A 144,179-nucleotide genomic window follows, 5' to 3' on the forward strand; every position below is an offset into this window, starting at 1 on the left:
CGAAGTCAACTCAGTTGAGTTTTAAAGCTCCAATTCATAATTTAATCCATTTTTCATACAAAAACCTTCCAGAAAATTATTCGGACTGCGCACGCAAGTTGAGAAATTATTGATAGCTCTTTTCAAGTTCTTAAAACACCGAGATGATTATTTAATTTAAAGATGACATTTTGGGTCATTACATTCTCCACCTCTAAAACAAACGTCCGTCCTATAACGTATTAAGAATTATTCTCAAGTTACCAAATTGATGATTTTACTTTTACACAACTATTCGCGGTTGATCCCACATTATCACATTCGACATAAGTCCGACAACACCATTTCAATTGAGATCATTTCCTTTATCCATATTCGTAAACTTCAAGACCAAATTTCTTACACTCCAATCATTTCTAGAAAGGTCCAATTTTTACGTCAACGCACGATATTAGTCCCGACTGGCTATAGAAACTCGTGCCTATGCACCCATCAAATACGGGGTATTACATTCTCCCCCACTTAGGGCCATTCGTCCTTAAATGAGAAGAAGAGTCCGTCTTCAAACACATAATGTAACTTATCTCTTTCTTTGCACATCTCAATATCCCAAATTTTTCTAACTCCCAAATTTTTCAGAAATTTCGGCAGAGTCTCCCCTGTAATTGGGCCTATCCACCTGTCAGAGTAACACCAAAACAACTCCTAACAACATGTCCACAACCCAACAACGCAACACAAAGTATATATCAATAACACTAATCTCCGCATTACAAGCACGACATTATCACAATGATACCTTGACATAAAACGCACCATATGTATGACCATAACCACATCTCTGGTCTTAATGGTTGCTCATAATAGATTACAACAACGCCAATTAACCTCATGTTAACAAAATTTTGTTTCAAACCTCCAGATCACTAACAACAAGGCATGGGGATCTTATAATTACTTACCCGAAGTAACGAATCACAATTTAACACCACCTGGGCTCTCACCTTGTAGGCTAAAACTCAATAGTTACAATACAATTTTGGCAAATTATGCACAGAAATATTCATACAAAAATTTTCAAATAAGTCTAATAGGCATGACTCCCTACAAGTGCTATAGCACAAATTTTAAATTCACAAAAGGAGAATTTAAACACATAAAATTTTCACCACCAGGACCTCGTCCTTATATAACATCCACCGCAGCTTGTAGCCCGATTTAAATATTTCATATCATATAAAAATGTGAGGATCTCATCCTCAACTCTGAATCACAAGTATTTTGCACATTGTGCCAACTAAATTTTTTCATTTCCTTTCTTCCTTCTTTCAAATAATTTCGGTTAAACAAAATCACAACATACAATGATCCCTCTTACCGGTAGGACATATAATTTACAATGGAAATCAATTATTTAGAAATTAAATCAAACTCATCGAATTAATTCACAAAAGTCACTTTTAGCCTCACAACTATTTTTAATGACCAACAGATAATGATAGACATGGCTATCTCCATATAATCTCCCAGCAGAAGTATTCACAAATGTAGGTTTAAGAATTATGAAGCTCACTCATAAGTGGAGCACAATAGGAGAACTTTCCTCGATACTCAAAACCGAATCAAGTTAAGGAAATTTTGAGTTTATAATAATTCGAGACCGTACTTATAATGATACCGTCTAGTGTAGCAACCTCAGCCATACCATAGAAAACATATCAACAGACTGAGTCTCCACCTCTAGGAGTCTCACCTCCACCTCTAATATCCTGACCCCTACCTATGGTTGGTCATGCAAGTGGAGTAGTAACTGCAATGGGGCACGTAGCATGAGTGCTTTGACGAAATATGTCTCTCCCAAGTCTAGGATAATTTTTTCAAGATGTTCCTAGTATCTCCATTTTCATAACAACCCATCCGCTGTTCGGCTGCTCATACTAGGTCTGTACCGGATAACTTAAATAACCATTGCAAGAAATTTCATGCCACTGGTACATTAAAGATGACTGCCCCACGCGAGTGTTGTGATTAACTTAAGCACTACGAGTATACTGAATATGTTTTCATGACCCCGCTGATACTGAAATGTAGAATTATTAAGGACGCGGGAATACCTCAAGTCTCATCATCATCCCATTCAAATCTCAGCTCTTGATCATATACAAGTTTTAGAAAACCTTTCAATACCACATAAATACATCTCAGGCCCAAAATCGGTATAACACACGACCCTGCAATTTGATCATAGATAGTAGACTCCCCTCACTTAGCACGAAGCCATATGTCACAACATCTGATAATCCATAATATTTGACCTTCACAACTCAAATAAATCAACCAAACGTCAAGGTATGTTGAACCCCAACATGATTCATTAGGTGATATTTTGAGACGTCTACATCTTCCGTCGGAACCACAACTGGTCTAGTAAATACATTATCTTTCCACTACCTCTACTTGTCATCTCCAACACAGCAAAATCAACCCCATCGCTTTCGACTATCTTCACGTTCTGCAATACTTCATAGCAGCGGTCAAGAAAATCTCGCGGGTCCTCAAAAGATGCACCGCTGAAAGTGGTAGCGAAGAGCTTGGTGAGACCTATCCAGCCTCCGCAAAGTCTCCGAAGACGTAATTGATCTATCACCGGTCTGTGACATTGTTTGGCTGAAAAAGCGGCACGTGACCTCGCCATTTGTGAAAGGACAAGAGTAGAGGTTTCAATTTAGCAATGAGAGAACAAAATTGCACAACAGAGAAGAATGGGAGTGAAACTTTTTCTAACTCTGTAGCCTCTAGGGGATAAATACAGACGTCTCCGTACCGATCCCTCAGACTCTACTATGTTTGTCTGTGAATTGTGAGACCGATGTAACCTAGAGCTCTGATACCAACTTGTCACGACCCGAATTTCCCACCCTCGGGAGTCGTGATGGCGCCTACTAGTGAAAGCTACGCAAGCCAACCAACTGAACTATCTACCTTATTTCCATTTTTAATTCGATAACGGTTAAGAGCCAACAATTAGATAACAATGTAATTGAATAAGCGGAAGACTGCATTGTAGAGATTTAATAATACTACTAATACCAAACCATAACAAATCTACCCAAGACTGGTGTCACAACTTCACAGACTGTCTAGGAGTGCTACAAATAAAGGTCTGAAAGAAATAAAGACAATACTGTCTCTGGAAATACATGAAAGAAACAAGAATAGTAGATAGAAGGAGACGCACCAAGGCCTGCGGACTACCTCGGATCGCCTGATGAACAAGAAAACAACAATCTCACTACGGTCCGAAGTCTACAACCCTGGGATCTGCACAAAAGAGTGCAGAGTATATTATCAGCACAACCGACCCCATGTGCTGGTAAGTGCCTAGCCTAACCTCGGCGAAGTAGTGACGAGGCTAGGACCAGACTACCAAATAAACCTGTGCAATATAGCATACAAAGTAATATGAAGCAGATAAAAATGATGGCAACAATGACCAACCAGTGATGTAAATAGCAGGCCACAAGAACACCATAAATATTTCTCAACAAATAATAGATACAAGTGCAATCAATTCATCAAGTCCTTCAAATATAAATCTTTCGCCTATAAATCCTTCAAGTAATAATCTCCAAGATAATATGCTTTTCAATGAATATATATCGAATATATTTCCTTTAAATAAAATATCTTTCAAATAAGCATCTTTCGAATATAATTCTTTCGAGTAAATGTCACCTTGTGACGCCTCATTCACTTAACATAAAGTAGAGTACAACTTCCAACCCAATTAGGAAATCAACAAGAAAATATGAAGTTATTTTTAGAAATCATTTGATAAAGAAGATACCCTTTTCAATTAGAGTACAATATCGAATGAATCCTTCACCTTTAATACAAGAAATCAATAAATCAAAACATAGTAGAAATTCCTTTTTTTGTAAAGTACAACCTCAAACGGTATAAGGAAAATTTAGTTGAGAAATCAATTGAGTTAAAAAAAATGTAACAATTGTTGAAATTTGGAGTATTGAACATATATAAAAAAAAGTAAAAATAGAATATCAAGAAAATTATAAAGGAATCAAAATCCAATCACTAACAAGAATAAGGGAAACAAAAGAATATTTCACTTTCTTTTCAAATCTTGTTGCAGGCGTGCAACCCGATCCCATTTCATGTATCTCGTGGCAGGCGTGCCACCCGCTCCCATTTCATGTATCTCGTAGTAGGCATACCACCCGCTCCCATTTCATTATGTCTTGTGGTAGGCGTACCACCCACTCCCATTTCATTATATATCTTGTGGTAGGAGTACCACCCTCTCCCATTTCATTATATATTTTGTGGTAGGCGTACAACCCGCTCCCAGTTACAAGCCAACAATAATCACATGGAATCCCGACAAGGGAACAAGAGCAATATAACAACTTTCCGGCAAGGGAACAATAATATTTCAACAACATCCCGGCAAGGGAACAATACTATCAAAAAAAACATCCTGGCAAGGCAACAATAATATCAAACAAACATCCTGGCAAGGGAACAATGGTGATAATAACATATGAAGTGCAATAAACCACAACAGAGTCATAACAATTATAATACAAGACTCACGGACATGCTTGACACCAACATATAGATACTCGTCACCATGCCTATACGTCGTACTCTACAATTAACATGTAGCAATTAAGACACAACTCCTAATCCCTCGAGCTAAGGTTAGACCAAACACTTACCTCGCTTTGCAACCAATTCAAAATTCCAACAAGCTTTTGCCTCGCGAATTTGTTCGATGCTTCAAATCTGGTCATAATAATTCAATATATTCAATATAAATCGTACGAATTAATTCCATATGGAAATACTAATTTTCCAACAAAATCCGAAATTTAACTCAAAATCGCTCGTGGGGCCCACATCTCGAATTCCGACGAAACTTACAAAATCCGATAACCCATTCAACTACGAGTTCACCCATACAAATTTTATCAAACTCTGATAACAACTCGACCTCTAAATCTAAAATTTTCATTTTTGGAAGATTTTGCAAAAATCTTGATTTCTTCCATTTAAATCCGAATTAAACGATGAAAATAACCATGGATTTATGTAATATAAACACTTTCGAGTATAGGACACTTACTTGAGTTGAAATCGTGAAGAACACCTCAAAATCGCCCAAAATCCGAGTTTGAAACTCAAAAAAATGAAAAACAAACGTGTTGTTCGTCCTTTAACTGCCCAGAATTTTCGGGGGCACTATTCATGCGTTTTTACTGTACACTGGGTACTGTTCATTGGTACTGTTCATTGGTACTGTGCATTTAGAAGAGATGAAATGTTGCCTGTCAGTAGAATAAGGGTCTAATTGTGATAGATAAGAGGATGATGCGGACGCCTTTTCTGGCAAAAACTACCAAGCTCAGCTTTGTTGTAGTTTATCATTTTTAATAAGACTTTTAAGTTTTAGGTCTGTACGTAAGTCTAAACAGGTAACATTGATAAAACTTATTAAGTCTCCATACGTAAGATTGTTATATGGAATTTGACCATTAAACCTATCTCTAGTTTTAGTTCTTACCTTTTCGGCAAATAATCTGGGTAATCCACTAATAAATCTTTCATTCCAGAAAGGTTTATTGCAGTCTTCTCTAACCATTACCTTTTCTATGAACATATCTTTATACCACCTAAAGTCTGTTAATTTTGGGCAGCTAAGATTATTTAGAAGTTCAAGACTTCTATCCTGAAATAATTTTGGTTCACCAATAAAATGTTTGGCTATACAGTAGATTAAAGTTGCAGTAGCGTCTTCTTTAGATTCTTGCTATGCTATTTGAGTATTATTTTCAGTTTTTACAACAATTATTACTGCTTTGGCATTCAGGATTTGATTCCTATTTTCTTCGGAAAGGTAATTATCACACCAATTCTTTAATGTACCAGTAAAACCTGATACTATTAAGGTTGCTGCGTGTTTATCTGACGCATTTTTCATTTTGTATGCTGTTACGGAAATTCCTATTTTATGAAGCTTTTTGTAGATTTGGCTTTCAGCTAAACCATCAATATTCCATTCGGAAATTCCAGTTCCATCGTGACTGTAGTGGGATAGATAGATATCTTGTTCGAACTGAACGTCTGGAAATGATGTTCTTTTGTAATAATTCTTTTTATTAGGGTGTCGAGGATCATTCATTAATCTACTTACTTCAGGAGTAGTGGTAGAGATAGGTTTTAGAGTGAGTGAAGGTTTTAATTTATTTATAGAATCTACAAGCTCTTTAGAAGCTCTTTCTATCATCTTTAGTTTAGTTTCCCTGTCAGGGATGGTTTCTTCCTTTAACAGAATTTCATATTTGTTATTTAATGAAGTTAACTGTGTTTGCAGTTTATGGAGTTCAACGGTTTTATTTTTTCTAGTACTAGCTTGTTCTGTATTAGACTTTGAGATACTTAGTTTTGTTTTATGTTGTTCTTCTATTTTTTCTAGAAGTTCATTTGTAAAATCAAATTTTCCGCTTAATTGAGGGAATATTTATTTAGAAAATTCAAGGATTTTGATAGTAGGATGTGTTTCAAATGTGGATGCTACCATCGTTCTAGTAGGGGTTGCTATCTTGTTGGTATCTTTTAGCTGATTAGATACAACATGTAAAAGGTTATTTGTGTAGTTATTTTGGACAATTAGTTTGTTTAGATCTTTGTTTGTTGGTTCTTTGTCAAGGTAGGTACTTTCTCTTTTAAAAGGGGAAGCTGTGACTACCTCATTTTGAACGGGTATTATGATTTCATCTAATGGTGGAATGGTGGCCTCTATTATACCTTTATTTTTGGCATACCATTTATTGATAATCATTTGTAAAGATTCCTTTTGATTTGGAATATGTCCTGTTAATTCGAACCATTTAAAAAATTCAATATCACATCTAAGTATTTTTAAGTCCTTAATCCATTTATTTCTAAAAGTTCTTCTTTGGTCAAAAGAATAGGTATATACGTACCATTCTCTTTTAATGTTATTATCAGGGTGTTCCCACTGAGCATTTAGACTTTTCCAGTCTGTTTTGAAATTATTTTCTTCTTTAAGGGTTCCGAGTCTATCAATTGTTTCAGCGGATGGACTTTTATGAATGAAGGGTCCCTTTTGATAGATTACTTTAGGAACAGTTTTGTTAAAATCTACTCTTTTTATTTTTCTATCAAGTTCTTCGATTAACTCTTCGTCGCTTTTATCGCTTTTACAACTTTTACTATTTCCCTCAAGGGGTTTGAAAGAAGAAGGTCTGCTGAAGGACATTCTTCTACTAGAAGAGGCTTCGCTTAAAGAGTTAGATCTTAAATTTTTTTAAGTCTACTGCACCTATAGGATGTTGAATAACTTGTTCGATATATGAACTTTCTGGTTCATATTTTGGTTGAGTTATGGCTTCAAAACGGAATTCATCTTTCGATAATATCTCATCCCATCGAATCATTCTAGGGACGAAGGTGTTGCTATGTTCTTGGTTTGCTTCCAGGTGTGCTCCTGATGCCAAATCATGAAATGTATTCCCTTGTTTTCCAGGTGTGCGCCTGATGCCGAAGCTTGAAATGTATTCCCTTGTTTTCCAAGTGGGCGTCTGATGCCAAAACTTGAAATGTATTCCCTTGTTTTCCAGGTGGGCGCCCTATGCAAAATCATGAAATGTATTCCCTTTTTTTCTATGTGAGCGCCTCATGCCTAAACTTGAAATGTATTCCCATGCTTTCCAAGTGGGCGCCTGATGCGAAAACTTGAAATGTATTCCCTTGTTTTTCAGGTCACGCCTGATGCCAAAACTTGAAATGTATTCCCTTGTTTTCCAAGTTGTCACCTTATGCTAAAGCTTGAAATGTATCCCTTGTTTTCCAAGTGGGCGCCTGATACCGAAACTTGAAATGTATTGCCTTGTTTTCTAGGTGGGCGCCTTATGCCGAAACTAGAAATGTATTCCCTTGTTTTCCAGGTGGGCGTCTGATGCAAAAACTTTAAATGTATTCCCTTGTTATCTAGGTGGGCGCCTGATGCCAAAACATGAAATGTATTCCCTTATTTTCCAGGTGGGCGCCTGATGCCAAAACTTGGAATGTATTCTTTTGTTTTATTGGTGGGAACCTGATGCCAAAACTTGCAATGTATTTCCTTATTTTCTAGGTCGGCGCCTGATGCCAAAACTTGAAATGTATTACCTTATTTTTTAGGTAAAACTTACAATGTATTCCATTGTTTTCTCGGTGGGCGCGAGATGCCAAAACTTGTAATGTATTCCCTTGTTATCCAAGTGGGCGTCTGATGCCAAAACTTGAAATGTATTCCCTTGTTTTTCAGGTGTGCGCCGTATGCAAAATCATGAGATGTATTCCCTTGTTTTCCTGGTGGGTGCCTGATGCCAAAAACTGCAATGTATTCCCTTATTTTCCAGGTCGTCGCCTTATGCAAAAACATTCAATGTATTCCCTTATTTTCCAAGTGGGTGCCTGATGCCAAAACTTGAAATGTATTTCCTTGTTTTCCAGGTGTGTGCCTGATGCCGAAGCTTGAAATGTATTCCCTTGTTATCAAAGTGGGCGTCTGATGCCAAAACTAGAAATGTATTCCCTTTTTTCCAGGTGGGCGCCTTATGCAAAATCATGAAATGTATTCTCTTTTTTTCTATGCGGGCGCCTGATCCATAAACTTGAAATGTATTCCCATGTTTTCCAGGTGGGCGCCTGATGACAAAACTTGAAATGTATTCCTTTATTTGCCAAGTGGTCGCCGTATGCCGAAACTTGAAATGTATTACCTTATTTTCTAGGTGGGCGCCTGTTGCCAAATGTTGAAATGTATTGCCTTGTTTTCTAGGTGGGTGCCTTATGCCAAAACTTTAAATGTATTCCCTTGTTTTCCAGGTGGTCGCCTGATGCCGAAACTTGCAATGTATTCCCTTGTTATCCAAGTAGGCGCCTGATGCCAAAACTTGAAAACTATTATCTTCTTTTCCAAGTGGTCGCCTTATGCCAAAACTTGCAATGTATTCCCTTGTTATCCAGGTGGGTGCCTGATGCCAAAACTTGCAATGTATTCCCTTATTTCCCAGGTGAGCGCGTGATGCCGAAACTTGCAATATATTCCCTTATTTTCCAGGTGGGCTCATGATGACAAAACTTGCAATGTATTCCCTTGTTATTTAGGTGGGCGCCTGATGCCAAAACCTGAAATATATTCCGTTGTTATCCAAGTAGGCGACTGATGCCAAAATTTGCAATGTATTCCCTTGTTTCCCAGGTGGGCGCCTGATCTCAAAACTTAAAATATATTCCGTTGTTATCCAGGTGGGCGCCTGATGCTAAAACATGCAATGTATTCCCTTGTTTTCTAGGTGGGCTCCTGATGCCAAAACTTGAAATGTATTCCCTTGTTTCCAGGTGGGCGCCTGATGCAAAAACTTGAAATTTATTCCCTTTTTATCTAGGTGGGCGCCTGATGCCAAAACATGAAATATATTTCATTGATCTCCAGGTGGGCGTCTGATGCCAAACTTGAAATATATTCCCTTATTTTCCAAGTGGGCGCCTGATGCCAAAACTTGAAATATATTCCCTTGTTTCCAAGTGATCGCCTGATGCCGAAACTTGAATGTATTCCCTTGTTATCCAAGTAGGCGCCTGATGCCAAAACTTGAAATCTATTATCTTCTTTTCCAAGTGGTCGCCTTGTGCCAAAACTTGCAATGTATTCCCTTGTTATCTAGGTGGGTGTCTGATGCCAAAACTTGCAATGTATTCCCTTATTTTCTAGGTGGGCTCCTGATGCCAAATCTTGAAATGTATTCCCTTGTTTCCAAGGAGGGCGCTTGATGCCAAAACTTTAAATGTATTCCCTTGTTATCCAGGTGGGCGCCTGATGCCAAAACATGAAATGTATTGCCTTGTTATCCAGGTGGGCGCCTGATGCCAAAACTTGAAATGTATTACCATGTTTTCCAGGTGGCCTCCTAGTGCCAAAACATGAAATATATTGCCTCGTTATCTAGGTGGGCGCCTGATGCCTCCCCCTAGTTCTGCATTCCCTTGTTATGCAGGTGGGTGTCTGATGCCAAAACATGAAATATAATCCCTTGTTTTCCAAGTGGGCGCCTGATGCCAAAACTTGAAATGTATCCCCTTGTTTTTCTGGTGGGCGCCGGATGCCAAAACTAGCAATGTATTCCCTTATTTTCCAGGTCAGCACCTGATGCCAAAACATGCAATGTATTCCCTTATTTTCCAGGTGGACGCCTGATGCCAAAACTTACAATGTATTCCCTTGTTTTCAGGTGGGCGCCACATGCCAAAACTTGCAATGTATTCCCTTGTTGTCCAAGTGGGCGTCTGATGCCAAAACATGAAATGTATTCCCTTGTTTTCCAGGTGGGCGCCTTATGCAAAATCATGAAATTTATTCCCTTTTTTTCTATATGGGCGCCTGATGCCTAAACTTGAAATGTATTCCCATATTTTCAAGGTGGGCGCCTGATGCGAAAACTTGAAATGTATTCCCTTATTTTTCAGGTCACGCCTGATGCCAAAACTTGAAATATATTCTCTTGTTTTCCATGTGTGCGCCTGATGCCAAAGCTTCAAATGTATTCCCTTGTTTTCCAAGTGGGCGCCTGATGCCGAAACTTGCAATGTATTCCCTTGTTTTCTAGGAGGGCGCCTAATGCTAAAACTTGCAATGTATTCCCTTATTATCTAGGTGGGCGCCTGATGCCAAAACTTGCAATGTATTCCCTTGTTTTCCAAGTGGGCGCCTGATGCCGAAACTTGAAATGTATTGCCTTATTTTCTAGGTGGGCGCCTTATGCCAGAACTTGAAATGTATTCCCTTGTTTTCCAGGTGGGCGCCTGATGCCAAAACTTGCAATGTATTCCCTTGTTATCCAAGTGGGCATCTGATGCCAAAACTTGAAATGTATTCCCTTGTTTTATAGGTGGGCGCTGTATGCAAAATCATGAAATGTATTCCCTTTTTTTCTATGTGGGCACCTGATGCCTAAACTTGAAATGTATTCCCATGTTTTCCAGGTGGGCGCCAGATGCCAAACCTTGAAATGTATTCCCTTGTTTTTAGGTGACGCCTGGTGCCAAAACTGATATCAAAACTCGGAATATATTCCCTTGTTATCTAGGTGGGCGCCTGATGCCAAAACATAAAATGTATTGCCTTGTTATCCAGGTGGGCGCCTGATGCAAAAACATGAATTGTATTCCTATGTTTTCCAAGTGTTCTCCTAGTGCCAAAACATGAAATATATTGCCCCGTTATCCAGGTGGGCGTCTGATGCTAAAACTTGAAATGTATTCCCTTGTTATCCAGGTGGGCGCCTGATGCCAAAACATGAAATGTATTCCCTTGTTTTCCAAGTGGGTGTCTGATGCCAAAACTTGAAACGTATTCATTTTTTTCTATGTGGGCGCCTGATGCCAAAACTTGCAATGTATTCCGTTATTTTCCAAGTCGGCACCTGATGCCAAAACATGCAATTAATTCTCTTATTTTCTAGGTGGATGCCTGATGTCAAAACTTACAATGTATTCCCTTGTTTTCCAGGTGGGCGCCCTATACAAAATCATGAAATGTATTCCCTTTTTTTCTATGTGGGCACCTGATGCCTAAACTTGAAATGTATTACCATGTTTTCCAGGTGGGCACCTGATGCGAAAACTTGAAATGTATTCCCTTGTTTTTCAGGTCACGCCTGATGCCGAAACTTGCAATGTATTCCCTTGTTTTCCAAGTGGGCGGCTAATGCTGAAACTTGCAATAAATTACCTTATTATCTAGGTGGGTGCCTGATGCAAAAACTTGAAAAGTATTGCCTTGTTTCTTAGGTGGGCGCATGATGCCAAAACATGAAATGTATTCCCTTGTTATCCAGGTGGGCTCCTGATGCCAAAACTTAAAATGTATTCCCGTATTATCTAGGTGGGCGCCTGATGCCAAAACATGAAATATTTTTCGTTGTTATCAAGGGGGGCGCCTGATTCCAAATCGTGAAATGTATTCCCTTGTTATCCAGGTGGGTGCCTGATGCCAAATCGTGAAATGTATTCCCTTGTTTTCCAATTGGGCGCCTGATGCCAAAACTTGAAATGTATTCCCTTGTTTTCCAGGTGAGCGCCTGATGCCAAACCTTGAAATGTATTCCCTTGTTTTTTAGGTGACGCCTGATGCCAAAACTTGAAATGTATTCCCTTGTTTTACAAGTGGTCGCCTTATGTCGAAACTTGAAATGTATTCCCTTGTTTTCCATGTGGGCGCCTGATGCCAAAACTTGAAATTTATTCCCCTGTTTTCTAGGTGAGCGCCTGATGCCGAAACTTGGAATGTATTCCCTTTTTTCTAGGTGAGCGCCTGATGCCGAAACTGGCAATGTAGTCCCTTATTTTCCAAGTGGGCTCCTAATGCCAAACAATATAATGTATTCCCTTATTATCCAGGTGGGTGCCTGATGCCAAAACATGAAAAATATTCCGTTGTTATCCAGGTGGGCGCTTTATTCCAAATCGCTAAATGTATTCCCTTGTTTTCCAGGTGTGCGCCTGATGCCAAAGCTTGAAATGTATTCCCTTGTTTTCCAAGTGGGCGCCTGATGCCGAAACTTGCAATGTATTCCCTTGTTTTCCAGGTGGGCGCCTAATGCTGAAACTTGCAATGTATTCCCTTATTATCTAGGTGGGCGCCTGATGCCAAAACATGCAATGTATTCCCTTATTTTCTAGGTGGGCTCCTGATGCCAAAACTTGAAAAATATTCCCTTGTTTCCTAGGTGGGCGCCTGATATCAAAACTCGGAATATATTCCCTTGTTATCTAGGTGGGCGCCAGATGCCAAAACATAAAATGTATTGCCTTGTTATCCAGGTGGGCGCCTGATGCAAAAACATGAAATGTATTCCTATGTTTTCCAAGTGTTCTCCTAGTGCCAAAACATGAAATATATTGCCTCGTTATCCAGGTGGGCGTTTGATGCTAAAACTTGAAATGTATTCCCTTGTTATCCAGGTGGGCGCCTGATGCCAAAACATGAAATGTATTCCCTTGTTTTCCAAGTGGGTGTCTGATGCCAAAACTTGAAACGTATTCATTTTTTTCTATGTGGGCGCCTGATGCCAAAACTTGCAATGTATTCCGTTATTTTCCAAGTCGGCACCTGATGCCAAAACATGCAATTAATTCTCTTATTTTCTAGGTGGATGCCTGATGTCAAAACTTACAATGTATTCCCTTGTTTTCCAGGTGGGCGCCCTATGCAAAATCATGAAATGTATTCCCTTTTTTTCTATGTGGGCACCTGATGCCTAAACTTGAAATGTATTTCCATGTTTTCCAGGTGGGCACCTGATGCGAAAACTTGAAATGTATTCCCTTGTTTTTCAGGTCACTCCTGATGCCGAAACTTGCAATGTATTCCCTTGTTTTCCAAGTGGGCGGCTAATGCTGAAACTTGCAATAAATTACCTTATTATCTAGGTGGGTGCCTGATGCCAAAACTTGCAATGTATTCCCTTATTTTCTAGGTGGGTTCCTGATGCAAAAACTTGAAAAGTATTGCCTTGTTTCCTAGGTGGGCTCATGATGCCAAAACATGAAATGTATTCCCTTGTTATCCAGGTGGGCTCCTGATGCCAAAACTTAAAATGTATTCCCTTATTATCTAGGTGGGCGCCTGATGCCAAAACATGAAATATTTTTCGTTGTTATCAAGGGGGCGCCTGATTCCAAATCGTGAAATGTATTCCCTTGTTATCCAGGTGGGTGCCTGATGCCAAATCGTGAAATGTATTCCCTTGTTTTCCAATTGGGCGCCTGATGCCAAAACTTGAAATGTATTCCCTTGTTTTCCAGGTGAGCGCCTGAAGCCAAATCTTGAAATATATTCCCTTGTTTTTTAGGTGACGCCTGATGTCAAAACTTGGAATGTATTCCCTTGTTTTACAAGTGGTCGCCTTATGTCGAAACTTGAAATGTATTCCCTTGTTTTCCATGTGGGCGCCTGATGCCAAAACTTGAAATGTATTCCCCTGTTTTCTAGGTGAGCGCCTGATGCCGAAACATGGAATGTATTCCCTTTTTTCTAGGTGAGCGCCTGATGCCGAAACTGGCAATGTAGTCCCTTATTTTCCAAGTGGGCTCCTGATGCCAAACAATACAATGTATTCCCTTATTATCCAGGTGGGCGCCTGATGCCAAAACATGAAAAATATTCCGTTGTTATCCAGGTGGGCGCTTTATTCCAAATCGCTAAATGTATTCCCTTATTTTCCAGGTGTGCGCCTGATGCCAAAGCTTGAAATGTATTCCCTTGTTTTCCAAGTGGGCGCCTGATGCCGAAACTTGCAATGTATTCCCTTGTTTTCCAGGTGGGCGCCTAATGCTGAAACTTGCAATGTATTCCCTTATTATCTAGGTGGGCGCCTGATGCCAAAACATGCAATGTATTCCCTTATTTTCTAGGTGGGCTCCTGATGCCAAAACTTGAAAAGTATTCCCTTGTTTCCTAGGTGGGCGCCTGATATCAAAACTCGGAATATATTCCCTTGTTATCTAGGTGGGCGCCTGATGCCAAAACATAAAATGTATTGCCTTGTTATCCAGGTGGGCGCCTGATGCAAAAACATGAAATGTATTCCTATGTTTTCCAAGTGTTCTCCTAGTGCCAAAACATGAAATATATTGCCTCGTTATCCAGGTGGGCGTTTGATGCTAAAACTTGAAATGTATTCCCTTGTTATCCAGGTGGGCGCCTGATGCCAAAACATGAAATGTATTCCCTTGTTTTCCAAGTGGGTGTCTGATGCCAAAACTTGAAACGTATTCATTTTTTTCTATGTGGGCGCCTGATGCCAAAACTTGCAATGTATTCCGTTATTTTCCAAGTCGGCACCTGATGCCAAAACATACAATTTATTCCCTTATTTTCTAGGTGGATGCCTGATGTCAAAACTTACAATGTATTCCCTTGTTTTCCAGGTGGGCGCCCTATACAAAATCATGAAATGTATTCCCTTTTTTTCTGTGTGGGCACCTGATGCCTAAACTTGAAATGTATTACCATGTTTTCCAGGTGGGCACCTGATGCGAAAACTTGAAATGTATTCCCTTGTTTTTCAGGTCACGCCTGATGCCGAAACTTGCAATGTATTCCCTTGTTTTCCAAGTGGGCGGCTAATGCTGAAACTTGCAATAAATTACCTTATTATCTAGGTGGGTGCCTGATGCCAAAACTTGCAATGTATTCCCTTATTTTCTAGGTGGGTTCCTGATGCAAAAACTTGAAAAGTATTACCTTGTTTCCTAGGTGAGCGCCTGATGCCAAAACATGAAATGTATTCCCTTGTTATCCAGGTGGGTTCCTGATGCCAAAACTTAAAATGTATTCCCTTATTATCTAGGAGGGCGCCTGATGCCAAAACATGAAATATTTTTCGTTATTATCAAGGGGGGCGCCTGATTCCAAATCGTGAAATGTATTCCCTTGTTATCCAAGTGGGTGCCTGATGCCAAATCGTGAAATGTATTCCCTTGTTTTCCAATTGGGCGCCTGATGCCAAAACTTGAAATGTATTCCCTTGTTTTCCAGGTGAGCGCCTGATGCCGAAACTTGGAATGTACTCCCTTGTTTTCTAGGTGAGCGCCTGATGCCGAAACTGGCAATGTAGTCCCTTATTTTCCAAGTGGGCTCCTGATGTCAAACCATACAATGTATTCTCTTATTATCCAGGTGTGTGCCTGATGCCAAAACATGAAAAATATTCCTTTGTTATCCAGGTGGGCGCTTTATTCCAAATCGTTAAATGTATTCCCTTTTTTTCCAAGTGGGCGCCTGATGCCGAAACTTGCAATGTATTCCCTTGTTTTCCAGGTGGGCGCCTAATGCTGAAACTTGCAATGTATTCCCTTATTATCTAGGTGGGCGCCTGATGCCAAAACTTGCAATGTATTCCCTTATTTTCTAGGTGGGCTCCTGATGCCAAAACTTGAAAAGTATTCCCTTATTTCCTAGGTGGGCTCATGATGCCAAAACTCAAAATTTATTCCCTTGTTATCTAGGTGAGCGCCTGATGCCAAAACATAAAATGTATTGCCTTGTTATCCAGGTGGGCGCTTGATGCAAAAACATGAAATGTATTCCCTTGTTTTCCAGGTGGTCTCCTGGTGCCAAAACATGAAATATATTGCCTCGTTATCCAGGTGGGTGTCTGATGCCAAAACTTGAAATGTATTCCCTTGTTATCTAGGTGGGCGCCTGAAGCCAAAACATGAAATGCATTCCCTTGTTTTCCAGGTGGGTGCCTGATACCAAAACTTGAAATGTATTCCCTTTTTTTCTATGTGGGAGCCGGATGCCAAAACTTGAAATGTATTCCAATGTTTTCCAGGTGGGCACCTGATGCGAAAACTTGAAATGTATTCCCTTGTTTTTCAGGTCACGCCTGATGCCGAAACTTGCAATGTATTCCCTTGTTTTCCAAGTGGGCGACTAATGCTGAAACTTGCAATGTATTACCTTATTTTCTAGGTGGGCGCCCTATGCAAAATGATGAAATATATTCCCTTTTTTTCTATGTGGGCGCCTGATGCCTAAACTTGAAATGTATTCCCATGTTTTCCAGGTGGGAACTTGATGCGAAAACTTGAAATGTATTCCCTTGTTTTTCAGGTCACGCCTGATGCCGAAACTTGCAATGTATTCCCATGTTTTCCAAGTGGGCGGCTAATGCTGAAACTTGCAATGTATTACCTTATTATCTAGGTGGGCGCCTGATGCCAAAACTTGCAATGTATTCCCTTGTTATCCAGGTGGGCTCCTAATGCCAAAACTTAAAATGTATTCCCTTATTATCTAGGTGGGCGCCTGATGCCAAAACATGAAATATATTTCGTTGTTATCAAGGGGGGCGCCTGATGCCAAATCGTGAAATGTATTCCCTTGTTTTCCATGTGTGCGCCTGATGCCAAAGCTTCAAATGTATTCCCTTGTTTTCCAAGTGGGCGCCTGATGCCGAAACTTGCAATGTATTCCCTTGTTTTCTAGGAGGGCGCCTAATGCTAAAACTTGCAATGTATTCCCTTATTATCTAGGTGGGCGCCTGATGCCAAAACTTGCAATGTATTCCCTTGTTTTCCAAGTGGGCGCCTGATGCCGAAACTTGAAATGTATTGCCTTATTTTCTAGGTGGGCGCCTTATGCCAGAACTTGAAATGTATTCCCTTGTTTTCCAGGTGGGCGCTTGATGGCAAAACTTGCAATGTATTCCCTTGTTATCCAAGTGGGCATCTGATGCCAAAACTTGAAATGTATTCCCTTGTTTTATAGGTGGGCGCTGTATGCAAATTCATGAAATGTATTCCCTTTTTTTCTATGTGGGCACCTGATGCCTAAACTTGAAATGTATTCCCATGTTTTCCAGGTGGGCGCCTGATGCCAAACCTTGAAATGTATTCCCTTGTTTTTCAGGTGACACCTGATGCCAAAACTTGAAATGTAATCCTTTGTTTTACAAGTGGTCGCCTTATGTCGAAACTTGAAATGTATTCCCTTGTTTTCCATGTGGGCGCCTGATGTCGAAACTTGAAATGTATTCCCTTGTTTTCCATGTGGGCGCCTGATGCCAAAACTTGAAATGTATTCCCTTGTTTTCCAGGTGAGCGCCTGATGCCGAAACTTGCAATGTATTCCCTTGTTTCCTAGGTGGGCGCCTGATGCCAAAACTTGAAATGTATTCCCTTGTTATCCAGGTTGGCTCCTGATGCCAAAATTTAAAATGTATTCCCTTATTATCTAGGTGGGGGCCTAATGCCAAAACATGAAATATATTTCATTGTTATCAAGGGGGGCGCCTGATGCCAAATCGTGAAATGTATTCCCTTGTTATCCAGGTGGGCGCCTAATGCCAAATCGTGAAATGTATTCCCTTGTTTTTCAATTGGGCGCCTGATGCCAAAACTTGAAATGTATTCCCTTGTTTTCCAGGTGAGCGCCTGATGCCGAAACTTGGAATGTACTCCACTGTTTTCTAGGTGAGCGCCTGATGCCGAAACTGGCAATGTAGTCCCTTATTTTCCAAGTGGGCTTTTGATGCCAAAACTTACAATGTATTCCCTTGTTTTCCATGTGGGCGCCTGATGCCAAAACTTGAAATGTATTCCCTTGTTTTCCAGGTGAGCGCCTGATGCCGAAACTTGCAATGTATTCCCTTGTTTCCAGGTGGGCGCCAGATGCCAAAACTTGAAATGTATTCCCTTGTTATCCAAGTGGGCGTCTGATGCCAAAACTTGAAATGTATTACCTTGTTTTCTAGGTGGGCGTTGTATGCAAAATCATGAAATGTATTCCCTTTTTTTCTATGTGGGCACCTGATGCCTAAACTTGAAATGTATTCCCATATTTTCCAGGTGGGCGCCTGATGCCAAACATTGAAATGTATTCCCTTGTTTTTCAGGTGACTCCTTATGCCAAAACTTGAAATGTATTCCCTTGTTTTACAAGTGGTCGCCTTATGTCAAAACTTGAAATGTATTCCCTTGTTTGCCATGTGGGCGTCTGATGCCAAAACTTGAAATGTATTCCCTTGTTTTCCAGGTGAGCGCCTGATGCCGAAACTTGGAATGTACTCCCTTGTTTTCTAGGTGAGCGCTTGATGCCGAAACTGGCAATGTAGTCCCTGATTTTCCAAGTGGGCTCCTGATGCCAAACCATACAATGTATTCCCTTATTATCCAGTTAGGCGCCTGATGCCAAAACATGAAAAATATTCCGTTGTTATCCAGGTGGGCGCTTGATTCCAAATCGTTAAATGTATTCCCTTGTTTTCCAAGTGGGCGCCTGATTCCGAAACTTGCAATGTATTCCCTTGTTTTCCAGGTGGGCGCCTAATGCTGAAACTTGAAATGTATTCCGTTATTATCTAGGTGGGCGCCCGATGACAAAACTTGCAATGTATTCCCTTATTTTCTAGGTGGCACCTGATGCCAAAACTTGAAAAGTATTCCCTTATTTCCTAGGTGGGCTCCTGATGCCAAAACTCAAAATGTATTCCCTTTATATCTAGGTGAGCGCCTGATGCCAAAACATAAAATGTATTGCCTTGTTATCCAGGTGGGCGCCTGATGCAAAAACATGAAATGTATTCCCATGTTTTCCATGTGGTCTCCTAGTGCCAAAACATGAAATATATTGCCTCGTTATCCAGGTGGGCGCCTGATGCCAAAACTTGAAATGTATTCCCTTGTTATCCAGGTGGGGGCCTGATGCCAAAACATGAAATGTATTCCCCTGTTTTCCAGGTGGGTGCCTGATGCCAAAACTTGAAATGTATTCCCTTTTTTTCTATGTGGGAGCCGGATGCCAAAACTTGCAATGTATTTCCTTATTTTCCAGGTCTGCGCCTGATGCCAAAACATGCAATTTATTCCCTTATTTTCTAGGTGGATGCCTGATGCCAAAACTTACAATGTATTCCCTTGTTTTCCAGGTGGGCGCCCTATGCAAAATGATGAAATGTATTCCCTTTTTTTCTATGTGGGCGCCTGATGCCTAAACTTGAAATGTATTCCCATGTTTTCTAGGTGGGCACCTGATACGAAAACTTGAAATGTATTCCCTTATTTTTCAGGTCACGCCTGATGCCGAAACTTGCAATGTATTCCCTTGTTTTCCAAGTGGGCGGCTAATGCTGAAACTTGCAATGTATTACCTTATTATCTAGGTGGGCTCCTGATGCCAAAACTTGCAATGTATTCCCTTATTTTCTAGGTGGGTTCCTGATGATAAAACTTGAAAAGTATTACCTTGTTTCCTCGGTGGGCGCCTGATGCCAAAACATGAAATGTATTCCCTTGTTATCCAGGTGGGTGCCTGATGCCAAATCGTGAAATGTATTCCCTTGTTTTCCAATTGGGCGCCTGATGCCAAAACTTGAAATGTAATCCATTGTTTTCCAGGTGAGCGCCTGATGCCAAACCTTGAAATGTATTCCCTTGTTTTTTAGGTGACGCCTGATGCCAAAACTTGAAATGTATTCCCTTGTTTTACAAGTGGTCGCCTTATGTCGAAACTTGAAATATATTCCCTTGTTTTCCATGTGGGCGCCTGATGCCAAAACTTGAAATGTATTCCCTTGTTTTCCAGGTGAGCGCCTGATGCCGAAACTTGGAATGTACTCCCTTGTTTTCTAGGTGAGCGCCTGATGCCGAAACTGGCAATGTAGTCCCTTATTTTCCAAGTGGGCTTCTGATGCCAAAACTTACAATGTATTCCCTTGTTTTCCAGGTGGCCGCTAGATGCCAAAACTTGAAATGTATTCCCTTGTTATCCAAGTGGGCGCCTGATGCCGAAACTTGAAATGTATTGCCTTTTTTTCTTGGTGGGCGCCTTATACCAGAACTTGAAATGTATTCCCTTGTTTTCCAGGTGGGCGCCTGATGCCAAAACTTGCAATGTATTCCCTTGTTATCCAAGTGGGCATCTGATGCCAAAACTTGAAATGTATTCCCTTGTTTTATAGGTGGGCGTTGTATGCAAAATCATGAAATGTATTCCCTTTTTTTCTATGTGGGCACCTGATGCCTAAACTTGAAATGTATTCCCATGTTTTCCAGGTGGGCGCCTGATGCCAAACCTTGAAATGCATTCCCTTGTTTTTCAGGTGACACCTGATGCCAAAACTTGAAATGTATTCCTTTATTTTACAAGTGGTCGCCTTATGTCGAAACTTGAACTGTATTCCCTTGTTTTCCATGTGGGCGACTGATGCCAAAACATGAAATGTATTCCCTTGTTTTCCAGGTGAGCGCCTGATGCCGAAACTTGCAATGTATTCCCTTGTTTCCTAGGTGGGCGCCTGATGCCAAAACTTGAAATATATTCCCTTGTTATCCAAGTTGGCTCCTGATGCCAAAATTTAAAATGTATTCCCTTATTATCTAGGTTGGGGCCTGATGCCAAAACATGAAATATATTTCATTGTTATCAAGGGGGGCGCCTGATGCCAAATCGTGAAATGTATTCCCTTGTTATCCAGGTGGGCGCCTGATGCCAAATCGTGAAATGTATTCCCTTCTTTTTCAATTGGGCGCCTGATGCCAAAACTTGAAATGTATTCCCTTGTTTTCCAGGTGAGCGCCTGATGCTGAAACTTGAAATATATTCCGTTATTATCTAGGTGGGCGCCCGATGACAAAACTTGCAATGTATTCCCTTATTTTCTAGGTGGCACTTGATGCCAAAACTTGAAAAGTATTCCCTTATTTCCTAGGTGGGCTCCTGATGCCAAAACTCAAAATGTATTCCCTTTATATCTAGGTGAGCGCCTGATGCCAAAACATAAAATGTATTGCCTTGTTATCCAGGTGGGCGCCTGATGCAAAAACATGAAATGTATTCCCATGTTTTCCATGTGGTCTCCTAGTGCCAAAACATGAAATATATTGCCTCGTTATCCAGGTGGGCGCCTGATGCCAAAACTTGAAATGTATTCCCTTGTTATCCAGGTGGGGGCCTGATGCCAAAACATGAAATGTATTCCCCTGTTTTCCAGGTGGGTGCCTGATGCCAAAACTTGAAATGTATTCCCTTTTTTTCTATGTGGGAGCCGGATGCCAAAACTTGCAATGTATTCCCTTATTTTCCAGGTCGGCGCCTGATGCCAAAACATGTAATTTATTCCCTTATTTTCTAGGTGGATGCCTGATGCCAAAACTTACAATGTATTCCCTTGTTTTCCAGGTGAGCGCCCTATGCAAAATGATGAAATGTATTCCCTTTTTTTCTATGTGGGCGCCTGATGCCTAAACTTGAAATGTATTCCCATGTTTTCTAGGTGGGCACCTGATACGAAAACTTGAAATGTATTCCCTTATTTTTCAGGTCACGCCTGATGCCGAAACTTGCAATGTATTCCCTTGTTTTCCAAGTGGGCGGCTAATGCTGAAACTTGCAATGTATTACCTTATTATCTAGGTGGGCTCCTAATGCCAAAACTTGCAATGTATTCCCTTATTTTCTAGGTGGGTTCCTTATGATAAAACTTGAAAAGTATTACCTTGTTTCCTCGGTGGGCGCCTGATGCCAAAACATGAAATGTATTCCCTTGTTATCCAGGTGGGTGCCTGATGCCAAATCGTGAAATGTATTCCCTTGTTTTCCAATTGGGCGCCTGATGCCAAAACTTGAAATGTAATCCATTGTTTTCCAGGTGAGCGCCTGATGCCAAACCTTGAAATGTATTCCCTTGTTTTTTAGGTGACGCCTGATGCCAAAACTTGAAATGTATTCCCTTGTTTTACAAGTGGTCGCCTTATGTCGAAACTTGAAATATATTCCCTTGTTTTCCATGTGGGCGCCTGATGCCAAAACTTGAAATGTATTCCCTTGTTTTCCAGGTGAGCGCCTGATGCCGAAACTTGGAATGTACTCCCTTGTTTTCTAGGTGAGCGCCTGATGCCGAAACTGGCAATGTAGTCCCTTATTTTCCAAGTGGGCTTCTGATGCCAAAACTTACAATGTATTCCCTTGTTTTCCAGGTGGCCGCTAGATGCCAAAACTTGAAATGTATTCCCTTGTTATCCAAGTGGGCGCCTGATGCTGAAACTTGAAATGTATTGCCTTTTTTTCTTGGTGGGCGCCTTATACCAGAACTTGAAATGTATTCCCTTGTTTTCCAGGTGGGCGCCTGATGCCAAAACTTGCAATGTATTCCCTTGTTATCCAAGTGGGCATCTGATGCCAAAACTTGAAATGTATTCCCTTGTTTTATAGGTGGGCGTTGTATGCAAAATCATGAAATGTATTCCCTTTTTTTCTATGTGGGCACCTGATGCCTAAACTTGAAATGTATTCCCATGTTTTCCAGGTGGGCGCCTGATGCCAAACCTTGAAATGCATTCACTTGTTTTTCAGGTGACACCTGATGCCAAAACTTGAAATGTATTCCTTTATTTTACAAGTGGTCGCCTTATGTCGAAACTTGAACTGTATTCCCTTGTTTTCCATGTGGGCGACTGATGCCAAAACATGAAATGTATTCCCTTGTTTTCCAGGTGAGCGCCTGATGCCGAAACTTGCAATGTATTCTCTTGTTTCCTAGGTGGGCGCCTGATGCCAAAACTTGAAATATATTCCCTTGTTATCCAAGTTGGCTCCTGATGCCAAAATTTAAAATGTATTCCCTTATTATCTAGGTTGGGGCCTGATGCCAAAACATGAAATATATTTCATTGTTATCAAGGGGGGCGCCTGATGCCAAATCGTGAAATGTATTCCCTTGTTATCCAGGTGGGCGCCTGATGCCAAATCGTGAAATGTATTCCCTTCTTTTTCAATTGGGCGCCTGATGCCAAAACTTGAAATGTATTCCCTTGTTTTCCAGGTGAGCGCCTGATGCCGAAACTTGGAATGTACTCCCTTGTTTTCTAGGTGAGCGCCTGATGCCGAAACTGGCAATGTAGTCCCTTATTTTCCAAGTGGGCTTCTGATGCCAAAACTTACAATGTATTCCCTTGTTTTCCAGGTGGCCGCTAGATGCCAAAACTTGAAATGTATTCCCTTGTTATCCAAATGGGCGTCTGATGCCAAAACTTGAAATGTATTACCTTGTTTTCTAGGTGGGCGCTGTATGCAAAATCAAGAAATGTATTCCCTTTTTTTCTATGTGGGCACCTGATGACTAAACTTGAAATGTATTCCCATATTTTCCAGGTGGGCGCCTGATGCCAAACCTTGAAATGTATTCCCTTGTTTTTCAGGTGACTCCTTATGCCAAAACTTGAAATGTATTCCCTTGTTTTACAAGTGGTCGCCTTATGTCGAAACTTGAAATGTATTCCCTTGTTTTCCATGTGGGCGCCTGATGCCAAAACTTGAAATGTATTCCCTTGTTTTCCAGGTGAGCGCCTGATGCCGAAACTTGGAATGTACTCCCTTGTTTTCTAGGTGAGCGCCTGATACCAAAACTGGCAATGTAGTCCCTTATTTTCCAAGTGGGCTTCTGATGACAAAACTTTCAATGTATTCCCTTGTTTTCTAGGTGGGCGTCTGATGCCAAAACTTGAAATGTATTCCCTTGTTATCCAAGTGGGCGTCTGATGCAAAAACTTGAAATGTAATACCTTGTTTTCTAGGTGGGCGCTGTAGGCAAAATCATGAAATGTATTCCCTTTTTTTCTATGTGGGCACCAGATGCCTAAACTTGAAATGTATTCCCATATTTTCCAGGTGGGCGCCTGATGCCAAACCATGAAACGTATTCCATTGTTTTTCAGGTGACTCCTTATGCCAAAACTTGAAATGTATTCCCTTGTTTTACAAGTGGTCGCCTTATGTCAAAACTTGAAATGTATTCCCTTGTTTTCCATGTGGGCGCCTGATGCCAAAACTTGAAATGTATTCCCTTGTTTTCCAGGTGAGCGCCTGATGCCGAAACTTGGAATGTACTCCCTTGTTTTCTAGGCGAGCGCTTGATGCCGAAACTGGCAATGTAGTCCCTGATTTTCCAAGTGGGCTCCTGATGCCAAACCATACAATGTATTCCCTTATTATCCAGGTAGGCGCCTGATGCCAAAACATGAAAAATATTCCGTTGTTATCCAGGTGGGCGCCTGATGCCAAATCGTTAAATGTATTCCCTTGTTTTTCAATTGGGCGCCTGATACCAAAACTTGAAATGTATTCCCTTGTTTTCCAGGTGAGCTCCTGATGCCGAAACTTGGAATGTACTCCCTTGTTTTCTAGGTGAGCGCCTGATGCCGAAACTGGCAATGTAGTCCCTTATTTTCCAAGTGGGCTTCTGATGCCAAAACTTACAATGTATTCCCTTGTTTTCCAGGTGGCCGCTAGATGCCAAAACTTGAAATGTATTCCCTTGTTATCCAAGTGGGCGTCTGATGCCAAAACTTGAAATGTATTACCTTGTTTTCTAGGTGGGCGCTGTATGCAAAATCAAGAAATGTATTCCCTTTTTTTCTATGTGGGCACCTGATGACTAAACTTGAAATGTATTCCCATATTTTCCAGGTGGGCGTCTGATGCCAAAACTTGAAATGTATTACCTTGTTTTCTAGGTGGGCGCTGTATGCAAAATCAAGAAATGTATTCCCTTTTTTTCTATGTGGGCACCTGATGACTAAACTTGAAATGTATTCCCATATTTTCCAGGTGGGCGCCTGATGCCAAACCTTGAAATGTATTCCCTTGTTTTTCAGGTGACTCCTTATGCCAAAACTTGAAATGTATTCCCTTGTTTTACAAGTGGTCGCCTTATGTCGAAACTTGAAATGTATTCCCTTGTTTTCCATGTGGGCGCCTGATGCCAAAACTTGAAATGTATTCCCTTGTTTTCCAGGTGAGCGCCTGATGCCGAAACTTGGAATGTACTCCCTTGTTTTCTAGGTGAGCGCCTGATACCGAAACTGGCAATGTAGTCCCTTATTTTCCAAGTGGGCTTCTGATGCCAAAACTTTCAATGTATTCCCTTGTTTTCTAGGTGGGCGTCTGATGCCAAAACTTGAAATGTATTCCCTTGTTATCCAAGTGGGCGTCTGATGCAAAAACTTGAAATGTAATACCTTGTTTTCTAGGTGGGCGCTGTATGCAAAATAATGAAATGTATTCCCTTTTTTTCTATGTGGGCACCTGATGCCTAAACTTGAAATGTATTCCCATATTTTCCAGGTGGGAGCCTGATGCCAAACCATGAAACGTATTCCATTGTTTTTCAGGTGACTCCTTATGCCAAAACTTGAAATGTATTCCCTTGTTTTACAAGTGGTCGCCTTATGTCAAAACTTGAAATGTATTCCCTTGTTTTCCATGTGGGCGCCTGATGCCAAAACTTGAAATGTATTCCCTTGTTTTCCAGGTGAGCGCCTGATGCCGAAACTTGGAATGTACTCCCTTGTTTTCTAGGTGAGCGCTTGATGCCGAAACTGGCAATGTAGTCCCTGATTTTCCAAGTGGGCTCCTGATGCCAAACCATACAATGTATTCCCTTATTATCCAGGTAGGCGCCTGATGCCAAAACATGAAAAATATTCCGTTGTTATCCAGGTGGGCGCCTGATGCCAAATCGTTAAATGTATTCCCTTGTTTTTCAATTGGGCGCCTGATACCAAAACTTGAAATGTATTCCCTTGTTTTCCAGGTGAGCTCCTGATGCCGAAACTTGGAATGTACTCCCTTGTTTTCTAGGTGAGCGCCTGATGCCGAAACTGGCAATGTAGTCCCTTATTTTCCAAGTGGGCTTCTGATGCCAAAACTTACAATGTATTCCCTTGTTTTCCAGGTGGCCGCTAGATGCCAAAACTTGAAATGTATTCCCTTGTTATCCAAGTGGGCGTCTGATGCCAAAACTTGAAATGTATTACCTTGTTTTCTAGGTGGGCGCTGTATGCAAAATCAAGAAATGTATTCCCTTTTTTTCTATGTGGGCACTTGATGACTAAACTTGAAATGTATTCCCATATTTTCCAGGTGGGCGTCTGATGCCAAAACATGAAATGTATTACCTTGTTTTCTTGGTGGGTGCTGTATGCAAAATCAAGAAATGTATTCCCTTTTTTTCTATGTGGGCACCTGATGACTAAACTTGAAATGTATTCCCATATTTTCCAGGTGGGCGCCTGATGCCAAACCTTGAAATGTATTCCGTTGTTTTTCAGGTGACTCCTTATGCCAAAACTTGAAATGTATTCCCTTGTTTTACAAGTGGTCGCCTTATGTCGAAACTTGAAATGTATTCCCTTGTTTTCCATGTGGGCGCCTGATGCCAAAACTTGAAATGTATTCCCTTGTTTTCCAGGTGAGCGCCTGATGCCGAAACTTGGAATGTACTCCCTTGTTTTCTAGGTGAGCGCCTGATACCGAAACTGGCAATGTAGTCCCTTATTTTCCAAGTGGGCTTCTGATGCCAAAACTTTCAATGTATTCCCTTGTTTTCTAGGTGGGCGTCTGATGCCAAAACTTGAAATGTATTCCCTTGTTATCCAAGTGGGCGTCTGATGCAAAAACTTGAAATGTAATACCTTGTTTTCTAGGTGGGCGCTGTATGCAAAATAATGAAATGTATTCCCTTTTTTTCTATGTGGGCACCTGATGCCTAAACTTGAAATGTATTCCCATATTTTCTAGGTGGGAGCCTGATGCCAAACCATGAAACGTATTCCATTGTTTTTCAGGTGACTCCTTATGCCAAAACTTGAAATGTATTCCCTTGTTTTACAAGTGGTCGCCTTATGTCAAAACTTGAAATGTATTCCCTTGTTTTCCATGTGGGCGCCTGATGCCAAAACTTGAAATGTATTCCCTTGTTTTCCAGGTGAGCGCCTGATGCCGAAACTTGGAATGTACTCCCTTGTTTTCTAGGTGAGCGCTTGATGCCGAAACTGGCAATGTAGTCCCTGATTTTCCAAGTGGGCTCGTGATGCCAAACCATACAATGTATTCCCTTATTATCCAGGTAGGCGCCTGATGCCAAAACATGAAAAATATTCCGTTGTTATCCAGGTGGGCGCCTGATGCCAAATCGTTAAATGTATTCCCTTGTTTTTCAATTGGGCGCCTGATGCCAAAACTTGAAATGTATTCCCTTGTTTTCCAGGTGAGCGCCTGATGCCGAAACTTGGAATGTACTCCCTTGTTTTCTAGGTGAGCGCCTGATGCCGAAACTGGCAATGTAGTCTCTTATTTTCCAAGTGGGCTTCTGATGCCAAAACTTACAATGTATTCCCTTGTTTTCCAGGTGAGCGCCTGATGCCGAAACTTGCAATGTATTCTCTTGTTTCCTAGGTGGGCGCCTGATGCCAAAACTTGAAATATATTCCCTTGTTATCCAAGTTGGCTCCTGATGCCAAAATTTAAAATGTATTCCCTTATTATCTAGGTTGGGGCCTGATGCCAAAACATGAAATATATTTCATTGTTATCAAGGGGGGCGCCTGATGCCAAATCGTGAAATGTATTCCCTTGTTATCCAGGTGGGCGCCTGATGCCAAATCGTGAAATGTATTCCCTTCTTTTTCAATTGGGCGCCTGATGCCAAAACTTGAAATGTATTCCCTTGTTTTCCAGGTGAGCGCCTGATGCCGAAACTTGGAATGTACTCCCTTGTTTTCTAGGTGAGCGCCTGATGCCGAAACTGGCAATGTAGTCCCTTATTTTCCAAGTGGGCTTCTGATGCCAAAACTTACAATGTATTCCCTTGTTTTCCAGGTGGCCGCTAGATGCCAAAACTTGAAATGTATTCCCTTGTTATCCAAATGGGCGTCTGATGCCAAAACTTGAAATGTATTACCTTGTTTTCTAGGTGGGCGCTGTATGCAAAATCAAGAAATGTATTCCCTTTTTTTCTATGTGGGCACCTGATGACTAAACTTGAAATGTATTCCCATATTTTCCAGGTGGGCGCCTGATGCCAAACCTTGAAATGTATTCCCTTGTTTTTCAGGTGACTCCTTATGCCAAAACTTGAAATGTATTCCCTTGTTTTACAAGTGGTCGCCTTATGTCGAAACTTGAAATGTATTCCCTTGTTTTCCATGTGGGCGCCTGATGCCAAAACTTGAAATGTATTCCCTTGTTTTCCAGGTGAGCGCCTGATGCCGAAACTTGGAATGTACTCCCTTGTTTTCTAGGTGAGCGCCTGATACCAAAACTGGCAATGTAGTCCCTTATTTTCCAAGTGGGCTTCTGATGACAAAACTTTCAATGTATTCCCTTGTTTTCTAGGTGGGCGTCTGATGCCAAAACTTGAAATGTATTCCCTTGTTATCCAAGTGGGCGTCTGATGCAAAAACTTGAAATGTAATACCTTGTTTTCTAGGTGGGCGCTGTAGGCAAAATCATGAAATGTATTCCCTTTTTTTCTATGTGGGCACCAGATGCCTAAACTTGAAATGTATTCCCATATTTTCCAGGTGGGCGCCTGATGCCAAACCATGAAACGTATTCCATTGTTTTTCAGGTGACTCCTTATGCCAAAACTTGAAATGTATTCCCTTGTTTTACAAGTGGTCGCCTTATGTCAAAACTTGAAATGTATTCCCTTGTTTTCCATGTGGGCGCCTGATGCCAAAACTTGAAATGTATTCCCTTGTTTTCCAGGTGAGCGCCTGATGCCGAAACTTGGAATGTACTCCCTTGTTTTCTAGGCGAGCGCTTGATGCCGAAACTGGCAATGTAGTCCCTGATTTTCCAAGTGGGCTCCTGATGCCAAACCATACAATGTATTCCCTTATTATCCAGGTAGGCGCCTGATGCCAAAACATGAAAAATATTCCGTTGTTATCCAGGTGGGCGCCTGATGCCAAATCGTTAAATGTATTCCCTTGTTTTTCAATTGGGCGCCTGATACCAAAACTTGAAATGTATTCCCTTGTTTTCCAGGTGAGCTCCTGATGCCGAAACTTGGAATGTACTCCCTTGTTTTCTAGGTGAGCGCCTGATGCCGAAACTGGCAATGTAGTCCCTTATTTTCCAAGTGGGCTTCTGATGCCAAAACTTACAATGTATTCCCTTGTTTTCCAGGTGGCCGCTAGATGCCAAAACTTGAAATGTATTCCCTTGTTATCCAAGTGGGCGTCTGATGCCAAAACTTGAAATGTATTACCTTGTTTTCTAGGTGGGCGCTGTATGCAAAATCAAGAAATGTATTCCCTTTTTTTCTATGTGGGCACCTGATGACTAAACTTGAAATGTATTCCCATATTTTCCAGGTGGGCGTCTGATGCCAAAACTTGAAATGTATTACCTTGTTTTCTAGGTGGGCGCTGTATGCAAAATCAAGAAATGTATTCCCTTTTTTTCTATGTGGGCACCTGATGACTAAACTTGAAATGTATTCCCATATTTTCCAGGTGGGCGCCTGATGCCAAACCTTGAAATGTATTCCCTTGTTTTTCAGGTGACTCCTTATGCCAAAACTTGAAATGTATTCCCTTGTTTTACAAGTGGTCGCCTTATGTCGAAACTTGAAATGTATTCCCTTGTTTTCCATGTGGGCGCCTGATGCCAAAACTTGAAATGTATTCCCTTGTTTTCCAGGTGAGCGCCTGATGCCGAAACTTGGAATGTACTCCCTTGTTTTCTAGGTGAGCGCCTGATACCGAAACTGGCAATGTAGTCCCTTATTTTCCAAGTGGGCTTCTGATGCCAAAACTTTCAATGTATTCCCTTGTTTTCTAGGTGGGCGTCTGATGCCAAAACTTGAAATGTATTCCCTTGTTATCCAAGTGGGCGTCTGATGCAAAAACTTGAAATGTAATACCTTGTTTTCTAGGTGGGCGCTGTATGCAAAATAATGAAATGTATTCCCTTTTTTTCTATGTGGGCACCTGATGCCTAAACTTGAAATGTATTCCCATATTTTCCAGGTGGGAGCCTGATGCCAAACCATGAAACGTATTCCATTGTTTTTCAGGTGACTCCTTATGCCAAAACTTGAAATGTATTCCCTTGTTTTACAAGTGGTCGCCTTATGTCAAAACTTGAAATGTATTCCCTTGTTTTCCATGTGGGCGCCTGATGCCAAAACTTGAAATGTATTCCCTTGTTTTCCAGGTGAGCGCCTGATGCCGAAACTTGGAATGTACTCCCTTGTTTTCTAGGTGAGCGCTTGATGCCGAAACTGGCAATGTAGTCCCTGATTTTCCAAGTGGGCTCCTGATGCCAAACCATACAATGTATTCCCTTATTATCCAGGTAGGCGCCTGATGCCAAAACATGAAAAATATTCCGTTGTTATCCAGGTGGGCGCCTGATGCCAAATCGTTAAATGTATTCCCTTGTTTTTCAATTGGGCGCCTGATACCAAAACTTGAAATGTATTCCCTTGTTTTCCAGGTGAGCTCCTGATGCCGAAACTTGGAATGTACTCCCTTGTTTTCTAGGTGAGCGCCTGATGCCGAAACTGGCAATGTAGTCCCTTATTTTCCAAGTGGGCTTCTGATGCCAAAACTTACAATGTATTCCCTTGTTTTCCAGGTGGCCGCTAGATGCCAAAACTTGAAATGTATTCCCTTGTTATCCAAGTGGGCGTCTGATGCCAAAACTTGAAATGTATTACCTTGTTTTCTAGGTGGGCGCTGTATGCAAAATCAAGAAATGTATTCCCTTTTTTTCTATGTGGGCACTTGATGACTAAACTTGAAATGTATTCCCATATTTTCCAGGTGGGCGTCTGATGCCAAAACATGAAATGTATTACCTTGTTTTCTTGGTGGGTGCTGTATGCAAAATCAAGAAATGTATTCCCTTTTTTTCTATGTGGGCACCTGATGACTAAACTTGAAATGTATTCCCATATTTTCCAGGTGGGCGCCTGATGCCAAACCTTGAAATGTATTCCGTTGTTTTTCAGGTGACTCCTTATGCCAAAACTTGAAATGTATTCCCTTGTTTTACAAGTGGTCGCCTTATGTCGAAACTTGAAATGTATTCCCTTGTTTTCCATGTGGGCGCCTGATGCCAAAACTTGAAATGTATTCCCTTGTTTTCCAGGTGAGCGCCTGATGCCGAAACTTGGAATGTACTCCCTTGTTTTCTAGGTGAGCGCCTGATACCGAAACTGGCAATGTAGTCCCTTATTTTCCAAGTGGGCTTCTGATGCCAAAACTTTCAATGTATTCCCTTGTTTTCTAGGTGGGCGTCTGATGCCAAAACTTGAAATGTATTCCCTTGTTATCCAAGTGGGCGTCTGATGCAAAAACTTGAAATGTAATACCTTGTTTTCTAGGTGGGCGCTGTATGCAAAATAATGAAATGTATTCCCTTTTTTTCTATGTGGGCACCTGATGCCTAAACTTGAAATGTATTCCCATATTTTCTAGGTGGGAGCCTGATGCCAAACCATGAAACGTATTCCATTGTTTTTCAGGTGACTCCTTATGCCAAAACTTGAAATGTATTCCCTTGTTTTACAAGTGGTCGCCTTATGTCAAAACTTGAAATGTATTCCCTTGTTTTCCATGTGGGCGCCTGATGCCAAAACTTGAAATGTATTCCCTTGTTTTCCAGGTGAGCGCCTGATGCCGAAACTTGGAATGTACTCCCTTGTTTTCTAGGTGAGCGCTTGATGCCGAAACTGGCAATGTAGTCCCTGATTTTCCAAGTGGGCTCGTGATGCCAAACCATACAATGTATTCCCTTATTATCCAGGTAGGCGCCTGATGCCAAAACATGAAAAATATTCCGTTGTTATCCAGGTGGGCGCCTGATGCCAAATCGTTAAATGTATTCCCTTGTTTTTCAATTGGGCGCCTGATGCCAAAACTTGAAATGTATTCCCTTGTTTTCCAGGTGAGCGCCTGATGCCGAAACTTGGAATGTACTCCCTTGTTTTCTAGGTGAGCGCCTGATGCCGAAACTGGCAATGTAGTCTCTTATTTTCCAAGTGGGCTTCTGATGCCAAAACTTACAATGTATTCCCTTGTTTTCCAGGTGAGCGCCTGATGCCGAAACTTGAAATGTATTCCCTTGTTATCCAAGTGGGCGTCTGATGCCAAAACTTGAAATGTATTACCTTGTTTTCTAGGTGGGCGCTGTATGCAAAATCATGAAATGTATTCCCTTTTTTTCTATGTGGGCACCTGATGACTAAACTTGAAATGTATTCCCATATTTTCCAGGTGGGCGCCTGATGCCAAACCTTGAAATGTATTCCCTTGTTTTTCAGGTGACTCCTTATGCCAAAACTTGAAATGTATTCCCTTGTTTTACAAGTGGTCGCCTTATGTCCAAACTTGAAATGTATTCCCTTGTTTTCCATGTGGGTGCCTGATGCCAAAACTTGAAATGTATTCCCTTGTTTTTCAGGTGAGCGCCTGATGCCGAAACTTGGAATGTACTCCCTTGTTTTCTAGGTGAGTGCATGATGCCGAAACTAGCAATGTAGTCCCTTATTTTCCAAGTGGGCTTCTGATGCCAAAACTTACAATGTATTCCCTTGTTTTCCAGGTGGGTGCCTGATGCCAAAACTTGAAATGTATTCCCTTGTTTTCTCAGGTGAGCGACCGATGCTAAAACTTGAAATGTATTCCCTTGCTATCCATGTGGGCGCCTGATGCCAAAACTTGCAATGTATTCCCTTGTTTTCTAGGTGGGCGCCTGATGCCAAAACTTGAATTATATTCCCATGTTTTCCAAGTGGGCTCCTGATGCCAAAACATGAAATATATTGCCTCGTTATCCAGGTGGGCGTCTGATGCCAAAACATAAAAAATATTCCCTTGTTATCTAGGTTGGCGCGCGATGCCAAAACATGAAATGTATTCCCTTGTTATCTAGGTTGGCGCGCGATGCCAAAACATGAAATGTATTCCCTTGTTTTCCATGTGGGCGTCTGATGCCAAAACTTGAAATGTATTCCTTGGTTTTCCAGGTGGGCTCCTGATGCCAAAACTTGCAATGTATTTCCTTATTTTCCAGTTGGGCGCCTGATGCCATGACTTGCAATGTATTCCCTTATTTTCCAGGTCGGCTCCTGATGCCCAAACTTGCAATGTATTCCCTTCTTATCAAGGTGGGCGCCTGATGCCAAAACATGAAATAAATTGCCTTGTTATCCAGGTGGGCGTCTGATGCCAAAACAAGAAATGTATTCCCTTTTTTTTTCAGGTGGGCGACATATGCAAAATCATGAAATGTATTCCTTTTTTTCTATGTGGGCGCCTGATGCCTAAACTTGAAATGTATTCCCATGTTTTCCAGGTGGGCGCCTGATGCCAAAACTTGAAATGTATTCCCTTTTTTTCCAAGTAGACGCCTGATGCCAAAACTTAAATGTATTCCCTTTTTTGCAGGTGGGCGCCTGACCCGAAACTTAAAACGTATTCCCTTATTTTTCCAGGTTAGCGCCTGATGCAAAAACTTGAAATGTATTCCCTTTTTTTCAGGTGGGTGCCCGATGCAAAAACGTGAAATGTATTCCCTTTTTCTCTAGGTGGGCGCCTAATGCCAAAACTTGAAATGTATTCCCATGTTTTCCAGGTGGGTGCCCGATGCAAAAATTTGAAATGTATTCCCTAGTTTACCAGGTGGGCGTCTGATGCCAAAACTTAAAATGTATTCCCTTATTTTCTAGGTGGGCACCTGTTGCCAAAACATGAAATGTATTCCCTTGTTATCCAGGTAGGCGTCTGATGCCAAAACTTCAAATGTTACCCATGTTATCCAGGTGGGCATCTGATGCCAAAACTTGAAATATATTCCCATATTTTCCAGGTGGGCTTCTAATGCCAAAACATGAAATATATTGCCTCGTTATCTAGGTGGGCGTCTGATGCCAAAACATCAAATATATTGCCTTGTTATCCAGGTGGGCATCTCATGCCAAAACTTGAAATGTATTCCTTTATTATCCAGGTGGGAGCTTGACGCCAAAACATGAAATGTATTCCCTTCTTTTCCATGTGGGTACCTGATGCCAAAACATGGAATATATTCCCTTGTTTTCCAGGTGGGAGCCTGATGCCAAATCTTGCAATGTATTCCCTTATTTCCTGGTCGGCGCCTAATGCCAAAACTTGAAATGTATTCCCATGTTTTCCAGGTGGGCGCCCGACGCAAAAATTTTAAATGTATTCCCTTGTTTTCCAGGTGGGCGCCTGATGCCAAAACATGAAATGTATTCCCCTTTTATCTAAGTGGGCGCGTTATGCCAAAACTTGAAATGTATTCCCTTGTTTTCCAGGTGAGCGCCTGATGCCAAACCTTGAAATGTATTCCCTTATTTTTTAGGTGACGCCTGATGCCAAAACTTAAAATGTATTCCCTTGTTTTACAAGTGGTCGCCTTATGTCGAAACTTGAAATGTATTCCCTTGTTTTCCATGTGGGCGCCTGATGCCAAAACTTGAAATTTATTCCCCTGTTTTCTAGGTGAGCGCCTGATGCCGAAACTTGGAATGTATTCCCTTTTTTCTAGGTGAGCGCCTGATGCCGAAACTGGCAATGTAGTCCCTTATTTTCCAAGTGGGCTCCTGATGCCAAACAATATAATGTATTCCCTTATTATCCAGGTGGGCGCCTGATGCCAAAACATGAAAAATATTCCGTTGTTATACAGGTGGGCGCTTTATTCCAAATCGCTAAATGTATTCCCTTATTTTCCAGGTGTGCGCCTGATGCCAAAGCTTGAAATGTATTCCCTTGTTTTTCAAGTGGGCGCCTGATGCCGAAACTTGCAATGTATTCCCTTGTTTTCCAGGTGGGCGCCTAATGCTGAAACTTGCAATGTATTCCCTTATTATCTAGGTGGGCGCCTGATGCCAAAACATGCAATGTATTCCCTTATTTTCTAGGTGGGCTCCTGATGCCAAAACTTGAAAAGTATTCCCTTGTTTCCTAGGTGGGCGCCTGATATCAAAACTCGGAATATATTCCCTTGTTATCTAGGTGGGCGCCTGATGCCAAAACATAAAATGTATTGCCTTGTTATCCAGGTGGGCGCCTGATGCAAAAACATGAAATGTATTCCTATGTTTTCCAAGTGTTCTCCTAGTGCCAAAACATGAAATATATTGCCTCGTTATCCAGGTGGGCGTCTGATGCTAAAACTTGAAATGTATACCCTTGTTATCCAGGTGGGCGCCTGATGCCAAAACATGAAATGTATTCCCTTGTTTTCCAAGTGGGTGTCTGATGCCAAAACTTGAAACGTATTCATTTTTTTTCTATGTGGGCGCCTGATGCCAAAACTTGCAATGTATTCCGTTATTTTCCAAGTCGGCACCTGATGCCAAAACATGCAATTAATTCTCTTATTTTCTAAGTGGATGCCTGATGTCAAAACTTACAATGTATTCCCCTGTTTTCCAGGTGGGCGCCCTATGCAAAATCATGAAATGTATTCCCTTTTTTTCTATGTGGGCACCTGATGCCTAAACTTGAAATGTATTTCCATGTTTTCCAGGTGGGCACCTGATGCGAAAACTTGAAATGTATTCCCTTGTTTTTCAGGTCACTCCTGATGCCGAAACTTGCAATGTATTCCCTTGTTTTCCAAGTGGGCGGCTAATGCTGAAACTTGCAATAAATTACCTTATTATCTAGGTGGGTGCCTGATGCCAAAACTTGCAATGTATTCCCATATTTTCTAGGTGGGTTCCTGATGCAAAAACTTGAAAAGTATTGCCTTGTTTCCTAGGTGGGCGCATGATGCCAAAACATGAAATGTATTCCCTTGTTATCCAGGTGGGCTCCAAAACTTAAAATGTATTCCCTTATTATCTAGGTGGGCGCCTGATGCCAAAACATGAAATATTTTTCGTTGTTATCAAGGGGGGCGCCTGATGCCAAATCTTGAAATGTATTCCCTTGTTTTTTAGGTGACGCCTGATGCCAAAACTTGGAATGTATTCCCTTGTTTTACAAGTAGTCGCCTTATGTCGAAACTTGAAATGTATTCCCTTGTTTTCCATGTGGGCGCCTGATGCCAAAGCTTGAAATGTATTCCCCTGTTTTCTAGGTGAGCGCCTGATGCCGAAACTTGGAATGTATTCCCTTTTTTCTAGGTGAGCGCCTGATGCCGAAACTGGCAATGTAGTCCCTTATTTTCCAAGTGGGCTCCTGATGCCAAACAATACAATGTATTCCCTTATTATCCAGGTGGGCGCCTGATGCCAAAACATGAAAAATATTCCGTTGTTATCCAGGTGGGCTCTTTATTCCAAATCGCTAAATGTATTCCCTTATTTTCCAGGTGTGCGCCTGATGCCAAAGCTTGAAATGTATTCCCTTGTTTTCCAAGTGGGCGCCTGATGCCGAAACTTGCAATGTATTCCCTTATTTTCCAGGTGGGCGCCTAATGCTGAAACTTGCAATGTATTCCCTTATTATCTAGGTGGGCGCCTGATGCCAAAACATGCAATGTATTCCCTTATTTTCTAGGTGGGCTCCTGATGCCAAAACTTGAAAAGTATTCCCTTGTTTCCTAGGTGGGCGCCTGATATCAAAACTCGGAATATATTCCCTTGTTATCTAGGTGGGCGCCTGATGCCAAAACATAAAATGTATTGCCTTGTTATCCAGGTGGGCGCCTGATGCAAAAACATGAAATGTATTCCTATGTTTTCCAAGTGTTCTCCTAGTGCCAAAACATGAAATATATTGCCTCGTTATCCAGGTGGGTGTCTGATGCTAAAACTTGAAATGTATTCCCTTGTTATCCAGGTGGGCGCCTGATGCCAAAACATGAAATGTATTCCCTTGTTTTCCAAGTGGGTGTCTGATGCCAAAACTTGAAACGTATTCATTTTTTTCTATGTGGGCGCCTGATGCCAAAACTTGCAATGTATTCCGTTATTTTCCAAGTCGGCACCTGATGCCAAAACATGCAATTTATTCCCTTATTTTCTAGGTGGATGCCTGATGTCAAAACTTACAATGTATTCCCTTGTTTTCCAGGTGGGCGCCCTATACAAAATCATGAAATGTATTCCCTTTTTTTCTATGTGGGCACCTGATGCCTAAACTTGAAATGTATTACCATGTTTTCCAGGTGGGCACCTGATGCGAAAACTTGAAATGTATTCCCTTGTTTTTCAGGTCACGCCTGATGCCGAAACTTGCAATGTATTCCCTTGTTTTCCAAGTGGGCGGCTAATGCTGAAACTTGCAATAAATTACCTTATTATCTAGGTGGGTGCCTGATGCCAAAACTTGCAATGTATTCCCTTATTTTCTAGGTGGGTTCCTGATGCAAAAACTTGAAAAGTATTACCTTGTTTCCTAGGTGAGCGCCTGATGCCAAAACATGAAATGTATTCCCTTGTTATCCAGGTGGGCTCCTGATGCCAAAACTTAAAATGTATTCCCTTATTATCTAGGTGGGCGCCTGATGCCAAAACATGAAATATTTTTCGTTATTATCAAGGGGGCGCCTGATTCCAAATCGTGAAATGTATTCCCTTGTTATCCAGGTGGGTGCCTGATGCCAAATCGTGAAATGTATTCCCTTGTTTTCCAATTGGGTGCCTGATGCCAAAACTTGAAATGTATTCCCTTGTTTTCCAGGTGAGTGCCAGATGCCGAAACTTGGAATGTACTCCCTTGTTTTCTAGGTGAGCGCCTGATGCCGAAACTGGCAATGTAGTCCCTTATTTTCCAAGTGGGCTCCTGATGTCAAACCATACAATGTATTCTCTTATTATCCAGGTGGGCGCCTGATGCCAAAACATGAAAAATATTCCGTTGTTATCCAGGTGGGCGCTTTATTCCAAATCGTTAAATGTATTCCCTTTTTTTCCAACTGGGCGCCTGATGCCGAAACTTGCAATGTATTCCCTTGTTTTCCAGGTGGGCGCCTAATGCTGAAACTTGCAATGTATTCCCTTATTATCTAGGTGGGCGCCTGATGCCAAAACTTGCAATGTATTCCCTTATTTTCTAGGTGGGCTCCTGATGCCAAAACTTGAAAAGTATTCCCTTATTTCCTAGGTGGGCTCATGATGCCAAAACTCAAAATTTATTCCCTTGTTATCTAGGTGAGTGCCTGATGCCAAAACATAAAATGTATTGCCTTGTTATCCAGGTGGGCGCTTTATGCAAAAACATGAAATGTATTCCCTTGTTTTCCAGGTGGTCTCCTGGTGCCAAAACATGAAATATATTGCCTCGTTATCCAGGTGGGTGTCTGATGCCAAAACTTGAAATGTATTCCCTTGTTATCTAGGTGGGCGCCTGAAGCAAAAACATGAAATGCATTCCCTTGTTTTCCAGGTGGGTGCCTGATACCAAAACTTGAAATGTATTCCCTTTTTTTCTATGTGGGAGCCGGATGCCAAAACTTGAAATGTATTCCAATGTTTTCCAGGTGGGCACCTGATGCGAAAACTTGAAATGTATTCCCTTGTTTTTCAGGTCACGCCTGATGCCGAAACTTGCAATGTATTCCCTTGTTTTCCAAGTGGGCGACTAATGCTGAAACTTGCAATGTATTACCTTATTTTCTAGGTGGGCGCCCTATGCAAAATGATGAAATATATTCCCTTTTTTTCTATGTGGGCGCCTGATGCCAAAACTTGAAATGTATTCCCATGTTTTCCAGGTGGGCACTTGATGCGAAAACTTGAAATGTATTCCCTTATTTTTCAGGTCACGCCTGATGCCGAAACTTGCAATGTATTCCCATGTTTTCCAAGTGGGCGGCTAATGCTGAAACTTGCAATGTATTACCTTATTATCTAGGTGGGCGCCTGATGCCAAAACTTGCAATGTATTCCCTTATTTTCTAGGTGGGTTCCTGATGCAAAAACTTGAAAAGTATTTCCCTTGTTTCCTAGGTGGGCGCCTGATGCCAAAACTTGAAATGCATTCCCTTGTTATCCAGGTGGGCTCCTAATGCCAAAACTTAAAATGTATTCCCTTATTATCTAGGTGGGCGCCTGATGCCAAAACATGAAATATATTTCGTTGTTATCAAGGGGGGCGCCTGATGCCAAATCGTGAAATGTATTCCCTTGTTTTCCATGTGTGCGCCTGATGCCAAAGCTTCAAATGTATTCCCTTGTTTTCCAAGTGGGCGCCTGATGCCGAAACTTGCAATGTATTCCCTTGTTTTCTAGGAGGGCGCCTAATGCTAAAACTTGCAATGTATTCCCTTATTATCTAGGTGGGCGCCTGATGCCAAAACTTGCAATGTATTCCCTTGTTTTCCAAGTGGGCGCCTGATGCCGAAACTTGAAATGTATTGCCTTATTTTCTAGGTGGGCGCCTTATGCCAGAACTTGAAATGTATTCCCTTGTTTTCCAGGTGGGCGCCTGATGCCAAAACTTGCAATGTATTCCCTTGTTATCCAAGTGGGCATCTGATGCCAAAACTTGAAATGTATTCCCTTGTTTTATAGGTGGGCGCTGTATGCAAAATCATGAAATGTATTCCCTTTTTTTCTATGTGGGCACCTGATGCCTAAACTTGAAATGTATTCCCATGTTTTCCAGGTGGGCGCCTGATGCCAAACCTTGAAATGTATTCCCTTGTTTTTCAGGTGACACCTGATGCCAAAACTTGAAATGTATTCCTTTGTTTTACAAGTGGTCGCCTTATGTCGAAACTTGAAATGTATTCCCTTGTTTTCCATGTGGGCGCCTGATGTCGAAACTTGAAATGTATTCCCTTGTTTTCCATGTGGGCGCCTGATGCCAAAACTTGAAATGTATTCCCTTGTTTTCCAGGTGAGCGCCTGATGCCGAAACTTGCAATGTATTCCCTTGTTTCCTAGGTGGGCGCCTGATGCCAAAACTTGAAATGTATTCCCTTGTTATCCAGGTTGGCTCCTGATGCCAAAATTTAAAATGTATTCCCTTATTATCTAGGTGGGGGCCTAATGCCAAAACATGAAATATATTTCATTGTTATCAAGGGGGGCGCCTTGATGCCAAATCGTGAAATGTATTCCCTTGTTATCCAGGTGGGCGCCTAATGCCAAATCGTGAAATGTATTCCCTTGTTTTTCAATTGGGCGCCTGATGCCAAAACTTGAAATGTATTCCCTTGTTTTCCAGGTGAGCGCCTGATGCCGAAACTTGGAATGTACTCCACTGTTTTCTAGGGGAGCGCCTGATGCCGAAACTGGCAATGTAGTCCCTTATTTTCCAAGTGGGCTTTTGATGCCAAAACTTATAATGTATTCCCTTGTTTTCCATGTGGGCGCCTGATGCCAAAACTTGAAATGTATTCCCTTGTTTTCCAGGTGAGTGCCTGATGTCGAAACTTGGAATGTACTCCCTTGTTTTCTAGGTGAGCGCCTGATGCCGAAACTGGCAATGTAGTCCCTTATTTTCCAAGTGGGCTCCTGATGTCAAACCATACAATGTATTCTCTTATTATCCAGGTGGGCGCCTGATGCCAAAACATGAAAAATATTCCGTTGTTATCCAGGTGGGCGCTTTATTCCAAATCGTTAAATGTATTCCCTTTTTTTCCAACTGGGCGCCTGATGCCGAAACTTGCAATGTATTCCCTTGTTTTCCAGGTGGGCGCCTAATGCTGAAACTTGCAATGTATTCCCTTATTATCTAGGTGGGCGCCTGATGCCAAAACTTGCAATGTATTCCCTTATTTTCTAGGTGGGCTCCTGATGCCAAAACTTGAAAAGTATTCCCTTATTTCCTAGGTGGGCTCATGATGCCAAAACTCAAAATTTATTCCCTTGTTATCTAGGTGAGTGCCTGATGCCAAAACATAAAATGTATTGCCTTGTTATCCAGGTGGGCGCTTGATGCAAAAACATGAAATGTATTCCCTTGTTTTCCAGGTGGTCTCCTGGTGCCAAAACATGAAATATATTGCCTCGTTATCCAGGTGGGTGTCTGATGCCAAAACTTGAAATGTATTCCCTTGTTATCTAGGTGGGCGCCTAAAGCAAAAACATGAAATGCATTCCCTTGTTTTCCAGGTGGGTGCCTGATACCAAAACTTGAAATGTATTCCCTTTTTTTCTATGTGGGAGCCGGATGCCAAAACTTGAAATGTATTCCAATGTTTTCCAGGTGGGCACCTGATGCGAAAACTTGAAATGTATTCCCTTGTTTTTCAGGTCACGCCTGATGCCGAAACTTGCAATGTATTCCCTTGTTTTCCAAGTGGGCGACTAATGCTGAAACTTGCAATGTATTACCTTATTTTCTAGGTGGGCGCCCTATGCAAAATGATGAAATATATTCCCTTTTTTTCTATGTGGGCGCCTGATGCCTAAACTTGAAATGTATTCCCATGTTTTCCAGGTGGGCACTTGATGCGAAAACTTGAAATGTATTCCCTTATTTTTCAGGTCACGCCTGATGCCGAAACTTGCAATGTATTCCCATGTTTTCCAAGTGGGCGGCTAATGCTGAAACTTGCAATGTATTACCTTATTATCTAGGTGGGCGCCTGATGCCAAAACTTGCAATGTATTCCCTTATTTTCTAGGTGGGTTCCTGATGCAAAAACTTGAAAAGTATTTCCCTTGTTTCCTAGGTGGGCGCCTGATGCCAAAACTTGAAATGCATTCCCTTGTTATCCAGGTGGGCTCCTAATGCCAAAACTTAAAATGTATTCCCTTATTATCTAGGTGGGCGCCTGATGCCAAAACATGAAATATATTTCGTTGTTATCAAGGGGGGCGCCTGATGCCAAATCGTGAAATGTATTCCCTTGTTTTCCATGTGTGCGCCTGATGCCAAAGCTTCAAATGTATTCCCTTGTTTTCCAAGTGGGCGCCTGATGCCGAAACTTGCAATGTATTCCCTTGTTTTCTAGGAGGGCGCCTAATGCTAAAACTTGCAATGTATTCCCTTATTATCTAGGTGGGCGCCTGATGCCAAAACTTGCAATGTATTCCCTTGTTTTCCAAGTGGGCGCCTGATGCCGAAACTTGAAATGTATTGCCTTATTTTCTAGGTGGGCGCCTTATGCCAGAACTTGAAATGTATTCCCTTGTTTTCCAGGTGGGCGCCTGATGCCAAAACTTGCAATGTATTCCCTTGTTATCCAAGTGGGCATCTGATGCCAAAACTTGAAATGTATTCCCTTGTTTTATAGGTGGGCGCTGTATGCAAAATCATGAAATGTATTCCCTTTTTTTCTATGTGGGCACCTGATGCCTAAACTTGAAATGTATTCCCATGTTTTCCAGGTGGGCGCCAGATGCCAAACCTTGAAATGTATTCCCTTGTTTTTCAGGTGACACCTGATGCCAAAACTTGAAATGTATTCCTTTGTTTTACAAGTGGTCGCCTTATGTCGAAACTTGAAATGTATTCCCTTGTTTTCCATGTGGGCGCCTGATGTCGAAGCTTGAAATGTATTCCCTTGTTTTCCATGTGGGCGCCTGATGCCAAAACTTGAAATGTATTCCCTTGTTTTCCAGGTGAGCGCCTGATGCCGAAACTTGCAATGTATTCCCTTGTTTCCTAGGTGGGCGCCTGATGCCAAAACTTGAAATGTATTCCCTTGTTATCCAGGTTGGCTCCTGATGCCAAAATTTAAAATGTATTCCCTTATTATCTAGGTGGGGGCCTAATGCCAAAACATGAAATATATTTCATTGTTATCAAGGGGGGCGCCTGATGGCAAATCGTGAAATGTATTCCCTTGTTATCCAGGTGGGCGCCTAATGCCAAATCGTGAAATGTATTCCCTTGTTTTTCAATTGGGCGCCTGATGCCAAAACTTGAAATGTATTCCCTTGTTTTCCAGGTGAGCGCCTGATGCCGAAACTTGGAATGTACTCCACTGTTTTCTAGGGGAGCGCCTGATGCCGAAACTGGCAATGTAGTCCCTTATTTTCCAAGTGGGCTTTTGATGCCAAAACTTATAATGTATTCCCTTGTTTTCCATGTGGGCGCCTAATGCCAAAACTTGAAATGTATTCCCTTGTTTTCCAGGTGAGCGCCTGATGCCGAAACTTGCAATGTATTCCCTTGTTTCCAGGTGGGCGCCAGATGCCAAAACTTGAAATGTATTCCCTTGTTATCCAAGTTGGCGTCTGATGCCAAAACTTGAAATGTATTACCTTGTTTTCTAGGTGGGCGTTGTATGCAAAATCATGAAATGTATTCCCTTTTTTTCTATGTGGGCACCTGATGCCAAAACTTGAAATGTATTCCCATATTTTCCAGGTGGGCGCCTGATGCCAAACATTGAAATGTATTCCCTTGTTTTTCAGGTGACTCCTTATGCCAAAACTTGAAATGTATTCCCTTGTTTTACAAGTGGTCGCCTTATGTCAAAACTTGAAATGTATTCCCTTGTTTGCCATGTGGGCGCCTGATGCCAAAACTTGAAATGTATTCCCTTGTTTTCCAGGTGAGCGCCTGATGCCGAAACTTGGAATGTACTCCCTTGTTTTCTAGGTGAGCGCTTGATGCCGAAACTGGCAATGTAGTCCCTGATTTTCCAAGTGGGCTCCTGATGCCAAACCATACAATGTATTCCCTTATTATCCAGGTAGGCACCTGATGCCAAAACATGAAAAATATTCCGTTGTTATCCAGGTGGGCGCTTGATTCCAAATCGTTAAATGTATTCCCTTGTTTTCCAAGTGGGCGCCTGATTCCGAAACTTGCAATGTATTCCCTTGTTTTCCAGGTGGGCGCCTAATGCTGAAACTTGAAATGTATTCCGTTATTATCTAGGTGGGAGCCCGATGACAAAACTTGCAATGTATTCCCTTATTTTCTAGGTGGCACCTGATGCCAAAACTTGAAAAGTATTCCCTTATTTCCTAGGTGGGCTCCTGATGCCAAAACTCAAAATGTATTCCCTTTATATCTAGGTGAGCGCCTGATGCCAAAACATAAAATGTATTGCCTTGTTATCCAGGTGGGCGCCTGATGCAAAAACATGAAATGTATTCCCATGTTTTCCATGTGGTCTCCTAGTGCCAAAACATGAAATATATTGCCTCGTTATCCAGGTGTGCGCCTGATGCCAAAACTTGAAATGTATTCCCTTGTTATCCATGTGGGGGCCTGATGCCAAAACATGAAATGTATTCCCCTGTTTTCCAGGTGGGTGCATGATGCCAAAACTTGAAATGTATTCCCTTTTTTTCTATGTGGGAGCCTGATGCCAAAACTTGCAATGTATTCCCTTATTTTCCAGGTCGGCGCCTGATGCCAAAACATGCAATTTATTCCCTTATTTTCTAGGTGGATGCCTGATGCCAAAACTTACAATGTATTCCCTTGTTTTCCAGGTGGGCGCCCTATGAAAAATGATGAAATGTATTCCCTTTTTTTCTATGTGGGCGCCTGATGCCTAAACATGAAATGTATTCCCATGTTTTCTAGGTGGGCACCTGATACGAAAACTTGAAATGTATTCCCTTATTTTTCAGGTCATGCCTGATGCCGAAACTTGCAATGTATTCCCTTGTTTTCCAAGTGGGCGGCTAATGCTGAAACTTGCAATGTATTACCTTATTATCTAGGTGGGCTCCTGATGCCAAAACTTGCAATGTATTCCCTTATTTTCTAGGTGGGTTCCTGATGATAAAACTTGAAAAGTATTACCTTGTTTCCTCGGTGGGCGCCTGATGCCAAAACATAAAATGTATTCCCTTGTTATCCAGGTGGGTGCCTGATGCCAAATCGTGAAATGTATTCCCTTTTTTTCCAATTGGGCGCCTGATGCCAAAACTTGAAATGTAATCCATTGTTTTCCAGGTGAGCGCCTGATGCCAAACCTTGAAATGTATTCCCTTGTTTTTTAGGTGACGCCTGATGCCAAAACTTGAAATGTATTCCCTTGTTTTACAAGTGGTCGCCTTATGTCGAAACTTGAAATATATTCCCTTGTTTTCCATGTGGGCGCCTGATGCCAAAACTTGAAATGTATTCCCTTGTTTTCCAGGTGAGCGCCTGATGCCGAAACTTGGAATGTACTCCCTTGTTTTCTAGGTGAGCGCCTGATGCCGAAACTGGCAATGTAGTCCCTTATTTTCCAAGTGGGCTTCTGATGCCAAAACTTACAATGTATTCCCTTGTTTTCCAGGTAGGCGCCTGATGCCAAAACTTGCAATGTATTCCCTTGTTTTCCAAGTGGGCGCCTGATGCCGAAACTTGAAATGTATTGCCTTGTTTTCTTGGTGGGCGCCTTATACCAGAACTTGAAATGTATTCCCTTGTTTTCCAGGTGGGCGCCTAATGCCAAAACTTGCAATGTATTCCCTTGTTATCCAAGTGGGCATCTGATGCAAAAACTTGAAATGTATTCCCTTGTTTTATAGGTGGGCGTTGTATGCAAAATCATGAAATGTTTTCCCTTTTTTTCTATGTGGGCACCTGATGCCTAAACTTGAAATGTATTCCCATGTTTTCCCGGTGGGCGCCTGATGCCAAACCTTGAAATGTATTCCCCTGTTTTTCAGGTGACACCTGATGCCAAAACTTGAAATGTATTCCTTTATTTTACAAGTGGTCGCCTTATGTCGAAACTTGAACTGTATTCCCTTGTTTTCCATGTGGGCGACTGATGCCAAAATTTGAAATGTATTCCCTTGTTTTCCAGGTGAGCGCCTGATGCCGAAACTTGCAATGTATTCCCTTGTTTCCTAGGTGGGCGCCTGATGCCAAAACTTGAAATATATTCCCTTGTTATCCAAGTTGGCTCCTGATGCCAAAATTTAAAATGTATTCCCTTATTATCTAGGTTGGGGCCTGATGCCAAAACATGAAATATATTTCATTGTTATCAAGGGGGGCGCCTGATGCCAAATCGTGAAATGTATTCCCTTGTTATCCAGGTGGGCGCCTGATGCCAAATCGTGAAATGTATTCCCTTCTTTTTCAATTGGGCGCCTGATGCCAAAACTTGAAATGTATTCCCTTGTTTTCCAGGTGAGCGCCTGATGCCGAAACTTGGAATGTACTCCCTTGTTTTCTAGGTGAGCGCCTGATGCCGAAACTGGCAATGTAGTCCCTTATTTTCCAAGTGGGCTTCTGATGCCAAAACTTACAATGTATTCCCTTGTTTTCCAGGTGGCCGCTAGATGCCAAAACTTGAAATGTATTCCCTTGTTATCCAAGTGGGCGTCTGATGCCAAAACTTGAAATGTATTACCTTGTTTTCTAGGTGGGCGCTATATGCAAAATCAAGAAATGTATTCCCTTTTTTTCTATGTGGGCACCTGATGACTAAACTTGAAATGTATTCCCATATTTTCCAGGTGGGCGCCTGATGCCAAACCTTGAAATGTATTCCCTTGTTTTTCAGGTGACTCCTTATGCCAAAACTTGAAATGTATTCCCTTGTTTTACAAGTGGTCGCCTTATGTCGAAACTTGAAATGTATTCCCTTGTTTTCCATGTGGGCGCCTGATGCCAAAACTTGAAATGTATTCCCTTGTTTTCCAGGTGAGCGCCTGATGCCGAAACTTGGAATGTACTCCCTTGTTTTCTAGGTGAGCGCCTGATACCGAAACTGGCAATGTAGTCCCTTATTTTCCAAGTGGGCTTCTGATGACAAAACTTTCAATGTATTCCCTTGTTTTCTAGGTGGGCGTCTGATGCCAAAACTTGAAATGTATTCCCTTGTTATCCAAGTGGGCGTCTGATGCAAAAACTTGAAATGTAATACCTTGTTTTCTAGGTGGGCGCTGTATGCAAAATCATGAAATGTATTCCCTTTTTTTCTATGTGGGCACCTGATGCCTAAACTTGAAATGTATTCCCATATTTTCCAGGTGGGCGCCTGATGCCAAACCATGAAACGTATTCCATTGTTTTTCAGGTGACTCCTTATGCCAAAACTTGAAATGTATTCCCTTGTTTTACAAGTGGTCGCCTTATGTCAAAACTTGAAATGTATTCCCTTGTTTTCCATGTGGGCGCCTGATGCCAAAACTTGAAATGTATTCCCTTGTTTTCCAGGTGAGCGCCTGATGCCGAAACTTGGAATGTACTCCCTTGTTTTCTAGGTGAGCGCTTGATGCCGAAACTGGCAATGTAGTCCCTGATTTTCCAAGTGGGCTCCTGATGCCAAACCATACAATGTATTCCCTTATTATCCAGGTAGGCGCCTGATGCCAAAACATGAAAAATATTCCGTTGTTATCCAGGTGGGCGCCTGATGCCAAATCGTTAAATGTATTCCCTTGTTTTTCAATTGGGCGCCTGATACCAAAACTTGAAATGTATTCCCTTGTTTTCCAGGTGAGCGCCTGATGCCGAAACTTGGAATGTACTCCCTTGTTTTCTAGGTGAGCGCCTGATGCCGAAACTGGCAATGTAGTCCCTTATTTTCCAAGTGGGCTTCTGATGCCAAAACTTACAATGTATTCCCTTGTTTTCCAGGTGGCCGCTAGATGCCAAAACTTGAAATGTATTCCCTTGTTATCCAAGTGGGCGTCTTATGCCAAAACATGAAATGTATTACCTTGTTTTCTAGGTGGGCGCTGTATGCAAAATCAAGAAATGTATTCCCTTTTTTTCTATGTGGGCACCTGATGACTAAACTTGAAATGTATTCCCATATTTTCCAGGTGGGCGTATGATGCCAAAACTTGAAATGTATTACCTTGTTTTCTAGGTGGGCGCTGTATGCAAAATCAAGAAATGTATTCCTTTTTTTTCTATGTGGGCACCTGATGACTAAACTTGAAATGTATTCCCATATTTTCTAGGTGGGCGCCTGATGCCAAACCTTGAAATGTATTCCCTTGTTTTTCAGGTGACTCCTTATGCCAAAACTTGAAATGTATTCCCTTGTTTTACAAGTGGTCGCCTTATGTCGAAACTTGAAATGTATTCCCTTGTTTTCTATGTGGGCGCCTGATGCCAAAACTTGAAATGTATTCCCTTGTTTTCCAGGTGAGCGCCTGATGCCGAAACTTGGAATGTACTCCCTTGTTTTCTAGGTGAGCGCTTGATGCCGAAACTGGCAATGTAGTCCCTGATTTTCCAAGTGGGCTCCTGATGCCAAACCATACAATGTATTCCCTTATTATCCAGGTAGGCGCCTGATGTCAAAACATGAAAAATATTCCGTTGTTATCCAGGTGGGCGCCTGATGCCAAATCGTTAAATGTATTCCCTTGTTTTTCAATTGGGCGCCTGATACCAAAACTTGAAATGTATTCCCTTGTTTTCCAGGTGAGCGCCTGATGCCGAAACTTGGAATGTACTCCCTTGTTTTCTAGGTGAGCGCCTGATGCCGAAACTGGCAATGTAGTCCCTTATTTTCCAAGTGGGCTTCTGATGCCAAAACTTACAATGTATTCCCTTGTTTTCCAGGTGGCCGCTAGATGCCAAAACTTGAAATGTATTCCCTTGTTATCCAAGTGGGCGTCTGATGCCAAAACATGAAATGTATTACCTTGTTTTCTAGGTGGGCGCTGTATGCAAAATCAAGAAATGTATTCCCTTTTTTTCTATGTGGGCACCTGATGACTAAACTTGAAATGTATTCCCATATTTTCCAGGTGGGCGTCTGATGCCAAAACTTGAAATGTATTACCTTGTTTTCTAGGTGGGCGCTGTATGCAAAATCAAGAAATGTATTCCCTTTTCTTCTATGTGGGCACCTGATGACTAAACTTGAAATGTATTCCCATATTTTCCAGGTGGGCGCCTGATGCCAAACCTTGAAATGTATTCCCTTGTTTTTCAGGTGACTCCTTATGCCAAAACTTGAAATGTATTCCCTTGTTTTACAAGTGGTCGCCTTATGTCGAAACTTGAAATGTATTCCCTTGTTTTCCATGTGGGCGCCTGATGCCAAAACTTAAAATGTATTCCCTTGTTTTCCAGGTGAGCGCCTGATGCCGAAACTTGGAATGTACTCCCTTGTTTTCTAGGTGAGCGCCTGATACCGAAACTGGCAATGTAGTCCCTTATTTTCCAAGTGGGCTTCTGATGCCAAAACTTTCAATGTATTCCCTTGTTTTCTAGGTGGGCGTCTGATGCCAAAACTTGAAATGTATTCCCTTGTTATCCAAGTGGGCGTCTGATGCAAAAACTTGAAATGTAATACCTTGTTTTCTAGGTGGGCGCTGTATGCAAAATCATGAAATGTATTCCCTTTTTTTCTATGTGGGCACCTGATGCCTAAACTTGAAATGTATTCCCATATTTTCCAGGTGGGCGCCTGATGCCAAACCATGAAACTTATTCCATTGTTTTTCAGGTGACTCCTTATGCCAAAACTTGAAATGTATTCCCTTGTTTTACAAGTGGTCGCCTTATGTCAAAACTTGAAATGTATTCCCTTGTTTTCCATGTGGGCGCCTGATGCCAAAACTTGAAATGTATTCCCTTGTTTTCCAGGTGAGCGCCTGATGCCGAAACTTGGAATGTACTCCCTTGTTTTCTAGGTGAGCGCTTGATGCCGAAACTGGCAATGTAGTCCCTGATTTTCCAAGTGGGCTCGTGATGCCAAACAATACAATGTATTCCCTTATTATCCAGGTAGGCGCCTGATGCCAAAACATGAAAAATATTCCGTTGTTATCCAGGTGGACGCCTGATGCCAAATCGTTAAATGTATTCCCTTGTTTTTTAATTGGGCGCCTGATGCCAAAACTTGAAATGTATTCCCTTGTTTTCCAGGTGAGCGCCTGATGCCGAAACTTGGAATGTACTCCCTTGTTTTCTAGGTGAGCGCCTGATGCCGAAACTGGCAATGTAGTCCCTTATTTTCCAAGTGGGATTCTGATGCCAAAACTTACAATGTATTCCCTTGTTTTCCAGGTGGCCGCTAGATGCCAAAACTTGAAATGTATTCCCTTGTTATCCAAGTGGGCGTCTGATGCCAAAACTTGAAATGTATTACCTTGTTTTCTAGGTGGGCGCTATATGCAAAATCAAGAAATGTATTCCCTTTTTTTCTATGTGGGCACCTGATGACTAAACTTGAAATGTATTCCCATATTTTCCAGGTGGGCGCCTGATGCCAAACCTTGAAATGTATTCCCTTGTTTTTCAGGTGACTCCTTATGCCAAAACTTGAAATGTATTCCCTTGTTTTACAAGTGGTCGCCTTATGTCGAAACTTGAAATGTATTCCCTTGTTTTCCATGTGGGCGCCTGATGCCAAAACTTGAAATGTATTCCCTTGTTTTCCAGGTGAGCGCCTGATGCCGAAACTTGGAATGTACTCCCTTGTTTTCTAGGTGAGCGCCTGATACCGAAACTGGCAATGTAGTCCCTTATTTTCCAAGTGGGCTTCTGATGACAAAACTTTCAATGTATTCCCTTGTTTTCTAGGTGGGCGTCTGATGCCAAAACTTGAAATGTATTCCCTTGTTATCCAAGTGGGCGTCTGATGCAAAAACTTGAAATGTAATACCTTGTTTTCTAGGTGGGCGCTGTATGCAAAATCATGAAATGTATTCCCTTTTTTTCTATGTGGGCACCTGATGCCTAAACTTGAAATGTATTCCCATATTTTCCAGGTGGGCGCCTGATGCCAAACCATGAAACGTATTCCATTATTTTTCAGGTGACTCCTTATGCCAAAACTTGAAATGTATTCCCTTGTTTTACAAGTGGTCGCCTTATGTCAAAACTTGAAATGTATTCCCGTGTTTTCCATGTGGGCGCCTGATGCCAAAACTTGAAATGTATTCCCTTGTTTTCCAGGTGAGCGCCTGATGCCGAAACTTGGAATGTACTCCCTTGTTTTCTAGGTGAGCGCTTGATGCCGAAACTGGCAATGTAGTCCCTGATTTTCCAAGTGGGCTCCTGATGCCAAACCATACAATGTATTCCCTTATTATCCAGGTAGGCGCCTGATGCCAAAACATGAAAAATATTCCGTTGTTATCCAGGTGGGCGCCTGATGCCAAATCGTTAAATGTATTCCCTTGTTTTTCAATTGGGCGCCTGATACCAAAACTTGAAATGTATTCCCTTGTTTTCCAGGTGAGCGCCTGATGCCGAAACTTGGAATGTACTCCCTTGTTTTCTAGGTGAGCGCCTGATGCCGAAACTGGCAATGTAGTCCCTTATTTTCCAAGTGGGCTTCTGATGCCAAAACTTACAATGTATTCCCTTGTTTTCCAGGTGGCCGCTAGATGCCAAAACTTGAAATGTATTCCCTTGTTATCCAAGTGGGCGTCTGATGCCAAAACATGAAATGTATTACCTTGTTTTCTAGGTGGGCGCTGTATGCAAAATCAAGAAATGTATTCCCTTTTTTTCTATGTGGGCACCTGATGACTAAACTTGAAATGTATTCCCATATTTTCCAGGTGGGCGTCTGATGCCAAAACTTGAAATGTATTACCTTGTTTTCTAGGTGGGCGCTGTATGCAAAATCAAGAAATGTATTCCCTTTTTTTCTATGTGGGCACCTGATGACTAAACTTGAAATGTATTCCCATATTTTCCAGGTGGGCGCCTGATGCCAAACCTTGAAATGTATTCCCTTGTTTTTCAGGTGACTCCTTATGCCAAAACTTGAAATGTATTCCCTTGTTTTACAAGTGGTCGCCTTATGTCGAAACTTGAAATGTATTCCCTTGTTTTCTATGTGGGCGCCTGATGCCAAAACTTGAAATGTATTCCCTTGTTTTCCAGGTGAGCGCCTGATGCCGAAACTTGGAATGTACTCCCTTGTTTTCTAGGTGAGCGCTTGATGCCGAAACTGGCAATGTAGTCCCTGATTTTCCAAGTGGGCTCCTGATGCCAAACCATACAATGTATTCCCTTATTATCCAGGTAGGCGCCTGATGCCAAAACATGAAAAATATTCTGTTGTTATCCAGGTGGGCGCCTGATGCCAAATCGTTAAATGTATTCCCTTGTTTTTCAATTGGGCGCCTGATACCAAAACTTGAAATGTATTCCCTTGTTTTCCAGGTGAGCGCCTGATGCCGAAACTTGGAATGTACTCCCTTGTTTTCTAGGTGAGCGCCTGATGCCGAAACTGGCAATGTAGTCCCTTATTTTCCAAGTGGGCTTCTGATGCCAAAACTTACAATGTATTCCCTTGTTTTCCAGGTGGCCGCTAGATGCCAAAACTTGAAATGTATTCCCTTGTTATCCAAGTGGGCGTCTGATGCCAAAACATGAAATGTATTACCTTGTTTTCTAGGTGGGCGCTGTATGCAAAATCAAGAAATGTATTCCCTTTTTTTCTATGTGGGCACCTGATGACTAAACTTGAAATGTATTCCCATATTTTCCAGGTGGGCGTCTGATGCCAAAACTTGAAATGTATTACCTTGTTTTCTAGGTGGGCGCTGTATGCAAAATCAAGAAATGTATTCCCTTTTTTTCTATGTGGGCACCTGATGACTAAACTTGAAATGTATTCCCATATTTCCAGGTGGGCGCCTGATGCCAAACCTTGAAATGTATTCCCTTGTTTTTCAGGTGACTCCTTATGCCAAAACTTGAAATGTATTCCCTTGTTTTACAAGTGGTCGCCTTATGTCGAAACTTGAAATGTATTCCCTTGTTTTCTATGTGGGCGCCTGATGCCAAAACTTGAAATGTATTCCCTTGTTTTCCAGGTGAGCGCCTGATGCCGAAACTTGGAATGTACTCCCTTGTTTTCTAGGTGAGCGCTTGATGCCGAAACTGGCAATGTAGTCCCTGATTTTCCAAGTGGGCTCCTGATGCCAAACCATACAATGTATTCCCTTATTATCCAGGTAGGCGCCTGATGCCAAAACATGAAAAATAATCCGTTGTTATCCAGGTGGGCGCCTGATGCCAAATCGTTAAATGTATTCCCTTGTTTTTCAATTGGGCGCCTGATAACAAAACTTGAAATGTATTCCCTTGTTTTCCAGGTGAGCGCCTGATGCCGAAACTTGGAATGTACTCCCTTGTTTTCTAGGTGAGCGCCTGATGCCGAAACTGGCAATGTAGTCCCTTATTTTCCAAGTGGGCTTCTGATGCCAAAACTAACAATGTATTCCCTTGTTTTCCAGGTGGCCGCTAGATGCCAAAACTTGAAATGTATTCCCTTGTTATCCAAGTGGGCGTCTGATGCCAAAACATGAAATGTATTACCTTGTTTTCTAGGTGGGCGCTGTATGCAAAATCAAGAAATGTATTCCCTTTTTTTCTATGTGGGCACCTGATGACTAAACTTGAAATGTATTCCCATATTTTCCAGGTGGGCGTCTGATGCCAAAATTTGAAATGTATTACCTTGTTTTCTAGGTGGGCGCTGTATGCAAAATCAAGAAATGTATTCCCTTTTTTTCTATGTGGGCACCTGATGACTAAACTTGAAATGTATTCCCATATTTTCCAGGTGGGCGCCTGATGCCAAACCTTGAAATGTATTCCCTTGTTTTTCAGGTGACTCCTTATGCCAAAACATGAAATGTATTCCCTCGTTTTACAAGTGGTCGCCTTATGTCGAAACTTGAAATGTATTCCCTTGTTTTCCATGTGGGCGCCTGATGCCAAAACTTAAAATGTATTCCCTTGTTTTCCAGGTGAGCGCCTGATGCCGAAACTTGGAATGTACTCCCTTGTTTTCTAGGTGAGCGCCTGATACCGAAACTGGCAATGTAGTCCCTTATTTTCCAAGTGGGCTTCTGATGCCAAAACTTTCAATGTATTCCCTTGTTTTCTAGGTGGGCGTCTGATGCCAAAACTTGAAATGTATTCCCTTGTTATCCAAGTGGGCGTCTGATGCAAAAACTTGAAATGTAATACCTTGTTTTCTAGGTGGGCGCTGTATGCAAAATCATGAAATGTATTCCCTTTTTTTCTATGTGGGCACCTGATGCCTAAACTTGAAATGTATTCCCATATTTTCCAGGTGGGCGCCTGATGCCAAACCATGAAACTTATTCCATTGTTTTTCAGGTGACTCCTTATGCCAAAACTTGAAATGTATTCCCTTGTTTTACAAGTGGTCGCCTTATGTCAAAACTTGAAATGTATTCCCTTGTTTTCCATGTGGGCGCCTGATGCCAAAACTTGAAATGTATTCCCTTGTTTTCCAGGTGAGCGCCTGATGCCGAAACTTGGAATGTACTCCCTTGTTTTCTAGGTGAGCGCTTGATGCCGAAACTGGCAATGTAGTCCCTGATTTTCCAAGTGGGCTCGTGATGCCAAACAATACAATGTATTCCCTTATTATCCAGGTAGGCGCCTGATGCCAAAACATGAAAAATATTCCGTTGTTATCCAGGTGGACGCCTGATGCCAAATCGTTAAATGTATTCCCTTGTTTTTTAATTGGGCGCCTGATGCCAAAACTTGAAATGTATTCCCTTGTTTTCCAGGTGAGCGCCTGATGCCGAAACTTGGAATGTACTCCCTTGTTTTCTAGGTGAGCGCCTGATGCCGAAACTGGCAATGTAGTCCCTTATTTTCCAAGTGGGATTCTGATGCCAAAACTTACAATGTATTCCCTTGTTTTCCAGGTGCGCGCCTAATGCCAAAACTTGAAATGTATTCCCTTGTTATCCAAGTGGGCGTCTGATGCCAAAACTTGAAATGTATTACCTTGTTTTCTAGGTGGGCGCTGTATGCAAAATCATGAAATGTATTCCCTTTTTTTCTATGTGGGCACCTGATGACTAAACTTGAAATGTATTCCCATATTTTCCAGGTGGGCGCCTGATTCCAAACCTTGAAATGTATTCCCTTGTTTTTCAGGTGACTCCTTATGCCAAAACTTGAAATTTATTCCCTTGTTTTACAAGTGGTCGCCTTATGTCCAAACTTGAAATGTATTCCCTTGTTTTCCATGTGGGTGCCTGATGCCAAAACTTGAAATGTATTCCCTTGTTTTTCAGGTGAGCGCCTGATGCCGAAACTTGGAATGTACTCCCTTGTTTTCTAGGTGAGTGCCTGATGCCGAAACTAGCAATGTAGTCCCTTATTTTCCAAGTGGGCTTCTGATGCCAAAACTTACAATGTATTCCCTTGTTTTCCAGGTAGGCGCCTGATGCCAAAACTTGAAATGTATTCCCTTGTTTTCTCAGGTGAGCGACCGATGCTAAAACATTAAATGTATTCCCTTGCTATCCATATGGGCGCCTGATGCCAAAACTTGCAATGTATTCCCTTGTTTTCTAGGTGGGCGCCTGATGCCAAAACTTGAATTATATTCCCATGTTTTCCAAGTGGGATCCTGATGCCAAAACATGAAATATATTGCCTCGTTATCCAGGTGGGCGTCTGATGCCAAAACATAAAAAATATTCCCTTGTTATCTAGGTTGGCGCGCGATGCCAAAATATGAAATGTATTCCCTTGTTTTCCATGTGGGCGTCTGATGCCAAAACTTGAAATGTATTCCTTGGTTTTCCAGGTGGGCTCCTGATGCCAAAACTTGCAATGTATTTCCTTATTTTCCAGTTGGGCGCCTGATGCCATGACTTGCAATGTATTCCCTTTTTTTTCAGGTGGGCGACATATGCAAAATCATGAAATGTATTCCTTTTTTTCTATGTGGGCGCCTGATGCCTAAACTTGAAATGTATTCCCATGTTTTCTAGGTGGGCGCCTGATGCCAAAACTTGAAATGTATTCCCTTTTTTTCCAAGTAGACGCCTGATGCCAAAACTTAAATGTATTCCCTTTTTTGCAGGTGGGCGCCTGACCCGAAACTTAAAACGTATTCCCTTATTTTTCCAGGTTAGCGCCTGATGCAAAAACTTGAAATGTATTCCCTTTTTTTCAGGTGGGTGCCCGATGCAAAAACGTGAAATGTATTCCCTTTTTCTCTAGGTGGGCGCCTAATGCCAAAACTTGAAATGTATTCCCATGTTTTCCAGGTGGGTGCCCGATGCAAAAATTTGAAATGTATTCCCTAGTTTACCAGGTGGGCGTCTGATGCCAAAACTTGAAATGTATTCCCTTATTTTCTAGGTGGGCACCTGTTGCCAAAACATGAAATGTATTCCCTTGTTATCCAGGTAGGCGTCTGATGCCAAAACTTCAAATGTTACCCATGTTATCCAGGTGGGCGTCTGATGCCAAAACTTGAAATATATTCCCATATTTTCCAGGTGGGCTTCTAATGCCAAAACATGAAATATATTGCCTCGTTATCTAGGTGGGCGTCTGATGCCAAAACATCAAATATATTGCCTTGTTATCCAGGTGGGCATCTCATGCCAAAACTTGAAATGTATTCCTTTGTTATCCAGGTGGGAGCTTGATGCCAAAACATGAAATGTATTCCCTTCTTTTCCATGTGGGTACCTGATGCCAAAACATGGAATATATTCCCTTGTTTTCCAGGTGGGAGCCTGATGCCAAATCTTGCATTGTATTCCCTTATTTCCTGGTCGGCGCCTAATGCCAAAACTTGAAATGTATTCCCATGTTTTCCAGGTGGGCGCCCGACGCAAAAATTTTAAATGTATTCCCTTGTTTTCCAGGTGGGCGCCTGATGCCAAAACATGAAATGTATTCCCCTTTTATCCAAGTGGGCGCGTTATGCCAAAACTTGAAATGTATTCCCTTATTTTCTAGGTGGGCACCTATTGCAAAAACATGAAATGTATTCCCTTAATTTCCAGGCGGGCGACTGATGCCAAAACTTGAAATGTATTCCCTTATTTTCCAAGTGGTCGTCTGATACAGAAACATGCAATGTATTCCCTTATTATCCAGGTGGGCGCCTGAGGCCAAAACTTGCAATGTATTCCCTTGTTTTCCAGGTGGGCGCCTGATGCCAAAACTTGCAATGTATTCCCTTATTATCCAGGCCGGCACCTGATACCAGAACATGCAATGTATTCCCTTATTTTCGAGGTGGGCTCCTGATGCCAAAACAAGCAATGTATTCCCTTGTTTTCCAGGTGGGCGCCTAATGGCCAAACATGAAATGTATTCCCTTGTTTTCCAGGTGGGCGCCTGATGCCAAAACTTGAAATGTATTCCCTTGTTATCCAGGTGGGCGCCTGATTCCAAAACATGGAATGTATTCCCATGTTATCTAGGTGGTCGAATGATGCCAAAACATGAAATGTATTATCTTGTAATCTAGGTGGGTGCCTGATGCTAAAACTTGTAATGTATTCCCTTATTTTCTAGGTGGGTACCTGATGCCAAAACATGAAATGTATTATCTTGTAATCTAGGTGGGCGCCTGATGCCAAAACTTGTAATGTATTCCCTTATTTTCTAGGTGGGTACCTGATGCCAAAACTTGAAATGTATTCCTTTGTTTTCAAGGTGGGTGCCTGATGCCAAAACATGAAATGTATTCCCTTGTTTTCCTGGTGGGCGCCTGAATCCACAACTTGAAATGTATTCCCTTGCTAACCATGTGGGCGCCTGATGCCAAAACTTGCAATGTATTCCCTTGTTTTCTAGGTGGGCGCCTGATGCCAAAACGTGAAATATGTTCCCATGTTTTCCAGGTGGGCTCCTGATGCCAAAACATGAAATATATTGCCTCGTTATCCAGGTGGGCGTCTAATGCCAAAACATAAAAAATATTCCCTTGTTATCCAGGAGGGCGTCTGATGCCAAAACATGAAATGTATTCCCTTCTTTTCCATGTGGGCGTCTGATGCCAAAACTTGAAATGTATTCCTTGGTTTTCCAGGAGGGATCCTGATGCCAAGACTTGCAATGTATTCCTTTATTTTCCAGTTGGGTGCCTGATGCCATGACTTGCAATGTATTCCCTTATTTTCTTGGTCGGCGCCTGATGCCCAAACTTGCAATGTATTCCCTTGTTATCAAGGTGGGCGCTTGATGCCAAAAAAAGAAATATATTGCCTTATTATCCAGGTGGGCGTCTGATGCCAAAACATGAAATAAATTGCCTTGTTATCCAGGTGGGCGTCTGATGCCAAAACATGAAATGTATTCCCATTTTTTCCAAGTGGGCGCCCTATGAAAAATCATGAAATGTATTCCCTTTTTTTCTATGTGGGCGCCTGATGCCTAAACTTGAAATGTATTCTCATGTTTTCCAGGTGGGCGCCTGATGCCAAAACTTGAAATGTATTCCCTTATTTTTCAAGTAGACGCCTGATGCCAAAACTTGAAATGTATTCCCTTGTTTTCCAAGAGGGCGCCTGATCCCGAAACGTAAAACGTATTCCCTTATTTTTCCAGGTGAGCACCTGATGCCAAAACTTGAAATGTATTCCCTTGTTTCGCAGGTGGGTGCCCGATGCAAAAACGTAAAATGTATTACCTTTTTTTCTAGGTGGGCGCCTAATGCCAAAACTTGAAATGGATTCCCATGTTTTCTAGGTGGGTGCCCGATGCAAAAATTTGAAATGTATTCCCTTGTTTACCAGGAGGGCGCCTGATGCCAAAACTTGAAATGTATTCCCTTGTTTTCTAGGTGGGCACCTGTTGCCAAAACATGAAATGTATACCCTTGTTATCCAGGTAGGCGTGTGATGCCAAAACTTGAAATGTTACCCTTGTTATCTAGGTGGTCGTCTGATGCCAAAACTTGAAATGTAATCCCTTGTTTTCCAGGTCGGCGCCCTATGCAAAAAATTGAAATGTATTCCCCTTTTTTCCAGGTGGGCGCCTGATGCAAAAACTTAAAATGTATTCCCTTATTTTCCAGTTGGGCGCCTGATACCAAAACTTGAAATGTATTCCCTTAATTTCCAAGTAGGCGCCTGATGCCAAAACTTGAAATGTATTCACTTGTTTTCCAGGTGGGCGCCTGATCCCGAAACTTGAAAAGTATTCCCTTATTTTCCGAGGTGAGCGCCTGATGCCAAAAGTTGAAATGTATTCCCTTGTTTTCCGGGTGGGCGCCCGATGCAAAAACGTGAAATGTATTCCCTTTTTTCGAGGTGGGCGCCTAATGTCAAAACTTGAAATGTATTCCCATGTTTTCCGAGTGGGCGGCCGACTCAAAAATTTGAAATGTATTCCATGTTTTTCCAAGTGGGCGCCTGATGCCAAAACTTGAAATGTATTCCCTTGTTTTTCAGGTGGGCGCCTGATGCCAAAACTTGAAATGTATTTCCTTGTTTTCCAAGTGGTCCCCTGATGCCGAAACATGCAATGTATTCCCTTGTTTTCTAGGTGGGTGCCTGATGCCAAAACTTGAAATGTATTCCTTTTATTTCTAGATGGGGGCCAGAAGCCAAAACTTGAAATATATTCCCATGTTTTATAGGTGGGCTCTTGATGCCAAAACATGAAATATATTGCCTCGTTATCCAGGTGGGCGTCTAATGACAAAACATAAAAAATATTCCCTTGTTATCCAGGTGGACTTCTGATGCCAAAACATGAAATGTATTCCCTCAGGTGGGCGCCTGATGCCAAAACTTGAAATATATTCCCTTGTTTTCAAGGTGGGCGCCTGATGCCGAAACTTGAAATGTTTTCCCTTATTTTGAAGGTGGGCGCCTGATGCCAAAACTTGCAATGTCTTCCCTTGTTATCCAGGTGGGTGTCTAATGCCAAAACTTGCAAAGTATTCCATAGTTATCCCATTGGGTGCCTGATGCCAAAACTTGAAATATATTGACTTGTTATCCAGGTGGGCGTTTGATGCCAAAACTTGAAATGTATTCCCTTTTTTCCAGGTGGGCGCCTGATGCCAAAAATTGAAATATATTCCCTTGTTTTCCTAGTGGTCGCCTGATACCAAAACTTGCAATGTATTCCCTCATTATCCAGGTGGGCGCCTGATGCCGAAAGTTTAAATGTATTCCCTTGTTTTCCAGGTGGGCGCCTGATGCCAAAACATGAAATGTATTCCCATGTTTTCTAGGTGGGTGTCCGATGCAAAAATTTGAAATGTATTCTTTTGTTTACTAGGTGGGCGCCTGATGCCAAAACTTGAAATGTATTCCCTTATTGTCTAGGTGGGAACCTGTTGCCAAAACATGAAATGTATTCCCTTGTTATCCAGGTAGGCGTCTGATGCCAAAACTTGAAATGTATTGCTTTTTTTTCTAGATGGGGGCCAGAAGCCAAAACTTGAAATATATTCCCATTTTTTCTAGGTGGGCTCCTGATGCCAAAACATGAAATATATTGCCTCGTTATCCAGGTGGGCGTCTAATGCCAAAACATAAAAAATATTCCCTTGTTATCCAGGTGGACTTCTGATGCCAAAACATGAAATGTATTCCCTCAGGTGGGCGCCTGATGCCAAAACTTGAAAAATATTCACTTGTTTTCAAGGTGGGCACCTGATGCCGAAACTTGAAATGTTTTCCCTTATTTTGAAGGTGGGCGCCTGATGCCAAAACTTGCAATGTCTTCCCTTGTTATCCAGGTGGGTGTCTAATGTCAAAACTTGCAAAGTATTCCATAGTTATCATAGTAGGTGTCTGATGCCAAAACTTGAAATATATTGACTTGTTATCCAGGTGGGCGTTTGATGCCAAAACTTGAAATGTATTCCCTTTTCTCCAGGTGGGCGCCTGATGCCAAAACTTGAAATATATTCCCTTGTTTTCCTAGTGGTCGCCTGATACCAAAACTTGCAATGTATTCCCTCATTATCCAGGTGGGCGCCTGATGCCGAAAGTTTAAATGTATTCCCTTATTTTCCAGGTGGGCGCCTGATGCCAAAACATGAAATGTATTCCCATGTTTTCTAGGTGGGTGCCCGATGCAAAAATTTGAAATGTATTCTCTTGTTTACCAGGTGGGCGCCTGATGCCAAAACTTGAAATGTATTCCCTTATTTTCTAGGTGGGCACCTGTTGCCAAAACATGAAATATATTCCCTTGTTATCCAGGTAGGCGTTTGATGCCAAAACTTGAAATGTTACCCTTGTTATCTATGTGGGCGTCTTATGCCAAAACTTGAAATGAATTCCCTTGTTTTCCAGGTCGGCGCCCTATGCAAAAACTTGAAATGTATTCCCCTTTTTTCTAGGTGGGCGCCTGATGCAAAAACTTAAAATGTATTCCCTTATTTTCCAAGTGGGCGCCTGATACCAAAACTTGAAATGTATTCCCTTATTTTCCAAGTAGGCGCCTGATGCCAAAACTTGAAATGTATTCACTTGTTTTCCAGGTGGGCGCCTGATCCCGAAACTTGAAAAGTATTCCCTTATTTTCCGAGGTGAGCGCCTGATGCCAAAAGTTGAAATGTATTCCTTTGTTTTCCGGGTGGGCGCCCAATGCAAAAACGTGAAATGTATTCCCTTTTTTTATAGGTGGGCACCTAATGTCAAAACTTGAAATGTATTCCCATGTGTTTCGAGTGGGCTGCCGACTCAAAACTTCGAAATGTATTCCCTTGTTTTTTAGGTGGGCGCCTGATGCCAAAACTTGAAATGTATTCCCATGTTTTTCTAGGTGGGCGCCTGATGCCAAAACTTGAAATGTATTCCCTAGTTTTCCAGGTGGGCGCCTGATGCCCAGACTTGCAATGTATTCCTTTATTTTCCAGGTGGGTGGCCGATGCAAAAATTTGAAATGTATTCCCTTGTTTACCAGGTGGGCGCCTGATACCAAAACTTGAAATGTATTCCCTTATTTTCTAGGTGGGCACCTGTTTCCAAAACATGAAATGTATTCCCTTGTTATCTAGGTAGGCGTCTGATGCCAAAACTTGAAATATTACCCTTGTTATCCAGGTGGGCGTCTGATGCCAAAACATTAAATGTATTCCCTTTTTTTCCAGGTGGGTGCCCTATGCAAAATCATGAAATGTATTCCCTTTTTTTCTATGTGGGCTCCTGATGCCTAAACTTGAAATGTATTCCCATATTTTTCAGGTGGTCGCCTGATGCCAAAACTTGAAATGTATTCCCTTATTTTCCAAGTAGACGCCTGATGCCAAAACTTGAAATGTATTCCCTTGTTTTCCAGGTGGGCGCCTGATCCCGAAACTTGAAACGTATTCCCTTATTTTTCCAGGTGAGCACTTGATGCCAAAATTTGAAATGTATTCCCTTGTCTTTTAGGTGGGTGCCCGATGGAAAAACGTAAAATGTATTCCCTTTTTTTCTAGGTGGGCGCCTAATGCCAAAACTTGAAATGTATTCCCATGTTTTCCATGTGGGTGCCCAATGTAAAAATTTGAAATGTATTCCCTTGTTTACCGGTGGGCGCCTGATGCCAAAAATTTAAATGTATTCCCTTATTTTCTAGGTGGGCACCTGTTTCCAAAACATGAAATGTATTCCCTTATTATCCAGGTAGGTGTCTGATGCCAAAACTTGAAATGTTACCCTTCTTATCCAGGTGGGCGTCTGATGCCAAAGCTTGAAATGTATTCCCTTGTTTTCCAGATCCGCGCCCTATGCAAAAACATGAAATGTATTCCCCTTTTTTCTAGGTGGGCGCCTGATGCAAAAACTTAAAATGTATTCCCTTATTTTCCAGGTGGGCGCCTGATACCAAAACTTGAAATGTATTCCCTTATTTTCCAAGTAGGCGCCTGATGCCAAAACTTGAAATGTATTCACTTGTTTTCCAGGTGGGCGTCCAATGCCAAAAGTTGAAATGTATTCCCTTGTTTTACGGGTGGGCGTCCGATGCAAAAACGTGAAATGTATTCCCTTTTTTTCTAGGTGGGCGCCTAATGTCAAAACTTGAAATGTATTCCCACGTTTTCCGAGTCGGCGCCCGACTCAAAAATTTGAAATGTATTCCCTTGTTTTCCAGGTGGGCGCCTGATGCCAAAACTTGAAATGTATTCCCATGTTTTTCCAGGTGGGCGCCTGATGCCAAAACTTAAAATGTATTCCCTTGTTTTTCAGGTGGGCACCTGATGCCAAAACTTGATTTGTATTTCCTTGTTTTCCAAGTGGTCCCCTGATGCCGAAACATGCAATGTATTCCCTTATTATCCAGGTGGGTGCCTGATGCCAAAACTTGCAATGTATTCCCTTGTTATCCAGGTCGGCGCCTGATGCCAAAACTAGCAATATATTCCCTTATATTCTAGGTGGGCTCTGATGCCAAAACTTGCAATGTATTCCCTTGTTATCCAGGTGGCCGCCTGATACCAAAACATGAAATGTATTCCCTTGTTATCCAGGTGGACTTCTGATGCCAAAACTTGAAATGTATTCCCTCAGGTATGCGCCTGATGCCAAAACTTGAAATGTATTCCCTTGTTTTCCAGGTGGGCGCCTGATGCCGAAAATTGAAATGTTTTCCCTTATTTTGAAGGTGGGCGCCTGATGCCAGAACTTGCAATGTCTTCCCTTGTTATCCAGGTGGGTGCCTGATGCCAAAACTTACAATGTATTCCATAGTTATCCCGGTGGGCTCCTAATGCCAAAACTTGAAATATATTGCCTTGTTATCTAGGTGGGCGTTTGATTCCAAAACATGAAATGTATTCCCTTGTTTTCCAGGTGGGCGCCTGATGCCAAAACTTGAAATATATTCCTTCTTTTCCAAGTGGTCGCCTGATGCCAAAACTTGCAATGTATTCCCTCGTTATCCAGGTGGGCGCCTCATGCCGAAACTTGAAATATATTCCCATGTTTTCCAGGTGGGATCCTGATGCCAAAACATGAAATATATTGCTTCGTTATCCAGGTGGGCGTCTGATGCCAAAACATAAAATATATTGCCCTGTTATCCAGGTAGGAGTCTGATGCCATAACTTGAAATGTATTCCCTTGTTATCTAGGTGGGCGCCTGATGCCAAAACATGAAATGTATTCCCTTGTTTTCCATGTAGGCGCTTGATGCTAAAACTTGAAATGTATTCCCTTGCTTTCTAGGTGGGCGCCCTATGCAAAATCATGAAATGTATTCCCTTTTTTTCGATGTGGGCGCCTGATGCCTAAACTTTAAATGTATTCCTATATTTTCCAGGTGGGCACCTGATGCCAAAACTTGAAATGTATTCCCTTATTTTCCAAGTAGACGCCTGATGCCAAAACTTGAAATGTATTCCCTTATTTTCCAAGTAGACGCCTGATGCCAAAACTTGAAATGTATTCCCTTGTTTTCCAGGTGGGCGCCTGATCCCGAAACTTGAAACGTATTCCCTTATTTTTCCAGGTGAGCGCCTGATGCCAAAATTTAAAATGTATTCCCTTGTTTTTTAGGTGGGTGCCCGATGGAAAAACGTGAAATGTATTCCCTTTTTTCTAGGTGGGCGCCTAATGCCAAAACTTGAAATGTATTCCCATGTTTTCCAGGTGGGTGCCCGATGTAAAAATTTAAAATGTATTCCCTTATTTTCTAGGTGGGCACCTGTTGCCAAAACATGAAAAGTATTCCCTTGTTATCCAGGTAGGCGTCTGATGCCAAAACTTGAAATGTTACCCTTGTTATCCAGGTGGGCGTCTGATGCCAAAACTTGAAATGTATTCCCTTGTTTTCCTGATTGGCGCCCTATGTAAAACCTTGAAATTTATTCCCCTTTTTTCTAGGTGGACGTCTGATGCAAAAACTTAAAATGTATTCCCTTATTTTCCAGGTGGGCACCTGATACCAAAACTTGAAATGTATTCCATTATTTTCCAAGTAGGCGCCTGATGCAAAAACTTGAAATGTATTCACTTGTTTTCCAGGTGGGCGCCTGATCCCGAAACTTGAAAAGTATTCCCTTATTTTCCGAGGTGAGCGCCTGATGCGAAAAGTTGAAATGTATTCCCTTGTTTTCCGGGTGGGCGTCCGATGCAAAAACGTGAAATGTATTCCCTTTTTTTAGGTGGGCGCCCAATGTCAAAACTTGAAATGTATTCCCACGTTTTCCGAATGGGCGCCCGACTCAAAAATTTGAAATGTATTCCCTTGTTTTCCAGGTGGGCGCCTGATGCCAAAACTTGAAATGTATTCCCATGTTTTTCCAAATGGGCGCCTGATACCAAAACTTAAAATGTATTCCCTTGTTTTTCAGGTGGGCGCCTGATGCCAAAACTTGAAATGTATTTCCTTGTTTTCTAAGTGGTCGCCTGATGCCGAAACATGCAATGTATTCCCTTATTATCCAGGTGGGTGCCTGATGCCAAAACATGCAATGTATTCCCTTGTTATCCAGGTCGGCGCCTGATGCCAAAACTAGCAATGTATTCCCTTATATTTTAGGTGGGCTCTGATGCCAAAACTTGCAATGTATTCCCTTGTTATCCAGGTGGCCGCCTGATACCAAAACATGAAATGTATTCCCTTGTTATCCAGGTGGACTTCTGATGCCAAAACTTGAAATGTATTCCCTCAGGTATGCGCCTGATGCCAAAACTTGAAATGTATTCCCTTGTTTTCCAGGTGGGCGCCTGATGCCGAAACTTGAAATGTTTTCCCTTATTTTGAAGGTGGGCGCCTGATGCTAGAACTTGCAATGTCTTCCCTTGTTATCCAGGTATGTGCCTGATGCCAAAACTTACAATGTATTCCATAGTTATCCCGGTGGGCTCCCGATGCCAAAACTTGAAATATATTGCCTAGTTATCCTGGTGGTTGTTTGATGCCAAAACTTGAAATGTATTCCCTTGTGTTTCCAGGTGGGCGCCTGATGCCAAAATTTGAAATATATTCCTTTGTTTTCCAAGTGGTCACCTGATGCCAAAACTTGCAATGTATTCCCTCGTTATCCAGGTGGGCGCCTGATGCCGAAATTTGAAATATATTTCCATGTTTTCCAGGTGGGATCCTGATGCCAAAACATGAAATATATTGCTTCGTTATCCAGGTGGGCGTCTGATGCCAAAACATAAAATATATTTCCCTGTTATCCAGGTAGGAGTCTGATGCCAAAACTTGAAATATATTCCTTTGTTATCTAGGTGGGCGCCTGATGCCAATACATGAAATATATTCCCTTGTTTTCCATGTGGGCGCTTGATGCCAAAACTTGAAATGTATTCCCTTGCTTTCCAGGTGGGCGCCCTATGCAAAATCATGAAATGTATTGCCTTTTTTTCTATGTGGGCGCCTGAAGCCTAAACATTAAATGTATTCCCATATTTTCCAGGTGGGCGCCTGATGCCAAAACTTGAAATGTATTCCCTTATTTTCCAAGTAGACGCCTGATGCGAAAACTTGAAATGTATTCCATTGTTTTCCAGGTGGGCGCCTGATCTCGAAACTTGAAACGTATTCCCTTATTTTTCCAGGTGAGCGCCTGATGCCAAAATCTGAAATGTATTCCCTTGTTTTTTAGGTGGGTGGCCGATGGAAAAACGTGAAATGTATTCCCTTTTTTTCTAGATGGGCGCCTAATGCTAAAACTTGAAATGTCTTCCCATGTTTTCTAGGTGGGTGCCCGATGTAAAAATTTGAAATGTATTCCCTTGTTTACCGGTGGGCGCCTGATGCCAAAACTTGAAATATATTCCCTTATTTTCTAGGTGGGCACCTGTTGCCAAAACATGAAATGTATTCCCTTGTTATCCAGGTAGGCATCTGATGCCAAAACTTGAAATGTTACCCTTATTATCCAGGTGGGCGTCTGATGCCAAAACTTGAAATGTATTCCCTTGTTTTCCAGATCGGCGCCCTATGCAAAAACTTGAAATGTATTCCCCTTTTTTCTAGGTGGGCGCTTGATGCAAAAACTTAATATGTATTCCCTTATTTTCCAGTTGGGCGCCTGATACCAAAACTTGAAATGTATTCCCTTATTTTCCAAGTAGGCGCCTGATGCCAAAACATGAAATGTATTCACTTGTTTTCCATGTGGGCGCCTGATCCCGAAACTTGAAAAGTATTCCCTTATTTTCCGAGGTGAGCGCCTGATGCCAAAAGTTGAAATGTATTCCCGTGTTTTCTGGGTGGGCGTCCGATGCAAAAACGTGAAATGTATTCCCTTTTTTTCTAGGTGGGCGCCTAATGTCAAAAGTTGAAATGTATTCCCACGTTTTCCGAGTGGGCACCCGACTCAAAAATTTGAAATGTATTCCCTTGTTTTCCAGGTGGGCGCCTGATGCCAAAACTTGAAATGTATTCCCATGTTTTTCCAGGTGGACGCCTGATGCCAAAACTTAAAATGTATTCCCTTGTTTTTCAGTTGGGCGCCTGATACCAAAACTTGAAATGTATTTCCTTGTTTTCCAAGTGGTCCCCTGATGCCGAAACATGCAATGTATTCCCTTATTATCCAGGTGGGTGCCTGATGCCAAAACTTGAAATGTATTCCCTTGTTATCCAGGTCGGCGTCTGATGCCAAAACTAGCAATGTATTCCCTTATATTCTAGGTGGGCTCTGATGCCAAAACTTGCAATGTATTCCCTTGTTATCCAGGTGGCCGCCTGATACCAAAACATGAAATGTATTCCCTTGTTATCCAGGTGGACTTCTGATGCCAAAACTTGAAATGTATTCCCTCAGGTATGCGCCTGATGCCAAAACTTGAAATGTATTCCCTTGTTTTCCAGGTGGTCGCCTGATGCCGAAACTTGAAATGTTTTCCCTTATTTTGAAGGTGGGCGCCTGATGCCAGAACTTGCAATGTCTTCCCTTGTTATCCAGGTGGGTGCCTGATGCCAAAACTTACAATATATTCCATAGTTATCCCGGTGGGCTCCCGATGCCAAAACTTGAAATATATTTCCTTGTTATCCAGGTGGGCGTTTGATGCCAAAACTTGAAATGTATTCCCTTGTTTTTCAGGTGGGCGCCTGATGCCAAAATTTGAAATATATTCCCTTGTTTTCCAAGTGGTCGCCTGATGCCAAAATTTGCAATGTATTCCCTCGTTATCCAGGTGGGCGCCTGATGCCGAAAATTGAAATATATTCCCATGTTTTCCATGTGGGATCCTGATGCCAAAACATGAAATATATTGCTTCGTTATCCAGGTGGGCGTCTGATGCCAAAACATAAAATATATTGCCCTGTTATCCAGGTAGGAGTCTGATGCCAAAACTTGAAATGTATTCCCTTGTTATCTAGGTGGGCGCCTGATGCCAAAACATGAAATGTATCCCTTGTTTTCCAAGTGGGCGTCTGATGCCAAAACTTGAAATGTATTCCCTTGTTTTCCAGGTGGGCGCCCTATGCAAAATCATGAAATGTATTCCCTTTTTTCTATGTGGGCGCCTGATGCCTAAACTTTAAATGTATTCCCATGTTTTCCAGGTGGGCGCCTGATGCCAAAACTTGAAATGTATTCACTTATTTTCCAAGTAGACGCCTGATGCCAAAATTTGAAATGTATTCCCTTATTTTCCAAGTAGACGCCTGATGCCAAAACTTGAAATGTATTTCCTTGTTTTCCATGTGGGCGCCTGATCCCGAAACTTGAAACGTATTCCCTTATTTTTCTAGGTGAGCGCCTGATGCCAAAATTTGAAATGTATTCCCTTGTTTATTAGGTGGGTGCCCGATGGAAAAACGTGAAATGTATTCCCTTTTTTTCTAGGTGGGCGCCTAATGCCAAAATTTGAAATGTATTCCCATGTTTTCCAGGTGGGTGCCCGATGTAAAAATTTGAAATGTATTCCCTTGTTTACCGGTGGGCGCCTGATGCCAAAACTTGAAATGTATTCCCTTATTTTCTAGGTGGGTACCTGTTGCCAAAACATGAAATGTATTCCCTTGTTATCCAGGTAGGCGTCTGATGCCAAAACTTGAAATGTTACCCTTGTTATCCAGGTGGGCGTCTGATGCCAAAACTTGAAATGTATTCCCTTGTTTTCCAGATCGGCGCCCTATGCAAAAACTTGAAATGTATTCCCCTTTTTTCTAGGTGGGCGCCTGATGCAAAAACTTAAAATGTTTTCCCTTATTTTCCAGGTGGGCGCCTGATACCAAAACTTAAAATGTATTCCCTTATTTTCCAAGCAAAACTTGAAATGTATTCACTTGTTTTCCAGGTGGGCGCCTGATCCCGAAACTTGAAAAGTATTCCCTTATTTTCCGAGGTGAGCGCCTGATGCCAAAAGTTGAAATGTATTCCCTTGTTTTCCGGGTGGGCGTCCGATGCAAAAACGTGAAATGTATTCCCTTTTTTTCTAGGTGGGCGCCTAATGTCAAAACTTGAAATGTATTCCCACGTTTTCCGAGTGGGCGCCCGACTCAAAAATTTGAAATGTATTCCCTTATTTTCCAGGTGGGCGCCTGATGCCAAAACTTGAAATGTATTCCCATGTTTTTCCAGATGGGCGCCTGATGCCAAAACTTAAAATGTATTCCCTTGTTTTTCAGGTGGGCGCCTGATGCCAAAACTTGAAATGTATTTCCTTGTTTTCCAAGTGGTCCCTTGATGCCAAAACATGCAATGTATTCCCTTATTATGCAGGTGGGTGCCTGATGCCAAAACTTGCAATGTATTCCCTTGTTATCCAGGTCGGCACCTGATGCCAAAACTAGCAATGTAGTCCCTTATATTCTAGGTGGGCTCTGATGCCAAAACTTGCAATGTATTCCCTTGTTATCCAGGTGGCCGCCTGATACCAAAACATGAAATGTATTCCCTTGTTATCCAGGTGGACTTCTGATGCCAAAACTTGAAATGTATTCCCTCAGGTATGCGCCTGATGCCAAAACTTGAAATGTATTCCCTTGTTTTCCAGGTGGGCGCCTGATGCCGAAACTTGAAATGTTTTCCCTTATTTTGAAGGTGGGCGCCTGATGCCAGAACTTGCAATGTCTTCCCTTGTTATCCAGGTGGGTGCCTGATGCCAAAACTTACAATGTATTCCATAGTTATCCCGGTGGGCTCCTAATGCCAAAACTTGAAATATATTGCCTTGTTATCTAGGTGGGCGTTTGATGCCAAAACTTGAAATGTATTCCCTTGTTTTCCAGGTGGGCGCCTGATGCCAAAACTTGAAATATATTTCCTTGTTTTCCAAGGGGTCGCCTGATGCCAAAACTTGCAATGTATTCCCTCGTTATCTAGGTGGGCGCCTGATGCCGAAACTTGAAATATATTCCCATGTTTTCCAGGTGGGATCCTGATGCCAAAACATGAAATATATTGCTTCGTTATCCAGGTGGGCGTCTGATGCCAAAACATAAAATATATTGCCCTGTTATCCAGGTAGGAGTCTGATGCCAAAACTTGAAATGTATTCCCTTGTTATCTAGGTGGGCGCCTGATGCCAAAACATGAAATGTATTCCCTTGTTTACCATGTGGGCGCTTGATGCCAAAACTTGAAATGTATTCCCTTGCTTTACAGGTGGGCGCCCTATGCAAAATCATGAAATGTATTCCCTTTTTTTCTATGTGGGCGCCTGATGCCTAAACTTTAAATGTATTCCCATGTTTTCCAGGTGGGCGCCTGATGCCAAAACTTGAAATATATTCCCTTGTTTTTCATGTGGGCGCCTGATGCCAAAACTTGAAATGTATTCCGTTATTTTCCAAGTAGATGCCTGATGCCAAAACTTGAAATGTATTCCCTTGTTTTCCAGGTGGGCGCCTGATCCCGAAACTTGAAACGTATTCCCTTATTTTTCCAGGTGAGCGCCTGATGCCAAAATTTAAAATGTATTCCCTTGTTTTTTAGGTGGGTGCCCGATGGAAAAACGTGAAATGTATTCCCTTTTTTTCTAGGTGGGCGCCTAATGCCAAAACTTGAAATGTAGTCCCATGTTTTCCAGGTGGGTACCCGATGTAAAAATTTGAAATGTATTCCCTTGTTTACCGGTGGGCGCCTGATGCCAAAACTTGAAATGTATTCCCTTATTTTCTAGGTGGGTACCTGTTGCCAAAACATGAAATGTATTCCCTTGTTATCCAGGTAGGGGTCTGATGCCAAAACTTGAAATATTACCCTTGTTATCCAGGTGGGCGTCTGATGCCAAAACTTGAAATGTATTCCCTTGTTTTCCAGATCGGTGCCCTATGTAAAAACTTGAAATGTATTCCCTTTTTTTCTAGGTGGGCGCCTGATGCAAAAACTTAAAATGTATTCCCTTCTTTTCCAGGTGGGCGCCTGATACCAAAACTTGAAATGTATTCCCTTATTTTCCAAGTAGGCGCCTGATGCCAAAACTTGAAATGTATTCACTTATTTTCCAGGTGGGCGCCTGATCCCGAAACTTGAAAAGTATTCCCTTATTTTCCAAGGTGAGCGCCTGATGCCAAAAGTTGAAATGTATTCCCTTGTTTTCCGGGTGGGCGTCCGATGCAAAAACGTGAAATGTATTCCCTTTTTTTCTAGGTGGGCGCCTAATGTCAAAACTTGAAATGTATTCCCACGTTTTCCGAGTGGGCGCCCGACTCAAAAATTTGAAATGTATTCCCTTGTTTTCCAGGTGGGCGCCTGATGCCAAAACTTGAAATGTATTCCCATGTTTTTCCAAATGGGCGCCTGATACCAAAACTTAAAATGTATTCCCTTGTTTTTCAGGTGGGCGCCTGATGCCAAAACTTGAAATGTATTTCCTTGTTTTCCAAGTGGTCCCCTGATGCCGAAACATGCAATGTATTCCCTTATTATCCAGGTGGGTGCCTGATTCCAAAACTTGCAATGTATTCCCTTGTTATCCAGGTCGGCGCCTGATGCCAAAACTAGCAATGTATTCCCTTATATTCTAGGTAGGCTCTGATGCCAAAACTTGCAATGTATTCCCTTGTTATCCAGGTGGCCGCCTGATACCACAACTTGAAATGTATTCCCTTGTTATCCAGGTGGACTTCTGATGCCAAAACTTGAAATGTATTTCCTCAGGTATGCGCCTGATGCCAAAACTTGAAATGTATTCCCTTGTTTTTCAGGTGGGCGCCTGATGCCGAAACTTGAAATGTTTTCCCTTATTTTGAAGGTGGGCGCCTGATGCCAGAACTTGCAATGTCTTCCCTTGTTATCCATGTGGGTTCCTGATGCCAAAACTTACAATGTATTCTATAGTTATCCCGGTGGGCTCCTAATGCCAAAACTTGAAATATATTGCCTTGTTATCCAGGTGGGCGTTTGATGCAAAAACTTGAAATGTATTCCCTTGTTTTCCAGGTGGGCGCCTGATGCCAAAACTTGAAATATATTCCCTTGTTTTCCAAGTGGTCGCCTGATTCCAAAACTTGCAATGTATTCCCTCGTTATCCAGGTGGGCGCCTGATGCCGAAACTTGAAATATATTCCCATGTTTTCCAGGTGGGATCCTGATGCCAAAACATGAAATATATTGCTTCGTTATCCAGGTGGGCGTCTGATGCCAAAACATAAAATATATTGCCCTGTTATCCAGGTAGGAGTCTGATGCCAAAACTTGAAATGTATTCCCTTGTTATCTAGGTGGGCGCCTGATGCCAAAACATGAAATGTATTCCCTTGTTTTCCATATGGGCGCTTGATGCCAAAACTTGAAATGTATTCCCTTGCTTTCCAGGTGGGCGCCCTATGCAAAATCATGAAATGTATTCCCTTTATTTCTATGTGGGCGCCTGATGCCTAAACTTTAAATGTATTCCCATGTTTTCCAGATGGGCGCCTGATGCCAAAACTTGAAATGAATTCCCTTGTTTTTCAAGTGTGCGCCTGATGCCAAAACTTGAAATGTATTCCCTTATTTAACAAGTGGTCGCCTGATGCCGAAACATGCGATGTATTCCCTTATTATCCAGGTGGGCGCCTGATGCCAAAACATGCAATGTATTCCCTTGTTTTCTAGGTGGGTGCCTGATGCCAAAACTTGCAATGTATTCTCTTGTAATCCAGGTTGGCGCCTGATGCCAAAACTTGCATTGTATTACCTTGTTTTCCAGGTGGGCTCCTAATTCTAAAACTTGCAATGTATTCCCTTTTTTCCAGGTGCGCGCCTAATGCCAAAACATGAAATGTATTCCCTTGTTTTTCAGGTGGGCGCCTGATGCCAAAACTTGAAACGTATTCCCTTGTTATCCAGGTAGGCGTCTGATGCCAAAACTCGAAATGTATTCCCTTGTTTTCCAGGTGGGCTCCTGATACCAAAACATTAAATGTATTGTCTTGTTTTCCAGGTGGTCGAATGATGCCAAAACATGAAATATATTCCCTTGTAATCCAAGTGGGCGCCTAATGCCAAAACTTGAAATGTATTCCCATGTTTTCCTGGTGGGCACCTGATGCCAAAACTTGAAATATATTCCCTTGTTTTTCAAGTGGGCACCTGATGCCCAAACAAGTAATGTATTCCCTTATTTTCCAGGTGGGCGCCTGATGCCAAAACTTGAAATATATTCCCTTGTTATCCAAGTGGGCGCCTGATGCCAAAACTTGCAATGTATTCCCTTGTTATCCAGGTGGGCGCCTGATTCCAAAACTTGCATTGTATTCCCTTATTTTCCAGGTGGGCGCCTGATGCCAAAACATGGAATGATTCCCTTGATATCCAGGTGGGCAACTAATGCCAAAACTTGTAATGTATTCCCTTGTTTTCTAGGTGGGCTCCTGATGCCAAAACTTGCAATGTATTCCCTTGTTAACCAGGTGGGCGCCTGATGCCAAAACATGAAATATATTGCCTTATTATCCTGTTGGGCATCTGATGCCATAACATAAAATATATTGCCTTGTTATCCTGGTGGGCTTCTGATGCCAAAACATGAAATGTATTCTCTTGTTTTCCAGGTGGGCGACCTATGCAAAATATTGAAATGTATTCCCCTTTTTTCTATGTGGGCGCCTGATGCCTAAACTTGAAATGTATTCCATGTTTTCCAGGTGGGCACCCGATGCCAAAACTTGAAATGTATTCCCTTGTTTTGCAGGTGGATGCCTGATGCCAAAACAAGAAATATATTCCCTTGTTTTACAAGTGGTCGCCTAATTACAAAACTTGCAATGTATTCCCATGTTTTCCATGTGGGCGCCAGATGCTTGGTATCAGAGCTATGGAAAATAAACATTTATATTCAGTAACTACAAAGGAAATAAGGAGACTTGTATTGAATATACAAAATTTTACATTTACAATTGAAGTAATACGAACTGACAAGAATGTTATTGCAGACTACCTATCAAGACAAAGGTACCCAAACAGATGAAAGCCAAGAATCAAAAGACATATTTACAATCCTTACTACTCTATCTTTACAGATGGATGGTATGGGAAAAAGATTACAACAGCTAGAGGAAAGCAAGCTAAGTCAGCAGCATGACTATAAAAATGCGGAACTAAGTCAAACGGAAGACTCTAAACTTCCAGAGTTAGAAGGAGACGTTGGGAAACTCCAAAAAACCCATAACACAGTTGCTTTATATACAGCTGCAGGTACAAGCAAACAAGTTAACAAAAAGCCACATATCAATGTACAACAGGTATACATCTCATGACCCCTCAAATTGGTATCAGAGCTATGGAAAATAAACATTTATATTAAGAAGCAAATCATGAAAAATAACACTGACATTAATAGTACAAACCCGCAAAATAGTGAAACAATTAAAATAACTAAGAAATCGCAGAAAATTAGAAAGAAACTAAAGAAACTATACATAGAATATGAATACTTAAGTATCACAAAAATAAACAAAGCTAGGTTGTCTAAATTAATCGATATAATATCTAAAACAGAATATAAATATGATTGTTATCTAAAGGATAAAAGATGAATAAAGAAGAATTCGCACTAGAAAAGAAAACATATGAGAATCCAGAAGGATTAAAAATAACAATAATATTTTCCAACTTAGGAAGAAGATATAAAAAAATAGGAAATAACCTAAACTTAATGTTAGAAAAAGAAACTGTAAAACTAGAGGAAAGTTTAACTGCCATGGTTAGAATAACAAAAGAAAACGAAGAAATAGATAGAAAACGAGAGATTAAAGAAATACAACAGCAAGCTAAAGAAAAAATACAACAGATAGAGGAAGTAAAAAACACTAAAATAACAGAATTAGAAAAAGAATTAGAGATGCTAAAACAGATGTATGCAAATAAACTAAAAGAAAAGGAAAAACGTAAAGAAGAAGAACAAGAACTAAAACTAACAAATGAGATAGAAAAGTTCAAATTACAGTTAGAAGAAGTACATGAGAGTCCATCAAAAATAAGTATAAACGAAATAAATGACCAAAGTGATAAAGACACAGAACTAGGAGAAAACTATTCAGAAACAAGTGAAACATACACAAAACTTATAGAAAAAACAGAAAAGATAAAAATAAACCCAGAAATAAATACAGGAGATATGAACGAGGATAAACCAAGCATATCAGGAGTAAAAAATCCAAAACATTTCAACCCAACCTATTACAGAGTAAGTTATGATGCATATGATAGAAACAAAACATTATGGGATAAAAGGTTAAATAAGAAATGGGCACCAAGACAGATAACTGAGCAATATAATTTTTTAGATCTAGATTGTGTAGCAGATATAAATAAAACAATACAATTATGGATAGGATATATCTGAAAACAACTAATAGATAATAAAATAGCAATAGCAGAAACACCAGGATATATAGAAAGAACATTAATAGGAACTGTAAAATTATGGTTACAAAATTTATCAAGTGAAAGCTTAGACACATTAAGGAGTAATAAAAAACTTGACGGTACAACTACAACAACAGTTACAGATATATTAAATAAATATGAAATAGCAATAAGAAATGAATTTAGTAGTATGACAACAGAAGTAGAAGAACAAAATAAAGAAAAAATTACAAATAGGAATTTAATGACAAAATTAGCAATATGTAATATGTGTTATATAGATGAATATACTTGTGCATTTAGAGACTATTATTATAAAGGAAAATATAGTCCGGATGAAAGTAAAGAGATAAGAAAATTATATTTTACAAAATTACCAGAACCCTTTAGCTCAAAAATAATAAAAAATTGGAACGAAGCAGGACTAGCAGATACATTAGGAGCAAGGATAAAATTTCTACAAAACTGGTTTATAGAATTATGTGAAAAATATAAAGAAAACATGAAAATGGAAAAAATATTAGTAAAAAATTTGGCATGTTGCAAAAGTAGAATAGCACCCCAATTTGGCTGCACAGATAAATATTATAAAAAAGAAGGAAAGAAAAAGAAATTTAAATCAAAATATTCAAAATATAAATATAGGAAACCAAGAGGAAGATATTATGTAAAAAATTATAAACATAAAAAACCATATAGGAAAAAGAAAAAACTAACAGAATGTACTTGCTATAATTGTGGAAAGCTAGGACATTTAGCCAAAGATTGTAAATTACCAAAAAACCCAAAGAAGAAACAAATTACCGAAATATTGATAGGTAATGATAAATATACACAAGTAGAATATGTAGATTATGAATTAAGCAGTGAAGACAGCATATATGAGATATCAGAAAACGAGTTCTCTGAAAATGAAAAGGAAATAAACAAGGATATAGAAGAATCAGACGAGGAAAATTATGACTGAAAAAGATATACAAATTATACAACAAGAAGAACACCAAGATGAACAATCTTCAGAACAAAAAATAATATTTGACGCTAATATATTTGAACAAATAAAAGGAAAAGAATTGGATCTAAGCATAGACAAAATATTAGAAGTACCAACAATAAAGAATTGGTTAAACCATGGATATATGTATCAACAGGTATACATCTCAGTATTAAACATAACCATGGATATATGTATCAACAGGTATACATCTCAGTATTAAACATGATTAACTATAGAAAATGAAATTGAATTCTATGAAGATAAACTAGCCGTATGGTTATAGATTATAGAAACTTAAATGCAAAAACAAAAACATATAATTATCCGATACCAAATAAAATACTAAAAATCAGACAAATACAAGGATATAACTATTTTAGTAAGTTTGATTGTAAATCAGGATTTTACCATTTAAAACTAGAAGACGAATCTAAGAAGTTAACAGCATTCACAGTACCACAAGGATTTTATGAATGGAATGTATTACCATTTGGATATAAAAATGCACCAGGTAGATATCAACATTTTATGGATAACTACTTTAACCAATTAGAAAATTGTATAATATATATAGATGATATACTGTTGTATTCTAGAACAGAGAACGAACATATAAAACTACTAGAAAAATTCATACACATTGTAGAAATATCAGGAATAAGTTTAAGTAAAAAGAAAGCAGAAGTAATGAAAAATCAAATAGAATTTTTAGGTATACAAATAGACAAAAACGGAATAAAAATGCAAACCCATAAAGTACAAAAAATAATTAACTTAAATGAAACACTTGATACAAAAAAGAAGTTACAATCATTTTTAGGATTGGTTAACCAAGTAAGAGAATATATTCCTAAATTGGCAGAAAACTTAAATTAAAAAAGGATATAGAATATCATTTTGACGAAAAAGATAAAATACAAATACAGAAGATAAAAAATATGTGTAAAACATTACCAAAACTATATTTTCCGGATGAAAAGAAACAGTTTACATATATTGTAGAAATTGATTCTAGTGATCACAGCTACGGAGGAGTTCTAAAATATAAATATGATAATGAAAAAATTGAACACCATTGTAGATATTATTCCGGATCATACACGGAACCACAAGTAAAATGGGAGATAAATAGGAAAGAACTATTTGGATTATATAAATGTTTGTTAGCATTTGAGCCATATATTGTTTATAACAAATTTATAGTAAGAACAGATAATACACAAGTAAAATGGTGGATAACACGGAAAGTACAGGATTCAGTAACTACAAAGGAAATAAGGAGACTTGTATTGAATATACAAAATTTTACATTCAATTGAAGTAATACGAACTGACAAGAATGTTATTGCAGACTACCTATCAAGACAAAGGTACCCAAACAGATACTTGATGTTGTTTTGAGTGATTCAAAAGCTCGACAAGGTGTTAATGATGTTATGAGAGGTGTTGGTGTGTTTGGGTTGAGGTCTGATGGATCCGGGTGTGTTTCGGGTGAGTTTTGAGCGAGTACGGACATTTTGGAACTTAGAAAAAGGATAGGGGCAGAATTTTTAGTGCTGACCGCGGTATAATTAGCGCCGGGCACGCTGGCTTAGTGCTGGGCACGTAAAAGTGACCGCGGCCGCGGTCGCTTTTGGTAGTTCTGAATTTTGCTATTCTATTGTTACTATTTTCATAACTTATTGTTAATTGCCTATCTTCTAATTTATATGGTTTGACTTTTTCTAACCATTTTATTCCTAGTGTAATGTTTTTATCGCCTACATTGTTTTCCAGGTGAGCGCCGGATCCCGAAACTTGAAAAGTATTCCCTTATTTTTCGAGGTGAGCGCCTGATGCCAAAAGTTGAAATGTATTCCCTTGTTTTTCGGGTGGGCGCCCGATGCAAAAACGTGAAATGTATTCCCTTTTTTTCTAGGTGGGCGCCTAATGTCAAAACTTGAAATGTATTCCCATGTTTTCCGAGTGGGCGCCCTACTAAAAAATTTGAAATGTATTCCCTTATTTTCCAGGAGGGCGCCTGATGCCAAAACTTGAAATGTATTCCCATGTTTTTCCAGGTGGGCGCCTGATGCCAAAACTTGAAATGTATTCCCTTATTTTTCAGGTGGGCGCCTGATACCAAAACTTGAAATGTATTTCCTAGTTTTACAAGTGGTCCCGTGATGCCGAAACATGCAATGTATTCCCTTATTATCCAGGTGGGCGCCTGATGCCAAAACTTGCAATGTATTCCCTTGTTATCCAGGTCGGCGCCTAATGCCAAAACTAGCAATGTATTCCCTTATATTCTAGGTGGGCTCTGATGCCAAAACTTGCAATGTATTCCCTTGTTATCCAGGTGGCCGCCTGATACCAAAACTTGAAATTTATTCCCTTGTTATCCAGGTGGACTTCTGATGCCAAAACTTGAAATGTATTCCCTCAGGTGGGCGTCTGATGCCAAAACTTGAAATGTATTCCCTTGTTTTTCAAGTGGGTGCCTGATGCCTAAACATGAAATGTTTCCCCTTATTTTGAAGGTGGGCACCTGCCAAAACTTGCAATGTCTTTCCTTGTTATCCAGGTGGGTGCCTGATGCCAAAACTTACAATGTATTCCATAGTTATCCCGGTGGGCGCTTGATGCCAAAACTTGAAATATATTGCCTTGTTATCCAGGTGGGCGTTTGATGCCAAAACTTGAAATGTATTCCCTTTTTTTCCAGGTGGGCGCCTGATGCCAAAACTTGAAATATATTCCCTTGTTTTCCAAGTAGTCTCCTGATGCCAAAACTTGCAATGTATTCCCTCGTTATCCAGGTGGGCGCCTGATGCCGAAACTTGAAATGTATTCCCTTGTTTTCTAGGTGGGCGCCTGATGCCAAAACATGAAATGTATTTCTTTTTTTTCTAGATGGGCGCCAGATGCCAAAACTTGAAATATATTCCCATGTTTTCCAGGTGGGCTCCTGATCCCAAAATATGAAATATATTGCTTCGTTATCCAGGTGGGCGTCTGATGCCAAAACCTAAAATATATTGCCCTGTTATCCAGGTAGGAGTCTGATGCCAAAACATGAAATGTATTCCCTTGTTATCTAGGTGGGCGCCTGATTCCAAAACATGAAATGTATTCTCTTGTTTTCCATGGGGGCGCCTGATGCCAAAACTTGAAATGTATTCCCTTTTTTTCTAGGTGGGCGCCTAATGCAAAAACTTGAAATGTATTCCCATGTTTTCCAGGAGGGTGCCCGATGCAAAAATTTGAAATGTATTCCCTTGTTTACCAGGTGGGCGCCTGATGCCAAAACTTGAAATGTATTCCCTTATTTTCTAGGTGGGCACCTGTTGCCAAAACATGAAATGTATTCCCTTGTTATCTAGGTAGGCGTCTGATGCCAAAACTTGAAATGTTACCCGTGTTATCCAGGTGGGCGTCTGATGCCAAAACTTGAAATATATTCCCTTGTTTTCCAGATCAGCGCTTATGCAAAAACTTGAAATGTATTCCCCTTTTTTCTAGGTGGGCACCTGATGCAAAAACTTAAGATGTATTCCCTTATTTTCCAGGTGGGCGCCTGATACCAAAACATGAAATGTATTCCCTTATTTTCCAAGTAGGCGCCTGATGCCAAAACTTGAAATGTATTCACTTGTTTACCAGGTGGGCGCCTGATCCCGAAACTTGAAAAGTATTCCCTTATATTCCGAGGTGAGCGCCTGATGCCAAAAGTTGAAATGTATTCCCATGTTTTCCGAGTGGGCGCCCGACTCACAATTTAGAAATGTATTCCCTTGTTTTCCAGGTGGGCGCCTGATGCTAAAACTTGAAATGTATTCCCATGTTTTTCCAGGTGGGCGCCTGATGCCAAAACTTGAAATGTATTCCCTTGTTTTTCAGGTGGGCGCCTGATGCCAAAACTTGAAATGTATTTCCTTGTTTTCCAAGTGGTCCCCTGATGCCGAAACAAGCAATGTATTCCCTTATTATCCAGGTGGGCGCCTGATGCCAAAACATGCAATGTATTCCCTTGTTATCCAGGTCGGCGCCTGATGCCAAAACTAGCAAGCCTGATGCCAAAACTAGCAATGTATTTCCTTATATTCTAGGTTGGCTCTGATGCCAAAACATGCAATGTATTCCCTTGTTATCCAGGTGGCAGCCTGATACCAAAACATGAAATGTATTCCCTTGTTATCCAGGTGGACTTCTGATGCCAAAACTTGAAATGTATTCCCTCAGGTATGCGCCTGATGCCAAAACTTGAAATGTATTCCCTTGTTTTCCAGGTGGGCGCCTGATGCCGAAAATTGAAATGTTTTCCCTTATTTTGAAGGTGGGCGCCTGATGCCAGAACTTGCAATGTCTTCCCTTGTTATCCAGGTGGGTGCCTGATGCCAAAACTTACAATGTATTCCATAGTTATCCCGGTGGGCTCCTAATGCCAAAACTTGAAACATATTGCCTTGTTATCCAGGTGGGCGTTTGAGTCCAAAACTTGAAATGTATTACCTTATTTTCCAGGTGGGCGCCTGATGCCAAAACTTGAAATATATTCCCTTGTTTTCCAAGTGGTCTCCTGATGCCAAAACTTGCAATGTATTCCCTCGTTATCCAGGTGGGCTCCTGATGCCGAAACTTGAAATGTATTCCCTTGTTTTCTAGGTGGGCGCCTGATGCCAAAATATGAAATGTATTCCTTTTTTTTCTAGATGGGCGCCAGATGCCAAAACTTGAAATATATTCCCATGTTTTCCAGGTGGGCTCCTGATGCCAAAACATGAAATATATTGCTTCGTTATCCAGGTGGGCGTCTGATGCCAAAACATAAAATATATTGCCCTATTATCCAGGTAGGAGTCTGATGCCAAAATTTAAAATGTATTCCCTTGTTATCTAGGTGGGCGCCTGATTCCAAAACATGAAATGTATTCCCTTGTTTTCCATATAGGCGCCTGATGCCAAAACTTGAAATGTATTCCCTTGATTTCCAAGTGGGCGCCCTATGCAAAATCATGAAATGTATTCCCTTTTTTTCTATGTGGGCGACTGATACATAAACTTGAAATGTATTCCCATTTATTCCAGGTGGGTGCCTGCTCCCAAAACTTGAAATGAATTCCCTTGTTTTTCAAGTGGGCGCCTGATGCCAAAACTTGAAATGTATTCCCTTGTTTTATAAGTGTTCGCCTGATGCCGAAACATGTGCTGTATTCCCTTATTATCCAGGTGGGCGCCTGATGCCAAAACATGCAATGTATTCCCTTGTTTTCTAGGTGGGTGCCTAATGCTAAAACTTGCAATGTATTCCCATGTAATCCAGGTTGGCGCCTGATGCCAAAACTTGCATTGTATTACTTTGTTTTCCAGGCGGGCTCCTAATTCCAAAACTTGTAATGTATTCCCTTGCTTTCTAGCTGGGCGCCTAATGCCAAAACTTGAAATGTATTCCCTTGTTTTCCAAGTGGGATCCTGATGCCAAAACATGAAATGTATTCCCTTGTTTTCCAGGTGGGCGCCTGATGCCAAAACTTAAAACGTATTCCCTTGTTATCTAGGTGGGCGTCTGATGCCAAAACTTGAAATGTATTCCCTTGTTATCTAGCTGGGCTCCTGATGCCAAAGCATGAAATGTATACCCTTGTTTTCCAGGTGGGTGTCTGATGCCAAAACTTGAAATGTATTCTCTTATTTTCCAGGTGGTCGAATGATGCCAAAACATGAAATATATTCCCTTGTTATCCAGGTGGGCGCCTAATGCCAAAACTTGAAATGTATTCCCTTGTTTTCCTTGTGGGCGCCTGATGCCAAAACTTGAAATATATTCCATTGTTTTGCAAGTGGGCACCTGATGCCCAAACATGTAATGTATTCCCTTATTTTCCAGGTGGGCGCCTGATGCCAAAACTTGAAATATATTCCCTTGTTATCCAAGTGGGCGCCTGATGCCGAAACTTGCATTGTATTCCCTTATTTTCCAGGTGGGCGCCTGATGCCAAAACATGGAATGATTCCCTTGATATCCAGGTGGGAAACTAATGCCAAAACTTGTAATGTATTCCCTTGTTTTCTAGGTGGGCTCCTGATGCCAAAACTTGCAATGTATTCCCTTGTTAACCAGGTGGGCACCTGATGCCAAAACATAAAATATATTGCCTTGTTATCCTGGTGGGCATCTGATGCCATAACATAAAATATATTACCTTGTTATCTAGGTGGGCGTATGATGCCAAAACTTGAAATGTATTATCTTGTTTTCCAGGTGGGCGACCTATGCATAATATTAAAATGTATTCCCCTTTTTTCTATGTGGGCGCCCGATGCCTAAACTTGAAATGTATTCCCATGTTTTCCCGGTGGGCACTTGATGCCAAAACTTGAAATGTATTCCCTTGTTTTGCAGGTGGTTGCCTGATGCCAAAACATGAAATATATTCCTTTGTTTTACAAGTGGTCGACTAATAACAAAACTTGCAATGTATTCCCTTGTTTTCCAGGTGGGCGCCTGATGCCAAAACTTGAAATGTAATCCTTTTTTTTCTAGATGGGTGCCAGATACCAAAACATGAAATATATTCCCATGTTTTCCAGGTGGACTCCTGATGCCAAAACATGAAATATATTGCCTCGTTATCCAAGTAGGCGTCTGATGCCAGAACATCAATTATATTGCCTTGTTATCCAGTCAATTATATTTCCTTGTTATCCAGGTGGGCATCTGATGCCAAAACTTGAAATGTAATCACTTGTTATCCAGGTGGGTGCTTGATGCCAAAACATGAAATGTATTCCCTTCTTTTCCATGTGGGTGCCTGATGCCAAAACTTGAAATATATTCCCTTGTTTTCCAGGTGGGCGCCTGATGCCAAATCTTGCAATGTATTCCCTTATTTTCTAGGTCGACGCCTGATGCCCAAACTTGCAATGTATTCCCTTGTTATCCAGGTGGGCGCCTAATGCCAAAACTTGAAATGTATTCCCGTGTTTTCCAGGTGGGCGCCCGACGCAAAAATTTAAAATGTATTCCCTTGTTTTCCAGGTGGGCGCTTGATGCCAAAACATGAAATGTATTCCCTTGTTATCCAAGTGGGCGCCTAATGCCAAAACTTGGAATGTATTCCATTATTTTCTAGGTGGGCACCTGTTGCCAAAACTTGAAATGTATTCCCTTGTTTTCCAGGTGTGCGTCTGATGCCAAAACTTTAAATGTATTCCCTTGTTTTTCAGCTGGGTGCCTGATGCCAAAACTTGAAATGTATTCCCTTATTTTCCAAATGGTCGCCTGATGCCGAAACATGCAATGTATTCCCTTATTAACCAGGTGGGCGCATGCATAAACTTGCAATGTATTCCCTTATTATCCAGGTCGGCGCCTGATGCCAAAAAATGCAATGTATTCCCTTGTTTTCCAGGTGGGCTCCTAATGCCAAAACAAGCAATATATTCCCTTATTTTCCAGGTGGGCGCCTAATGCCCAAACATGGAATGTATTCCCTTATTTTCTAGGTGGGCGCCTAATGCCAAAACTTGAAATGTACTCCCTTGTTATCCAGGTGGGCGACTGATGCCAAAACATGAAATGTATTCCCATGTTATCCAGGTGGTCGAATCATGCCAAAACATGAAATGCATTCCCTTGTTTGCAAGTGGGTGCCTGATGCAAAAACTTGCAATGTATTCCCATGTTTTCCTGGTGGGCTCATGATGCCAAAACATGAAATATATTGCCTCGTTATCCAGGTGGGCGTCTGATGCCAAAACATAAAAAATATTCCTTTGTTATCCATGTGGGCGCCCGATGCCAAAACATGAAATGTATTCCCTTGTTTTCTATGTGTGCGCCTGATGCCAAAACTTGAAATGTATTCCCTGGTTTTCCAGGTGGGCACCTGATGCCAAGACTTGCAATGTATTCCCTTATTTTCCAGTTGGGCGCCTGATGCCATGACTTGCAATGTATTCCCTTATTTTCCAGGTCGGCGCCTGATGCTCAAACTTGCAATGTATTCCCTTGTTATCAAGGTGGGCCCTGATGCCAAAACATGAAATATATTGCCTTATTATCCGGGTCGGCGTCTGATTCCAAAACATGAAATAAATTTCCTTGTTATCCAGGTGGGCGTCTGATGCCAAAACATGAAATGTATTCCCTTGTTTTCCAGGTGGGCGCCCTATGCAAAATCATGAAATGTATTCCCTTTTTTCTATGTGGGCGCCTGATCCCTAAACTTGAAATATATTCCCTTGTTTTCCAAGTGGTCGCCTGATGCCAAAACTTGCAATGTATTCCCTTGTTATCCAGGTGGGCACTTGATGCCAAAACTTGAAATGTATTCCCTTGTTTTCCAGGTGGGCGCCTGATGCCAAAACATGAAATGTATTCCTTTTTTTTCTAGATGGGCGCCAGATGCCAAAATATGAAATATATTGCTTCGTTATCCAGGTGGGCGTCTGATGCCAAAACCTAAAATATATTTCTTTGTTATCCAGGTAGGCGTCTAATGCCAAAACCTGAAATGTATTCCCTTGTTATCTAGGTGGGTGCCTGATGCCAAAACATGAAGTGTATTCCCTAGTTTTTCATGTGGGCGCCTGATGCCAAAACTTGAAATGTATTCCCTTGCTTTCCAGGTGTGCGTCTGATGCCAAAACTTTAAATGTATTCCCTTGTTTTTCAGTTGGGTGCCTGATGCCAAAACTTGAAATGTATTCCCTTATTTTCCAAGTGGTCGCCTGATGCCGAAACATGCAATGTATTCCCTTATTAACCAGGTGGGCGCCTGATGCTAAAACTTGCAATGTATTCCCTTGTTTTCCAGGTGGGCGCCTGATGCATAAACTTGCAATGTATTCCCTTATTATCCAAGTCGGCGTCTGATGCCAAAACATTCATTGTATTCCCTTGTTTTCCAGGTGGGCTCCTGATGCCAAAACAAGCAATATATTCCCTTATTTTCCAGGTGGGCGCCTAATGCCCAAACATGGAATGTATTCCCTTGTTTTCTAGGTGGGCGCCTAATGCCAAAACTTGAAATGTACTCCCTTGTTATCCAGGTGGGCGACTGATGCAAAACATGAAATGTATTCCCATGTTATCCAGGTGGGCGACTGATGCCAAAACATGAAATTTATTGCCTCGTTATCCAAGTGGGCGTCTGATGCCAGAACATCAATTATATTGCCTTGTTATCCAGTCAATTATATTGCCTTGTTATCCAGGTGGGCATCTGATGCCAAAACTTGAAATGTAATCCCTTATTATCCATGTGGGTGCTTGATGCCAAAACATGAAATGTATTCCCTGGTTTTCCAGGTGGGCACCTGATGCCAAGACTTGTAATGTATTCCCTTATTTTCCAGTTGGGCGCCTGATGCCATGACTTGCAATGTATTCCCTTATTTTCCAGGTCGGCGCCTGATGCCCAAACTTGCAATGTATTCCCTTGTTATCAAGGTGGGCGCCTGATGCCAAAACATGAAATATATTGCCTTATTATCCGGGTCGGCGTCTGATGCCAAAACATGAAATAAATTTCCTTGTTATCCAGGTGGGCGTCTGATGCCAAAACATGAAATGTATTCCCTTGTTTTCCAGGTGGGCGCCCTATGCAAAATCATGAAATGTATTCCCTTTTTTTCTATGTGGGCGCCTGATCCCTAAACTTGAAATATATTCCCTTGTTTTCCAAGTGGTCGCCTGATGCCAAAACTTGCAATGTATTCCCTTGTTATCCAGGTGGGCACCTGATGCCAAAACTTGAAATGTATTCCCTTGTTTTCCAGGTGGGCGCCTGATGCCAAAACATGAAATGTATTCCTTTATTTTCTAGATGGGCGCCAGATGCCAAAATATGAAATATATTGCTTCGTTATCCAGGTGGGCGTCGGATGCCAAAACCTAAAATATATTTCCTTGTTATCCAGGTAGGCGTCTAATGCCAAAACCTGAAATGTATTCCCTTGTTATCTAGGTGGGTGCCTGATGCCAAAACATGGAGTGTATTCCCTAGTTTTCCATGTGGGCGCCTGATGCCAAAACTTGAAATGTATTCCCTTGCTTTCCAGGTGTGCGTCTGATGCCAAAACTTTAAATGTATTCCCTTGTTTTTCAGCTGGGTGCCTGATGCCAAAACTTGAAATGTATTCCCTTATTTTCCAAGTGGTCTCCTGATGCCGAAACATGCAATGTATTCCCTTATTAACCAGGTGGGCGCCTGATGCCAAAACTTGCAATGTATTCCCTTGTTTTCCAGGTGGGCGCCTGATGCATAAACTTGCAATGTATTCCCTTATTATCCAGGTCGGCGCCTGATGCCAAAACATGCAATGTATTCCCTTGTTTTCCAGGTGGGCTCCTGATGCCAAAACAAGCAATATATTCCCTTATTTTCCAGGTGGGCGCCTAATGCCCAAACATGGAATGTATTCCCTTGTTTTCTAGGTGTGCGCCTAATGCCAAAACTTGAAATGTACTCCCTTGTTATCCAGGTGGGCGACTGATTCCAAAACATGAAATGTATTCCCATGTTATCCAGGTGGGCTCCTGATGCCAAAACATGAAATATATTGCCTCGTTATCCAAGTGGGCGTCTGATGCCAGAACATCAATTATATTGCCTTGTTATCCAGTCAATTATATTGCCTTGTTATCCAGGTGGGCATCTAATGCCAAAACTTGAAATGTAATCCCTTATTATCCATGTGGGTGCTTGATGCCAAAACATGAAATGTATTCCCTTCTTTTCCAAGTAGTCTCCTGATGCCAAAACTTGCAATGTATTCCCATGTTTTCCTGGTGGGCTCCTGATGCCAAAACATGAAATATATTGCCTCGTTATCCAGGTGGGCGTATGATGCCAAAACATAAAAAATATTCCTTTGTTTTCCAGGTCGGCGCCCTATGCAAAAACTTGAAATGTATTCCCTTTTTTTCTAGGTGGGTGCCTAATGCCAAAACTTAAAATGTATTCCCTTATTTTCCAGGTGGGCGCCTGATACCAAAACTTGAAATATATTCCCTTATTTTCCAAGTGTGTGTGTGTGGGGGGGGGTCATCTTATTTTTATTAGGATCTTTAATACTGAGATGTATACCTGTTGATACATATATCCATGGTTTCTATATTTGTCAGAATTAATTCTTTTCTGTGTTGATAACTTTCAAGATTATCTTCATAGAATTCAATTTCTTTTTCTATAGTTAATAAAGCTTTATTACGTAGTCTATTATATCTAATTATGTCTTTGCATGTTTTAATATTGTGTTTAACACAATCTATTTTTCTATTTATGTTACTGAGGTTTTTAAGAAGTTTCCATTTCTGGGTGTTATAGAATCTTATGTAATGAAAAGTGTTACGTTTCATTTATAAACAGATTTTAGTAACTTGATATGTGATCATTAATCTGAATATAAATCTAATTCATATAGATCTAATATATCTATTTCTTGTTATACAATTAGTTCTGTAAATGCTTGTTCCATTACATATATTATTTCAAAAGTAACTAAAATATCATAAATTTTTCTTTTAACATCGTTATTAAGTCTGTTAAAGATATATAATATAAGTATTTTGTAGTCAATATTTTCTTCTAATAAATACGTGTGGTTGTTCATTCAGATTTACTATTTATCCTTATCATGTGTTTACTAAACATATTCCCTCTAACCTCTTTGTTTATCATAGAGTTTATCATATTTTAATAAGTTATACTGAACAATCTTTTCTGGTCACTACCATGTTTGTCATGCTTCAATCATTTATCCTAACAGCGCCTCAACTCTGTGTACTCCCCTAAACGGCTTCCTTGCCTACTGGTTTCCACTTTAGGATGGCATAGTCTGGGCTTAACTACTCTCAGCATTATTAGACAGGCAAACTTTCTCAAGATGTTCTTTATAACAGTACTATAACATGATAAACAATTATGATATTCAAGAGATTATAAGGAATATAAGAGTTTAGTTAAACATGATTATGAATAAACTTACCTGGTTTTGTAACTCGTTTGAATGCTCCATAGCTTTCAGAAGTTTGTATATAATTAGATATTTTATTGAGAGAAGATAAGAGAGAGAAGGTGAGGATGAGGATGTCCCTTCTTCCTCGGATTTACATTCTATATATAGAAAATTTAAACGACTCCTACTGTTTACAAACGACCTTTCATGAACGACCTTTACTGTTCATGAATATGACTCTTACTATTCACAAATGACTCTTCATGAATGACCTTTACTGTTCATGATTATGACTCGTACTATTTACTTTACGACTTTTACATTATCTATTTTTAATAGTTGTCTTCTTCATTTGTCTTCTTGCTGATACCTTCATTCTAGTTGGACTTCTGGTACATAGTTATCATCTCCGTTGCACTTTGAACATATGTGGCCTGGATATTTGTGTCCCACTAGTTTGCAGTATCTTGTCAATAACTCGTTTGAAATAAATTCTTTTTTCAATGCTCTAGTAGTTGGTTGCATTTCTGGCTTTAATAATGATAAAATCCATTTCTGGACTTCATCCATATCTCTTTGTCGTAGTTCTTTTGAGTTGGCATATATCATTAACTGGTCTCTGGAATAATAGCTCCAGATAGCATTTCCTTGTAGATAATTGTTAGCTAGTTCTTGAATAATAGTTGCTATACCAATTATTCTTTTGTTGGCATAGAAACTTGGTATCTCCATTTTCTGTATCTCCGGTTGTTGCTCTATTTCTTCCGGTATTATCATATCTCGTGTTAGTCCTATCTTTATCACATGTATAATGGATTTTATTTCATCATATAGTATTTCAGCTGGTGCTGTATAGAATTTGATGAAGAATAGGTTGCCTTTTGTAATTCTTTTGAAGGTGACAAATGCTTTGTATAGCTCTGGTATTCCAATTATTTCTTCTCCGTCGTGGGTATATACAGTGCTAAGTAGTCCGTAGTTATAACATGTCTTTACTAGGTTGGCTTTTGTTTTTGGTTGGGCTATTAGCCTATTATATCCCTGTAGTTTTTGGGTTACATAATCCTGTGTTGGATCTGTAGTGGTAGTTGACCTGGGATTTAGGTTCAGAAATGTCTGAATTTTATATATATTCTCAATATATGTTTGAGTAATATGGTTATATACCTTTTTGTTGTGGTGTAGGCTATTAGCATAGGTTGTAGTTTGTGGGGTTATAACTATTGCTTCTTTTGGCTTTTTTGATGTAAATGGCTTATCAAATACGTTGTTTAGATTTACATTGGTATGTAGATTCTTATTCACCTGTTTGCTTGTGCCTGCAGCTGTAGGTAAACAAACTTTGTCATGGGTTTTTTGGAGTTTCCCAACGTCTCCTTCTAATTCTAGAATTTTTAAGTCTTCCGATCGACTTAGCTCCGCATTTTTATAGTCATGCTGCTGACTTTCTAGCTGTTGTAATCTTTTGCCCATACTATCCATCTGTAATGATAGGGTAGTAAGGATTGCAAATATATCTTTCGATTCTTGGTTCTCATCAGTTTGAGTACTTTTGTCTTGATAAGTAATCTGCAATAACATTCTTGTCAGTTCGTATTACTTCAATTGTAAATGTAAAATTTTGTATATTCAATACAAGTCTTCTTATTTCCTTTGTAGTTACTGAATCTTGTACTTTCCGTGTTATCCACCATTTTACTTGTGTATTATCTGTTCTTACAATAATCTTGTTATAAACAATATATGACTCAAATGCTAACAAACATTTATATAATCCAAATAGTTCTTTCCTATTTATCTCCCATTTAATTTGTGGTTCCGTGTATGATCCGGAATAATATCTACAATGGTGTTCAATTTTTTCATTATCATATTTATATTTTAGAACTCCTCCATAGCTGTGATCACTAGAATTAGTTTCTACAATATATGTGAACTGTTTCTTTTCATCTGGGAAATATAGTTTTGGTAATTTTTTACACATATTTTTTATCTTCTGTATATGTATTTTATCCTTTTCGTCAAAATGATATTCTATATCCTTTTTTAATTTTTTCTGTAATGGTTTTAAGTTTTCTGCTAATTTAGGAATATATTCTCTTACTTGGTTAACCAATCCTAAAAATGATTGTAACTTTTTTTTTGTATCAAGTGTTTCATTTAAGTCAATTATTTTTTGTACTGTATGGGTTTGCATTTTTATTCCGTTTTTATCTATTTGTATACCTAAAAATTCTATTTGATTTTTCATTACTTCTGCTTTCTTTTTACTTAAACTTATTCCTGATATTTCTACAATGTGTATGAATTTTTCTAGTAGTTTTATATGTTCGTTCTCTGTTCTAGAATATAACAGTATATCATCTATATATATTATACAATTTTCTAATTGGTTAAAGTAGTTATCCATAAAATGTTTATACCTACCTGGTGCATTTTTATATCAAAACGGTAATACGTTCCATTCATAAAATCCTTGTGGTGTTGTGAATGCTGTTAACTTTTTAGATTCATCTTCTAGTTTTAAATGGTAAAATCCTGATTTACAGTCAAATTTACTGAAATAGTTATATCCTTGTATTTGTCTGATTTTTAGTATTTTATTTGGTATCGGATAATTATATGTTTTTGTTTTTGCATTTAAATTTCTATAATCTATAACCATACGGCTTTTTCCTCGTTTTTGTTCACTATGCTTATTTACTATAAATGTCGGGCTAGTATGTTTACTATTACTTTCTTGTATGTACTTATTGTCTAATAATTCCTTTATATGCATTTTAAATTCTGTTAAATCATTAAAATTGTATTTTAAAGGTTTTTGTGTTATTATGCTATTTTCATCTATTAGTTCAATCTTTATTTTTGTTTTATGTTTTTCCCATCCTTGGAGTGGATTATCATTATATAGTAATTCTAATTTATCTTGTAGTAGTTTTATTTTATTTATTGAGAAAATGATTATTTCTATATTATGGTTGCTTTGTATTACATTTTCTAATTTTTGGGTAATCTTTTCACTTCCTTTAATCCAGGGTGTTGTTTTTCTTACTTTATTATTTACTCTTTTTGCTCCTAATTTTTGTTTACACGGGGTAGTAAACCACCAATGTGTTTTTGTGATAATATGTGGGTATAATTTATCTAAAAATGGCATTCCTAATAATATATCTTTATTTGTGAATTCATAACTATATATTTCTTCTATGGTTAATATTTTATCCCATATTTGTATTTTTATATTTCTTGCTTTGTATGTTATCATACTTCCCTCATTATTGAATCCTGTTACTACTATAGGGGTTTTTAGCTTTTCCCATTTACTTTCTGGTAAACAATTATGTCTACACATGTTAGCTTCTGCTCCTGTATCCATCATAGGTGTATAATATCTATTATAATATCCTTCTACTATTATCTTGGCAAGTATGTATATCTTTGGCATTATATCAAAGTTCTTTTTATTATTATTTTCTTATTTTCATAACTTATTGTTAATTGTCTGTCTTCTAATTTATATGGTTTGACTTTTTCTAACCATTTTATTCCTAGTGTAATGTTTTTATCGCCTTGATATATTTTAAAATTTATTAATATTGGTATTCCTCCAATAATTAATTCTTTTCAGTTGTTTCTTCGTTTTTTCTTAACGCTTTTGGTAGTTCTGAATTTTGCTGTTCTATTGTCACTATCTCTTGTTCTGGTATTAATTCTCTTATAACATAATTCTCTTCCTGCCCTGTATTTATTAATATTAAATATTTTCTTTGGTCCATTATTCCTGTTATATAATAATGGTGTGGGTTTATTTCTTCTATTTTTTGTTCTATTAATTTTTGTGGAGTTATATAATCTATTCTTCTTGATGTACTTTTTGATGTACTTATTCTTGATGATGTCTCTGGTATCTCATTATTTGTTCGTTTTGACGTACTTAATCTTTCCTTTACTATTTCTAAATCTTCTTTTATATACATTTCTTTATAACTATAATCATTATTGTCTATAACTGATACTATTCTTTCAAATGGATTTTCTATTTTTATTTTATTTATTTTATTTTTAGCTGTTATCTTATGTTTCGTTGTTAAAACATATAGATTTTTACATCTTGCTGTAAATATTTTACTTCCTGGTGCTAGTTCTATTCCAGACATTTTCCAGTATAGTACTAATGATTTATCTATTTTTATCGTCTATTGCTACTGAATAATTGGCACTTATTATGAATTTAAATTTTTGGTATATTAAGTTACCTCTTACTGCACTTATTATACTCTTTTCTATAGGTTGTACAATTCTATCGTCTGCCAAGTATATTTCTATAGGGGTATCTATTCCTTCTCTAAAACATGCTTTTATTAGTATCTCTGTTCCTCCTAGATGTACGTATTTTATTGGGTTTTTTGCTTTTATATCTTGTATTTCTTTATTTAGTAGTTTCTTATTTAAAATTGGTATTCTTGATTTACCTTTAATGTATTTACAGTCTATTATATGTTCTCTTTGGCTTACTACATAGTATTCTTCTTTTTGTCTTTTAAACCAATTCTTTATTGTTGGTACCTCTAATATTTTATCTATACTTAGATCTAATTCTTTTCCTTTTATTTGTTCAAATATAGTGGTATCAAATATTATTTTCTGTTCTGAAGATTGTTCATCTTGGTGTTCTTCTTGTTGTATAATTTGTATATCTTTTTCAGTCATAATTTTCTTCATCTGATTCCTCTATATCCTTGTTTATTTCCTTTTTATTTTCAGAGAACTCGTTTTCTGATATCTCATATATGTTGTCTTCACTGCTTAATTCATAATCTACATATTCTATTTGTGTATATTTATCATTATCTATTAGTATTTCGGTAATTTGTTTCTTCTTTGGGTTTTCTGGTAATCTACAATCTTTGGCTAAGTGTCCTAGCTTTCCACAATTATAGCAAGTACATTCTGTTAGTTTTTTCTTTTTCCTATATGGTTTTTTATGTTTATAATTTTTTACATAACATCTTCCTCTTGGTTTCCTATATTTATATTTTGAATATTTTGATTTAAATTTCTTTCTCTTTCCTTCTTTTTTGTAATATTTATCTGTGCAGCCAAATTGGGGTGCTATTCTACTTTTGCAACATGCCAAATTTTTTACTAATATTTTATCCATTTTCATGTTTTCTTTATATTTTTCACATAATTCTATAAACCAGTTTTGTAGAAATTTTATCCTTGCTCCTAATGTATCTGCTAGTCCTGCTTCGTTCCAATTTTTTATTATTTTTGAGCTAAAGGGTTCTGGTAATTTTGTAAAATATAATTTTCTTATCTCTTTACTTTCATCCGGACTATATGTTCCTTTATAATAATAGTCTCTAAATGCACAAGTATATTCATCTATATAACACATATTACATATTGCTAATTTTGTCATTAAATTCCTATTTGTAATTTTTTCTTTATTTTGTTCTTCTACTTCTGTTGTCATAATACTAAATTCATTTCTTATTGCTATTTCATATTTATTTAATATATCTGTAACTGTTGTTGTAGTTGTACCGTCAAGTTTTTTATTACTTCTTAATGTGTCTAAGCTTTCACTTGATAAATTTTGTAACCATAATTTTACAGTTCCTATTAATGTTCTTTCTATATATCCTCGTGTTTCCGCTATTGCTATTTTATTATCTATTAGTTGTTTTGAGATATATCCTATCCATAATTGTATTGTTTTATTTATATCTGCTACACAATCTAGATCTAAAAAATTATATTGTTCAGTTATCTGTCTTGGTGCCCATTTCTTATTTAACCTTTATCCCATAATGTTTTGTTTCTATCATATGCATCATAACTTACTCTGTAATAGGTTGAGTTTAATTGTTTTGGATTTTTTACTCCTGATGTGCTTGGTTTATCCTCGTTCATATCTCCTGTATTTATTTCTAGGTTTGTTTTTATCTTTTCTGTTTCTTTTATAAGTTCTGTATACGTTTCACTTGTTTCTGAATAGTTTTCTCCTAGATCTTCGTCGTTATCACTTTGGTCATTTATTTCGTTTATGCTTATATTTGGCGGATTATCCTGTACTTCTTCTAATTGTATTTTAAATTTTTCTATCTCATTTGTCAGTCTTAGCTCTTGTTCTTCTTCTTTTCGTTTTTCTTTTTCTTTTAGTTTATTATTATACAGTTGTTTTAGCATTTCTAATTCTTTTTCTAATTATGTTATTTTAGTATTTTTTACTTCTTCTATCTATTGTATTTTTTCTTTAGCTTGCTGTTGTATTTCTTTAATTTCTCATTTTCTATCTATTTCTTCATTTTCTTTTGTTATTCTAACCATTGCGGTTAAACTATCTTCTAGTCTCACAACTTCTTTTTCTAACATTAAGTTTAGATTATTCCCTATTTTCTTGTATCTTCTTCCTAAGTTGGAAAATATTATCGTTATTTTTAATCCTTCTGGATTTTCATATGTTTTTTCTTTAAGTGCGAATTCTTCCTTATTCATCTTTTATCTCTTAGATAACAAATATATTTATATTATGTTTTAGATATTATATCGATTAATTTAGATAGCCTAGCTTTGTTTATTTTTGTGATACTTAAGTATTTATATTCTATGTATAGTTTCTTTAGTTCCTTTCTAATTTTCTTCGATTTCTTAGTTATTTTAATTGTCTCACTGTTTATGGGTATTTTTTGCGGATTTGTACTATTAATGTCAGTGTTATTTTTCATGATTTTGCTTCTTAATATAAATGTTTATTTATCATAGCTCTGATACCAAATTGGGGGGGGGGGGGTCATCTTATTTTTATTAGGATCTTTAATACTGAGATGTATACCTGTTGATATATATATTTGAAACATATTCCCTTGTTTTCCCAGGTGAGCGCCTGATGCCAAAACTTGAAATGTATTTCCTTGTTTTCCAGGTCGGCACCCGATGCAAAAAAATGTAATGTATTCCCTTTTTTTCTATGTGGGCGCCTAATGCCAAAACATGAAATGTATTCCCATGTTTTCCAGGTGTGCGCCTGACACAAAAATTTGAAATGTATTCCCTTGTTTTCCAGGTGGGCGCCTGATACCGAAACATGCAATGTATTCCCTTATTATCCAGGTGGGCGCCTGATGCCAGAACTTGCAATGTATTCCCTTATTTTCCAAATGGGTGCCTGATGCGAAAACTTGCAATGTATTCCCTTGTTATCCAGGTCGGCGCCTGATGCCAAAACTTGCAGTGTATTCCCTTGTTTTCCAGGTAGGCCCCTAATGCCAAAACATGCAATGTATTCCCTTGTTATCCAGGTGGGCACCTAATGCCAAAACTTGAAATGTATTCCCTTGTTTTCCAGGTGGGCGTCTGATGCGAAAACTTGAAATGTATTCCCTTGTTTTCCAGGTCGGCGCACTATGCAAAAACTTGAAATATATTCCCTTTTTTTCTAGGTGGGTGCCTGATGCCAAAACTTAAAATGTATTCCCTTATTTCCAGGTGGGCGCGTGATACCAAAACTTGAAATGTTTTCCTTTATTTTCCAATTGGGCGCTTGATGCCAAAACTTGAAATGTATTCCCTTAATTTTCAGGTGGGCGCCTGATCCCGAAACTTGAAATGTATTCCCTTGTTTTCCAGGTGGGCGCCCGATGCAAAAACTTGAATTGTATTCCCTTTTTTTCTAGCTGGGCGCCTAATGCCAAAACTTCAAATGTATTCCCATGTTTTCCAGGTGGGTGCCCGACGAAAAAATTTGAAATGTATTCCCTTGTTTTTCAAGTGGGCGCCTGATGCCAAAACATTCAATGTATTCCTTTATTATCCAGGTGGGCGCCTGATGCCAAAATTTTCAATGTATTCCCTTGTTTTCCAGGTGGGCGCCTGATGCCAAAACTTGAAACGTATTCCCTTGTTATCCAGGTGGGCGTCTGATGCCAAAAGTTGAAATGTATTCTCTTGTTTTCCAGGTGGGCGTCTGATGCCAAAACATGAAATGTATTCCTTTTTTTCCAGGTGGACGCCCGACGCAAAAATTTGAAATATATTCCCTTGTTCTCCAAGTGGGCGCCTGATGCCAAAACTAGAAATTTATTCCCTTATTTTCCAGGTGGGCGCCTGATTCCAAAACTAGAAATGTATTCCCTTGTTTTTCAGGTGGGCGCATGATGCTAAAACTTGCATTCTATTCCCTTATAATCAAGGTGGGCGTCTGATGCCTAACCTTGAAATGTATTCCAGGTGGACCCTAATGCCTGATGCCCACCTTGTTACTTGCAATGTATTCCCTTATATTTTAAGTGGGCTCTGGTGCCAAAACTTGCTTATCTAGGTGGCCGCCTGATGCCAAAACTTGAAATGTAAGCCCTTATTATCTAGGTGGGCGTCTAATGGCAAAACTTGAAATGTATTCCCTCAGGTGGGCGCCTGATGCCAAAACATGAAATGTATTCCCTTATTTTACAGGTGGGTGTCTAATGCCGAAACTTGAAATGTATTCCCTTGTTTTTCAAGTGGGTGCCTGATGCCAAAACTTGCAATGTCTTCCCTTGTTATCAAGGTGGGTGCCTGGTGCAAAAAAATGCAATGTATTCCATTGTTATCCAGGTGGGCGCATGATGCCAAAACTTGAAATATATTGCCTTATTATCCAGGTGGGCGTCTGATGCCAAAACTTGAAATGTATTCCCTTGTTTTCCAGGTCGGCGCCCTATGCAAAAACTTGAAATGTATTCCCTTTTTTTCTAGGTGGGTGCCTGATGCCAAAACTTAAAATGTATTCCCTTATTTTCCAGGTGGGCGCCTGATACCAAAACATGAAATGTATTCCCTTATTTTCCAAGTGGGTGCCTGATGCCAAAACTTCAAATGTATTCCCTTGTTTTTCAGGTGTGCGCCGGACACAAAAATTTGAAATGTATTCCCTTGCTTTCCAGGTGGGCGCCTGATACCGAAACATGCAATGTATTCCCTTATTATCCAGGTGGGCGCCTGATGCCAAAACTTGCAATGTATTCCCTTGTTTTCCAAATGGGTGCCTGATGCGAAAACTTGCAATGTATTCCCTTGTTATCTAGGTCGGCGCCTAATGCCAAAACTTGCAATGTATTCCCTTGTTTTCCAGGTAGGCCCCTAATGCCAAAACATGCAATGTATTCCCTTGTTATCCAGGTGGGCACCTAATGCCAAAACTTTAAATATATTCCCTTGTTTTCCAGGTGGGCCCGATGCCAAAACATGAAAAGTATTCCCTTGTTATCCAGGTGGTCGAATGATGCCAAAACATGAAATGTATTCCCATGTTATCCATTTGGGCGCCTGATGCCAAAACTTGAAATGTATTCCATTGTTTTCTAGGTCGGCGAACTATGCAAAAACTTTAAATATATTCCCTTTTTTTCTAGGTGGGTGCCTGATGCCAAAACTTAAAATGTATTCCCTTATTTTCCAAGTGGGCGTCTGATGCCAAAACTTCAAATGTATTCCCTTAATTTCCAGGTGGGCGCCTGATCCCGAAACTTGAAATGTATTCCCTTGTTTTCCTGGTGGGAGCCCGATGCAAAAACTTGAATTGTATTCCCTTTTTTTCTAGGTGGGCTCCTAATGCCAAAACTTGAAATGTATTCCCATGTTTTCCAAGTGGGCGCCCGACAAAAAAAATTTAAATGTATTCCCTTGTTTTTCAAGTGGGAGCCTGATGCCGAAACATGCAATGTATTCCTCTATTATCCAGGTGGGCGCCTGATGCCAAAATTTTCAATGTATTCCCTTGTTTTCCAGGTGGGCGCCTAATGCCAAAACTTTAAACATATTCCCTTGTTATCCAGGTGGGCGTCTGATGCCAAAACTTGAAATGTATTCTCTTGTTTTCTAGGTGGGCGTCTGATGCCAAAACATGAAATGCATTCCCTTTTTCCAGGTGGACGCCCGACGCAAAAATTTGAAATATATTCCCTTGTTTTCCAGGTGGGCGCATGATGCCAAAACTAGAAATTTATTCCCTTATTTTCCTGTTGGGTGCCTGATTCCAAAGTGGGTGTCTGATGCCTAACCTTGAAATGTATTCCATGTGGACCCTAATGCCTGATGCCCACCTTGTTACTTGCAATGTATTCCCTTATATTTTAGGTGGGCTCTGGTGCCAAAACTTGCAATGTATTCCCTTGTTATCTAGGTGGCCGCCTGATGCCAAAACTTAAAATGTATTCTCTTGTTATCTAGGTGGGTGTCTAATGGCAAAACTTGAAATGTATTCCCTCAGGTGGGCGCCTGATGCCAAAACATGAAATGTATTCCCTTGTTTTATAGGTGGGTGCCTAATGCCGAAACATGAAATGTATTCCCTTATTTTTCAAGTGGGCGCCTGATGCCAAAACTTGCAATGTCTTCCCTTGTTATCAAGGTGGGTGCCTGGTGCCAAAACATGCAATGTATTCCATTGTTATCCAGGTGGGCGCATGATGCCAAAACTTGAAATATATTGCCTTATTATCCAGGCGGGCGTCTGATGCCAAAACTTGAAATGTATTCCCTTGTTTTCCAGGTCGGCGCCCTATGCAAAAACTTGAAATGTATTCCCTTTTTTTCTAGGTGGGTGCCTAATGCCAAAACTTAAAATGTATTCCCTTATTTTCCAGGTGGGCGCCTGATACTAAAACTTAAAATGTATTCCCTTATTTTCCAAGTGGGCGCCTGATGCCAAAACTTCAAATGTATTCCCTTATTTTCCAGGTGGGCGCCTGATCACGAAACTTGAAACATATTCCCTTGTTTTCCCAGGTGAGCACCTGATGCCAAAACTTGAAATGTATTTTCTTGTTTTCCAGGTCGACACCCGATGCAAAAACTTGAAATGTATTCCCTTTTTTTATATGTGGGCGCCTAATGCCAAAACATGAAATGTATTTCCTTGTTATCCAGGTGGTCGAATGATGCCAAAACTTGAAATGTATTCCCATGTTATCCAGGTGGGCGCCTGATGCCAAAACTTTAAATGTATTTCCTTATTTTCCAGGTGGGCGCCTGATGCCAAAACATGAAATGTATTACCTTGTTTTTCAGGTGGACGCCTGATTCCATAACTTGAAATGTATTCCCTTGTTATCCAGGTGGGATTATGATGCCAAAACATGAAATGTATTTCCTTGTTATCCAGGTGGGCGTCTGATGCCAAAACATGAAATGTATTCCCTTGTTTTCCAGGTGGACGCCTGATGCAAAAACTTGAAATTTATTCCCTTATTTACCAGGTGGGCGCCTGATGCCAAAACTTGAAATGTATTCCTTTGTTTTTCAGATGGGCGCATGATGCTAAAACTTGCATTGTATTCCCTTGTTATCAAGGTGGGCGTCTAATGCCTAAACTTGAAATGTATTCCAGGTGGATGCCTAATGCCTGATGCCCACCTTGTTTTCCAACTTGCAATGTATTCCCTTGTTATCCATGTGGCCGCCTGATGCCAAAACTTGAAATGTATTCCCTCAAGTGGCCACCTGATGACAAAACTTGAAATGTATTCCCTTGTAATCTAGGTGGGCGTCTGATGCCAAAACATGAAATGTATTCCCTCGGATGGGCGTCTGATGCCAAAACATGAAATGTATTCCCTTGTTTTCTAGGTGGGTGCCTGATGCCGAAACTTGAAATATATTCCATTGTTTTTCAGGTGGGCGCCTGATGCCAAAACTTGCAATGTGTTTTCTTATTTTCTAGGTGGACGCCTAATGCCAAACCTTGCAATGTATTCCATTTTTATCCAGGGGGGCGCCTGATGCCAAAACTTGAAATATATTGCCTTGTTATCCAGGTGGGCGTCTGATGCCAAAACTTGAAATGTATTCCCTTGTTTTCCAGGTCGGCCCTATGCAAAAACTTGAAATGTATTCACTTATTTTCCAAGTGGGCGGTTGATGCCAAAACTTGAAATGTATTCACTTGTTTTCTAGGTCAGTGCCTGATGCCAAAACTTGAAATGTATTCCCTTGTTTTCCAAGTGGTCCCCTGATGCCGAAACATGCAATGTATTACCTTATTATCCAGGTGGGCGCCTGATACCAAAACTTGCAATGTATTCCCTTGTTTTCCAGGTGGGGGCCTAATGCCCAAACTTGCAATGTATTCCCTTATTATCTAGGTCGGCGCCTGATGCCAAAACTTGTAAAGTATTCCCTTATATTCTAGGTGGGCTCTGATGCCAAAATTTGCAATGTATTCCCTTGTTTTCCAGGTGGGCTCCTGATGTCAAAACAAGCAATATATTCCCTTATTTTCCAGGTGGGCGCCTAATGCCCAAATATGGAATGTATTCCCTTATTTTCCAGGTGGGCGCATGATGCCAAAACTTGAAATGTACTCCCTTGTTATCCAGGTGGGCGACTGATGCCAAAACATGAAATCTATTCCCATGTTATCCAGGTGGTCGAATCATGCCAAAACATGAAATGCATTCCCTTGTTATCTAGGTTGGCGCCTGATGCCAAAACTTGTAATGTATTCCCTTATTTTCTAGGTGGGCACCTGATGCCAAAACATGAAATGTATTCCCTTGTTTTTCAGGTGGGTGCCTGATGCCAAAACATGAAATGTATTCCCTTGTTTTCCAAGTGGTCGCCTGATGCCGAAACATACAATGTATTCCCTTATTAACCAGGTGGGCGCATGATGCCAAAACTTGCAATGTATTCCCATGTTTTCCAGGTGGGCGCCTGATACATAAACTTGCAATGTATTCCCTTATTATCTAGGTCGGCGCCTGATGCCAAAACATGCAATGTATTCCCTTGTTTTTTAGGTGGGCTCCTGATGCCAAAACAAGCAATATATTCCCTTATTTTCCAGGTGGGCGCCCAATGCCCAAATATGGAATGTATTCCCTTGTTTTCCAGGTGGGCGCCTAATGCCAAACCTTGAAATGTTTTCCCTTGTTATCCAGGTGGGCAACTGATGCCAAAACATGAAATGTATTCCCATGTTATCCGGGTGGTCGAATTATGCCCAAACATGAAATGTATTCCCTTGTTATCTAGGTGGGCGCCTGATGCCAAAACTTGTAATGTATTGCCTTATTTTCTAGGTGGGCACCTGATGCCAAAACATGAAATGTATTCCCTTATTTTCCAGGTGGGCACCTGATTCAAAACTTGAAACATATTCCCTTGTTGTCCAGGTGGACGTCTGATGCCAAAACTTGAAATGTATTCCCTTGTTTTCCAGGTGGGTTCCTGATGCAAAAACATGAAATGTATTCCCTTGTTTTCCTGGTGGGCGCTTGAATCCACAAGTTGAAATGTATTCCCTTGCTATCCAGGTGGGCGCCTGATGCCAAAACTTGCAATGTATTCCCTTGTTTTCCAGGTGGGCGCCTGATGCCAAAACTTGAAATGTATTCCTTTTTTTTCTAGATGGGTGCCAGATGCCAAAACTTGAAATATATTCCCATGTTTTCCTGGTGGGCTCCTGATGCCAAAACATGAAATATATTGCCTCGTTATCCAGGTGGGCGTCTGATGCCAAAACATAAAAAATATTCCTTTGTTATCCATGTGGGCGCCCGATGCCAAAACATGAAATGTATTCCCTTGTTTTCCATGTGGGCGCCTGATGCCAAAACTTGAAATGTATTCCCTGGTTTTCCAGGTGGGCGCCTGATGCCACTACTTGCAATGTATTCCCTTATTTTCCAGTTGGGCGCCTGATGCCATGACTTGCAATGTATTCCCTTATTTTCCAGGTCGGCGCCTGATGCCCAAACTTGCAATGTATTCCCTTGTTATCAAGGTGGGCGTCTGATGCCAAAACATGAAATAAATTTCCTTGTTATCCAGGTGGGCGTCTGATGCCAAAACATGAAATGTATTCCCTTGTTTTCCAGGTGGGCGCCCTATGCAAAATCATGAAATGTATTCCCTTTTTTTCTATGTGGGCGCCTGATGCCAAGACTTGCAATGTATTCCCTTATTTTCTAGTTGGGCGCCTGATGCCATGACTTGCAATGTATTCCCTTATTTTCCAGGTCGGCGCCTGATGCCTAATGCCTGATGCCCACCTTGTTTTCCAACTTGCAATGTATTCCCTTGTTATCCATGTGGCCGCATGATGCCAAAACTTGAAATGTATTCCCTTATTTTCTAGGTGGGCACCTGATGCCAAAACATGAAATGTATTCCCTTGTTTTTCAGGTGGGTGCCTGATGCCAAAACATGAAATGTATTCCCTTGTTTTCCAAGTGGTCGCCTGATGCCGAAACATACAATGTATTCCCTTATTAACCAGGTGGGCGCATGATGCCAAAACTTGCAATGTATTCCCATGTTTTCCAGGTGGGCGCCTGATACATAAACTTGCAATGTATTCCCTTATTATCTAGGTCGGCGCCTGATGCCAAAACATGAAATGTATTCCCTTGTTTTTTAGGTGGGCTCCTGATGCCAAAACAAACAATATATTCCCTTGTTTTCCAGGTGGGCGCCCAATGCCCAAATATGGAATGTATTCCCTTGTTTTCCAGGTGGGCGCCTAATGCCAAACCTTGAAATGTTTTCCCTTGTTATCCAGGTGGGCAACTGATGTCAAAACATGAAATGTATTCCCATGTTATCCGGGTGGTCGAATCATGCCCAAACATGAAATGTATTCCCTTGTTATCTAGGTGGGCGCCTGATGCCAAAACTTGTAATGTATTGCCTTATTTTCTAGGTGGGCACCTGATGCCAAAACATGAAATGTATTCCCTTATTTTCCAGGTGGGCACCTGATTCAAAACTTGAAACATATTCCCTTGTTGTCCAGGTGGACGTCTGATGCCAAAACTTGAAATGTATTCCCTTGTTTTCCAGGTGGGTTCCTGATGCAAAAACATGAAATGTATTCCCTTGTTTTCCTGGTGGGCGCTTGAATCCACAAGTTGAAATGTATTCCCTTGCTATCCAGGTGGGCGCCTGATGCCAAAACTTGCAATGTATTCCCTTGTTTTCCAGGTGGGCGCCTGATGCCAAAACTTGAAATGTATTCCTTTTTTTTCTAGATGGGTGCCAGATGCCAAAACTTGAAATATATTCCCATGTTTTCCTGGTGGGCTCCTGATGCCAAAACATGAAATATATTGCCTCGTTATCCAGGTGGGCGTCTGATGCCAAAACATAAAAAATATTCCTTTGTTATCCATGTGGGCGCCCGATGCCAAAACATGAAATGTATTCCCTTGTTTTCCATGTGGGCGCCTGATGCCAAAACTTGAAATGTATTCCCTGGTTTTCCAGGTGGGCGCCTGATGCCACTACTTGCAATGTATTCCCTTATTTTCCAGTTGGGCGCCTGATGCCATGACTTGCAATGTATTCCCTTATTTTCCAGGTCGGCGCCTGATGCCCAAACTTGAAATGTATTCCCTTGTTATCAAGGTGGGCGCCTGAGGCCAAAACATGAAATATATTGCCTTATTATCCAGGTGGGCGTCTGTTGCCAAAACATGAAATAAATTTCCTTGTTATCCAGGTGGGCGTCTGATGCCAAAACATGAAATGTATTCCCTTGTTTTCAAGGTGGGCGCCCTATGCAAAATCATGAAATGTATTCCCTTTTTTTCTATGTGGGCGCCTGATGCCAAGACTTGCAATGTATTCCCTTATTTTCTAGTTGGGCGCCTGATGCCATGACTTGCAATGTATTCCCTTATTTTCCAGGTCGGCGCCTGATGCCTAATGCCTGATGCCCACCTTGTTTTCCAACTTGCAATGTATTTCCTTGTTATCCATGTGGCCGCATGATGCCAAAACTTGAAATGTATTCCCTCAAGTGGCCACCTGATGACAAAACTTGAAATGTATTCCCTTGTAATCTAGGTGGGCGTCTGATGCCAAAACATGAAATGTATTCCCTAGGATGGGCGTCTGATGCCAAAACATGAAATGTATTTCCTTGTTTTCTAGGTGGGTGCCTGATGCCAAAACTTGAAATATATTCCATTGTTTTTCAGGTGGGCGCCTGATGCCAAAACTTGCAATGTGTTTTCTTATTTTCTAGGTGGACGCCTAATGCCAAACCTTGCAATGTATTCCATTTTTATCCAGGGGGGCGCCTGATGCCAAAACTTGAAATATATTGCCTTGTTATCAAGATGGGCGTCTGATGCCAAAACTTGAAATGTATTCCCTTGTTTTCCAGGCCGGCCCTATGCAAAAACTTGAAATGTATTCACTTATTTTCCAAGTGGGCGGTTGATGCCAAAACTTGAAATGTATTCACTTGTTTTCTAGGTCAGCGCCTGATGCCAAAACTTGAAATGTATTCCCTTGTTTTCCAAGTGGTCCCCTGATGCCGAAACATGCAATGTATTACCTTATTATCCAGGTGGGCGCCTGATGCCAAAATTTGCAATGTATTCCCTTGTTTTCCAGGTGGGGGCCTAATGCCCAAACTTGCAATGTATTCCCTTATTATCTAGGTCGGCGCCTGATGCCAAAACTTGAAAAGTATTCCCTTATATATCCAGGTCGGCGCCTGATGCCAAAACATGCAATGTATTCCCTTGTTTTCCAGGTGGGCTCCTGATGCCAAAACAAGCAATATATTCCCTTATTTTCCAGGTGGGCGCCTAATGCCCAAACATGGAATGTATTCCCTTGTTTTCTAGGTGGCGCATGATGCCAAAACTTGAAATGTACTCCCTTGTTATCCAGGTGGGCGACTGATGCCAAAACATGAAATGTATTCCCATGTTATCCAGGTGGTCGAATCATGCCAAAACATGAAATGCATTCCCTTGTTATCTAGGTTGGCGCCTGATGCCAAAACTTGTAATATATTCCCTTATTTTCTAGGTGGGCACCTGATGCCAAAACATGAAATGTATTCCCTTGTTTTTCAGGTGGGTGCCTGATGCCAAAACATGAAATGTATTCCCTTGTTTTCCAAGTGGTCGCCTGATGCCGAAACATACAATGTATTCCCTTATTAACCAGGTGGGCGCATGATGCCAAAACTTGCAATGTATTCCCATGTTTTCCAGGTGGGCGCCTGATACATAAACTTGCAATGTATTCCCTTATTATCTAGGTCGGCGCCTGATGCCAAAACATGCAATGTATTCCCTTGTTTTTTAGGTGGGCTCCTGATGCCAAAACAAGCAATATATTCCCTTGATTTCCAGGTGGGCGCCCAATGCCCAAATATGGAATGTATTCCCTTGTTTTCCAGGTGGGCGCCTAATGCCAAACCTTGAAATGTTTTCCCTTGTTATCCAGGTGGGCAACTGATGTCAAAACATGAAATGTATTCCCATGTTATCCGGGTGGTCGAATCATGCCCAAACATGAAATGTATTCCCTTGTTATCTAGGTGGGCGCCTGATGCCAAAACTTGTAATGTATTGCCTTATTTTCTAGGTGGGCACCTGATGCCAAAACATGAAATGTATTCCCTTGTTTTCCAGGTGGGCACCTGATTCAAAACTTGAAACATATTCCCTTGTTGTCCAGGTGGACGTCTGATGCCAAAACTTGAAATGTATTCCCTTGTTTTCCAGGTGGGTTCCTGATGCAAAAACATGAAATGTATTCCCTTGTTTTCCTGGTGGGCGCTTGAATCCACAAGTTGAAATTTATTACCTTGCTATCCAGGTGGGCGCCTGATGCCAAAACTTGCAATGTATTCCCTTGTTTTTCAGGTGGGCGCCTGATGCCAAAACTTGAAATGTATTCCTTTATTTTCCAGGTGGACGCCTGATTCCAAAACTAGAAATGTATTCCCTTGTTTTTCAGGTGGGCGCATGATGCTAAAACTTGCATTCTATTCCTTTATTATCAAGGTGGGCGTCTGATGCCTAACCTTGAAATGTATTCCATGTGGACCCTAATGCCTGATGCCCACCTTGTTACTTGCAATGTATTCCCTTATATTTTAGGTGGGCTCTGGTGCCAAAACTTGCAATGTATTCCCTTGTTATCTATGTGGCCGCCTGATGCCAAAACTTGAAATGTATTCCCTTGTTATCTAGGTAGGCGTCTAATGGCAAAACATGAAATGTATTCCCTCAGGTGGGCGCCTGATGCCAAAACATGAAATGTATTCCCTTGTTTTATAGGTGGGTGCCTAATGCCGAAACATGAAATGTATTCCCTTATTTTTCAAGTGGGCGCCTGATGCCAAAACTTGCAATGTCTTCCCTTGTTATCAAGGTGGGTGTTGGTGCCAAAACATGCATTGTATTCCATTTTTATCCAGGTGGGCGCATGATGCCAAAACTTGAAATATATTGCCTTATTATCCAGGTGGGCGTCTGATGCCAAAACTTGAAATGTATTCCCTTGTTTTCCAGGTCAGCGCCCTATGCATAAACTTGAAATGTATTCCCTTTTTTTCTAGGTGGGTGCCTGATGCAAAAACTTAAAATGTATTCCCTTATTTTCCAGGTGGGCGCCTGATACCAAAACTTGAAATGTATTCCCTTATTTTCCAAGTGGGCGCCTGATGCCAAAATTTCAAATGTATTCCCTTGTTTTCCAGGTGGGCTCCCGATCCCGAAACTTGAAACATATTCCCTTGTTTTCCCAGGTGAGCGCCTGATGCCAAAACTTGAAATGTATTTCCTTGTTTTCCAGGTCGGCACCCGATGCAAAAACTTGAAATGTATTACCTTTTTTTCTATGTGGGAGCCTAATGCCAAAACATGAAATGTATTCCCATGTTTTCCAGGTGTGCGCCCAACACAAAAATTTGAAATGTATTCCCTTGTTTTCCCGGTGGGCGCCTGATACCGAAACATGCAATGTATTCCCTTATTATCCAGGTGGGCGCCTGATGCCAAAACTTGCAGAGTATTCCCTTGTTTTCCAAAAGGGTGCCTGATGCGAAAACTTGCAATGTATTCCCTTGTTATCCAGGTCGGCGCCTAGTGCCAAAACTTGCAATGTATTTCCTTGTTTTCCAGTTAGGCCCCTAATGCCAAAACTTGAAACGTATTCCCTTGTTATCCAGGTGGGCGTCTGATTCCAAAACTTGAAATGTATTCTCTTGTTTTCCAGGTGGGCGCCTGATGCGAAAACTTGAAATGTATTCCCTTGTTTTCCAGGTCGGCGCACTATGCAAAAACTTAAATTCTATTCCCTTTTTTTCTAGGTGGGCGCCTAATGCCAAAACTTGAAATGTATTCCCATGTTTTCCAGGTGGGCGCCCGACGAAAAAATTTGAAATGTATTCCCTTGTTTTTCAAGTGGGCGACCAATGCCGAAACATGCAATGTATTCCCTTATATTTTAGGTGGGCTCTGGTGCCAAAACTTGCAACGTATTCCCTTGTTATCTAGGTGGCCGCCTGATGCCAAAACTTGAAATGTATTCCCTTGTTATCTGGGTGGGCGTCTAATGGCAAAACTTGAAATGTATTCCCTTAGGTGGGCGCCTGATGCCTAAACATGAAATGTATTCCCTTGTTTTACAGGTGGGTGCCTAATGCCGAAACTTGAAATGTATTCCCTTATTTTTCAAGTGGGCGCCTGATGCCAAAACTTGCAATGTCTTCCCTTGTTATCAAAGTGGGTGCCTGGTGCCAAAACATGCAATATATTCCATTCTTATCCAGGCGGGCGCATGATGCCAAAACTTAAAATATATTGCCTTATTATCCAGGTGGGCGTCTGATGCCAAAACTTGAAATGTATTCCCTTGTTTTCTAGGTCGGCGCCCTATGCAAAAACTTGAAATGTATTCCCTTTTTTTCTAGGTGGGTGCCTGATGCCAAAACTTAAAATGTATTCCCTTATTTTCCAGGTGGGCGCCTGATACCAAAACTTGAAATGTATTCCCTTATTTTCCAAGTGGGCGCCTGATGCCAATACTTCAAATGTATTCCCTTGTTTTCCAGGTGGGCGCCTGATCCCGAAACTTGAAACATATTCCCTTATTTTTCCAGGTGAGCGCCTGATGCCAAAACTTGAAATGTATTTCCTAGTTTTCCAGGTCGGCACCCGATGCAAAAACTTGAAATGTATTCCCTTTTTTTCTATGTGGGCGCCTAATGCCAAAACATGAAATGTATTCCCATGTTTTCCAGGTGTGCGCCCGACACAAAAATTTGAAATGTATTCCCTTGTTTTCTAGGTGGGCGCCTGATACCGAAACATGCGATGTATTCCCTTATTTTCCAGGTGGGCGCCTGATGCCAAAACTTGAAACGTATTCCCTTGTTATCCAGGTGGGCGTCTGATGGCAAAACTTGAAATGTATTCTCTTGTTTTCCAGGTGGGCGTCTGATGCCAAAACATGAAATGTATTCCCTTTTTTCCAGGTGTACGCCCGACGCAAAAATTTGAAATATATTCCCTTGTTTTCCAGGTGGGCGCTTGATGCCAAAACTAGAAATTTATTCCCTTATTTTCCAGGTGGGCGCCTAATTCCAAAACTAGAAATGTATTCCCTTGTTTTTCAGGTGGGCGCATGATGCTAAAACTTGCATTTTATTCCCTTATTATCAAGGTGGGTGTCTGATGCCTAACCTTGAAATGTATTCCAAGATGCTAAAACAGATGTATGCAAATAAACTAAAAGAAAAGGAAAAACGTAAAGAAGAAGAACAAGAACTAAAACTAACAAATGAGATAGAAAAGTTCAAATTACAGTTAGAAGAAGTACAGGAGAGTCCATCAAAAATAAGTATAAACGAAATAAATGACCAAAGTGATAAAGACACAGAACTAGGAGAAAACTATTCAGAAACAAGTGAAACATACACAAAACTTATAGAAAAAACAGAAAAGATAAAAATAAACCCAGAAATAAATACAGGAGATATGAACGAGGATAAACCAAGCACATCAGGAGTAAAAAATCCAAAACAATTAAACCCAACATATTACAGAGTAAGTTATGATGCATATGATAAAAACAAAACATTATGGGATAAAAGGTTAAATAAGAAATGGGCACAAAGACAGATAACTGAACAATATAATTTTTTAGATCTTGATTGTGTAGCAGATATAAATAAAACAATACAATTATGGATAGGATATATCTCAAAACAACTAATAGATAATAAAATAGCAATAGCGGAAACACCAGGATATATAGAAAGAACATTAATAGGAACTGTAAAGTTATGGTTACAAAACTTATCAAGTGAAAGCATAGACACATTAAGAAGTAATAAGAAACTTGACGGTACAACTTCAACAACAGTTACAGATATATTAAATAAATATGAAATAGCAATAAGAAATGAATTTAGTAGTATGACAACAGAAGTAGAAGAACAAAATAAAGAAAAAATTACAAATAGGAATTTAATGACAAAATTAGCAATATGTAATATGTGTTATATAGATGAATATACTTGTGCATTTAGAGACTATTATTATAAAGGAACATATAGTCCGGATGAAAGTAAAGAGATAAGAAAATTATATTTTACAAAATTACCAGAACCCTTTAGCTCAAAAATAATAAAAAATTGGAACGAAGCAGGACTAGCAGATACATTAGGAGCAAGGATAAAATTTCTACAAAACTGGTTTATAGAATTATGTGAAAAATATAAAGAAAACATGAAAATGGAAAAAATATTAGTAAAAAATTTGGCATGTTGCAAAAGTAGAATAGCACCCCAATTTGGCTGCACAGATAAATATTATAAAAAAGAAGGAAAGAAAAAGAAATTTAAATCAAAATATTCAAAATATAAATATAGGAAACCAAGAGGAAGATATTATGTAAAAATTTATAAACATAAAAAACCATATAGGAAAAAGAAAAAACTAACAGAATGTACTTGCTATAATTGTGGAAAGCTAGGACATTTAGCCAAAGATTGTAAATTACCAAAAAACCCAAAGAAGAAACAAATTACCGAAATATTGATAGGTAATGATAAATATACACAAGTAGTATATGTAGATTATGAATTAAGCAGTGAAGACAGCATATATGAGATATCAGAAAACGAGTTCTCTGAAAATGAAAAGGAAATAAACAAGGATATAGAAGAATCAGATGAGGAAAATTATGACTGAAAAAGATATACAAATTATACAACAAGAAGAACACCAAGATGAACAATCTTCAGAACAAAAAATAATATTTGACGCTAATATATTTGAACAAATAAAAGGAAAAGAATTGGATCTAAGCATAGACAAAATATTAGAAGTACCAACAATAAAGAATTGGTTTAAAAGACAGAAAGAAGAATACTATGTAGTAAGCCAAAGAGAACATATAATAGATTGTAAATACATCAAAGGTAAAACACAAATACCAATTTTAAATAAAAGACTACTAAATAAAGAAATACAAGATATAAAAGCAAAAAATCCAATAAAATATGTACACTTAGGAGGAACGGAGATCCTAATAAAAATATGTTTTAGGGAAGGAATAGGTACCCCTATAGAAATATACTTGGAAGATGATAGAATTGTACAACCTATAGAAAATAGTATAATAAGTATCGTAAGAGGTAACTTAATATACCAAAAATTTAAATTTATAATAAGTGCTAACTATTCAGTAGCAGTAGATGATAAAAATATAGATAAATCATTAGTACTATATTGGAAAATGTCTGGAATAGAATTAGCACCAGGAAGTAAAATATTCACAGCAAGATGTAAAAATCTATATGTCTTAACAACAAAACATAAGATAACAGCTAAAAATAAAATAAATAAAATAAAAATAGAAAATCCATTCGAAAGAATAGTATCAGTTATAGACAACAATGATTACAGTTATACGGAAATGGACATGGATGAAGATTAGAAATAGTAAAAGAAAGATTAAGCACATCAAAACGAATAAATAGTGAAATGCCAGAAACGTCATCAAGAATAAGTACATCAAGAAGAATAAATTATACCACTCCACAAAAATTAATAGAACAAAAAATAGAAGAAATAAACCCACACCATTATTATATAACAGGAATAATGGACCAAAGAAAATATTTAATACTAATAAATACGGGACAGGAAGAGAATTATGTTATAAGAGAATTAATACCAGAACAAGAGATAGTAACAATAGAACAACAAAATTCAGAACTACCAAAAGCGTTAAGAAAAAACGAAGAAACAACTGAAAAAGAATTAATTATTGGAGGAATACCAATATTAATAAATTTTAAAATATATCAAGGCGATAAAAACATTACACTAGGAATAAAATGGTTAGAAAAAGTCAAACCATATAAATTAGAAGATAGGCAATTAACAATAAGTTATGAAAATAAGAAAATAATAGTAAAAAGAACTTTGATATAATGCCAAAGATATACATACTTGCCAAGATAATAGTAGAAGGATATTATAATAGATACTATACACCTATGATGGATACAGGAGCAGAAGCTAACATGTGTAGACATAATTGTTTACCAGAAAGTAAATGGGAAAAGCTAAAAACCCCTATAGTAGTAACAGGATTCAATAATGAGGGAAGTATGATAACATACAAAGCAAGGAATATAAAAATACAAATATGGGATAAAATATTGACCATAGAAGAAATATATAGTTATGAATTTACAAATAAAGATATATTATTAGGAATGCCATTTTTAGATAAATTATACCCACATATAATAACAAAAACACATTGGTGGTTTACTACCCCGTGTAAACAAAAATTAGGAGCAAAAAGAGTAAATAATAAAGTAAGAAAAACAACACCCTGGATTAAAGGAAGTGAAAAGATTACCCAAAAATAAGAAAATATAATACAAAGCAACCATAATATAGAAATAATCATTTTCTCAATAAATAAAATAAAATTACTACAAGATAAATTAGAATTACTATATAATGATAATCCACTCCGAGGATGGGAAAAACATAAAACAAAAATAAAGATTGAACTAATAGATGAAAGTAGCATAATAACACAAAAACCATTAAAATACAATTTTAATGATTTAACAGAATTTAAAATGCATATAAAGGAATTATTAGACAATAAGTACATACAAGAAAGTAATAGTAAACATACTAGCCCGGCATTTATAGTAAATAAGCATAGTGAGCAAAAACGAGGAAAAAGCTGTATGGTTATAGATTATAGAAACTTAAATGCAAAAACAAAAACATATAATTATCCGATACCAAATAAAATACTAAAAATCAGACAAATACAAGGATATAACTATTTTAGTAAGTTTGATTGTAAATCAGGATTTTACCATTTAAAACTAGAAGACGAATCTAAGAAGTTAACAGCATTCACAGTACCACAAGGATTTTATGAATAGAATGTATTACCATTTGGATATAAAAATGCACCAGGTAGATATCAACATTTTATGGATAACTACTTTAACCAATTAGAAAATTGTATAATATATATAGATGATATACTGTTGTATTCTAGAACAGAGAACTAACATATAAAACTACTAGAAAAATTCATACACATTGTAGAAATATCAGGAATAAGTTTAAGTAAAAAGAAAGCAGAAGTAATGAAAAATCAAATAGAATTTTTAGGTATACAAATATACAAAAACGGAATAAAAATGCAAACCCATATAGTACAAAAAATAATTAACTTAAATGAAACACTTGATACAAAAAAGAAGTTACAATCATTTTTAGGATTAGTTAACCAAGTAAGAGAATATATTCCTAAATTGGCAGAAAACTTAAAACCATTACAGAAAAAATTTAAAAAGGATATAGAATATCATTTTGACGAAAAAGATAAAATACATATACATAAGATAAAAAATATGTGTAAAAAATTACCAAAACTATATTTTCCGGATGAAAATAAACAGTTTATATATATTGTAGAAACTGATTCTAGTGATCACAGCTACGGAGGAGTTCTAAAATATAAATATGATAATGAAAATATTGAACACCATTGTAGATATTATTCAGGATCATACACGGAACCACAATTAAAATGGGAGATAAATAGGAAAGAACTATTTGGATTATATAAATGTTTGTTAGCATTTGAGCCATATATTGTTTATAACAAATTTATAGTAAGAACAGATAATACACAAGTAAAATGGTGGATAACACGGAAAGTACAGGATTCAGTAACTACAAAGGAAATAAGGAGACTTGTATTGAATATACAAAATTTTACATTTACAATTGAAGTAATACGAACTGACAAGAATGTTATTGCAGACTACCTATCAAGACAAAGGTACCCAAACAGATGAAAGCCAAGAATCAAAAGACATATTTACAATCCTTACTACTCTATCTTTACAGATGGATGGTATGAGAAAAAGATTACAACAGCTAGAGGAAAGCAAGCTAAGTCAGCAGCATGACTATAAAAATGCGGAACTAAGTCAAACGGAAGACTCTAAACTTCCAGAGTTAGAAGGAGACGTTGGGAAACTCCAAAAAACCCATAACACAGTTGCTTTATATACAACTGCAGGTACAAGCAAACAAGTTAACAAAAAGCCACATATCAATGTAAACCTAAACAACGTATTTGATAAGCCATTTACATCAAAAAAGCCAAGAGAAGCAATAGTTATAGCCCCACAAACTACAACCTATGCCAATAGCCTACACCACAACAAAAAGGTATATAACCATATTACTCAAACATATATTGAGAATATATATAAAATTCAGACATTCTTGAACCTAAACCCTAGATCAACTACTACTACAGATCCAACACAGGATTATGTAACCCAAAAACTACAGGGATATAATAGGCTTATAGCCCAGCCAAAAACAAAAGCAAACTTAGTAAAGACATGTTACAACTACGGACTACTTAGCACAGTATATACCCACGACGGAGAAGAAATAATTGGAATACCAGAGCTATACAAAGCATTTGTCACCTTCAAGAGAATTACAAAAGGCAACCTATTCTTCATCAAATTCTATACAGCACCAACGGAAATACTATATGACGAAATAAAACCCATAATACAGGTAATAAAGATAGGACTAACACGAGATATGATAATACCGGAAGAGATAGAGAAACAACCGGAGATACAGAAAATGAAGATACCAAGTTTCTATGCCAATAAAAGAATAATTGGTATAACAACTATTATTCAAGAACTAGCTAACAATTATCTACAAGGAAATGCTATCTGGAGCTACTATTCCAGAGACCAGTTAATGATATATGCCAACTCAAAGGAACTACGACAAGGAGATATGGATGAAGTCCAGAAATGGATTTTATCATTATTAAAGCCAGAAATGCAACCAACTACCAGAGCATTGAAAAAAGAATTTATTTCAAACGAGTTATTAACAAGATACTGCAAACTAGTAGGACACAAATATCCAGACCACATATGTTCAAAGTGCAACGGAGATGATAACTATGTACCAGAAGTCCAACTAGAATGAAGGTATCAACAAGAAGACAAAAGAAGAAGACAGCTACTGGAAACACATAATGTAAAGTAAATAGTACTAGTCACATTCATGAACAGTAAAGGTCGTTCATGAATAGTAAGAGTCATGTAAAAAAGTCGTAAAGTAAATAGTACTAGTCACATTCATGAACAGTAAAGGTCGTTCATGAATAGTAAGAGTCATGTAAAAAAGTCGTAAAGTAAATAGTACGAGTCACATTCATGAACAGTAAAGGTCGTTCATGAAAAGTAGGAGTCGTTTAAATTTTCTATATATTTTGTAAATCAGAAGAGGAGTGAGCATCCTCAGACACCTTCATCCACACCTTCTCTCTCTTATCTTCTCTCAATAAAATATCTAAGTATATACAAACTTCTGAAAGCTATGGAGCATTCAAACGAGTTACAAAACCAGGTAAGTTTATTCATAATCATGTTTAACTAAACTCTTATATTCCTTATAATCTCTTGAATATCATAATTGTTTATCATGTTATAGTACTGTTATAAAGAACATCTTGAGAAAGTTTGCCTGTCTAATAATGCTGAGAGTAGTTAAGCCCAGACTATGCCATCCTAAAGTGGAAACCAATAGGCAAGGAAGCCGTTTAGGGGAGTACACAGAGTTGAGGCGCTGTTAGGGTAAATGATTGAAGCATGAAAAATATGGTAGTGACCAGAAAAGATTGTTCAGTATAACTTATTAAAATATGATAAACTCTATGATAAACAAAGAGGTTAGAGGGAATATGTTTAGTAAATACATGATAAGGATAAATAGTAAATCTGAATGAACAACCACAACCACACGTATTTATTAGAAGAAAATATTGAGTACAAAATACTTATATTATATATCTTTAACAGACTTAATAACGATGTTAAAAGAAAAATTTATGATATTTTAGTTACTTTTGAAATAATATATGTAATGGAACAAGCATTTACAGAACTAATTGTATCACAAGAAATAGATATATTAGATCTATATGAACTAGATTTATATTCAGATTAATGATCACATATCAAGTTAATAAAATCTGTTTATAAATGAAACATAACACTTTTCATTATATAAGATTCTATAACACCCAGAAATGGAAACTTCTTAAAATCCTCAGTAACATAAATAGAAAAATAGATTGTGTTAAACACAATATTAAAACCTGCAAAGACATAATTAGATATAATAGATTACGTAATAAAGCTTTATTAACTATAGAAAATGAAATTGAATTCTATGAAGATAAACTTGAAAGTTATCAACACAGAAAAGAAATAAATCTGAGAAATATAGAAACCATGGATATATGTATCAACAGGTATACATCTCAGTATTAAACATGACCCCTCAAATTGTCCATGGATATATGTATCAACAGGTATACATAGAAGAATATCAAAAAACCAAAGATATTAAATACTTAGAATACACACTTGAAAACATAAAAGAAATTTCAAGGTTAATTAAATTAGCTGCAGATAATCATGAAAAAACATTTAATTCCGCAACCCCTCAAATTATTCCCTTGTTTTACAGGTGGGTGCCTAATGCCGAAACTTGAAATGTATTCCCTTATTTTTTAAGTGGGCGCCTGATGCCAAAACTTGCAATGTCTTCCCTTGTTATCAAGGTGGGTGCCTGGTGCCAAAACATGCAATGTATTCCATTGTTATCTAGGAGGGCGCATGATGCCAAAACTTGAAATATATTGCCTTATTATCCAGGTGGGCGTCTGATGCCAAAACTTGAAATGTATTCCCTTGTTTTCCAGGTCGGTGCCCTATGCAAAAACTTGAAATGTATTCCCTTTTTTTCTAGGTGGGTGCCTGATGCCAAAACTTAAAATGTATTCCCTTATTTTCCAGGTGGGCGCCTGATACCAAACTTGAAATGTATTCCCTTATTTTCCAAGTGGGCGCCTGATGCCAAAACATCAAATGTATTCCTTTGTTTTCCAGGTGGGTGCCTGATCCCGAAACTTGAAACATATTCCCTTATTTTTCCAGGTGAGCGCCTGATGCCAAAACTTGAAATGTATTTCCTTGTTTTCCAGGTCGGCACCCGATGCAAAAACTTGAAATGTATTCCCTTTTTTTCTATGTGGGCGCCTAATGCCAAAACATGAAATGTATTCCCATGTTTTCCAGGTGTGCGCCCGACACAAAAATTTGAAATGTATTCCCTTGTTTTCCAGGTGGGCGCCTGATACCGAAACATGCAATGTATTCCCTTATTATCCAGGTGGGCGCCTGATGCCAAAACTTGCAATGTATTCCCTTGTTTTCCAAATGGGTGCTTGATGCGAAAACTTGCAATGTATTCCCTTGTTATCCAGGTCGGCACCTGATGCCAAAACTTGAAATGTATTCCCTTGTTTTCCAAATAGGCCTCTAATGCCAAAACATGCAATGTATTCCCTTGTTATCCAGGTGGGCACCTAATGCCAAAACTTGAAATGTATTCCCTTGTTTTCCAGGTTGGCGCCCGATGCCAAAACATGAAATGTATTCCCATGTTATCCAGGTGGGCGCCTGATGCCAAAACTTGAAATGTATTCCCTTGTTTTCCAGGTCGGCGCACTATGCAAAAACATGAAATATATTCCCCTTTTTTCTAGGTGGGTGCCTGATGCCAAAACTAAAAATGTATTCCCTTATTTTCTAGGTGGGCGCCTGATACCAAAACTTGAAATGTTTTCCTTTATTTTCCAAGTGGGCGCCTGATGCCAAAACTTCAAATGTATTCCCTTAATTTCCAGGTGGGCGCCTGATCCCGAAACTTGAAATGTATTCCCTTGTTTTCCAGGTGGGTGCCCGATGCAAAAACTTGAATTGTATTCCCTTCTTTTCTAGGTGGGCGCCTAATGCCAAAACTTGAAATGTATTCCCATGTTTTCCAGGTGGGCGCCTGACGAAAAAATTTGAAATGTATTCCCTTGTTTTGCAAGTGTGCGCCTGATGCCGAAACATGCAATGTATTCCTTTATTATCCAGGTGGGCGCCTAATGCCAAAATTTTCAATGTATTCCCTTGTTTTCCAGATGGGTGCCTGATGAAAAAACATGCAATGTATTCCCTTGTTATCCAGGTCGGCGCCTGATGCAAAAACTTGCAATGTACTCCCTTGTTTTCCAGGTGGGCGCTGATGCCAAAACTTGCAATGTATTCCCTTGTTATCCAGGTAGGCGCCTAATGCCAAAACTTGAAATGTATTCCCTTGTTTCCAGGTGGGCGCCCGATGCCAAAACATGAAATGTATTTCCTTGTTATCCAGGTGGTCGAATGATGCAAAAACCTGAAATGTATTCCCATGTTTTCCAGATGGGCGCCCGATGCCCAAACTTGCAATGTCTTCCCTTGTTATCCAGGTGGGCGCCTGATGCCAAAACATGAAATGTATTCCCTAGTTTTTCAGGTCAGCGCCTGATGCCAAAACTTGAAATGTATTCCCTTGTTTTCCAAGTGGTCCCCTGATGCCGAAACATGCAATGTATTCCCTTATTATCCAGGTGGGCGCCTGATGCCAAAACTTGCAATGTATTCCCTTGTTTTTGCAGGTGGGCGCCTAATGCCAAAACTTACAATGTATACCCTTATTTTTTCCAGGTGGGCGCCTGATGCCAAAACATGAAATGCATTACTTTGTTTTTCAGGTGGACGCCTGATTCCATAACTTGAAATGTATTCCCTTGTTATCCAGGTGGACGTCTAATGCCAAAACTTGAAATGTATTCCCATGTTATCCAGGTGGGCGTCTGATGCCAAAACATGAAATGTATTCCCTTGTTTTCCAGGTGGACGCCTGATGCAAAAACTTGAAATTTATTCCCTTATTTACCAGGTGGGCGCCTGATGCCAAAACTTGAAATGTATTCCTTTGTTTTTTAGATGGGCGCATGATGCTAAACTTGCATTGTATTCCCTTGTTATCAAGGTGGGCGTCTAATGCCTAAACTTGAAATGTATTCCAGGTGGATGCCTAATGCCTGATGCCCACCTTGTTTTCCAACTTGCAATGTATTCCCTTATATTTTAGGTGGGCTCTGATGCCAAAACTTGCAATGTATTCCCTTGTTATCCATGTGGCCGCCTGATGCCAAAACTTGAAATGTATTCCCTCAGGTGGCCGCCTTATGACAAAACTTGAAATGTATTCCCTTGTAATCTAGGTGGGCGTCTGATGCCAAAACATGAAATGTATTCTTTCGGGTGGGCGTCTGATGCCAAAACTTGAAATGTATTCCCTTGTTTTCCAGGTGGGTGCCTGATGCCGAAACTTGAAATATATTCCATTGTTTTTCAGGTGGGCGCCTGATGCCAAAACTTGCAATGTGTTTTCTTATTTTTTAGGTGGACGCCTAATGCCAAACCTTGCAATGTATTCCATTGTTATCCAGGGGGGCGCCTGATGCCAAAACTTGAAAAATATATTTCCTTGTTATCCAGGTGGGCGTCTGATGCCAAAACTTGAAATGTATTCCCTTGTTTTCCAGGTCGGCCCTATGCAAAAACTTGAAATGTATTCCCTTATTTTCCAAGTGGGCGGTTGATGCCAAAACTTGAAACGTATTCCCTTGTTTTCCAGGTAAGCGCCTGATGCCAAAACTTGAAATGTATTCCCTTGTTTTCCAAGTGGTCCCCTGATGCCGAAACATTAAATGTATTCCCTTATTATCTAGGTGGGCGCCTGTTACCAAAACTTGCAATGTATTCCCTTGTTTTCCAGGTGGGGACCTAATGCCAAAACTTGCAATGTATTCCCTTATTATCCAGGTCGGCGCCTGATGCCAAAACTTGCAAAGTATTCCCTTATATTCTAGGTGGGCTCTGATGCCAAAATTTGCAATATATTCCCTTGTTATCCAGGTGGCCACCTGATGCCAAAACTTTAAATGTATTCCCTTATTATCCAGGTGGGCGTCTGATGCCAAAACTTGAAATATATTCCCTCGAGTGGCCGCCTGAATCCAAAACTTCAATTGTATTCTCTTGTTTTCTAGGTGGGCTCCTGATGCCGAAACTTGAGATGTATTCCCTTTTTTTCCAGGTGGGCGCCTTATGCCAAAACTTGCAATGTATTCCCTTATTTTCTAGATGGGCGCCCGATGCCCAAACTTGCAATGTCTTCCATTGTTATTCAGGTGGGCGCCTGATGCCAAAAAGTGAAATGTATTCCCTAGTTTTTCAGGTCAGCGCCTGATGCCAAAACTTGAAATGTATTCCCTTGTTTTCCAAGTGGTCCCCTGATGCCGAAACATGCAATGTATTCCCTTATTATCCAGGTGGGCGCCTGATGCCAAAACTTGCAATGTATTCCCTTGTTTTCCAGGTAAGCGCCTAATGCCAAAACTTACAACGTATTCCCTTATTATCCAGGTCGACGTCTGATGCCAAAACTTGCAAAGTATTCCCTTATATTCTAGGTGGGCTCTGATGCCAAAATTTGCAATGTATTCCCTTGTTATCCAGGTGGCCACCTAATGCCAAAACTTTAAATGTATTCCCTTGTTATCCAGGTGGGCGTCTGATGCCAAAACTTGAAATATATTCCCTCGAGTGTCCGCCTGAATCCAAAACTTCAAATGTATTCTCTTGTTTTCCAGGTGGGCTCCTGATGCCCAAACTTGAGATGTATTCCCTTTTTTTCCAGGTGGGCACCTGATGCCAAAACTTGCAATGTATTCCCTTATTTTCCAGATGGGCGCCCGATGCCCAAACTTGCAATGTCTTCCCGTGTTATCCAGGTGGGTGCCAGATGCCAAAACATGCAATGTATTCCATTGTTATCCAGGTGGGCGCCTGATGCCAGAACTTGAAATATGTTTCCTTGTTATCCAGGTAGGCGTCTGATGCCAAAACTTGAAATCTATTCCCTTGTTTTACAGGTCGGCGCCCTATGCAAAAATTTGAAATGTATTCCCCTTTTTTCTAGGTGGGCGCCTGATGCCAAAACTTAAAATGTATTCCCTTATTTTCCAGGTGGGCGTCTGATACCAAAACATGAAATGTATTACCTTATTTTCCAAGTGGTCGCCTAATGCCAAAACTTGAAATGTATTCCCTTGTTTTCTAGGTGGGCGCCTGATACCGAAACTTGAAACGTATTCTCTTGTTTTCCAGGTGGGCGCCTGATGCAAAAACTTGAAATGTATTCCCTTTTTTCTAGGTGGGCACCTAAAGCAGAAACTTAAAATATATTCCCATGTTTTCTAGATGGGCGCCTGATGCCAAAACTCTAAATGCAGTCCCTTGTTTTCCAAGTGGGCGCCTAATGCCAAAACTTGAAATGTATTCCATTGTTTTCAAGGTGGATGCCTGATGCCAAAACTTGGAATGTATTCCCTTGTTTCTAGGTGGGCGCCTGATACCAAAACTTGAGATATATTCCATTGTTTCCAGGGGGCCGCCTGAAGCCAAAACTTAAAATGTATTCCCATGTTTTCCAGTTGGACGTCTAATGCCAAAACTTGAAATGTATTCCCTTATTATCCAGGTGGGCGTCTGATGCCAAAACATGAAATGTATTCCCTTGTTTTCCAGGTGGACGCCTAATGCAAAAACTTGAAATTTATTCCCTTATTTACCAGGTGGGCGCCTGATGCCAAAACTTGAAATGTATTCCTTTGTTTTTTAGATGGGCGCATGATGCTAAACTTGCATTGTATTCCCTTGTTATCAAGGTGGGCGTCTAATGCCTAAACTTGAAATGTATTCCAGGTGGATGCCTAATGCCTGATGCCCACCTTGTTTTCCAACTTGCAATGTATTCCCTTATATTTTAGGTGGGCTCTGATGCCAAAACTTGCAATGTATTCCCTTGTTATCCATGTGGCCGCCTGATGCCAAAACTTGAAATGTATTCCCTCAGGTGGCCGCCTTATGACAAAACTTGAAATGTATTCCCTTGTAATCTAGGTGGGCGTCTGATGCCAAAACATGAAATGTATTCTTTCGGGTGGGCGTCTGATGCCAAAACTTGAAATGTATTCCCTTGTTTTCCAGGTGGGTGCCTGATGCCGAAACTTGAAATATATTCCATTGTTTTTCAGGTGGGCGCCTGATGCCAAAACTTGCAATGTGTTTTCTTATTTTTTAGGTGGACGCCTAATGCCAAACCTTGCAATGTATTCCATTGTTATCCAGGGGGGCGCCTGATGCCAAAACTTGAAAAATATATTTCCTTGTTATCCAGGTGGGCGTCTGATGCCAAAACTTGAAATGTATTCCCTTGTTTTCCAGGTCGGCCCTATGCAAAAACTTGAAATGTATTCCCTTATTTTCCAAGTGGGCGGTTGATGCCAAAACTTGAAACGTATTCCCTTGTTTTCCAGGTAAGCGCCTGATGCCAAAACTTGAAATGTATTCCCTTGTTTTCCAAGTGGTCCCCTGATGCCGAAACATTAAATGTATTCCCTTATTATCTAGGTGGGCGCCTGTTACCAAAACTTGCAATGTATTCCCTTGTTTTCCAGGTGGGGACCTAATGCCAAAACTTGCAATGTATTCCCTTATTATCCAGGTCGGCGCCTGATGCCAAAACTTGCAAAGTATTCCCTTATATTCTAGGTGGGCTCTGATGCCAAAATTTGCAATATATTCCCTTGTTATCCAGGTGGCCACCTGATGCCAAAACTTTAAATGTATTCCCTTATTATCCAGGTGGGCGTCTGATGCCAAAACTTGAAATATATTCCCTCGAGTGGCCGCCTGAATCCAAAACTTCAATTGTATTCTCTTGTTTTCCAGGTGGGCTCCTGATGCCGAAACTTGAGATGTATTCCCTTTTTTTCCAGGTGGGCGCCTGATGCCAAAACTTGCAATGTATTCCCTTATTTTCTAGATGGGCGCCCGATGCCCAAACTTGCAATGTCTTCCATTGTTATCCAGGTGGGCGCCTGATGCCAAAACGTGAAATGTATTCCCTAGTTTTTCAGGTCAGCGCCTGATGCCAAAACTTGAAATGTATTCCCTTGTTTTCCAAGTGGTCCCCTGATGCCGAAACATGCAATGTATTCCCTTATTATCCAGGTGGGCGCCTGATGCCAAAACTTGCAATGTATTCCCTTGTTTTCCAGGTAAGCGCCTAATGCCAAAACTTACAACGTATTCCCTTATTATCCAGGTCGACGTCTGATGCCAAAACTTGCAAAGTATTCCCTTATATTCTAGGTGGGCTCTGATGCCAAAATTTGCAATGTATTCCCTTATTATCCAGGTGGCCACCTAATGCCAAAACTTTAAATGTATTCCCTTGTTATCCAGGTGGGCGTCTGATGCCAAAACTTGAAATTTATTCCCTCGAGTGTCCGCCTGAATCCAAAACTTCAAATGTATTCTCTTGTTTTCCAGGTGGGCTCCTGATGCCCAAATTTGAGATGTATTCCCTTTTTTTCCAGGTGGGCGCTTGATGCCAAAACTTGCAATGTATTCCCTTATTTTCCAGATGGGCGCCCGATGCCCAAACTTGCAATGTCTTCCCGTGTTATCCAAGTGGGTGCCAGATGCCAAAACATGCAATGTATTCCATTGTTATCCAGGTGGGCGCCTGATGCCAGAACTTGAAATATGTTTCCTTGTTATCCAGGTAGGCGTCTGATGCCAAAACTTGAAATGTATTCCCTTGTTTTACAGGTCGGCGCCCTATGCAAAAATTTGAAATGTATTCCCTTTTTTTCTAGGTGGGCGCCTGATGCCAAAACTTAAAATGTATTCCCTTATTTTCCAGGTGGGCGTCTGATACCAAAACATGAAATGTATTACCTTATTTTCCAAGTGGGCGCCTAATGCCAAAACTTGAAATGTATTCCCTTGTTTTCTAGGTGGGCGCCTGATACCGAAACTTGAAATGTATTCTCTTGTTTTCCAGGTGGGTGCCTGATGCAAAAACTTGAAATGTATTCCCTTTTTTCTAGGTGGGCACCTAAAGCAGAAACTTAAAATATATTCCCATGTTTTTTAGATGGGCGCCTGATGCCAAAACTCTAAATGCAGTCCCTTGTTTTCCAAGTGGGCGCCTAATGCCAAAACTTGAAATGTATTCCCTTGTTTTCAAGGTGGATGCCTGATGCCAAAACATGGAATGTATTCCCTTGTTTCTAGGTGGGCGCCTGATGCCAAAACTTGAGATATATTCCATTGTTTTCCAGGGGGCCGCCTGAAGCCAAAACTTGAAATGTATTCCCATGTTTTTTCCAGGTGGGCGCCTGATGCCAAAACTTGAAATGTATTCCCGTGATTCTAGGTGGGTGCCTGATGCTATAACATGAAATGTATTCCCTTGTTTTCTAGGTGGGCGCATGATGCTGAAACTTGAAATGTATTCTCTTATTTTCCAGGGGTTCCTGATGCCAAAACTTGAAATGTATTCCTTTGTTTTTCAGGTGGCCGGCTAATGCCAAAACCTGAAACGTATTCCCTTGTTTTCTAGGTGGTCCCTGATGCCAAAACATAAACTGTATTCACTTGTTTTCCAAGTGGGCGCCTGATGCCAAAACTTGAAATGCATCCCTTTGTTTTCCAGGTGGGCTCCTGATGCCAAAACATGGAATGTATTCCCTTGTTATCCAGGTGGGTGTCTGATGCCAAAACATGCAATGTATTCCCTTGTTTTCCAGGTGGTTTCCAGATGCCAAAACTTAACCTGTATTCACTTGTTTTCCAAGTGGGAGCCTGATGCCGAAACTTGAAATGCATTCCTTTGTTTTCCAGGTGGGCTCCTGATGCCAAAACATGGAATGTATTCCCTTGTTTTCCAGGTGGGTTCTAGATGCCAAAACTTGCAATGTATTCCATTGTTATCCAGGTTAGTGCCTGATGCTAAAACTTGAAATGTGTTCCCCTTTTTTCTAGGTGGGTGCCAGATGCCAAAACATGCAATGTATTCCCTTATTTTCCAGGTGGGCGCCTGATACCAAAACTAGAAATGTATTCCCTTACTTTCCAAGTGGGCGCCTGATGCCAAAACTTCAATTGTATTCCCTTGTTTTCCAGGTGGGTGCCTGATCCAGAAACTTGAAACGTATTCCCTTGTTTTCCCAGGTGAGTGCCTGATGCCAAAACTTGAAATGTATTCCCTTGTTTTCCAGGTGGGCGCCCGATTCAAAAACTTCAAATGTATTCCCTTTTTTTCTAGGTGGGCGCCTAATGTCAAAACTTGAAATGTATTCCCATGTTTTCTAGGTGGGCGCCCGACACAAAAATTTGAAATGTATTCCCTTGTTTTCCAGGTGGGTGTCTGATGCCGAAACATGCAATGTATTCCTTTATTATCCAGGTGGGCTCCTGATGCCAAAACTTTCAATGTATTCCCATGTTTTCGAGGTGGGTGCCTGATGCCAAAACTTGCAATGTATTCCCTTATTATCCAAGTCGGCGCCTCATGCCAAAACTTGTAATGTATTCCCTTGTTTTCTAGGTGCGCGCTTGATACCGAAAGTTGAAATGTATTCTCTTATTTTCCCAAATGAGCGCCTGATGCCAAAACTTGAAATGTATTCCCTTTTTTTCTAGGTGGGCGCCCGATGCCAAAACTTGTAATGTATTCCCAGGTTTTCTAGAAGGGCGCCTGATGCCTAAACTCTAAATGTATTCCCTTGTTTTCCAGGTGGGCGCCTAATGCCGAAACTTGAAATGTATTCCCTTGTTTTCCAGGTGGGTACCAGATGCCAAAACTTGCAATGTATTCCCTTGTTTTCTAGGTGGGCGCCCGATGCCATAACTTTAGATATATTCCATTGTTTTCCAGGGGGCCGCCTGAAGCCAAAACTTGAAATGTATTCCCATGTTTTCCATGTGGGCGCCTGATGCCAAAAATTGAAATGTATTCCCTTGATTACAGGTGGGTGCCTGATGCCATAACATGAAATGTATTCCCTTGTTTTCTAGGTGGTCGCCTGATGCCGACACTTGAAATGTATTCCCTTGTTTTCCAGGGGTTCCTGATGCCAAAACTAGCAATGTATTCCCTTGTTTTTCAGGTGGCCGGTTAATGCCAAAACATGAAACGTATTCCCTTGTTTTCCAGGTGGCGCCTGATGCCAAAACTTAACCTGTATTCACTTGTTTTCCAAGTGGGAGCCTGATGCCGAAACTTGAAATGCATTCCTTTGTTTTCCAGGTGGGCTCCTGATGCCAAAACATGGAATGTATTCCCTTGTTATCCAGGTGGGTGTCTGATGCCAAAACTTGCAATGTATTCCCTTGTTTTCCAGGTGGGTTCTAGATGCCAAAACTTGCAATGTATTCCATTGTTATCCATTTTAGTGCCTGATGCTAAAACTTGAAATGTATTCCCCTTTTTTCTAGGTGGGTGCCAGATGCCAAAACATGCAATGTATTCCCTTATTTTCCAGGTGGGCGCCTGATACCAAAACTAGAAATGTATTCCCTTATTTTTCAAGTGGGCGCCTGATGCCAAAACTTCAATTGTATTCCCTTGTTTTCCAGGTGGGCGCCTGATCCAGAAACTTGAAACGTATTCCCTTGTTTTCCCAGGTGAGCGCCTGATGCCAAAACTTGAAATGTATTCCCTTGTTTTCCAGGTGGGCGCCCGATGCAAAAAACTTGAAATGTATTCCCTTTTTTTCTAGGTGGGCGCCTAATGTCAAAACTTGAAATGTATTCCCATGTTTTCTAGGTGGGCGCCGACACAAAAATTTGAAATGTATTCCCTTGTTTTCCAGGTGGGCGTCTGATGCCGAAACATGCAATGTATTCCTTTATTATCCAGGTGGGCTCCTGATGCCAAAACTTTCAATGTATTCCCTTGTTTTCGAGGTGGGTGCCTCATGCCAAAACTTGCAATGTATTCCCTTATTATCCAAGTCGGCGCATCATGCCAAAACTTGTAATGTATTCCCTTGTTTTCTAGGTGGGCGCTTGATACCGAAAGTTGAAACGTATTCTCTTGTTTTCCCAAATGAGCGCCTGATGCCAAAACTTGAAATGTATTCCCTTTTTTTCTAGGTGGGCGCCCGATGCCAAAACTTGTAATGTATTCCCAGGTTTTCTAGAAGGGCGCCTCATGCCTAAACTCTAAATGTATTTCCTTGTTTTCCAGGTGGGCGCCTAATGCCGAAACTTGAAAAGTATTCCCTTGTTTTCCAGGTGGGTACCTGATGCCAAAACTTGCAATGTATTCCCTTGTTTTCTAGGTGGGCGCCTGATGCCAAAACTTGAGATATATTCCATTGTTTTCCAGGGGGCCGCCTGAAGCCAAAACTTGAAATGTATTCCCATGTTTTCCAGGTGGGCGCCTTATGCCAAAACTTGAAATGTATTCCCTTGATTACAGGTGGGTGCCTGATGCCATAACATGAAATGTATTCCCTTGTTTTCTAGGTGGTCGCCTGATGCCGACACTTGAAATGTATTCCCTTGTTTTCCAGGGGTTCCTGATGCCAAAACTAGCAATGTATTCCCTTGTTTTTCAGGTGGCCGGTTAATGCCAAAACATGAAACGTATTCCCTTGTTTTCCAGGTGGCGCCTGATGCCAAAACTTAACCTGTATTCACTTGTTTTCCAAGTGGGAGCCTGATGCCGAAACTTGAAATGCATTCCTTTGTTTTCCAGGTGGGCTCCTGATGCCAAAACATGGAATGTATTCCCTTGTTATCCAGGTGGGTGTCTGATGCCAAAACTTGCAATGTATTCCCTTGTTTTCCAAGTGGGTTCTAGATGCCAAAACTTGCAATGTATTCCATTGTTATCCAGGTTAGTGCCTGATGCTAAAACTTGAAATGTATTCCCCTTTTTTCTAGGTGGATGCCAGATGCCAAAACATGCAATGTATTCCCTTATTTTCCAGGTGGGCGCCTGATACCAAAACTAGAAATGTATTCCCTTATTTTCCAAGTGGGCACCTGATGCCAAAACTTCAATTGTATTCCCTTGTTTTTCAGGTGGGCGCCTGATCCAGAAAATTGAAACGTATTCCCTTGTTTTCCCAGGTGAGCGCCTGATGCCAAAACTTGAAATGTATTCCCTTGTTTTCCAGGTGGGCGCCCGATGAAAATACTTGAAATGTATTCCCTTTTTTTCTATGTGGGCGCCTAATGTCAAAACTTGAAATGTATTCCCATGTTTTCCAGGTGGGCGCCCGACGCAAAAATTTGAAATGTATTCCCTTGTTTTTCAGGTGGGTGTCTGATGCCGAAACATGCAATGTATTCCTTTATTATCCAGGTGGGCGCCTGATGCCAAAACTTTCAATGTATTCCCTTGTTTTCGAGGCGGGTGCCTGATGCCAAAACTTGCAATGTATTCCCTTTTTTTCGAGGTGGGCGCTTGATACCGAAACTTGAAACATATTCTCTTGTTTTCCCAAATGAGCGCCTGATGCCAAAACATGAAATGTATTCCCTTTTTTTCTAGGTGGGCGCCCGATGCCAAAACTTGTAATCTATTCCCAGGTTTTCTAGATGGGCGCCTGATGCCAAAACTCTAAATGTATTCCCTTGTTTTCCAGGTGGGCTCCTAATGCCGAAACTTGAAATGTATTCCCTTGTTTTCCAGGTGGGTACCTGAAGCCAAAACTTGAAATGTATTCCCATATTTTCTAGGTGGGTGCCTGATGCCAAAACTTGAAATGTATTCCCTTGTTTATAGGTGGGTTCCTGATGCCATAACATGAAATGTATTCCCTTGTTTTCTAGGTGGTCGCCTGATGCCGACACTTGAAATGTATTCCCTTGTTTTCCAGGGGTTCTTGATGCCAAAAGTTGAAATGTATTCCCTTGTTTTCAGGTGGCCGGCTAATGCCAAAACATAAAACGTATTCCCTTGTTTTCCAGGTGGTGCCTGATGCCCAAACATAACCTGTATTCACTTGTTTTCCAAGTGGGCGCCTGATGCCGAAACTTGAAATGCATTTCTTTGTTTTCCAGGTGGGCTCCTGATGCCAAAACATGGAATGTATTCCCTTGTTATCCAGGTGGGTGTCTGATGCCAAAACTTGCAACGTATTCCCTTGTTTTCTAGGTGGGTTCCAGATGCCAAAACTTGCAATGTATTCCCTTGTTATTCAGGTTAGTGCCTGATGCTAAAACTTGAAATGTATTCCCTTGTTTTCTAGGTGGGAGCCTAATGCAAAAACTTGAAATGTATTCCCCTTTTTTCTAGGTGGGCGCCAGATGCCAAAACATGCAATGTATTCCCTTGTTTTCCAGGTGGGCGCCTAATGCTGAAACTTGAAATGTATTCCCTTTTTTTCTAGGTCGGCGCCCTATGCAAAAACTTGAAATGTATTCCCCTTTTTTCTAGGTGGGTGCCAGATGCCAAAACATGCAATGTATTCCCTTATTTTCCAGGTGGGCGCCTGATACCAAAACTAGAAATGTATTCCCTTATTTTCCAAGTGGGCGCCTGATTCCAAAATTTCAATTGTATTCCCTTGTTTTCCAGTTGGGCACCTGATCCCGAAACTTGAAACGTATTCCCTTGTTTTCCCAGGTGAGCGCCTGATGCCAAAACTTGAAATGTATTCCCTTGTTTCCAGGTGGGCGCGCGATGCAAAAACTTGAAATGTATTCCCTTGTTTTCTAGGTGGACGCCTGATACCAAAACTTGAGATATATTCCATTGTTTTCCAGGGGGCCGCCTAAAGCCAAAACTTGAAATGTATTCCCATGTTTTCCAGGTGGGCGCCTGATGCCAAAACTTGAAATGTATTCTTTTCTTTACAGGTGGGTTCCTGATGCCATAACATGAAATGTATTCCCTTATTTTCTAGGTGGTCGCCTGATGCCGACACTTGAAATGTATTCCCTTGTTTTCTAGGGGTTCCAGATGCCAAAATTTGAAATGTATTCCCTTGTTTTTCAGGTGGCCGGCTAATGCAAAAACATGAAACGTATTCCCTTCTTTTCCAGGTGGCGCCTGATGCCAAAACTTAACCTATAGTCACTTGTTTTCCAAGTGGGCGCCTGATGCCGAAACTTGAAATGCATTCCTTTGTTTTCCAGGTGGGCTACGGATTCCAAAACATGGAATGTATTCCCTTGTTATCCAGTGGGTGTCTGATGGCAAAACTTGCATTGTATTCCCTTGTTTTCCAGGTGGGTTCCAGATGCCAAAACTTGCAATGTATTCCCTAGTTATCCAGGTTAGTGCCTGATGCTAAAACTTGAAATGTATTCCCTTGTTTTCTAGGTGGGCGCCTGATGCAAAAACTTTAAATGTATTCCCCTTTTTTTCTAGGTGGGCGCCAGATGCCAAAACATGCAATGTATTCACTTGTTTTCCATGTCGGCGCCTAATGCTGAAACTTGAAATGTATTCCCTTGTTTTCCAGGTCGGCGCCTTATGCAAAAACTTGAAATGTATTCCCTTATTTTCCAGGTGGGCGCCTGATACCAAAACTTGAAATGTATTCCCTTATTTTCCAAGTGGGCGCCTGATGACAAAACTTCAATTGTATTCCCTTGTTTTCCAGGTAGGCGCCTGATCCCGAAATTTGAAACGTATTACCTTGTTTTCCAAGGTGAGCGCCCGATGCAAAAACTTGAAATGTATTCTCTTGTTTTCCAGGTGGGCGCCCGATGCAAAAACTTGAAATGTATTCCCTTTTTTTCTAGGTGGGCGCCTAATGTCAAAACTTGAAATGTATTCCCATGTTTTCCAGGTGGGTTCCTGACGCAAAAATTTGAAATGTATTTCCTTATTTTCCAGGTGGGTGTCTGATGCCGAAACATGCAATGTATTCCTTTATTATCCAGGTGGGCGCCTGATGCCAAAACTTTCAATGTATTCCCATGTTATCCAGGTCGGCGCCTCTTTTCAAAACATGCAATGTATTCCCTAGTTATCCAGGTTAGTGCCTGATGCCATAACATGAAATGTATTCCCTTGTTTTCTAGGTGGGCGCCTGATGCCGACACTTGAAATGTATTCCCTTGTTTTCCAGGGGTTCCTGATCACAAAACTTGAAATGTATTCCCTTGTTTTTCAGGTGGCCGGCTAATGCCAAAACATGAAACGTATTCCCTTGTTTTCCAGGTGGCGCCTGATGCCACAACTTAACCTGTATCCACTTGTTTTCCAATTGGGCGCCTGATGCCGAAACTTGAAATGCATTCCTTTGTTTTCCAGGTGGGCTCCTGATGCCAAAACATGGAGTGTATTCCCTTGTTATCCAGGTGGGTGTCTGATGCCAAAACTTGCAATGTATTCCCTTGTTTTCCAGGTAGGCGCATGATCCCGAAATTTGAAACGTATTACCTTGTTTTCCAAGGTGAGGGCCTGATGCCAAAACTTGAAATGTATTCCCTTGTTTTCCAGGTGGGCGCCCGATTCAAAAACTTGAAATGTATTCCCTTTTTTTCTAGGTGGGCTCCTAATGTCAAAACTTGGAATGCATTCCCATGTTTTCCAGGTGGGCTCCCGACACAAAAATTTGAAATGTATTCCCTTGTTTTCCAGGTGGGTGTCTAATGCCGAAACATGCAATGTATTCCTTTATTATTCAGGTGGGCGCCTGATGCCAAAACTTTCAATGTATTCCCTTGTTATCCAGGTCGGCGCCTCTTTCCAAAACTTGCATCGAATTCCCTTGTTTTCTAGGTGGGCACTTGATACCGAAACTTGAAACGTATTCTCTTGTTTTCCCAAATGAGCGCCTGATGCCAAAACTTGAAATGTATTCCCTTTTTTTCTAGGTGGGCGCCCGATGCCAAAACTTGTAATGTATTCCCAGATTTTCTAGATGGGCGCCTGATGCCAAAACTTTAAATGTATTCTCTTGTTTTCCAAGTGGGCGCCTAATGCCGAAACTTGAAATGTATTCCCTTGTTTTCTAGGTGGGTACCTGATGCCAAAACTTGCAATGTGTTCCCTTGTTTTCCAGGTGGACGCCTGATGCCAAAACCTTAAATGTATTCCCTTGTTTACAGGTGGGTGCCTGATGCCATAACATGAAATGTATTCCTATGCTTTCTAGGTGGTCGCCTGATGCCGACACTTGAAATGTATTCCCTTGTTTTCCAGGGGTTCTTGATGCCAAAACTTGAAATGTATTCCCTTGTTTTTCAGGTGGCCGACTAATGCCAAAACATGAAACGTATTACCTTGTTTTCCAGGTGGCTCCTGATGCTAAAACTTAACCTGTATTCACTTGTTTTCCAAGTGGGCGCCTGATGCCGAAACTTGAAATGCATTTCTTTGTTTTCCAGGTGGGCTCCTGATGCCAAAACATAGAATGTATTCCCTTGTTTTCTAGGTGGGCGCCCGATGCAAAAACTTGAAATGTATTCCCTTTTTTTCTAGGTGGGCGCCTAATGTCAAAACTTGAAATGTATTCCCATGTTTTTTCCAGGTGGGCGCCCGACGCAAAAATTTGAAATATATTCCCTTGTTTTCCAGGTGTGTGTCTGATGCCAAAACATGCAATGTATTCCCTTATTATCTAGGTCGGTGCCTCATGCCAAAACTTGCAATGTATTCCCTTGTTTTCTAGGTGGGCGCTTGATACCGAAACTTGAAACGTATTCTCTTGTTTTTCCAGAGGAGCGCCTGATGCCAAAACTTGAAATGTATTCCTTTGTTTTCTAGGTGGGTGCCCTATGCCAAAACTTGTAATGTATTCCAGATGGGCGCCTGATGCCAAAACTCTAAATCTATTCCCTTGTTTTCTAGGTGGGCGTCTAATGCCGAAACTTGATATGTATTCCATTGTTTTCCAGATGGGTACTTGATACCAAAACTTGCAATGTATTCCCTTATTTTCTAGATGGGCGCCTGATGCTAAAACTTGAGATATATTCCATTGTTTTCCAGGGGGCCGCCTGAAGCCAAAAATTGAAATGTATTCCCACGTTTTCCAGGTGGGCGCCTGATGCCAAAACTTGAAATGTATTCCCTTGTTTACAGGTGGGTGCCTGATGCCATAACATGAAATGTATTCCCTTGTTTTCTAGGTGGTCGCCTGATGCCGACACTTGAAATGTATTCCCTTGTTTTCCAGGGGTTCCTTATCACAAAACTTGAAATGTATTCCCTTGTTTTTCAGGTGGCCGGCTAATGCCAAAACATGAAACGTATTCCCTTGTTTTCCAGGTGGCGCCTGATGCCACAACTTAACCTGTATTCACTTGTTTTCCAATTGGGCGCCTGATGCCGAAACTTGAAATGCATTCCTTTGTTTTCCAGGTTGGCTCCTGATGCCAAAACATGGAGTGTATTCCCTTGTTATCCAGGTGGGTGTCTGATGCCAAAACTTGCAATGTATTCCCTTGTTTTGCAGGTGGGTTCTAGATGCCAAAACTTGTAATGTATTCCCTTGTTATCCAGGTTAGTGCTTGATGCTAAAACTTGAAATGTATTCCCCTTTTTTCTAGGTGGGTGCCAGATGCCAAAACATGCAATGTATTCCCTTATTTTCCAGGTGGGCGCCTGATACCAAAACTAGAAATGTATTCCCTTATTTTCCAAGTGGGCGCCTGATGCCAAAACATCAATTGTATTCCCTTGTTTTCCAGGTGGACGCCTGAACCCGAAACTTGAAACATATTCCCTTGTTTTACCAGGTGAGCGCCTGATGCCAAAACTTGAAATGTATTCCCTTATTTTCCAGGTGGGCGCCCGATGCAAAAACTTGAAATGTATTCCCTTTTTTTCTAGGTGGGCGCCTAATGTCAAAACTTGAAATGTATTCCCATGTTTTCCAGGTGGGCGCCCGACGCAAAAATTTTAAATGTATTCCCTTGTTTTCCAGGTGGGTGTCTAATGCCATAACATGCAATGTATTCCTTTATTATCCAGGTGGGCGCCTGATGCCAAAACTTTCAATGTATTCCATTGTTATCCAGGTCGGCGCCTCTTTCCAAAACTTGCATTGAATTCCCTTGTTTTCTAGGTGGGCACTTGATACCGAAACTTGAAACGTATTCTCTTGTTTTTCCAAATGTGCGCCTGATGCCAAAACTTGAAATGTATTCCCTTTATTTCTAGGTGGGCGCCTGATGCCAAAACTTGTAATGTATTCCCAGTTTTTCTAGATGGGCGCCTGATGCCAAAACTCTAAATGTATTCTCTTGTTTTCCAGGTGGGAGCCTAATGCCGAAACTTGAAATGTATTCCCTTGTTTTCTAGGTGGGTACCTGATGCCAAAATTTGCAATGTATTCCCTTGTTTTCTAGGTGGGCGCCTGATACCAAAACTTGAGATATATTCCATTGTTTTCCAGGGGGGCGCCTGAAACCAAAACTTGATTTTCCAGGTGGGCGCCTGATGCCAAAACTTGAAATGTATTCCCTTGTTTCCAGGTGGGTGCCTGATGCCATAACATGAAATGTATTCCCATGTTTTCCAGGTGGGCGCCTGATGCCAAAACATGAAATGTATTCCCTTGTTTACAGGTGGGTGCCTGATGCCATAACATGAAATGTATTCCCATGTTTTCTAGGTGATCGCCTGATGCCGACACTTGAAATGTATTCCCTTGTTTTCCAGGGGTTCTTGATGCCAAAACATGAAATGTATTCCCTTGTTTTTTAGGTGGCCGGCTAATGCCAAAACATGAAACGTATTACCTTGTTTTCCAGGTGGCACCTGATGACAAAACTTAACCTGTATTCACTTGTTTTCCAAGTGGGAGCCTGATGCCGAAACTTGAAATGCATTTCTTTGTTTTCCAGGTGGGCTCCTAATGCCAAAACATGGAATGTATTCCCTTGTTATCCAGATGGGTGTCTGATGCCAAAACTTGCAACGTATTCCCTTGTTTTCCAGGTGGCCGGCTAATGCCAAAACATGAAACGTATTCCCTTCTTTTCCAGGTGGTGCCTGATGCCAAAACTTAACCTGTATTCCCTTGTTTTCTAGGTGGGCGCCCGATGCAAAAAGTTGAAATGTATTCCCCTTTTTTCTAGGTGGGCGCCAGATGCCAAAATATGCAATGTATTCCCTTGTTTTCCAGGTGGGCGCCTAATGCTGAAACTTGAAATGTATTCGCTTGTTTTCCAGGTCGGCGCCCTATGCAAAAACTTGAAATGTATTCCCCTTTTTTCTAGGTGGGTGCCAGATGCCAAAACATGCAATGTATTCCTTTATTTTCTAGGTGGGCGCCTGATACCAAAACTAGAAATGTATTCCCTTATTTTCCAAGTGGGCACCTGATTCCAAAACTTCAATTGTATTCCCTTGTTTTCCAGGTGGGCGCCTTATCCCGAAACTTGAAACGTATTCCCTTTTTTTCCCAGGTGAGCGCCTGATGCCAAAACTTGAAATGAATTCCCTTGTTTTCCAGGTGGGCGCCCGATGCAAAAACTTGAAATGTATTCCCTTTTTTTCTAGGTGGGCGCCTAATGTCAAAACTTGAAATGTATTCCCATGTTTTTCAGGTGGGCGCCCGACGCAAAAATTTGAAATGTATTCCCTTGTTTTCCAGGTGGGTGTCTGATGCCAAAACATGCAATGTATTCCTTTATTATCCAGGTGGGCGCCTGATGCCAAAACTTTCAATGTATTCCCTTGTTTTCGAGGTGGGTGCCTGATGCCAAAACTTGCAATGTATTCCCTTATTATCCAGGTCGGCGCCTGATGCCAAAACTTGCAATGTATTCCCTTGTTTTCTAGGTGGGCACTTGATACCGAAACTTGAAACATATTCTCTTGTTTTCCAAGATGAGCGCCTGATGCCAAAACTTGAAATGTATTCCCTTTTTTTCTAGGTGGGCGCCTGATGCCAAAACTTGTAATCTATTCCCAGGTTTTCTAGATGGGCGCCTGATGCCAAAACTCGAAATGTATTCCCTTGTTTTCCAGGTGGGCGCCTAATGCCGAAACTTGAAATGTATTCCCTTGTTTTCCAGGTGGGTACCTGATGCCAAAACTTGTAATGTATTCCCTTGTTTTCTAGGTGGGCCCCTGATGCCAAAACTTGAGATATATTCCATTGTTTTCCAGGGGGACGCCTGAAGCCAAAACTTGAAATGTATTCCCATGTTTTCCAGGTGGGCACCTGATACCAAAACTTGAAATGTATTCCCTTGTTTACAGGTGGGTGCCTGATGCCATAACATGAAATGTATTCCCTTGTTTTCTAGGTGGTCGCCTGATGCCGACACTTGAAATGTATTCCCTTGTTTTCTAGGGGTTCCTGATGCCAAAACTTGAAATGTATTCCCTTGTTTTTCAGGTGGCCGGCTAATGCCAAAACATGAAACGTATTCCCTTCTTTTCCAGGTGGCGCCTGATGCCAAAACTTAACCTGTATTCCCTTGTTTTCTAGGTGGGCGCCCGATGCAAAAAGTTGAAATGTATTCCCCTTTTTTCTAGGTGGGCGCCAGATGCCAAAATATGCAATGTATTCCCTTGTTTTCCAGGTGGGCGCCTAATGCTGAAACTTGAAATGTATTCGCTTGTTTTCCAGGTCGGCGCCCTATGCAAAAACTTGAAATGTATTCCCCTTTTTTCTAGGTGGGTGTCAGATGCCAAAACATGCAATGTATTCCTTTATTTTCTAGGTGGGCGCCTGATACCAAAACTAGAAATGTATTCCCTTATTTTCCAAGTGGGCGCCTGATTCCAAAACTTCAATTGTATTCCCTTGTTTTCCAGGTGGGCGCCTTATCCCGAAACTTGAAACGTATTCCCTTGTTTTCCCAGGTGAGCGCCTGATGCCAAAACTTGAAATGAATTCCCTTGTTTTCCAGGTGGGCGCCCGATGCAAAAACTTGAAATGTATTCCCTTTTTTTCTAGGTGGGCGCCTAATGTCAAAACTTGAAATGTATTCCCTTTTTTTCTAGGTGGGCGCCTGATGCCAAAACTTGTAATCTATTCCCAAGTTTTCTAGATGGGCGCCTGATGCCAAAACTCTAAATGTATTCCCTTGTTTTCCAGGTGGGTGCCTAATGCCGAAACTTGAAATGTATTCCCTTGTTTTCCAGGTGGGTACCTGATGCCAAAACTTGTAATGTATTCCCTTGTTTTCTAGGTGGGCCCCTGATGCCAAAACTTGAGATATATTCCATTGTTTTCCAGGGGGCCGCCTGAAGCCAAAACTTGAAATGTATTCCCATGTTTTCCAGGTGGGCACCTGATGCCAAAACATGAAATGTATTCCCTTGTTTACAGGTGGGTGCCTGATGCCATAACATGAAATGTATTCCCTTGTTTTCTAGGTGGTCGCCTGATGCCAACACTTGAAATGTATTCCCTTGTTTTCTAGGGGTTCCTGATGCCAAAACTTTAAATGTATTCCCTTGTTTTTCAGGTGGCCGGCTAATGCCAAAACATGAAACGTATTCCCTTCTTTTCCAGGCGGCGCCTGATGCCAAAACTTAACCTGTATTCCCTTGTTTTCTAGGTGGGCGCCCGATGCAAAAAGTTGAAATGTATTCCCCTTTTTTCTAGGTGGGCGCCAGATGCCAAAATATGCAATGTATTCCCTTGTTTTCCAGGTGGGCGCCTAATGCTGAAACTTGAAATGTATTCGCTTGTTTTCCAGGTCGGCGCCCTATGCAAAAACTTGAAATGTATTCCCCTTTTTTCTAGGTGGGTGCCAGATGCCAAAACATGCAATGTATTCCTTTATTTTCTAGGTGGGCGCCTGATACCAAAACTAGAAATGTATTCCCTTATTTTCCAAGTGGGCACCTGATTCCAAAACTTCAATTGTATTCCCTTGTTTTCCAGGTGGACGCCTGAACCCGAAACTTGAAACATATTCCCTTGTTTTACCAGGTGAGCGCCTGATGCCAAAACTTGAAATGTATTCCCTTATTTTCCAGGTGGGCGCCCGATGCAAAAACTTGAAATGTATTCCCTTTTTTTCTAGGTGGGCGCCTAATGTCAAAACTTGAAATGTATTCCCTTTTTTTCTAGGTGGGCGCCTGATGCCAAAACTTGTAATCTATTCCCAAGTTTTCTAGATGGGCGCCTGATGCCAAAACTCTAAATGTATTCCCTTGTTTTCCAGGTGGGTGCCTAATGCCGAAACTTGAAATGTATTCCCTTGTTTTCCAGGTGGGTACCTGATGCCAAAACTTGTAATGTATTCCCTTGTTTTCTAGGTGGGCCCCTGATGCCAAAACTTGAGATATATTCCATTGTTTTCCAGGGGGCCGCCTGAAGCCAAAACTTGAAATGTATTCCCATGTTTTCCAGGTGGGCACCTGATGCCAAAACTTGTAATCTATTCCCAAGTTTTCTAGATGGGCGCCTGATGCCATAACATGAAATGTATTCCCTTGTTTTCTAGGTGGTCGCCTGATGCCAACACTTGAAATGTATTCCCTTGTTTTCTAGGGGTTCCTGATGCCAAAACTTTAAATGTATTCCCTTGTTTTTCAGGTGGCCGGCTAATGCCAAAACATGAAACGTATTCCCTTCTTTTCCAGGCGGCGCCTGATGCCAAAACTTAACCTGTATTCCCTTGTTTTCTAGGTGGTCGCCCGATGCAAAAAGTTGAAATGTATTCCCCTTTTTTCTAGGTGGGCGCCAGATGCCAAAATATGCAATGTATTCCCTTGTTTTCCAGGTGGGCGCCTAATGCTGAAACTTGAAATGTATTCGCTTGTTTTCCAGGTCGGCGCCCTATGCAAAAACTTGAAATGTATTCCCCTTTTTTCTAGGTGGGTGTCAGATGCCAAAACATGCAATGTATTCCTTTATTTTCTAGGTGGGCGCCTGATACCAAAACTAGAAATGTATTCCCTTATTTTCCAAGTGGGCGCCTGATTCCAAAACTTCAATTGTATTCCCTTGTTTTCCAGGTGGGCGCCTTATCCCGAAACTTGAAACGTATTCCCTTGTTTTCCCAGGTGAGCGCCTGATGCCAAAACTTGAAATGAATTCCCTTGTTTTCCAGGTGGGCGCCCGATGCAAAAACTTGAAATGTATTCCCTTTTTTTCTAGGTGGGCGCCTAATGTCAAAACTTGAAATGTATTCCCTTTTTTTCTAGGTGGGCGCCTGATGCCAAAACTTGTAATCTATTCCCAAGTTTTCTAGATGGGCGCCTGATGCCAAAACTCTAAATGTATTCCCTTGTTTTCCAGGTGGGTGCCTAATGCCGAAACTTGAAATGTATTCCCTTGTTTTCCAGGTGGGTACCTGATGCCAAAACTTGTAATGTATTCCCTTGTTTTCTAGGTGGGCCCCTGATGCCAAAACTTGAGATATATTCCATTGTTTTCCAGGGGGCCGCCTGAAGCCAAAACTTGAAATGTATTCCCATGTTTTCCAGGTGGGCACCTGATGCCAAAACATGAAATGTATTCCCTTGTTTACAGGTGGGTGCCTGATGCCATAACATGAAATGTATTCCCTTGTTTTCTAGGTGGTCGCCTGATGCCAACACTTGAAATGTATTCCCTTGTTTTCTAGGGGTTCCTGATGCCAAAACTTGAAATGTATTCCCTTGTTTTTCAGGTGGCCGGCTAATGCCAAAACATGAAACGTATTCCCTTCTTTTCCAGGCGGCGCCTGATGCCAAAACTTAACCTGTATTCCCTTGTTTTCTAGGTGGGCGCCCGATGCAAAAAGTTGAAATGTATTCCCCTTTTTTCTAGGTGGGCGCCAGATGCCAAAATATGCAATGTATTCCCTTGTTTTCCAGGTGGGCGCCTAATGCTGAAACTTGAAATGTATTCGCTTGTTTTCCAGGTCGGCGCCCTATGCAAAAACTTGAAATGTATTCCCCTTTTTTCTAGGTGGGTGCCAGATGCCAAAACATGCAATGTATTCCTTTATTTTCTAGGTGGGCGCCTGATACCAAAACTAGAAATGTATTCCCTTATTTTCCAAGTGGGCACCTGATTCCAAAACTTCAATTGTATTCCCTTGTTTTCCAGGTGGGCGCCTTATCCCGAAACTTGAAACGTATTCCCTTGTTTTCCCAGGTGAGCGCCTGATGCCAAAACTTGAAATGAATTCCCTTGTTTTCCAGGTGGGCGCCCGATGCAAAAACTTGAAATGTATTCCCTTTTTTTCTAGGTGGGCGCCTAATGTCAAAAATTGAAATGTATTCCCATGTTTTTCAGGTAGGCGCCCGACGCAAAAATTTGAAATGTATTCCCTTGTTTTCCAGGTGGGTGTCTAATGCCGAAACATGTAATGTATTCCTTTATTATCCAGGTGGGCTCCTGATGCCAAAACTTTCATTGTATTCCCTTGTTTTCGAGGTGGGTGCCTGATGCCAAAACTTGCAATGTATTCCCTTATTATCCAGGTCGGCGTCTGATGCCAAAACTTGCAATGTATTCCCTTGTTTTCTAGGTGGGCGCTTGATACCGAAACTTGAAACATATTCTCTTGTTTTCCCAGATGAGCGCCTGATGCCAAAACTTGAAATGTATTCCCTTTTTTTCTAGGTGGGCGCCTGATGCCAAAACTTGTAATCTATTCCCAGGTTTTCTAGATGGGCGCCTGATGCCAAAACTCTAAATGTATTCCCTTGTTTTCCAGGTGGGCGCCTAATGCCGAAACTTGAAATGTATTCCCTTGTTTTCCAGGTGGGTACCAGATGCCAAAACTTGCAATGTATTCCCTTGTTTTCTAGGGGTTCCTGATGCCAAAACTTGAAATGTATTCCCTTGTTTTTCAGGTGGCCGGCTAATGCCAAAACATGAAACGTATTCCCTTCTTTTCCAGGTGGTGCCTGATGCCAAAACTTAACCTGTATTCCCTTGTTTTCTAGGTGGGCGCCCGATGCAAAAAGTTGAAATGTATTCCCCTTTTTTCTAGGTGGGCGCCAGATGCCAAAATATGCAATGTATTCCCTTGTTTTCCAGGTGGGCGCCTAATGCTGAAACTTGAAATGTATTCGCTTGTTTTCCAGGTCGGCGCCCTATGCAAAAACTTGAAATGTATTCCCCTTTTTTCTAGGTGGGTGTCAGATGCCAAAACATGCAATGTATTCCTTTATTTTCTAGGTGGGCGCCTGATACCAAAACTAGAAATGTATTCCCTTATTTTCCAAGTGGGCGCCTGATTCCAAAACTTCAATTGTATTCCCTTGTTTTCCAGGTGGGCGCCTTATCCCGAAACTTGAAACGTATTCCCTTGTTTTCCCAGGTGAGCGCCTGATGCCAAAACTTGAAATGAATTCCCTTGTTTTCCAGGTGGGCGCCCGATGCAAAAACTTGAAATGTATTCCCTTTTTTTCTAGGTGGGCGCCTAATGTCAAAACTTGAAATGTATTCCCATGTTTTTCAGGTGGGCGCCCGACGCAAAAATTTGAAATGTATTCCCTTGTTTTCCAGGTGGGTGTCTGATGCCGAAACATGCAATGTATTCCTTTATTATCCAGGTGGGCGCCTGATGCCAAAACTTTCAATGTATTCCCTTGTTTTCGAGGTGGGTGCCTGATGCCAAAACTTGCAATGTATTCCCTTATTATCCAGGTCGGCGCCTGATGCCAAAACTTGCAATGTATTCCCTTGTTTTCTAGGTAGGCGCTTGATACCAAAACTTGAAACATATTCTCTTGTTTTCCCAGATGAGCGCCTGATGCCAAAACTTGAAATGTATTCCCTTTTTTTCTAGGTGGGCGCCTGATGCCAAAACTTGTAATCTATTCCCAAGTTTTCTAGATGGGCGCCTGATGCCAAAACTCTAAATGTATTCCCTTGTTTTCCAGGTGGGTGCCTAATGCCGAAACTTGAAATGTATTCCCTTGTTTTCCAGGTGGGTACCTGATGCCAAAACTTGTAATGTATTCCCTTGTTTTCTAGGTGGGCCCCTGATGCCAAAACTTGAGATATATTCCATTGTTTTCCAGGGGGCCGCCTGAAGCCAAAACTTGAAATGTATTCCCATGTTTTCCAGGTGGGCACCTGATGCCAAAACATGAAATGTATTCCCTTGTTTACAGGTGGGTGCCTGATGCCATAACATGAAATGTATTCCCTTGTTTTCTAGGTGGTCGCCTGATGCCAACACTTGAAATGTATTCCCTTGTTTTCTAGGGGTTCCTGATGCCAAAACTTGAAATGTATTCCCTTGTTTTTCAGGTGGCCGGCTAATGCCAAAACATGAAACGTATTCCCTTCTTTTCCAGGCGGCGCCTGATGCCAAAACTTAACCTGTATTCCCTTGTTTTCTAGGTGGGCGCCCGATGCAAAAAGTTGAAATGTATTCCCCTTTTTTCTAGGTGGGCGCCAGATGCCAAAATATGCAATGTATTCCCTTGTTTTCCAGGTGGGCGCCTAATGCTGAAACTTGAAATGTATTCGCTTGTTTTCCAGGTCGGCGCCCTATGCAAAAACTTGAAATGTATTCCCCTTTTTTCTAGGTGGGTGCCAGATGCCAAAACATGCAATGTATTCCTTTATTTTCTAGGTGGGCGCCTGATACCAAAACTAGAAATGTATTCCCTTATTTTCCAAGTGGGCACCTGATTCCAAAACTTCAATTGTATTCCCTTGTTTTCCAGGTGGGCGCCTTATCCCGAAACTTGAAACGTATTCCCTTGTTTTCCCAGGTGAGCGCCTGATGCCAAAACTTGAAATGAATTCCCTTGTTTTCCAGGTGGGCGCCCGATGCAAAAACTTGAAATGTATTCCCTTTTTTTCTAGGTGGGCGCCTAATGTCAAAAATTGAAATGTATTCCCATGTTTTTCAGGTAGGCGCCCGACGCAAAAATTTGAAATGTATTCCCTTGTTTTCCAGGTGGGTGTCTAATGCCGAAACATGTAATGTATTCCTTTATTATCCAGGTGGGCTCCTGATGCCAAAACTTTCATTGTATTCCCTTGTTTTCGAGGTGGGTGCCTGATGCCAAAACTTGCAATGTATTCCCTTATTATCCAGGTCGGCGCCTGATGCCAAAACTTGCAATGTATTCCCTTGTTTTCTAGGTGGGCGCTTGATACCGAAACTTGAAACATATTCTCTTGTTTTCCCAGATGAGCGCCTGATGCCAAAACTTGAAATGTATTCCCTTTTTTTCTAGGTGGGCGCCTGATGCCAAAACTTGTAATCTATTCCCAGGTTTTCTAGATGGGCGCCTGATGCCAAAACTCTAAATGTATTCCCTTGTTTTCCAGGTGGGCGCCTAATGCCGAAACTTGAAATGTATTCCCTTGTTTTCCAGGTGGGTACCAGATGCCAAAACTTGCAATGTATTCCCTTGTTTTCTAGGTGGGCCCCTGATGCCAAAACTTGAGATATATTCCATTGTTTTCCAGGGGGCCGCCTGAAGCCAAAACTTGAAATATATTCCCATGTTTTCCAGGTGGGCACCTGATGCCAAAACTTGAAATGTATTCCCTTGTTTACAGGTGGGTGCCTGATGCCATAACATGAAATGTATTCCCTTGTTTTCTAGGTGGTCGCCTGATGCCGACACTTGAAATGTATTCCCTTGTTTTCTAGGGGTTCCTGATGCCAAAACTTGAAATGTATTCCCTTGTTTTTCAGGTGGCCGGCTAATACCAAAACATGAAATGTATTCCCTTCTTTTCCAGGTGGCGCCTGATGCCAAAACTTAACCTGTATTCACTTGTTTTCCAAGTGGGTGCCTGATGCCGAAACTTGAAATGCATTCCTTTGTTTTCCAGGTGGGCTCCTTATGCCAAAACATGGAATGTATTCCCTTGTTATCCAGGTGGGTGTCTGATGCCAAAACTTGCAATGTATTCCCTTGTTTTCCAGGTGGGTTCCAGATGCCAAAACTTGCAATGTATTCCCTTGTTAACCAGGTTAGTGCCTGATACTAAAACTTGAAATGTATTCCCTTGTTTTCTAGGTGGGCGCCCGATGCAAAAACTTTAAATGTATTCCCCTTTTTTCTAGGTGGGCGCCAGATGCCAAAACATGCAATGTATTCCCTTGTTTTTTAGGTGGGAGCCTAATGCTGAAACTTGAAATGTATTCCCTTGTTTTCCAGGTCGGCGCCCTATGCAAAAACTTAAAACGAATTCCTTCTGTTTTCCAGGTAGGTTCCTGAAGCCAAAACCTGGAATGTATTCCCTTGTTATCCAAGTGGGTCCCTGATGCCAAAACTTGCAATGTATTCCCTTGTTTTCCAGGTGGGTTCCAGATGCCAAAACTTGCAATGTATTCCCTTGTTATCCAGGATAGTGCCTGATACTAAAACTTGAAATGTATTCCTTTGTTTTCTAAGTGGGCGCCCGATGCAAAAAACTTTAAATGTATTCCCCTTTTTTCTAGGCGGGCGCCAGATGCCAAAACATGCAATGTATTCCCTTGTTTTCTTGGTGGGCGCCTAAAGCTGAAACTTGAAATGTATTCCCTTGTTTTCCAGGTCGGCTCCCTATGCAAAAACTTGAAACGAATTCCCTTGTTTTCCCATGTGAGTGCCTGATGCCAAAACATGAAATGTATTCCCTT

The 144,179-nt window shown here is 40.5% G+C and overlaps 2 protein-coding genes across 2 annotated transcripts; one reads left to right on the plus strand and one right to left on the minus strand.

Moving 5' to 3' along the window:
• Nucleotides 1-5,809: 5,809 nt before the first annotated feature.
• LOC107788459 (uncharacterized) lies at nt 5,810-90,133 on the minus strand. The gene is made up of 2 exons (XM_075236128.1): nt 89,114-90,133; nt 5,810-6,322 (listed from the first exon to the last, which is right to left on the minus strand). Exons 1-2 carry the CDS (start codon nt 90,131-90,133, stop codon nt 5,810-5,812), a joined length of 1,533 nt encoding a protein of 510 aa, XP_075092229.1.
• Nucleotides 90,134-113,757: 23,624 nt separating this feature from the next.
• LOC142172498 (uncharacterized) lies at nt 113,758-118,836 on the plus strand. The gene is made up of 2 exons (XM_075236129.1): nt 113,758-114,638; nt 118,779-118,836. The coding sequence occupies exons 1-2, from the start codon at nt 113,758-113,760 to the stop codon at nt 118,834-118,836; spliced, it is 939 nt and encodes a 312-aa protein (XP_075092230.1).
• Nucleotides 118,837-144,179: the final 25,343 nt, after the last annotated feature.

The sequence above is a fragment of the Nicotiana tabacum genome, chromosome 18 (genome assembly GCF_000715075.1).
Source record: "Nicotiana tabacum cultivar K326 chromosome 18, ASM71507v2, whole genome shotgun sequence".
Classification (NCBI taxonomy): Eukaryota; Viridiplantae; Streptophyta; class Magnoliopsida; order Solanales; family Solanaceae; genus Nicotiana; species Nicotiana tabacum.

Bases quoted from the DNA above. Each gene is read 5' to 3' on its own strand.
- LOC107788459 (XM_075236128.1), bottom strand. From the start codon at position 90,133: ATGTTATTGCAGATTACTTATCAAGACAAAAGTACTCAAACTGATGAG. The intron at 6,323-89,113 runs GTCCAGAAATGG...ATTCTGTTAAAG, and splicing joins GACAAAGAGATATGGATGAA to GAAGAAACCATCCCTGACAG.
- LOC142172498 (XM_075236129.1), top strand. From the start codon at position 113,758: ATGGATGGTATGAGAAAAAGATTACAACAGCTAGAGGAAAGCAAGCTA. The intron at 114,639-118,778 runs GTTAATGATATA...TTTGTTTTTTAG, and splicing joins AGCTACTATTCCAGAGACCA to ATGGGCGCATGATGCTAAAC.